Source organism: Zingiber officinale, chromosome 4A (genome assembly GCF_018446385.1).
Source record: "Zingiber officinale cultivar Zhangliang chromosome 4A, Zo_v1.1, whole genome shotgun sequence".
NCBI lineage: Eukaryota > Viridiplantae > Streptophyta > Magnoliopsida > Zingiberales > Zingiberaceae > Zingiber > Zingiber officinale.
The window spans coordinates 80,330,810-80,474,988 of NC_055992.1; the positions used below are offsets into that span (position 1 = coordinate 80,330,810).

General features: G+C 35.9%; 2 protein-coding genes and 1 long non-coding RNA gene across 7 annotated transcripts; 1 reads left to right on the top strand and 2 right to left on the bottom strand.

The window, feature by feature from the left end:
- Nucleotides 1-14,885: 14,885 nt before the first annotated feature.
- LOC121970021 (serine/threonine-protein kinase 26-like) lies at nt 14,886-88,446 on the bottom strand. 2 transcript variants are annotated; one of them, XM_042520407.1, is made up of 22 exons: nt 87,988-88,446; nt 80,059-80,313; nt 79,857-79,981; nt 79,709-79,753; nt 79,041-79,122; nt 78,150-78,218; nt 77,856-78,026; nt 77,702-77,767; nt 42,908-42,976; nt 42,703-42,774; nt 42,515-42,576; nt 32,487-32,768; nt 32,077-32,213; nt 29,182-29,276; nt 29,076-29,111; nt 28,913-28,972; nt 18,382-18,513; nt 18,220-18,271; nt 18,092-18,129; nt 17,299-17,363; nt 15,923-15,974; nt 14,886-15,325 (listed from the first exon to the last, which is right to left on the bottom strand). In XM_042520407.1, the coding sequence occupies exons 1-22, from the start codon at nt 88,159-88,161 to the stop codon at nt 15,254-15,256; spliced, it is 2,211 nt and encodes a 736-aa protein (XP_042376341.1). In that variant the 5' UTR covers nt 88,162-88,446; the 3' UTR covers nt 14,886-15,253. The 2 variants fall into 2 exon arrangements, with proteins under 2 accessions (XP_042376341.1, XP_042376342.1); XM_042520408.1 differs by having other exon boundaries at nt 18,382-18,507; nt 87,988-88,445.
- LOC121970022 lies at nt 59,319-60,322 on the top strand. Its single transcript, XR_006108814.1, has 3 exons — nt 59,319-59,578; nt 59,639-59,703; nt 60,264-60,322. It is a non-coding gene; the product is annotated as an uncharacterized LOC121970022 (long non-coding RNA).
- A 40,577-nt stretch (nt 88,447-129,023) lies between the features above and the next one.
- On the bottom strand, nt 129,024-137,960 carry LOC121970023. Of its 4 annotated transcripts, none has more exons than XR_006108816.1 (3): nt 137,208-137,960; nt 129,743-129,802; nt 129,024-129,562 (listed from the first exon to the last, which is right to left on the bottom strand). XR_006108816.1 is itself a non-coding variant. In XM_042520411.1 (2 exons), exons 1-2 carry the CDS (start codon nt 137,568-137,570, stop codon nt 129,444-129,446), a joined length of 372 nt encoding a protein of 123 aa, XP_042376345.1. In that variant the 5' UTR covers nt 137,571-137,960; the 3' UTR covers nt 129,024-129,443. The 4 variants fall into 4 exon arrangements, 2 of the variants coding, with proteins under 2 accessions (XP_042376345.1, XP_042376344.1); XR_006108815.1 differs by having other exon boundaries at nt 137,143-137,960; XM_042520411.1 differs by lacking the exon at nt 129,743-129,802 and having other exon boundaries at nt 129,024-129,452.
- Nucleotides 137,961-144,179: the final 6,219 nt, after the last annotated feature.

The window sequence follows — 144,179 nt, forward strand, 5'->3', positions numbered from 1 at the left end:
ACCCACCCCTACCTATGCCTAGCTATGGCTGGCCCCAGTCGAGTAGCTGGGCATGGCTGCGGCTAGCCCCGATGGCTGTGTAAAGACTGTCACCAGTGGCTGCCCTTGTTGGCTGCGACCACCCCTAGTGACTGCGACTGCCCTTGGTGGCTACGGCTGCCGCCATGGTCACTGTTGTAGATGTCTTATTTGATTCTTATATTAACTAATTTCATTTTTGATTTATTATTGTAAGGTACTATCTGATTTTGTAATATTGTTTGTGTAGGTCTCAATTTGTTGTGATCTCAGTGCAGTTGGAGACACTCATATTTTTGCTTTATTATCGTAAGGTACTATCTGATTAATTGTAATAGATCTAATGATTACATAAGAGTTCTTGTAGATTTTCCCTATAGCATCCCAGTAATGGCATTATTCCTTTCAAAATTTCATCCTAGTAATATATTATACATATACATGTTCCTTCATTTTGATAAGGTTCTCTTTGTTACTTTATCTTCAATGGTATGATTTTATGTAGTAGGTTTTAATAATGTTTACATAAATAATAAATACATTCAAAATGCAGAATAAAAGAAGTTAGATGTATAACAAGAATTTGCCTGATCATCAGGGTTTAATTGATGAGTTTATCACTTGCTTGAGGCAATTATTGAATTTTTCATTTAGTCAAGTTAAGTGTATAGATGGCAATAAGATAAGGTGTCAGTGTAGAAAGTGTCACAATGGTAAATTTTTACCCTCCGATTAAGTTAAAGAACATCTTTGTAGATTTAGTTTTACCCCAAATTGCTATAATTGGACATGTCACGGTGAACCATTCATATCTGATGAGGATTATGGATAGAATATCCAAGTCTCTATTAGTGGAGATCAGAGTTATTATGAATAATTAAATCCATATCAGAAGATGGTAATTGATGCAACAGATCAGAATTTCATTCCTGAAACGTTTGGTGCAAGTTTTAGTTTCCCTCCAACCGTTGAACAATTGTTTACTACTTATACATCACCGTTGGAGGAATTAGAATTATCAGGTATTGATGAAACATATCACAAATTTCAAGACATGTTGAGTGCTACAGATGAACCATTATGGGTCAATTGTGACAATCATACTAAATTATCTCTCACTGCAAGACTATTAAATATAAAGGCAAAGCATAATGTCTCACAAGATTGCTATAATGATTTTGTTCAATCTTTTGATGATGCATTGCCACGTGATCACATTTTTCCTCTTTATTTTTATAGTATGAAAAAACTAGTGAAAGAATTAGGTCTTCTGTTGGAAAGAATTGATGTTTCCTTAGATGGTTGTATGTTATATTAGGGAGATGATGCAGATGTAGATGTTTATAAATTTTATAATCAAGATAGGTACAAGACTACTAGAAGGAGTCAATATTGATATAAATCATACAACCAGTTATTTTATTTGCCTTTAACTCCTAGGTTACAAAGACTTTATGCATCAAAAGCAACTGATGAACACATGACTTGGCATGCAACTCATCAAATAGAAGAGGGGCTAATGTGTCATCCATCAGATGCAGATGTATGAAAACATTTTGATAGAACATATCTAGAATTTGTAAAGGAGACTCAAAACATTAGATTATGTCTGTGTGGTAATAGATTTGCTCCATTTGGTAAATTAGGAAGAAATTATTCTTGTTGGACAATTATCTTAACTCGGTATAATCTTCCACCTAGGATGTGCATGAAAACACCTTATATGTTTTTAACATTGGTTGTACCTGGCCTGTAAAATCTAAGGAAGTTAATAGATATTTATATGCAACCCCTGATAGAAAAACTGAAACAACTATAGGATGAAGGTGTTCCTACATACGATGTTCATACTAATCATATGTTTGTAATAAAGACTGCTCTTCTTTAGACCATAAATGACTTTCCAGCTTATGGTATGCTATCGGGTTGGAGTACTGCTAGGATCTTTGGATGCCCAATATGTATGGAGAGATCAATGTCAATCAGACTAAAACACGGGAAGAAGCTGAGTTATTTTGATTGCCATAGATAATTTTTACCATTAAATCATAATTTTAGAAAGAATAAAGATGAATTCACTAAGAATAGAATTAAAAGAACACCTCCGCCATTGAGATTGACAGGCTTCACTTTCCATCTGTTATTGAAAAGCCACATGGTACAACATATGAGTATGGAACTACACATAAATGGACTAAACAAAGTATATTTTGGGATTTATCATATTAGTTTAGTCATTTAATACATCATAATCTCGATGTAATACATATTGAGAAGAATATTTTTGATAATCTGATAAATACAGTGATGAATATCAATGGAAAAAACCAAAGACAATCTCAATGCAAGAAAAGATATATAACTCATTTGTAAAAGAACCACTCTTTATGTCGATGAAAATAGTAGGGGACCGAAGTCAAAGACAGTTTATACATTAAATAAGGATCAAAAATGTGTTCTTTGTGAATAGTTAAAATCTTTGAAATTTTCAAATGGGTATGTCTCTAATTTTGAAAGATGTGTCGATATGAAAGAATACAAATTGATTGGTGATCCGGAGGATAGAACAGGGGGCCCCCGTTTTAAGGGGTCAACGTAGCCGAGCTGTGGACACGGGCGGCTAGAGAGAAGGATGGGCCGACCTCCCGGCGCCGGCGGATAATCCGGGATGTACAACGAAGGCCGAAACGAAGTGGTAGTCATATTTGGCGAGATATAAGGTAACATAGTGCAGTTCCTACACAGCACCCTCGAAAATCTCCCCATATATCACGGTATGCCGGAGCGTGATGGGAGTGTGGTGGGTCGAAGATGAGGGACGTCCGGATGGCACTCCCGTCCGGTCAGCGCGACGGGCCCCGACTTGGTAGGTAGAAAGACAAGAACATCTTATGACGGCAAGTCCTAATAGGGCTATACTCAGTATCGTAGGTGTTCTCTTCCCATCGAAGATGTGCTTGACCGCATATATGGCGTCGAGCGTCGGGTAAGCTAAGAGACGTACCGATATCGCTCACTGTCGCTTACAGATGCCTTCTCGCTATATAGCACCTGTTCACGCGGTGGACTCATATCAGCCTTTGGCCCATTGCCAATGCTGAGCCGCTTACACCGAGCCACCTGCTTGCTCGGAGGGCTTCCGAGACTCGCATCACTTGTCACCAGTTCCCTCCATTCCGTGAGCGTGTTCATAATGCGATTGGGGATCTCCATCCACCGACTGAGAGTGCCACGTGCGCCAGTCTCGTTGATTGATGGGGGATCAATTGGTTTAAAAAGTCATGACTGCCATATAATAATGCTAAGACTCATTCCTGTTGCTTTTAAGGAATTCTTACCACATTTTGTATGGGGTGCAATTACAAAGTTAAGTATTTTTCTGCATGATATTTGCACAATACTTTTGAAACATTCACACATGGAGAAGTTAGAGAGAGACATTCCAATCATTTTGTGCAATTTGAAAAGGATATTTCCACCATCTCTTTTTGATTCCATGGAGTATCTTTTGGTTCACTTGCCATACGAGACTAAAGTTGAAGGACCTATCCATTTTTTATGGATGTATCCATTTGAAAGGTAGAATTTTTATTTTCTATACTTTGACTCTTTGAATGCATAAAAAATTACTATTTTTATTATATATTAATATTTAATACAATTTGTTTTATTACCAATAGATTCTTATGTCATTTGAATAAAAAAATAAAAAATAAATCATGAGTTGAAGGCTTTATTGTTAATGCATACATTGCAGAGAAAGTAACCACTTTTGTATCATATTATTTTGAACCTCATGTTCATAGCAAAAGGCGAAGAGCGGGAAGAAATGATGTCCTATTGATCCAAAAGTAAACTCATTTTTAATTTTTAGCTACCTTAGTTGACCAAGTGAATCATGTAAACAAAGATACTTAACTAGTAAAGAATGGATGGCAACCCAGACTTATATTTTATTGAATTATCTAGAAGTATCGCCATATTACAAGTATATTTTTTTGTAATGTCATAAATTGTTTGTGTTATAATATATATTTTTTAGTACGATTTTCTAAAACTTATATTCTAAATTATCGACACAAGAGTTTGACCGATTTGCGCAGAAGAATTTGCTGTATGGTTCAAATCATATGTAAGTAAACAATCTATATTTGGTTGACACATATGCATACTTTTAACAATTGGTGTTTTGACCTTAGGTTTTTGGTAATCAAGCTCACCTTGAGCAAGAATGCCTATTCCATCTGTCATGGGGTCCAAAAGCATTCCTACGCACTTGGCCAGCATATTTCATAAATGGATATAATTTTCATACTCAAGAATATGGAATGGAGAAGAATATCATGAATAGTGGGATGTGTGTTCAGTCATCCGATGATGGAGGTGCAAGCAATGATTTTTATGATTTGATGGATGAAATTATAGAGGTAGAATATCCAGGGCTAGAAATATGAGTTATCTTATTTATGTGTCGCTAGTTTGCCCCTATCAAAGGGATGAAGGTGCATCCACATTATAATTTGGTTGAAATAAATCATAAGAGATTTTATAAGAGATACAACTATTTATGATGGCACAACAAGCAATTCAAGTATTCTATTTTTCGTATCTTAGTTCGAAACATAATAAGATTGATTGGTGGACTATTTGCAAAACCATAGCATGAAAACATTGCATATCAACAAGAGGAAGTTGCGAACACCTTTAAGCCTAAGGAATATATTATTTCAACTTTACGAGATCCTAGCAGTGTAGTGATAAATGTAGATATAAGTGAAATTGATGATGAGAAGGAGGAGGAGGTGGTGGAGGAGGATGAGGATGATCATGACAATTAGGACTTTGATTTTTGATGATGGGTAAGTTTTTTTAGCTTAATTTAAAAAATTTGCCATATTTTCTTCCATATGTGGTATTGGTTTTTTTACAAGCACATTTACCTTTAATATGCAATTTTACCAAACTCATAGCTCAATGAGTTTTTTATATACTGTCTCATTTTTAATTTTATATATTTTATTTGTTAATACACTGTATTTTTCCTACAGGTCATTAGAGGTGATATCTCATATTTTTTCCCCCCTTATTCTCTAAGCTTTTAGTAAATGTGGTAAGTTTTTTAATGTTCTTTTTTGTGCATCAAATTTATAATTTACTTTATCTTGTATTGGAATTTCTAGCATATGTTTCTATAGGGTGGGCATAGACGGAGATCACAGGATCAAACAGATTCATCACCTGCCAGTGTATCTACGCCACCCCCTGATCAGCCTGGACCATCTCATGCACCTTCTCCAGTGCCTTCGCATTCACCACCACTAGTACCATCGCCAGTGCAATTACCATTCCCTACAAATCGTCCTGACTATGCTAGAAACTCATTTGCTAAGGTTATAAATGATTGAGCTTTTATAGTTCCCATCGGAGATTCGTAAGTACTATAAATTTTTTTTATTTTTTGATTTATCTTAATTATTTAACATTTTTTGTTTGTAATTTAATGTAGATTTGAAAATCATATACGAGTTATTCACAAAATTAATAGAATCGTGAATGACAATTAGGGAGGTGAATCAATGACATATTCAAGCACTCCACCGGCCATAAAAGAACTATGGTGGAGCGAGTTTAAGGTATATTTTTTTGAGTTTATATTCAAATTTAAAGTGAACATATAATCAATTATTTTTTCCATTTCAACGGCTAAATAATTAGGACCCGACTGACAAAATGGAGATTAAAAGAATATTTTAAAAAAATATGGCGATCACATCAGGCATGTACTGAATCATGCCTAGAGTCAGGGGAAAAAGCTAAACTTCATCACTGATGGAAATTGGGAGAGGATCACTAACTTTTGGGCAAATGAGGAGAGTAAAAAAGGAGTAACCTAAATAGAATGAATCAATCTTATAATTCTGATGACTCATCTACGATATATGTGGGAGGCTCCATTAATATAGATGAACATAGACGGAGATTGATAATTTTTTAACTCTCTCAATAGTGTTTTATCTATATCAAATTATTTTATTATTTGTAACCATGTTTTTTTAGACTAGGGAATGGGGAAGGAGCTTACTTTCATAGATACTTTCACCCGCACTTTTACAAAAAAAAAAAAAGATAAGACTTGGAGTGGGGCTTAAACAAAAGCAGTAAAGGTTGGGATTATTATTTATTTGATATTAATATATAATTTATATTTATTAGTTAAGTACCTTCTCTCTCTTAATATTATATGTGTTTCTATTATATCTAATCAATATCATATGCATTTTAAAAAATAAGAAAAATATGATGAGCTCGATCTAGCCCAGACATGCTCACAAGCTGGTGCTGATATTCAAGGGTCTGAGTCCTCTACTGGCAATAATTTAAGTTAATGGCTGGAGCTCAGTGGAGGACCAAAAGGGGGAAGGATATTAGGGATGGGTTCCTTGAGCAGAACCCAAAGAATAGTTGGTATATCTTCTTCCACCTCAACAACACTAAGGGCCCAAGTAAATACCTTGACTAAAGAGGTTAGCAATCTGAAGGGAATATTATTGCAAGGAGATGAAGAAAGGGCTCAAAGGGATCAAGGAATGAGAGAGTTGCACTGACAACAAAACTTTATTATGCAACATCTTCAGTTGAGCTCCACTCTAAGTCAAATTTCTCCCCATGACGATGATATATGATGGCGATGACGACCACAACGATGGTGGTGATGGTTCTTCATGATTTTAATTATATATGAATGTTATTTGTCTTATAATTAGTGCTTTTAAACATTTATCCATGGATTGTGAACCTTTCAATTTTTTATTTTAATTTATATTGTTAATTTATTTTTAACAGGGTTGGTGAGTCAAAATCTATATCGGAGAAAAAGTAAGTATCAAGTAATACACCCTTCGTTGAACATGTTGTACTTGTAATTTTATTTATTTATTTTTATGAGTTGCTTTTGAAGAGTTAATAGATAAGGACATCATTATTTTTACAAACTTGTTGAAATTTACAACTACTACATTATTAGCTAGAATTCTAAATTATGATTAGAATTTGACTAGCAGCAAAGTAACCATGAGCACTAAAAGACTAGTATCAACTAATTTATCTTGACTATTTTGTGTTTTCATCATTTGAGACATTTTCATATGATAAAAATTTTAATAAGGTACCCCATGATCTCCATGTCAGATTGAAACCTAACAGGATATTTGTAGCTACAGTTTGATATGGTGAAATAGGTTGTATCATATTTAGGATACTTATAGTTACAATTTGATGTAGTGAAATAGGTTGTGTCATATTTAGGATACTTGTAGTTACAATTTGATGTGGTGAAATAGGTTATATCATATTTAGGATACTTGTAGTTACAATTTGATGTGGTGAATTAGGTTGTATCATATTTAGGATACTTGTAGCTAGAGGAGAGGAAAGTGGAGAGGAAGGTGTTGAAATGCAGGACTTGCAAGCATAGTGGTGCTTGGCAAGGATTGCAGAATGATGGTTTGAAAACACTCCTGGGTTCAAAGCCTACTAAAGGCATTACTTACTTGAGAACAAAAAAATGATTCCTTCAATTCTTAATGCAAGAGTTATCAATTAAAATAATTGGCATTTCATGTTTGCATATGAACCATAAGGGCAGAAGAAATAACAAATTGGCAACAAATGCAGTCAAATTCATCGTGCTACATTATTTGTAAGTCGAAAGACATACATATTGACATTCAAGCCGATTGTCAATCTCTAATATCACTATAACTTTATAATTTAATTAACGATCTTTCTTGTTAGAAATGATCTGATTTGTTTGTATGTTTTTATGCAGGAAAAGAAGATTTGATGGGGAAGAAAGTTTTTATTGGAAAAGAAGATGAGTTGATATTATGTATAGTTTATTTTAAAAAAACTTGTTTAACTTCTAGGAGTGTTGGACTTGTATAACTTCTTAGAGTGTTGGACGTGTATCCTCTTGGAGTATTAAATTAAAGAAGAAACTTCTTGTATCAAGAACTTTGGATTTGTATTGTTGTAAAATTGATTTCAAATATTAATAGATGTCAAGAATCTGGGACAAAATTTGGGACAAAAATTAATTTGTCGTAGATCATAATTTTTTTTGAATTATTATTTTTGTTGTCAAATTTATCGTCAATTCTGCAACAAAAATAATATTCATCATAAAAGTTATTTTTGTCGCAGAGTTAGCTATGACAATTTTGCAATAAATATTATTTTTGTTCCATAATTGGCGATAAATTTCGCAACAAATTTCTAATTAGTTGTCAATTTCATCGTCGATTTCGTCCCTAATTTTACGACAATTTTACGACAAATATTGTTTTTGTTGTAAAATTGGCGACAATTTTGGTGATAAAATTATTATTCGTCGTCAATTTCGCCCTCAAATTCGTCATCAAATTGGCAATGAGAATTTTGGGACGAAAATTTTTTTGTGTAGAATTCGTCTCAAAAATTTTTGCGATGAAATTTTTTTATAAATTCGTCCTAGAATTTATCCCAGAACACTATATTTTTTATAATGGATATATATACTTATTGATAGCTCAGATACTATAATCCTTCAATTCAATAAAGGAAAATAATTTGGGAGAAGTGCTTTCCTCTTCTATCATCTCTTCTATATGGGGGTCCTGTGCTCTAGTTAAAAAGTAAAATAATCAAAAATAGAAAACAACATCGACAACAAAAGAAAACAAAATGTTAGCTGCATCCACTAAAACAAGAATCGATTCTCAATATTTTTCATGAGATGCATTCAGAGCGATGATGACTTGCTGATTAAATCAAACACTTCGTGAGATCAAATAACAACGCCTCTTTTCCATGGATTCCATACAGCGTGTTTAGTGGCGATGCTGTTGCTTGATTATCAATGTCTTTCAGTCCTCGAATCTGGTTCTAGACATCAGGAGATATTGTTGCAGCTCCATTCGAGCACATCCACATGCATGCCGACTAAAGCAGGCTCAATTGTACTAGTTCATCACGTAGCGTGGTGTTCATTATGTTCACATAAGGATGGGTTCCCATCGACAAAACGTGGTACATTGTAATGATTACAGTCGTCTCTTTTGATGAGATGTTGATTGTGTTATATATATATATATATAACGTCGTTAGATTTCTTGTAACTTTAAAAATCCATTGAAATGATTACAATTTGAGGTCACTAAGTCAATCAGTAAATTTTGACTGAAACCAACTAATGAAGCTAGACAAGTCCGATTTAACCGATTTCAGATCTTATGGATTTCTAAAGTTACAAGGAGTTCAATAGTGTTGTCTATTGCTTATTTTAGTTTCTCTAGAAATGTTAAAATATTATTAAGAAAAATCATCCCAACGTGAGCCTGATATGAATCGTGGGCCTGACATGGTTCATATTAGGCCCAAATTGGGTCTGATACGATTCCATATCAAGCCCAACGTGGGTTTGATATGAACCTAATAACACACATTTGGTTGATTCTTCGAATAATATTTTAATACCTCTAGAGAAGTCAAAATAAGCAATGGAGGATATCGTTGGACTCCTTGTAACCTCAAAAATCCATAGAACCTGAAATTAATCCAATCAGACCTGTTTAGGTTTGTAAGTGGATTATGATCAAAATCCACTAATGAATCTAGACAGGTCCGATTAGACCTATTTCAGGTCATGTGGATTTCTATGTTTGTAAGAAATCTAACGGTGCCTTCCATTATTTATGGCTTCTCTAGAGTTGTTAAAATATTATCGAAAGAATCAGCCTAAAATAGGTTTGATATGAACCATGGGTCTGAGATGGACCCATATTAGATTGATTCTTCAAATAATATTTTAATACTTCTAGAGAAGCCGAAATAAGTAATGGAAGGTATCGTTGGATTCCTTATAATCTCAGAAATCCATAGGACCACTGATAGACGTAGATATGCCCGATTAGATCCATTTCAGGTTTTATAGATTTCTGAGGTTGCAAGGAGTTTAACAATACCCTCCATTACTTATTTTGGCTTCTCTAGAGGTGTTAAAATATTATCAGAAGAATCAGCCCACGTTAGGCCTAATATGAACCATATCAAGCCCACAGTTTATATCAAGTTCACATTAGGTTGATTCTTTGATAATATTTTAACACCTCCGGAAAAGTCAAAACAAACAATGAAGGGTGAAACCCACTGATGGACCAAGACATGCACGATTAGACTCATTTTAGATTCTATCAATTTTTGACGTTGCAAGGAGTCCAACGATGCCCTCCATTGCTTATTTTAATTTATCCAGAGATGTTAAAATAATATTCAAAGAATCATCCCAATGTGGGTCTGATATGGAGCATATCAGGCCCAATATGGACTTAATATGAACCATATCAACCCCACAGTTTATATCAGACCCATGTTGGGTTGATTCTTTTAATAATATTTTAATACTTTTGGAGAAGTCGAAATAAGTAATGGAAAGTATCATTGGATTCCTTGTAATCTCAAAAATCAACTAGATCTGAAATAAGTCCAATCGGACTTGTCTAAGTCTATCAGTAGATTTCAGTCAAAATCCACTGATGGACCTAGATAGGTCCTATCGATTTATGAGATTGTAAGGAGTCAAACGATTCCCTCTATTACTTATTTTAGATTTTGCAGAGGTATTAAAATATTATTTGAAGAATCAGCCCAATGTAGGTCCATATCAAGCCTATGATTCATATTAGGCCCACATTAGACTTATTCTCCTTTGATAATCTTAACACCTTTGGAGAAGATAAAATAAGTAATGGAGGGCACCATTATACTCCTTGCAACCTTAAAAATCTATAGAACCTGAAATGGATCCAATCAGACATGTCTAGGTCCATCAATGAATTTAGTCAAAATCTACTGATGGACCTAGATAAGTCCGATTGTACTCATTTCAATTCTTGTCAATTTTTGAGGTGGCAATGAGTCCAACAATGCCCTCCATTTATTATTTAAGCTTATCTAGGGGTGTTAAAATATTATTCAAAAAATCAACCCAATGTGGATTTATATTAGGCCCAATGTGGATCTGATATAAACCATGTCAGACCTATGTTTCATATTAGGACTACATTGGGTTGATTCTTCCTATAATTTTTTAACACTTCTAGAAAAGTCAAAATAAGTAATGGAACAACCTCAAAAATCCACAAGATCTGAAATGGATCGAATCGAACCTATCTAGGTCCATTAATGAGTTTTAGTCAAAACTCACTAATCAATCTAGAGACCTCAAATTATAATCATTTCAGGTCCTATGAATTTCTAAGACAGCAATAAGTCCAAGAATGCCTTTCATTTCTTATTTTAGCTTCTTTAAAGGTGTTAAAATATTATCGAAAGAATCAGCTAAATTCTAAATGTCGTGGGCCTAATATGATTTGCATATCATACCAACATTATGCATGTATGCATGCAAAAGAGAGAGGAAAGAAAAGATATGAAAGGAAAAAAAGAAGAGAGGTTGCATGCATAGGAGAGATGAAAGAGACGAGAGAAAAAAAAATGGCAAGGAAAACAGAAAGAAAAATTAGATTTATCAGGAGGGATAAAATGGGATGAGCACATAATTGAATGTGCCATTTGGTAAATACCAAAGTAGTGTGCATCTTTTGGTCAATTCAGAAACCTGCATACGTCTTTTGGTAAATTTTCGATATATATATCATATAGTGATATGCTATGTGACTCATCCCTGCACATCTGTGTGCAACAAATGCTCGAGGTGCCTAGAAGTGATCCAAACCTCAATATTTAGGTATCTTATTTTTTTAAATAAAAATTTTCTTAAATCTTAAACCCTAAATATTATACCTCAAATGTCGTACACTCCGTGAGCATTTAAATTTTTTTAAAAATATGTTTTAACTTGAACACTATGGCCCAATCTCCAAACCCTAAAAGCAAAATCTTATATTGGCTTAACCCTGAGCTAAAAAAAATAAACAAAAAAAAAATGTTGTTTAATAATTGGGGCCCCTAGATTTGATCCAGGCACCCCAGTCGTGGACAGAAAGGAAGCATAGCATACCAAAATCGTGTGTGTATATATATATAGAAAGATAGAGATTTCTTATGCTAGGTGACACCCGTGGGCAATGCGCATGGGCGCCTCTTATGGGGAGGCGCCTATTATCATTGTAGGTGCCTCCACTCGTGAGAGGCACTTATGCGCGTCCATGCATACATGTTTGTAAATTGATAAAAAGATGCGCTACACTTTAGTATTTACCAAAAGGAGCACTCAATTTTCCACTCTTCCCATTCTACCCCTCCAACCTTTTTCTCTTCTCTTTCCTCTCTCCTATGCATGCATGCAACCTCTTTCTCTTTCCTCTCCACTTTTTTCTTTCATCTCTCTTTTACATGCATAACATGCAGGTCCAACTAAGGTTTAGAGTCAATTCTATTAATAACATTTTAGTACCTCCGAAGAAGTCAAAATTAGGGTTATAAATGAATCAAATATTTATAAAAAGCTTGGTATTCAACTTGATAAAAGCTTATTTATGTTCGTTTAATATATACACGATCAATTAAATAAATAATCTTAAATAGCTCGTTAAACTAAACAAATAAGTTTGAACACATATATGTTCAGCTTATTAACGTTCGTGAACAACATTTGTGAACAATGTTCGTGAACAACGTTCATGAACAATATTCACGAACCATATTCATTAATAAAACTCATATTAATATGCTAAATATACAATAAAATAAAATAAATAAGTTTGAATTATCAAGCTCAATAATGAATCAAACAACTAAAAGTTTTAAACAATCAAATAGACTTGAATTGAGAGCTCGATAATATCTAATGAACCAAGCTTGAATTGAGAGCTCAATAACATCTAAACGAACCAACCTCAAGACAAGTTTTAAATAAGCTCAAACTCATAAAAAATAAACTATGTCAAGCTTAAACAATCATTTCAAAGGTTTGGTTCACTTTAAGCTCGGTTTGGCTTGGCTCGGTTACCTTATCAAACAAGCTTGATCACCGCAAAGCTCAGCTTGGCTTGGTTTATTTATAGCCCAAGTTGAAATAAATAATGGAATGTACTATTAGATTCCTTGCAATTTCAAAAATTTATGGACCTTGAAATGGGTTCAACTAGACTTAAATAGGTCTATCAATGAATTTTGATCGAAACATACTAATGGACTTATATAAATAGATCTGATTGAATTTATTTAAGGCTCTATATATTTATGAGATAGAAAGAAATTTAACGGTATACTCCATTATTTATTTTGTCTTTTTTAAAATGTTAAAATATTATTAAAATAATCAGTTAAATTATAAATCTGATGGAGTTATGCACGTATGCATGTTGTGAAAGAGAAGATAGGAAATGAAAAAAAACAAAAGGAGAGGTTGTATGTATGCATAATAGAAAAGAAAGCGAAGAGAAGAGAAAAAAGACCGAAGGGATAGGAATCTAAAGAGTAAAAAATTTAAGTTTATCCTTCAGTAAATAAGTAAAGTGCGTTTTGATGAATTCCTAAATCTGAATGCGCTAAATTGCCTATATATATCTCAATATGATCCGCATCTCCAGCACTGTTGGTGATTGACATCTGACTGCTAAAACTGGTGGTGTTTTTCGTTGGCAAGGAGTGTGTTCTGGAACGGTGAGCATATTCGAAAAGAGAGGATGAACTAGTCGAGTTGAACTTGTAATGGAAGTGGGTAATGAATGCTAGCCGAGTTAATGAATGCTTAGCTTGTTGACACGACCAGCAACTCAGCAAATTGAAGAAAGAGCTGCTGATGAGTTCCCACGACAAGCAACTCAGAAAAGCCTGCTTAGCTTAGAAAAAAATAATAATAATTCAAAACACCCCCTTAATAATCAAAATACTAAAAAGTGTTTTTAAAAAAAATAAAAAAATAAAAAACAATTTTGACGATGCTAAAATGATTTTAATTAAGTTTAGATATTTAATAAAGCTTTTTTATATAAAAATACTCTATGCATAAGTTTTTTTTTTATCGAAATTACCTTTTTTTAATCATTAGGGTAATTTCGATAAAAAAAAATAGAATGTTTTTTTACTTTTAATATTAAAAAAAAAACCCCTTTTGATCTAGAGTGCCGGTTTAATATGATGGTCCTCTAAAATTGCGTATTCCAACCGAAGACCCTCTGGGATAAGTAGCGGTTTAAATTATTGTCTTTAAGCATGACTAAATTTACCTCCTTTCACTTGTTGAATTACTTAGAATGATAGTACAGGCCTCCCAAACAACTAACAGTTAATTGAGCTCTCAATGCCTGAACTACATCTAAAATAGTCTATCTCATTCATTTAGATGCCAAAATATCGTGTCCACAGTATTCTTGAGGATAATCAATCTATAGTTGATGAAGACCTTGTTAGAGCTATCTTCCTTTCGTATGGATTCTCAAGAACACACGACGATAAATATTGGTACTGCATGGTAGATGAAACTCAGACGAGCAAAGGCAATCGAAACACCTGCTGAGTGTCCGACACATGCTCAAACAATGAAAGAGATCAGGATGTAGCTTTAGCATCTGGTTGGTGTTCACATGCTCAAATGAGAAAAAGCAGGCGTCCTATAATCACGATTCATAAATTGAAATACATAGCTAAGGAAATGTATATATGACTCGTGACAAAGCAAATGAATATGAATATGATTATTATAATACCATGAAGTTTGAATACAATAAATAAGACTTGCAAAAGCAGCTTCAACCGCTTGATCTTCAAACTTCTTAACTTCAAATCCAAGGCAACAAAGCACCTGAAAAAGAGAGAAACCAGAGACTCGTAGCACTGTACAAATACAACTTGACACCACCGGAAAAGAGAGAAAGGACAGACTTTGCAGCACTGTACAAATACAACTTGATGCAACGCGTTACAGCAACACAGTGCTTTCTCCCAAATTTAAATAAATGGAATTTTCCCAAAATTGGAACCACAGAAAACCTAACAGCTTACATTGTACATCATGATCCTGAACATTTTGTAGCGTCGGACAATATGATCTCCAACAGACCAAGCCATATGCCCCAGTGTGAGAGCCAAGAAATTGATCTTCGTTAGTTCCTTTCTATTAGATCTTCTTAAGATAGGTAACAAGAAAGTACGTGGAAGAGATCTCAGCCAGGAATATCTATATTTCTGGCATGATAAAAAGATCCAAAACCTCCAGGATGTAGGAACTTGATCAACATTCTTCTATCTCTTCATTCCTCTTGTTCTCTTCATGGTTATACAATGCATTTAACTCTTGTTGTAACTGAAAAATGCACGAAAGCAATTGGCTAAGCCAAGTGATAAATAAAAGGAAAAACATATAAGCATCCCATTCAATGGCTCTGCTTTTCTCTTAACTCATTATGTTACAATCCGTAGAATATGTTCGTCCTTTGGTCATTAAAAATACTATACATGCACAAGCAGGATAAGCAAATCATAGAACAGCCTTAGAACTAAACCTGGACAACTAATAATGGTAAATTTAACTGGTACAAACAGAAATGGCAGTTTGTCTAGAAATGTAACTGGTAAAAACTATAATTCCCTATCCTACAAATAGAAAGAGTATTATAAAAGAGACTAACTTTTAATATCGCATTCCAAAGCATCCGCTTCTCTTGTTGGTGGAAACAAATAAAAGAATATAAAACCACTAACATAACTATTATCTACTCTCAGCTACTTTTTCCAGTAATAAGGGATTGCCATAACTAATACTAGATACCCACATAGCCAACATATACTGGTAGAAATTGATAGAACAAGAATTTAGGCAAAGATAAAAAATGATAAGATATCTGTATTAGCATGATCAAGCCATTCCTAACTTATAGTAGTATCAAAGAGTTTTTCTTGCCTGAATATGTAGCAGCTTTGCTACAGTAAGTTCATCAGTTAGGGTAATCATCCTGCAACAAGAAGAGATAAATCAACTGGATATCAGGCGCCCTAGGAGCACAACATTACAATCTCAATTATAGAAGAAAACTTTACTTATGTAATACCATATAAACTTAGCATTCAAAAGATTATAAATCCATATGGAACTGTTTTTTAAAAACATGTGTCCCTTTAAATAAAGTCCGAATTGAAAACCAAAACAATAGGCATAGTGGTAAGGTTCAGTTTAGTATAATGCAGAATATAGCGAGTCCATGTTATCTAAAGAGACATGCATCGTAAAATATTTGTTTCACTTGGTCCTATGTGTTTATTAATGAATAATTTGGTCATCTAATCAATAAAAATGATTATGATAATCCAGCTTTACTGGCCACCTTCTAACTTAAAATACAAGCAAAAAATCCTGCTAGTGGAAAATAAATATGTTATTCTTCTAGATAAATGAATTATTCATAGAGTAAAATTTGTTCTTTATTGTTGATATGGTTGAAATGTACAATGCCTACAATATTTGGAAACTTGTACAAGGGAGGCACAAGTGATATGTGACATTTTTGTTAGTTACGCATCATGGGGCAATACTAAGCTAGATACAGATGATACAAAGCTCAATATAGATGACAGAGCCTGATATAGGTGATAAAAAAAAAATTATATAAGATTAAGGGAATTATTCTATAGTCAAATAATATAGTGGCTAATGTACACATTCATGTTAAAAGAACCAAAATTGCGAGAAAAAAAAATTGAAAAGAGATTATTTTATTATCCTAAAAAATAATTACTTGTTCAACTTACATGCTATCAAGTTAGAGAAATCATGATTCATGCTATTAATGTAGAGAAATCATGATTAAAAACACAAATATAATATTGCATTCCTAAGTTTCAAATTTTTATCCTTTTTAATTATTAAGTTTATAATAAAAAAATCCCACAAAGTTTTTGAAACAATATTTAAGGAAAAGGAAATTTTTGCATTATTAAACTACAATGCAAAAATGTATATAGGGTGCCATTGTCATCAAGAAAATTAGTGCTTGTTAAGGGGACTCTTGTTTGTTTCTTTCTAAAAAAAAACACTTATTATAGCTAACAAAAAAAAATGGTACATGCATGGAGTATTCATAGGGTCCATAATAAAATTTTGGATTCAGTTGCAGGCATGAAAATATGATTTTGAGAATCACTAACATTTAATTTCAGCTCAAAATGAGATCATACTTCATCATTCATATTGGAAACTTTGATTATGATTTTGTAAGTCTAAAGTTGGTCTGTTATAAATGCCTTTAATTTAGAATAACCTACACAGCTAAGAGAAACTACCTGGCTTGTAGCTCTGAGATTTTACTCAGTAGTATGCGCTCCCTTTCGCTGTTCACACCGTCCAGCTATTAAAAATAAATCTTAATCAGCAATAAACCATACTTTACATCATTTCCACTCAATTTAAACTGAAAAAAAAGGATGAACAAGTACTAATTTAACAACAAAAGAGCAGTGTGGTGCAAAAACATCCCTTTAACAACCAGAATTAGTCATTTGTTTACCTGCGTATAGTAATCAATTACATATTTATTATATCTCTCAATCTCCATTTTGAGTGATTTATTCCGTGATATAAGTAAAGCAAAATGCATATATGCTGCCAGTAGAGGAATAAAGTTATGACTACCACAATAAGTCACCATATAATTTTTCTTTCTTTCCTCTTTCAATCTTTCTTGTGATTCTGACACCAAAGGTGGTAAGGCAGTGAGTAGGACATAAATTGATAGAATGTATTGGTTCTACATTTTGTACAAATTAACTGCAATGCCAATGTTATAGCAACTCCATTTGCAATGAAAAATCAAATGCAAAATTTTAGTAAAATAGTAATTTACTATTCACTCAAGAACCATGTGCTGCAAGATTAACATAGTTGGAACAGGAGGTAACCCCAAATGTCTCTCTTGGACTCTTGGAATCTAATAAACAAAAGTAATTCGCATAATACAAGAGTTGGCATAACCCAAATGTTTCTATGGAAATCTGATAAACACACAACTAATCAGAATAATACTACCAACAGCATATAATCATGAAGATCGAAGAGTATAAAGTATAGCATGCTTACCAATTTCTCATTCTTCACATTTTGAGCTTGGGAAGGAACTGCAGTAAAAAAAAAGGAAAAAGAATAGCTCAACAGAATTTTCTACTTTGATCTTTCAAAAAACACGACAAGAATATCTTAAAACTCACAATCAATTATCTCGCTTTGCTGCAAGCTATTTAACAGATTCATAATGAGATCCTGGCAATTAAAACCACAAAGTTTAGGCACGTCAGTGTTCTAAACAACTAAAAAATTCGTCGTTAGATTTCAGTCAGGCATGCATGAATTTGTTAAGGAATGGATGATACCTGTTGAAAAGATGCTTGCTGAAAAATATTTTCAAGGTGGGGCTTGAGAATGCATGCAGGTACTGCCCTGCTGCTAACTTCCTTCAGATTGTTGTTGCGGTCTTCATTTGGAGGTTGGCCCAGTGACTGAAACTAGATAAATACAAGTACCTAAGGCAACCAATTATTGGACAGACAGAATAGACATAACTATAGGAAAATATTGAAGCATCTGTAGTTAATTTCAACAAAAAACGGCCAACATTAATTGCATCATGATACTTCTGCATCTACCCTGTGATTGCTCCAGACAGTTATAGATATCTAATTTGAGTAACAGAAAAGCATTAAAACTTGGTTTCCATACAGAAAAACATAAGAGGAAAATTGGAAAGAATTGTCACATGCTACTCCAAATAAAAATATGGCACCACAGAAAGAAAATTCAACCAAGGAGATGGATCAAAAGCCACATTTAGACAACTAAAAACATTAATAGGGAAGAAAAAATAATGTATACAGTTTTATGCATGCCTAAAATTTATGATTTTCAATAATGAAAATAATGTACATACTGACATGTTCACTAAAAATGTTTAAAGCTAATCCAAGCTTATGACTTTCCTTTGACTATTGAATCATCCTGAACATGTAAGAGGAGAAATCAATATTTACCAAAATGAAGCATACTTTTGCAACCATGAATAACACACTAGTGCTGACTAATTGTCATTAAATAATTAGATCATCCTTGAAAACCTCTGACCATAAATGAGAATCTTGAACCAACCAATTATTTGTCTGAATGTTTTAGCATTTTTGATGCCACATATTTTTATTCAAGATTTGAGAATGAGTACAAATCGCCGGTCCCACATCCGGATGAATATCAGCCAACATGGACTTTCAGACAAATATTCAATGAATGGATGAATCAAACTATTGTGTTAATACTAGGATGTTCTTCGGAAGGAACACGTTGCAAGTCCGACCGTGAAACTTAAATGTAGTGTTAAATATGCAAGAGTCGGATAGGAACAAATATTATAGGAAAATTAATTATGGAATCTAGGAATAGTAAAGTAATGGAGATAATAGATATAATGATTAGGAGAAAAATTAATATTTTATGTATGCAAGAGACAAAATTAGTAGAAGAGAAGGCAAAGAGATAGAAAAATTTAGGTTTTAAGTTATACTACATAAGAAAGAGTATGAGAAGAAATGGAGTAGGTATTATTGTTGATAGTTTACTAAAGGATGATGTTGTTAGAGTAATTAGAAAGGAGAATAGGATTATAACTCTCTAGATAGTGGTGGTGAAAGAAACTATTAATGTAATTTGTATATATGCATCTCGAATAGGATTAGATTAACACACCAAATCTAGATTTTGGGACAACCTACATGAGATATTATAAACCATTTCACCAACTGAAATGATTTTAATAAGAGTAGATCTAAATGGGCATGTACAAGTGAAAAATGAGGAATATAATAGGGAGTATGGGAGTTATGGATTTGGAATAAGAATGAAGAAGGAAAAACTATATTAGATTTTACGATAGCATATGACCTTATAATAGCTAATATATTTCTTAGAAAAAAGTAGAACACTTGGTCACGTTCAAAAGTGAAAATAAGAAATCGTAAATTGACTTTCTTATGGCAAAAAAGAAGGATAGAAAGATTGTAAAACTTGTAAGGTTATCCCTGGAGAAAGCTTAGCTACCTAAGAAAAAATATGCATGACTCTTAGAATTAAGTGGTAGAAGTTAAAAGATAGGAAGCAAAACATATTTAAGGAGATAGTAGGAGTACAAGTATTACAACAACTCGAATATGACATGTGATAAGATGGTGTCAAAGTTGAAAATAGTAGTCTGTACTCGATGAGTCAACAAGACATGCACTACCGGATAAAGAATCTTAAGGGTGGAATGAGAAAGTACAGAAGAAATTAAAGGAAAAAACGACAACCTATAAGGTATTATATACTTCTAAAAACGAAAAAAACTTAAAAAAATAAAAGAGACCAAGAAAACAGACAAACAGAATAAAGCTAAGAATGAAACTTTTGAACACTTATATCAAAAATTAAATACAAAAGGTACTAGTAAATAATGAGGAAATAAAAGAGCATGGCAAATGCATTTTCATCAATTTTTAATGAAGGTTTAGATAACTTAACCTTAGTAATTTAAGTAGGTCAAATGAGTATTCTTATCGTAGAATTCAAACTACAGAAGTAGAACAAGCTTTAAATGGGATGCAAAATGAAAAAAATAGTTGGACCAAATGATATTCTGATAGAGACATGGAAGTGTATCGGGAAACAAGATATCGAATGACTTACAAAATTATTCAATCTAATATTGGAAACTAAAAAAAGTCTAACAAGGGTAAGTACTCTAGTTCCCTTATATAAGATAAATAAGATGTACAAAATTATGTAATATATAAGGGTATTAAACTAATGAGTCATACCATGAAACTTTAAGAAAGAGAAATAGAAAAAAGACTAAGGAAGGAGAGTGATCAAAAATCAATTTGGATTTGTACCTGAAAGGTCGACAATAGAACATCTTATCAGGCAACTAATTGAAAAGTATCGGGAACATAAGCAAGACTTACATTTGATATTTGTCGACATAGAGAACTTATGATAGAGTCCTGAGGAAAATTATATAAAGAATTCTAGAAAAGAGAGGTGTTAACGTAGCGTATATTGAACTAATCAAGATATATATGAGAATGTAATGAAAAGGGTGAAGATTTCAGACGGATTAACCGAAGCATTTCCTCAAAAGATACAAAGATCAGGTCTAAGTCGTTATCTTTTTACATTAATCATGGATAAATTCACTTTATTTTATAAGGTCAACTCTAGTTTATTTTATTTGGACCAAGATCACTTTATGTCAGCCATATTATTTTATTATTACCACCATCTCTATCACAAAGGTATTTGGACTATTCATTTACTCTCTTTGTAACTGTAATAATTTTAAAAACAGAAAACCAAAAACATTGTAAATTGTGAACTAGGAGGGCCTTTTTATAATATTTGCCAATTAAATCCCTAGTCTTTTCTTTCTCCCACAACTTGTGCATTTTCTTCTCCACCACGGAAGGCATATTGCATTTAGAAACCTGAACACCCTTGCCCATGTCATCTATGCAAGATTCAACTGACCCCTCTAACCTTATCACTCTCCATTCATGAAGTTACCCCCTCTGCAAGATTCCATCGTCCCTATTGCTTGCACCGAAGACCCACCACCATCATGACCAATCATTTACCATGACTCAGTCATTGATGACTCGATCTCCTTCTCATGCACATGTAACCTCTGAAGTGGGATGCTCCAACCCCATCTCTCCCCTTGATGCCCCTTTGTGCAATGCTGGCATTGCTCATCAACCGGTCTTCGAGCAATTCCTCCAACAAAAGTTCTCGGTGAACCCTCATGGAGAAGCATGAGAACCACTTCTAAAAGGAACCCTAGTTGCCCTCCTCTCTTGATTGTCGATTACCCTTTTGATCAAATCTAGTTTGCCATCTGATTTAGGTAGTGTCTTCTTATTGTTAAGTATCACAGTAAGATTTGGGGTGCTAAATAGTTTATGTCTCTTGAATTAGGGCGATGACAATGTAAGTATAATTTCAACTGCATGTGATACAATTTTTTCCTTTATGGGTTGATCCATATCTTGGTATGGAGACATAAGAACATGGATTTTGTTAAATTACTACCCTTGCTATTGTAATTCCCAACCCTTTATTTTATTTTAAGCAACACCATTAATCATGATTAGCCAATTTTAGACATCCACTTCAAAATGTGTCTCACTATTCACGACCTTCAGAACCAAGGTAAGATCCTCCTTTTGGCTTGCACGGTGAATCCATTAGCCTAAGTGAGAACCATAATAAGAATGAGCAATGAGGGGTCTTGTTATGGTTAGATTTGGTAATGGAAATTCCGCTTTCATAATAGATGTAGATGTAATTTCTTGAATGCACTCATGTGGGAAAATAAGTAATGAGAGTGAAAGTTTTGCATCCTAACCTTACAAGAGCTTGTAAGGTTGTGGGTATTTTATGATGTAGAAAACCATCCCCAATTTGGAGTTAAATGCAGCTATCATAAACTCGAGCCTAGCATTTATAACTTTGGTTGAACTCTAAACTAGTGGAGATTTCACTGGTTCTTGTTTTTTTTATCTTGTTCTTTCGTCTTGTCATTGCCTGACTCTTAATTTTGTTATGCTTGGATGGTTCACACTAAAGTATCATCTGTTATTATTATTCTACGATTGATATTATGAATCATGGTTGCTTATTATACAAAAAAATGATGATGATAGATGAGAGAGAATAATAACATGGTGGTAGTAATACAACAACAACCAAGCATTTTAGAGATTATGAACTTTACGCCATTATTCATATTATTATCATTATCTATATCTCTAAATAAATTTTATCTTGTCTTATTCTTGCTAGACCTTTTTTGGTTCATTCCTCATTTATCATGTTTATTTAATCAGGTAAATACGAGCATTTATCTAAACATTATCAAACATGTGTTTTTCCGAAATCTCTCTAACGCCTCATCTTATTTCGCTCCATTCCGACCTCCACCTTAACATGCTCTCTCACCTCTCCTGCGAGCTTATAGAAATTTCAACATTCAAATGACTTCATATAACATAGCAGGTCTAATCATGTTTTATGAGATCTTACCCTAAGTTTAAGAGGTACTTACTCAAACACTGACCCTCCATTTCCCGTATCTTACTCAGATTCTATAAGACATCTCTCAATCCTCGCTTTGCAAAACGATCCTAAATATTTAAATCTCTCGCTCCCATGACTCATCTTCCTATCTTAACAATTGTTTCATTACTTCTAATATCTAAACTTAAATTTATATACGTCTCAATCTACTAAGCTTAAAACTTTTCCCTCTAATGTTTCTCCAAGATTCTATTAGCATTACTCACGTGTGTTTCATTTACCAAAAATAATATCTCAAAACAATGCAACGAGTATGTTGAGTTCGTCATAATTAGTGTAAAAGGATAGAACTCAGAGGCGATGCAACAACCCTATCTTTATCGGAAATGCAACTCCCAAGTCTTTGTACCTAGTGTCACATCCTAATACATATCCTTAATTAATTAATATACGTTACTACCTCTCTTCTAATTCTTCTTTCTCTTCCGGGATACCCCTCTCGACATCATTTCATGTAAGTAAACGTACCATGCTAGATGTTATTTTGCTCCCATTTTCAATTAATCACCAAGAAGACGATAGCTCTATATTTACTGTATGAACATGAACCAAATTGATTTCTTTTACACCGTCTCCTTTAATCTTTTCTATTACTTTTTCCCAATGTGTTGACACTATTAGTTATACACCCACTTTTATGTAAATTGTGACGCTCCTCCCTTGTTTTATACGAGGAACTGTATTTATCCTCAGCTGCATTTTTCATTTTCAATATCATGTATTAAATAATTTTTGTAAGTCATTCATACCTTGCTTCCCTACTTCCATACCTATCAAATATATCGTCCGTCCAACGACTTTTCCGTTGTTCCTATTCAAAGTCTGTTTTAATTCGAGTTTCGAATTCTACGATAAAATTAAAATTTCTATGCTCATTCGACCACTTAAATTACCTAAGTTAAGTCGTCACTTAAAACTTAAAAGTCATTAAAAGTTATGAAACTCTTCATCTTCCATTATTAATAATTCCACATTCATCTCTTAATACATTTTATTTGGCTAAGATCTTTTATTTTCCTTTCTCTCACATAAATGTCTCTTCCTCCCTTCGATTTTGATATAACCATTCAAAAGTTTCATTTTTTGCTTCACTTTCTCGCTATCAGATTGTATTTTTTAAGTTTTCTCAATTCATATATAATTCCTTATAAGCTATCTGCCTTTTTCCTTTTCTCAGACTTCATTCCACCACCAAGATTCTTTACTTAGAGTCATGTCGACTTTACTAAGTATATTCTTATTTATTATTTTCAACTTCGATACCATCTTATCCCATCAGACAGAAGATCATATATCACCCTTCAGATTTACCTTCTCCTTAAATATATTTTCTTTCCCTTCCTTAACTTCCACCACTTAATTATAGGATATATTCTTTCTCTTTCTATCGATCTCTTGTTACATGATATCCTACTTACCCTATGTGGGTGGTGTTTTCCAAGGATAACTTTCGTAATCTTTACAAATCTTTCATCCTTCTTCCTAACCATAAGAAAGTCAATTCAGATTTATTATTCACTTTTTAATCGCGAAAGTGTTCTTCTCTTTCCTTAAAAACATATTAGCCTAATATAGCTATCGCAAAATCTAATATAGTTTTCCTTCCTCATTCCTCATTGTAACCCCATTCTCTTCTTCATTTTCCTCACCATCCCATTTCACCTCTATTAAAATCATTTCATTAATATTTTATAATATTTCATCTAAGTCCTCCCAAACTCTCGATTTGGTAGCTTCTTCTAATTATACTAGAGTGCATATAGTTAATTACGTTTCACGCGTCATTTTATTTTAAGGGTTATAATTCTATCCCTTTTCTAACTACTTCTACAACTTCATCCTTTATTACTCTACTGATAATACCGCTCCATTTTTGCTTTACTCTTTCCATGTCCTTACAACTTAAAACCCAGTTCTATCATCTTGCCTTCGCTTCCGTTTTTGCCTCAGACACACAAAATACTAATTCCTCCTAATCATCATATCTACTACGCTGAGAGTTCATTTAGTTCCATCGAATCTTAGATTATTAGTTTCAGATTTGTTCTTAGTTTCCAATCGGGGACCTATACTGTGAGAACTCTTCTGTTGAGATAGATGGACTGTAGCGAATCTCATTCAGCACTACACAAGTTCGAAAGATGTATGAGTGGTCTGCCCGGGAGACATTCTCGCCAAACATTACGATGCTTGAACGTTCCGGGAACAATCTGCATTAGAATAGTTTAATGGATTATTCATCAATTCACAGCTTACCAGTACCTGCAACCTAACAACGCTTTTATCCGGTTGGGACCGCCACACCGCCGTATCCGGTGGGTTGTCACCGCCGATGATAAAATACATAATAGTTCGTTAGGGAAAACATTTCTACTAACCTTTAGTGAGTTTTCGGAGGTGATAGATTTATTTGATCATAGATATTTCTAGCCCTCTTGATGATTATGATTGAAGATCTATGTTTCATATAAGAAATTGTAGCGTATGCATAGTCTTTCTCTTACATGATCTTGATGGTATTTTGTTTGGCCTTTTAGGAGGCTATCCTCCTTGTTTCCTGAGCATATCTCTTTTTTTCCCTTCAGATCAATAAGATGCTCCTAGAAGTGTTGAGTCACTACATTAGAGCTTATTAGACGCAACCACCATTGGCTTCAGACATTTAACTTATTTTATGTTTCAATACTTGTCTTTATGAACTTGAACCAATGGAAATATAACTAACATGCATGTCATTATTTCTACAAAATAATCATCCTTATTATCTAACATGCATTTCATTATTCATGGGCTTGGGCCCACTAGTAAAGTGATCGTGTTGCAAACGCAGTGCGAAGTATGCTTACTCATGGCCTTGGGCCTACTAGGAGAGCGGCTGCGTTACTAGTCATGGTTGAATACTCGAGTGGAGCATGACTCTCATCAACGAGGAACGACCTGTGAAGGTTGGCTACCGGTGTCCAACAACGTGAGCATTTTCCAAATTTATCCTGATAACCGATGGAAAATTTTCACTGGGCCGAGCCGGTCACCCAAAGAATCGAATACCTGGATTTACCAAAAAAAAAAATACATTTCATTATTTATTAGTTTGAACCATTGTAAATATGACTACCATTTTGCATAGTTGTGTAACAAGTTCTGTCTCACAATTTAGGGCATAACCTTTTAATAGGACAGATGTTGGAGTGCTTGGTAAAGCTCATTTACCTCCAAATCAAATTTCATTAGTATGTTAGAGTGGTGCTCGTGTGTGATTGTGTTATCATTAGTATGTTAGAGTGGTGCTCGTGTGTGATTGTGTTATCAATGATTTAAAAGAAAAAACAATCCATAAATCCCACCAAGGATCCCCTTTTTTAGGCTAAGAAACCTCTTGCAAATATGTAAAACTAAAACACAAAAAAGACAATACTAGCGGCTCATAGAAGAAGCCTTTCAAAAGCCCTTGATCGTTGTTTTTCATGGTCATTATTTCATGCATAGTTACCAAAAAAAATACAGTCAATGCTTATATAGAGGGGCTCCCAACAGCTAGTCAACAACTAATTTTAGAACAGGGCTAGTCATTTGAACCCCATGTTTATTAGAATTCATAAAATATTCACAGTAGTCAATGATCAACAATTCAATTAACTCGACAAAATCTCAAATCAATTAAAATATTGTTTAGTTGATTTGAACTCTAATTTAGTCGATGCAAAACCTAACAAAAGGCATTTTGTTCTTGAAGGGATTTTTAGTCAACTTGACAATCGACACGACATTTTAGTCGATTGGATCATTGACTCAATCTACTTGGAGCTCATGATTTTGCCTGACGCATGCCATGTAAGCCACGCCAAGCTCCAAAGTCAAGCTTGACCGTAGACTATAAATAGGAACTTGTTGTTCCTTGTTCCTTAGTCGAAGACTCTTTTACAAGACAAGTAGGTAATTCCTACCTAGCTTAACCACACCGTCCACTGACAATGCTATCCAAAAACATGAAACTTAGATTACAATTCACATAATCTCTCACAGCTCACTCCTTTTAGGTATTCCATTTGTTATAGTTTTGTATTGTCCAAGAGGGCACCTTCCGTTAGCTTCTCAATCCTTTAAATGCATCAAACTCTCCCACCTTGTTTCGCATGTCACTCTTGGCTAGCTCATTTATATAGTCCACCTCTTGTTGAGCTTTCCTAGAGACACTCGAGCATTGGTCCTTAAGTGGAAACTCAAATCAAGGTTTAAAATTTAGACTCGTGCCGAGGTTTCAATCTAGGCCAGAACGATACAGTTTCAGTATCATATCGTACCGTGTCAATTCAGTTTTGGTATTTTTTATTTATATATAGTAATTATTAGATAAATATATTTATTGTATATAATTTAAAAATAAATTGTATATTGATTTTATATAAGTTGTTTGATCTAACTTAATATGGTTAGGAAAAATAATTAAATATAGTTTTCTTTAAAGATATATTAATTACTCGAATTAAAATTGATATATCATAATTATATAAATTAATTGTTTATAATTAATTATTAATTTAAATCTTATATATTTAAAATAGTAAAAAAAAATCAAAGCAACAATTAAACAGCAAAAAAAATATAAAATAATAATAATAAATTATCAAAATATAAATATGATTTATTAGAATTTTTAAATAAATTTAAAACAGTAAAAAAGAATTTTTTATAATATCAATTAATAAATTTTTATTTTTAATTATTTTTAAAATTTTAAATATATTTTTATATATTTTATAGGGATAATTTAATTAGGGTTTATAAAAACCTATTTAAAACTATCACATTTCCCGTTAGGAATTGTTTAAATTAATTACATCTTTTTTTTTCTTTTGCAACAATACCTATACAGCACCGCGATCCCGCGAGTCCCGCGAGCAGCACTCGCATGGCGCGGAGGCATCGCGCGATGTTTCCAACGCCAGCAGAGTCGTCTTGGGATCCTTCCAGCGCCGCCGAAAGCATCCCACGACGCCTCCACGCCGCTTTTGACGACGCAAAGGCGTCAATCGCAAGCGGATGACAGGCGAAATTAGTTTGCATGTTGTGCCGGTTTCACTTCCTCACCAGAACAATAAATTTCGGCGGTTTCACGCAGCATAGCTCGGCACTTCAAACCCTGACTCAAATATTTGTATTGTTCACGTGTAAAAAATAAATTAGAAGTAATCATGCCAAACTCACTTAAGCTAGACATCTATGATCTCTGTGCTAGATAGATATTTATACCTGAGTCCTAGTAACACAGATTATTTGGGGCTTAGAGCTGGTTTATTTTGTTTGGATCAAGATCATTTTATGTTAGCCACGTTATTCTTTTAGCACCATCTCTAACGCTATTTTTTTTTTTGTTGTTGTGCATATATAGCTCACTACTCAACCATACCATAAAGGACATCTGCTTCTTAATCATTCTACAATGGGTTCAAGGAAATTCTAAACTATCTGGATACTCTCTTTAATATATGTTCCAGGATGTTGATAGAAATGTCTAATATAAATCGTTTTGATTATAATGTTGAAAGATATGATGTTATTACTTTTCCTTGATGCTACATAAATTGCATCTTTGCTTAATAAGAAAAACATTACAAGAGATGCCATGAGGAATTTATAAGGAAAAATCTATAGAGTAAATAGCATCTCCATGGAATATGAAACTACCATAAACTGAGAGATGCCAACAGGAAAAGAAAAAAAAAAACCAATAGAACACTGATGGCATACCACTGGCTTTTGATTAGTTAACCAATCGTCCATGCTGGCAGATTTTCTTAAGGGGGATTCCTGAAGAAGGGAAGGAGAAACAACAAATGATTTGTCAAGGTTAAATGTAGATGACTACAAAATTGCATTATTCCATGGAATATGATCTAAATCTTTTATGTACCTGGGTTGACCTTGAAATGTTACATAGTGGCAAGTCCTAAATGTACAGAGATTTCAATATTTAGTAAAACCATGAAAATTAGAATGAATAGTTTGCAGCATCTTACCTTCACAAGATCCACATTTTCTGATGTAACTGAAAATCGTCCTTTTATTTGAACCACATTAGGCTTGGTCTTGTCCTCCAATAAGTCTCCACATCCTGTTCATGTGAAAACAAAAAGGAAGAATACGGTATTACATTTGGGAAATTTCAATTATTAGACCTAAAAGATTCGCTTCTAGAAACACTGCAAATATCCTCATGAGAAAACATCCAACAACAAATCAACAACAACCAAGCCTTATCCCACTAGGTAGGATCGGTTATATGAATCCTTTTACGTCATTGAGCTCTAATCCCTACTATATCATCATCTATACTTAAATAAATTTTATTTTGTTTTATTATTGCTAACCAAGTTGTTTTTGTTTTCCTCATTTGATTTGCGTGTTTGTCATAATTTCATATCGCCTAATTAGAACATTTTTTAGTCATTTAAGTATATGTCCGTATCATCTTAAACGTGTCTCAAGTTTTCCCTCAATAAATATAACTCCAACTCTTTCTAATGCTCTCATTTCTTATTCTGTCCATCCTTGTATATCCATACATCCACCTTAACATCCTCATCTCTACAACTCTCATCTTTTGCTCATGTGCTCGAATTATAACCCAACATTCAGTTTCATATAACATAGCAGGTCTAACTGCGGTTTTGTAGAACTTTCCTTTAAATTTTAGAGGTACTTTACGATCACATAAAACATCCGACACTCTCCTCCATTTCAACCATCTTGTTTGTATTCTATGTAAGACATATTTCTCAATCCCTCCATCCTCTTGCAAAAATAATCCTAAATATTTAAAACTCTAAGTTTCAGGCAACTCGTCATCTCCTATCTTAATAATTGTCTCATCATATCTAATATTGTTAAACTTAAATTCTATATATTCTGTCTTTATTCTACTACACCTAAAGATTCTAATTTAGTATTTAATCCTTCACGTGTTTCATCTATCAAAACAATATCATCTGAACAACATACACCACGATACTGTCTTAAATGTGTCTTGTGAGTTCATCCATAATTAATATAAAAAATAGTGACTGATCCTTAATGTAACCCTATCTTTATTTTTGTTACTCCACCAAGTTTTTAGTCTGGTTGTTACATCCTCGTACGTATCCTTAATTAGTTCAATATATGTTACACTAACACCTCTCTTTTGGAACTCTATCATAAGCTTTTTCTAAGTATGATGTGTAAATCTTATTTTTGCTCCCAATACTTTTCAATTAATTGTCTGAGAAGATATATAGTTTCTATTGTCAACCTTCCAGGCATGAATCCAAATTAATTTTCGGTCGTTGTAGTCTCCTTCTCTAATATTTTTTCTATTACTCTTTCCCAAAGTTTTATTGTATGACTTATTAATTTAGTACTCTTATAGTTTGTACAATTTTGTATATTTCCTTTGTTCTTATATAAGGGAACTAGAGTACTTAGATATTTTTTTTGTTTTCAATATCATATTAAATAATTTTGCAAATCATTCAATACCTTATTTTCCTAGGCACTTCCATACCTCTATTGGGATATCATCTGGTCTCATTGCTTTTCCATTTTGCATCTCATTTAAAGTTTGTTCTACTCTGAAGTTTGAATTTTACGATAAAAATTTAAATATCTATACTCATTTAACCTACTTAAATTACCTAAGATAGTTGCCTCTACCTTTATTAAAAAGTGAAATTATATTTTCCAATCTTTTATTTCTCCATCATTTACTAGTACCTATTCATCTTTAATATATCTTATTTGGCCAAGATCTCTTGTCTTCCTCACTTTCACTTTAGCTATCTATAAATATCGCTTTCCCCTTCTTTTGTATCCAAATTTTGATATAATCGTTCAAAAGTTTCATTTTTTACTTCATTCACTACTTTCTTAGCCTCTTTCTGGGCTATTGTATATCTTTTTAAATTTTCTTCGTTCTTACAAATATATAATTTCTTATAGGCTATTCGTTTCTTCTCCAATTTCTCTTGTTCTTTCTTATTCCACCATCAAAATTTCTTACTTGGTGTGCATATCCCTTTGACTCACCGAGTACACTCTTAACTATCATTTCAACTTTGATACTATCTTATCTCATGTCGTATTATAGTCACCGTATATTTCACCTAATGCTTTTACTCCTACCTTCTCCTTAAATATGTTCTGTTTCTCATCCTTTAACTTCCAACACTTAATTAAGTCATATATATTTTTTTTCTATTAATAATATGATTGAGGCATATATCCAACACTACTAACTTATGTTGGATAATTAAACTTTCTTCAGGGATAACCTTACAATCTTTATAAATCATTTAAATCACCTCCTATTAAAATCATTTCATTTGGTGGAATGTTTTGTAATACTTCATCTAGGTCGTCCCAAAACCTTGATTTGGTAGCTTCATCTAATTCTACTTGCAGTACATATATGCTAATTACGTTCATAGTTTCTTTCGCCACTATTATCTTAAGGGCTATAATTCCATCCCTTTTTCTAATTATTCCTACAACTTCATCCTTTAACAAACTATCTACAATAATACTCCATTTCTAGTTTCTCTTTCCTGTATATCATAACTTAAAACACGAATTCTCTATCATCTTTGTCATCTCGCCTACTCATATTGTCTCTTGTACACACAAAATACTAATTTTTCTTTTAATTATCGCATCTACTACCTCCATTGATTTACCAGTGAGAGTTCCTATGTTCTATATTCCAAATCTTAGACCCTTAGTTTTTCTATAATATTTATTCTTGTCCAACCTATGGTGTGAGAACTTTTTCCTATTTAACACTACACCCAAATTCCTAATGAGAAAACATAAGAGCACATAATTGAATATAGAACAAATGTCAGTCATGTAAAGTTAAATGTACACCAACTATTACAAACCTGTTGATGAACGTATGGGAGCAGATAAGCTGTTAGCCGAAGCACGGTTTGGAAGCATTAATGGACCACTGAGATTTGCCACTTTGCATGTATCACGTATGTATCTCTCAGCTCCTTGCTGATTGTCATTTTCAAACCTAGCAAGATAGAGGCAGAACTATTCACATTTTTGCATGAGTATATAACTTGTAAACTGACATGATCATTTCAATGAAAACAACCAAAAAGAAATCTGAATATTAGCAAATCATCACAAAACAACAATCAACATGGAAAAGGTTATAGTTCCATTTGAATGAGAAACTTCTGTCAAAGCATCTACCTTATAACATAAGAAGAAAAGAACATTTCGAAAGAGTGCCATTGATTCTTATTTGTAATCAACTGAATAAAGAAAACCAATGATTAACCTTTCCAAGGAATGTCCTCTTTCTGACACTGAGGTGGCAGGCATGCGTGAAGATACAAGTGGACCACTATAAGTTTGACGTTTCTTTCCAATTTCAACTTTCTTATGATTGGGAAGTGTATCTGGATTTGATGTTGATGGTGCAGAATCACCTTTCACTCTGCAGCTATCATATCGATCTAACCTTTCCTGATTACTAGCATCAGAAGAATCTGTTTGCAATATCTCATCTCTTGTATTTGAGCATTTTGTCTCAGAGAATTCTGCTCTATGAGTACTTCCTCTGCAGAAAAAAAGGAGCATGTGCATTAAAAGAATATTTAATTATTAATTTAAGTAGCTTTTATTAGAATGCTAAGGCTTGTGATATATTTGGTTTTCGAAGTGCTAAGGATTCTTTTTGGCATCCTTAGCAAAGGAGAAGAAAAAAACTAGGGCAAAAATCAAAAAGCACCTTTTTTCATTTTTGTCAATAGTTCACCTCATGTTGAAAAAATTTCAAAAGGACACCCAATCTATGTTTTCTGTTTTCTAGTCAGCCCAATAATATTGTAGCAGTTTTGGCCAAAACTGCAGTTTCGAATTGCGACATGCTGCAATATTGTTGGACTGGCTGGGTAAAAAGGGATAATCAGGGAAGAAAGGGAGAGCCATGGTTCAAAATCTTGAATCTTGCTGATGTTTTGGTTTTTATCAGGAACTTTATTGTTTTGGTTTCGATTGATATTAACACTCCAATGTGGCTGCCGGTGGCAAATTGGAGGTGAAGGAACAACAAGATTAAGAAGAAAAAATAAAAAATTAAACGTTTGCATTTCATTTAGTGTTACAATTTTGGCATTATCTTGTATGACGACAAATTAAAAAAAAAATAACAATGTTATCTCAACATTATGTTTAAGAGTAAATAAGTATCAAAAGGTGTTGAGTGTTGACATGAAATACTCATCGATACGATCGACACAGCAATGCGGAAGATATTGTCTTAGTACATATCAAGTTTTGATAATTTATCGAAATAATATGTTTTCACTGTTTCTCCCTACATGGTATGAGATGTCAAACAGTTTCAGTATGATATTGTATTGTGTCAATATGGTTTCAAAATTTTACTTTCAAATATAAGAAGATTTGTACTTGGTTCTTTTGTAGGAAGTACGAATTCAATAGCTATATGAAGAAAGAGCTTCATTTGTGTATAAGATATACATTTAACATTCAGAAATATATTCGTGTAAATTAATACTTGCATTAACAAAATATTATTTTTTGCTAGTTGAGAATTGTCAAAATGAAACAAAACCTTTTATTGCGATCTTTTTCATCCAAAATTAAAAATATACTTTCTTTAATTTTCAAAATTCATGTAAAAACTATATTGAACTACTTTATCTATCCATCTAATTGTTGTTGTCATTTGTCATTTGATACAAATATTAATATTTTAATCTCCCTCATCATTTTTATATCAAAATAAAGCTAAATTGATTCAACTATAACATCTTTGAAAAGCAACAATGTGATCTTAGATATAAATTATGTATAACCTACATTTTCTAAGGAAAAACAACAATTAAATCTTTGATCCAAACTTTTACATAAATAGCTTTGAAAGGGAGCCTTGGCGCAACGGTAAAATTATTTTGTGTCCAAAAGGTCACGGGTTCAAATCCTAAAAACAGCTTCTTGCAAAAAAAAGCAGGGTAAGGTTGCATACAATTGATCATTCCCTGACCCCGCATGGCTGAAGCTTCGTGCACTGGGCTGCCCCTTTTTTTTTGGGTTTTAGCTTTGAAAGGTAAAAGATATCCTACAACACAATTTAAATAGTTTACATTTATTATTCGTAATATGAAAGGGAGCCTTAGCACAACCCTAAAATTGTCCCATGTGACCTTGAGGTCACATGTTCGAGTCGTGGAAACAAACTTTTGCAAAATGCAAAGTAAAGTTACATATAATAGACCCAATGTGGTGCGACTCTTTCTCGGAACTCGCACTAGTGCACCAGACATTTATTATTCGTAATATATAATCTTTGTGTTGAAAACATAGCATCCATTTAATTTCATTTAAAAGAACTTATAATTAGGAACATCAATAAAACATTGATTCAAGAATAAGTCAATTAAAAACATCAATGTTGACTGTATCTTAAAATAAAAAATAAAAAAATAAAGAAAACATTACTATATTTCTTTCCCTTCAAATTTTCATTGCGATATAATGTTAAATTTTATAGTTATTTAGGCTAAGCCAAATTGAGTATTAGGTTTTAGAGGTCAAAGTATAAGTGGGGTGTGGTTGAGTCATTTGGTAGGGTTTGCCATTTAGGTCAAGTGGGTTCAAATTGAATTAAATTTGGACTCTTTGACCTTGGGACTCTATTTGATCAATCTAAGATCAAGTCAAACTTATTTTGGTTTAGACCTACTATAATTGTATTTTTTTTAGCCCAATTAGAAAAAATCTAAAATAAAATCCTTTTTTTTCTGGCCTAAACCTCTCGAATTTTCCTTTCTTGCACAATGGCTTTCTCTAGCTCAACACAACGGCCTCTCTCACACACATGAAGGCTCTCACACATGCATATGTTTCTCTCATTGACTCTATCAAGTAACTCGCTCTCACTACCTCTCTCGCAGCACCGAAGTAGAAGTAGATCGTACCAGTAGTGAGTTCTGAGTGACCTTTCTCTCTCATTTGTTATCTCACTCAATCTCGCTCCCTCACTTCTCCTTCAGCACCTCTATGCCAGTATTGATTGTTCCACATCTCGATATGAGTGGAACAAAAAATCTCGATCACGCTAATCAGCACGGTACAAGATTTTAATTCATGGGTTCAACCATTCGCTTTCTATTGATGTATTAGGGATTTATTTATCTTATCTGTTTATATTTTTTATTATATTATTATGTAAAAACCCTATTATTGATTAATTCTAGCAAATGAATTCCACTCTACATATGTCTTATGTTTTTGTATTGATAAAATTCAAAATAATAATAATACTTGTGAGAGAAGTAATACTTTTATAAACCCACCAATGTTGGTTGCAATCCCAGATGAAAAAAGGTGAGGATTGTGTTAGATTGTCGGCTAGTGTTGACTTTTAGGTAAATATTCAATGAATGGATATATCAAAAAGTAATACTTTTATAGTCATTGTGTTGGAGATTATTGTAAATTTATTTCCAACTAAGCAAGCGCCAGAGGAATTATTGCATTGTCATTGTAGGCTTTATGGCATGTCAATGACCATGGGGACCAACTTGAGATCCCACTTAATTCAAAATCACAAGGGGATGATTTGACTTCTGTTCACTAGGTATCTGCCTCCTAAATTTTTTTCATATATCGATGCATAATCATGAATTTACTTTACCAACTATTATTGGAAAGGGTGGCATATGCTGACTGAAAAAGACATGGGGTCCCAGTCACATGTGGCAACCAAGACAATACACAATGCTTGTTCACATAAATAAAGAAAATAACTAGCATATTTACATGCTTTTTTGATATATATAACTCACTTAAACTAAGATTTGACCCAATCAAATATTAACAATGTGTTTAGATGATAAACATTACTTTTACAACCACACAAAGACTTAGATCTAACTAAAGTTCATTATGCTGAGGGGACGTAGATGGCAGGTGTCAATTGAGAGAAGAGAACACCAACTTTCACCAATTTGTTGGAGGAGAAAAGGATTATCAGGAATACACATAATCACTCCTATAAAATAACCTAAAAGATCCTTAGACCATTCCCAACAAAAATAATTCATTACAAAATAAACTCACGCCTTAGTGTATGAAAGATTGACTATGATTAGTTTAACTAAAATAAATTCAAATTAATAAATCAACCAAATAAAGAGTAAATCAAATACAACAATTTCCATCTTCTTCCTATGACACACAGCAATCAACATGTAATATAGAGTAAATCAAATACAGCAATTTCCATCTTCTTCCTACTGACATAGAGCCTAAGTTGTTCGTCTAGAAGACAAATAAGCACATATCATGACTTTACTTTAGGAAAGTATGTTTTATCCTCAAGCATAAATTTGTATAACTATTTTTCAAAATTCCCTATTTGGTTCTTGGGCAAGGACAAAGCTTAGAAGAATAGAGTTACGATGGGTATGGACTAAATCTCACTGAGGTAGAAGAGGGATGATTTGATTACAATGGGTTTTGAAACCTCATTTGTGCAAAAAAAAAGGGGAAATATTTCATCCAGTTTGCATTTCATGGTTGGAATAGAACTCGGTGCTAGAGGGTATGAGAACAACTTGTCTTCAAAAGATAGAGGAGGAGACTCAAAGGTAGTCATTGGTCCCCTTCAGTTTGGGATAAAAGCAATGCATAGAAGAGAAGTGCTTAGCTAGTAATCATCATATGCATGGAAGGAGTGGCAAACACCCGTCTTTGCAGAAAGTAAAAGTGTCTTAAGATTGTAGCCTAGAGGAAGAAACAATGTTTTCTGAAGGGAGGATCACCCTCATTCATTGCAGGAGGATTGGTGCGGTCCACAGGAAAAGGAGCAATTCGTAATTGGATTTTTAGGGGACCAGGAAGTGGTGGAAGCATACTTGGGCGAGAAAGCATTGTTTGGTGGAAGAAAAAAGAATTTTTATGGCAAGGGTAGGGTATTGGTTTAATCTCATGTGGGAAAGCAATGGACCAATAATACAAATGTATTTCTCCGGAGAGGTCTAATGCAGGAGCATGTCATATCTGCCTGTGGCGGCTGGTCAGTATGAGAAGTGGATTGGTTGAGAGGGTTGAGGAATGGAAGAAGTCTTCAAATTTGAAAGGAGACGCACCTCAAAGGGGATCTCTCAGTGACTTAGTAAATATATCTACTAGTTGATCATGTGAGTTGACAAAATTAGTAGATATTTCTCCAGATATGACTTTCTCTCTAACAAAGTGACAGTCAACTTCAATATACTTTATCCTCTCATGGAAAACTGGATTTGAGACAATATGCATGGCGGCCTGGTTGTTACATGTGAGTGACATTTGTGTAACCTCTCCAAACCTTAGTTCCTGAAGCAACTATTTTAGCCATATAAGTTCTTGACTGGCTATAGTCATAGCTCGATATTCTGCCTTGCACTGGATCATGCCACAACATTCTTCTTTTTGCTTTTCCAAGAAACAAGGTTACCTCCGACAAATATACAAAACCCAGAAGTAGATCTTCTATCAGAGGAAGATCCTGCCCAATCTGCATCAGAATATCTCACAACTCGAGTATGTCCTTTGTCTTCTTACCCTTTCCTGGTGCACCCCTGATATATTGAATAATGTGAGTCACGGCATCCTAATGTTCTTTGCACGGAGAGTTGAGAAACTGACTTACTACGCTTACTGCAAATGAGATATCCGGACGAATGACAGTAAGGTTACTTAGTTTCCCATAGGATTTGGCTGAAGCTTGACATTAGGATCCATGGGATTATCTACTGTCTTTGAGTTTAACATTCCTGTTTCTTCCAAAATATTCATTGCATACTTCCTTTGGGATATGATGATCCCATCTTTAGACTATGCTACTTCTATCCATAGGAAATATTTGAGTTTGTAAGATCCTTTGTATGGAAATGTTTGAAAAAATGTTGTTTCACTTGTGAAATCCCGAGATGATCTACCATGATGATATTATCAACATAAACCACTATCACCCGCCCGAGTATCAGTCATTCTGCTGAATTGCTGACAGATTAAATCTGAACCATGCTCAGGTAGGTTAAGGTCATATAAAGATTTTCAAGTAACACAAGACCGGAAGACTTCCATGAAAGCAATAAAAGGTTGTATTATAAAGACTTCCTCGTGCAATAAGAATGTATTATGTCCAACCGATAAAGGGGCTAATGGCGAATGCGAATACACAGAGTAGGGGAGAAAAGTGTCCCCAATCCAATCCAAATACCGAGTATAGCCTTTAGCGACAAGATTTAGATCAACCATGCCCGCTATACCAACTTTCACCAGAACACCCGACAACCAACCAACGACTTCCGGTGGTGAGGAACGAGGTTCCAAGTTCCATTTCTGAAGGCACTCATTTCATCAAGCATGTCTGCTTTCCATCTGGGGCAGGCATCATCTACAATCTGAAGAGAAACAAATGCAAGGAAGAAAGGCAAGAATAATAGAAAGGAGAAAGACGATGATAGCTCAAAGAAACATAATGAGGAGAAGGATTCAGTGGAACACACCTTTCAGAAATGGGATATCGACTCGAGGAGAGTACGGAGGAAGGCAAAGGACTGGCTCCAAAGATGTGGTCTCTGGTGTAATGCAGAGGCGGAGGCAAAATAGACAGACGACAGTATAAACCTGCAGGAGACAAGGGCGGGTCGATAGGAGACAGACCTGATAAAGATATGGGTTGGAGAGGCTCATATGGAGATCGGTGAGACCACAATCGAAGGCAGCGTCGATCAGATAAAGTACCGACTGAAGAGTAAGAGAATAACATCCTCTTGCTAAAACCGTGGATACAAGGAAGACACATATACGACAGAGAGAGTTTATCAATGCCGTGGATCAAGAGCATGAGCAAAACATATGTAACCAAAGACCCTAGGTAAAGGACGAAGAGGTGAGGATAAAGTGCAATAATGAGGTATTTTATCCCGGAGAGTGGAGGAAGGCATGCGATTGATGAGATAACACGATGTAATGCACCCTAAAACAGAGGAGGAATAGGAGAAGAAGGAGAGTCCGGTGCTCTAGGAGATGACAATTTCTTCTGCGACCCCATTTTATTAGGGATACGGCATGCAACACACACGAGATGCGAAGATACGAGGTAGATAAATCCACGTGCATTATCAATTCGAAGTTAGTTCAAGGATGTGAGTTTTATTTCATGAAAAATATTCAAAATAGAAATAATATCAACGATCCTTCATAACCACGTATAACGGGAAAAAAAAGTAATAAATGTGACCCCAACATAGGAACGCTGACTTGACCCCAAACAGAGAATGAAGCCAAAAGGCGAGGCTCGGTGAAAAGAAAAGAACCATGAACACGCTTACCTAATCGACACGACTCACAAGACAAAGACAGTGAGAAAGACTAAGATATAATTGTTAGATGTAATTTTAGTAAAAGAAATGCCCGATCAAGAGAGAGTAAAGATTTATTGAAAATAAATTAAAGGGACTCCGTGAACATAAAGAACATTATGAATAGCGGAAAGCGATGTAACAATACTAATACCCTAGGACTAAGTTTGGGAGCTATTGGCACGCCACTAATTGGTAACAGCAAAGTAGTGAGAGAAGATAAGTTTATTACCAATGATATGATCGGTGGCCTCGTAATCAAGAACCGGCCCGAAAAAGATATGCCAACAAAGCAATTAGTAACGGCAGCAAGGGTGGAATCGAGCCGATCCTCAAATCATTTGAAAGTTATAGGAAGGTAGTGTGCCTGCTGGAAGTCAAGCAAGCACAACTCCGAAGCGAAAGACGCGAGAAGGTCACCGACGTAGATTCAGACTTATCAATCGCATGTCGTCATGATCACAAGTTCACACTTATGGTGGGCAAGGTGTATATTATTAGATCGAAGACGGAATGTAGCAGCGAGAGGCATCGAGACTTGGTCGGGACATGAAGGAGAGTGCATGGTAGCTTGTGGGGCGCCCAGATCTTATCACATGATGAGTGACGTATAAAGTTAGAGACACAAAAAAATTTCGATTTTCAAGCTCTTCAGAGTGGTCGTAGGCGGCAAAATTGAAGAAGGCTAGAAACCCGAACTACGGTAAGTTGACATTGGATTAAACGGGCGAGGTCGTAGAGATTGACCTCAATGCGACAGAGAGGTGCTTTGAAGAGTTATAGAGTCAACCAAAGAGGTGTTTGTAGATTTAGGTTTTGTGGTCAAGGCATTCCTAAGAGATGGATGGATGGTGGCTCGGATAATGCAGCACAACTGAGCATCAACCTTCTTCCATAAAGGACGATCGGCGACTTGAACATCTTCTTCAGTTTGAGTGGGATGTGTCTCATAACCCTGTCCAACAAGTCAAAGCTCGATGTGAGAGGCCCAAGAGATGTAATTCTTACCATCCAACTTTCGAGAGAAAGGCAATGACGTTGGTAAAGATTAAGATATTAACTTTGACGGATGTAGTTTGATTGAAAAGAAGCTGCGAAGAAAGGCCGAGGAGGACTGACTGACGATGGCAGACCAAGCGGGGGTGGTGCGCCATGAAGCAGGAGATGATGATCTGAGATAGGCTAGAATGCAGGTGTGCTATGCGCAAGGCGTGGATCCAAGAGAGGAGGAAGATTGTGAGATGAGATTTTGCGACAAGAGGGCGAGAAGATGCGCTATGAACCCTAGCTAGCTGCGGCTGGCGCTGTGAGAGCTTGTCGCAAGGGGGGGCGCGAAGGGAGGGATGGTGAAAGTTGTCAGGCACGATCTGGTGGAGAGCGGAGAATCGCGGAAATCGCGGCGGTGTGCAGGCAGGAGAATCGAACTAGGCCACGGAAGGTGCCACAGGATTTGTCCGAGCGGCAGAGCAGGAGTGCTGAAGAAGGGCAGATTTCTGGATCTCCTTAAGCGGACCTAGAGTGGTAGGCTTGCAACGTCGGCAATGAAATGAAGAAAATTAGGGTTTTCTTAGGAAATTAGGGTTTGCTTTAACTCGGCTCTAATACCATGTTAAAAGGAAAAAGAAATCTCATGTCTTGGATACCACGAGTTAGGCTTTTTATAGGAAAGAAGATATACAACATAATTACAGAAATACCCCTATATATTTACATATTCTAACATAGGTCAACAACAAGAAAGGCTTGGAGGGGGGTGCTTGCAATAGAAGATAATAGAGAGGAAAATCTAAAACAAGTTTGCCTCATGTCATGCTTCCATTCTGTGAGGTGTAGTAGATTCGCTATGATAGCACTTTGGGGATGATAAGGCTCAATGCTATCTCACTTTTATAACGATAAGGGCCATCAAGTGAGACTTCACAAGAGAAGCAGGGGTTCCACAATAGGAGACTCAGATGGGGTTGCTTGTGACAAAAGAGGATAGACAGGAATGCCTACAGCAAGTTTTTCTCATGTCTAAGCCACATTATCTCAATAAAGGATGAAGAGAAATAGTGTTACAGAGTATCAACACCTTCTAACTTGCCTATGCCGAGTTAGTTTACCTAATAATCAAGTTTAGATTTTGAAATTATATAAACAAATCAAGTTCCGGTATTTTTTAAAAGTAGTTAAGTGAGAGTACTTGCATATTAGATGCATTTAATTTAGGTATTGAGGACTATGATACTTTCATATTTGAAGGGTATAGATAGATGAAAATACAAGAAAATTTTGCTACACGTTGGTGAAGTTTAAAAAAAAAAAAAAAAAAAAAACAACCCGGTGCACGAAGCTCCTACACGTTGGTGAAGTTATTACTTAAAATTTCAGATAGTACCAAAGTTGCAGGTTTTGGCCCCTTGCTCTCCTAGATCAAGATAAAGTTCTTTGAGAAGTTGCAACAAGCCTCTATGAGGAACTTTGGGGCATTGCAGTGTCACCCATGGAATGGCTCTAGCATGTGTTAGAGATATAGACACTAGTCAAACCAATAGGTGAGAATCATTAGTGTCTGTTGAGCTGAGGGATCATAAGATCTCATATAGTTTTGAGAGAAAAAAAAAAGAACAATCATCTTTGGGTTACTTGGGATAAGACCAAATTTTCATAGAATCAGATAGATAGAAAAGAGGAGAAAAGAGAAAAAGAACTGTTTCATTGCTGTAAAATGAGACTTGTAAAATTGTTTCATTGTTGTCCGATGAAACTCATAGAAACATGAGACTAGTATAATCAAGACTAAACAAAATTCAATTGTCACTCCTCTTCACTGGTGCCTTGGAGCCCAAAGTAATCATTGACATTATAGAGAATTACCTATAAAAAATTTTAAAAACAAAACAAAAATAAACATTTACCTACATAGGATAATAAAACTCACCTTGTGCTGCTTTTATCATTAATTACCGACTTTTCACAACTGGATCTCAATATTAAGGGATCCTGAAAATACAAAATCCTTGGAGTCATTTATTTTTAGGAGGAAGTGGAGCAGCACATTTATCCATCCTGACAATCGATTAGAAGAAATGAAAGGTATTACTAGCAAATAAAGGAAGTTAGGTCAACCTTGCTGGCAACAAAATTTTTTATACTTTCTTCTTCTCCCTTCATTTCATAAAGGTCATCATCGTCTAGAATCTGTGGCAGCAAAATAGCAGTTTACAGGCATATTAAGATGGATTTTAAAGCAGCTATATAGGGGAAGAAAGCATGATGGTTTGCCAGCAATTAAAAGAAGAGACTTTCTAATCCAATAGAACAGGCAAGATACCAGTGATGCTTGAGCCTTGAGATCCTCAATGTCGAAGTTCCATGCACTGACACCTCGCTGATATTCACTCTGTAAACATAGAATACAGCAGAAGATGGTCAAAATTTGATAATGACTGAATATTATACTTGAGACTTTTTAATAATACCATTCATATGCTTTTAAAAGAAAGGCATCCATCGTATATCCTAAATGATGATCCTTGCTACAAAAGAAATATTATTGGTTGTGTATTACAACAACAATCAAACCTTATCACATTAGGTGGGATCAGCTAGATAGTATATGTTGGGTCGCGTTTTTAAAATTTTATTTCATAAACAAGCAATGGAAGCATAATAATTTCCTAAATTATTAGGACAAGCGCATCACACAAATACAAGATACACACATGCGCAAATAGTCATAAAACAAAATTTCAAAAACGAAATTATACCTGTTGCATGACGTTAAGCAGGAACGGCATCAACTAACAAACTTGACAAAGTTTACCTCTATTGATATCCACGCCGAGATATCTTCGAGATGGCTTCGCTATGCCACAAGTTTTCGTTTCCGATTTGGTACTAGCTGAAGGAAAAGACGAAGTGATTCGAGTGAGATCTCCAAGCCCAATTTGTTCCCGGCAGCTAAAGCTACCTGACGGCACAAAAAGGGAATGAGAAAACAGCAACAAATTGTTGCTATCAGGCAGCACAACCGCTGTCCAACAGCTTTGAGTGGTCGTGGGCAAGAGGCGGCAGCACAACCGGTGGAGGGCTAGAAGCAGCAACACAACCAACGGTTGTTGGGGTTGCAAGGTTGCAAACATAGTCTCACGTTGAAAACACATGGAAAAGATCATGGATTTATAAAAAAAAAAGATATCTCTATTGGCATGAGGCATTTTGGATAGAGTCCAAGAGCAAAACCATAAGGACTTAGGTCCAAAGACAATATCATACCATTGTAAAAATGTCTAAATTCTTTTTGATCCTTCAATTGGTATCAGAGCAAGGTCGCTCTTCACCGGACTAACCGCTGGATGTGGACGAGCCAGAGTCATGATCCAAGATCGCACCATGTGGGTGAAACCTTGGACGAAGTAAGGAAAGCCCTGGGCAGATCAGTAACCTAATGCTTGAGGGGAGACCTTGAGCAGGTCAAGGGTGACCCGATGCTCGAGGATATCCCTAAGCAGGTCAAGAGTGGCCCGATACTTGAGGGGGACCCTGTGGTCCTTTGTTTGAGGGGGGATTATACTGCTAGCTAACCGGCTGGAATGGCCAGAGGCGCCGATAGTAGAGTCGGCCGACTGGAATGGCCAAAGGCATTGGTAGCAGAGTTGGCCGGCAGCAAGGAGCAGTCGGCCGCTGTGCTAGGCGGCAGCGTAAGGCGGATGTTCCTCCTTGTGCTTGGCGCAAACAAAGATAAAAGGAGAGAGAGAGAAGAGAGGAGAGAAAGCCCTAATCCCTATTAGGTTTTTCTCTATTTAACAATTAAATTTTTTTTCTCTTCTCCTCGCAGAGGGGTATATATATGCCTCTTCACAAAGATCTAGAGAGCAAGTCATCTCCCAAACCCAATACCTAATAGCAACCTAATCCGCTATCATTAAGCTCGGTTTAAAACCAAACCAATTTAGTTCAAAACCAAACCTCTCTTGGTTAATTATTAAACCAAACCAATTTTAGTTTATAGCTAAATCAAAAAGGATCCAACCTTACCTACAAGAGGCGTAGTCCATCGCTTCCGTTGCGACCAATATCTTCTATATTTGTGTCTCGTCTGGTCCTATCAGACTTAGTCTCTCTCAATCTAAGAATCTAATTCTCAAACTTGTTTTAAGTCTTTCGGATATACTCGTAGTGCGTGTAACTCAATAGATTTCTAATTTGTGTTGGTCAGTTATAATTAATCATTAACTATGAATTGATCATAAGTGGTAACATCGAGATCCTCTATTAATCAGAAAATCACAGTTGATTCCAGAACTAAACGATTATAAGTGCATCAATAGGGTTGTAAATGAGCCAAATGTTCGTGAACAAACTTGGTGTTCGGCTTGGTAAGAGCTTGTTTATGTTCGTTCAATTTACACAAGATCAATTAAATAAATAAACTTAAACATTTCGTTAAACTAAACAAACAAACTTGAACACATATGTATTCAGCTTATATACTAAATAAACAAAATAAAATAAAATAAAATAAATAAGTTTAAATTATCAAGCACAATAACTAATCAAACAAGTAAAAATTTCAAACAATCAAACAAGCTTGAATTGAGAGCCCGATAATATCTAAACGAATCAAACTCAAGTCAAGCTTCAAATAAGCTCAAGCTCATAAAAAATAAAGCAAGTCAAAATTTAACAATCATTTCAAAGGCTTAGTTCATTTTAAGCTCGGCTCGTCTTGGCTCGATTACCTTATCAAACAAGCTTGAACATCCGAAAACTCGGCTCGACTTGTTTATAGCCCTATACGTCTATTTCTTTCACTCATCTTATACCTACTTGGTTCAGGACATGGTTTATGTGTCAGTCCACACTAGGTTAACTACGTCACACCTAGTATAAGTATTAGTTTCTTGTTCAGCGGATTCAAATTACTCAAATACGTATCCAAAAAGATTGTCCTCATGACATGCAATGCTTTGGCTAAAGACTTATGAGTAATAATCCTGACAAAAGATCATAAGGCATACGTCTCCTTATAAAAAGAAGTAATGAATCCTCTGTGGGTTATTCAAACACCTTCAAACATATTGATTTATACCCAATTATCCCAGACTTGCACCTCCTAGGAGATGATTATCAAGATGTCAAAGTATAAACCTTCATGACCAAAATGACTTGCACTCGAGCTGTAATGAGACCTTCATTGACATTTAGAAAACCACATGAAGTCTCATAGCATGTCACATCCAATAAACTAGTTACCTTTAATCAACATCCATATGTTAACTCTCAACATCCCAATGTTTCTAGCAATATGCTAGTCTTACAGAATTGAAGATGTCTAATTTCATTAATTCATCGATTAGGAAATATTTCAATACGTATATAATTACACATAGAGAGATATTCACTAATTGTGATCCAATCACAATTTCTCTCACACTATGCATTATATTATGGACTTCATTAATTGAGTTTAAGATTAATATCATATACGAATGTACACTTAAATAATAAATTTATTTATCTAATAAATAATACATATATAATTACCTTAGGACACCTCTCAAAATAACATACTCTTACTTGGCTTAAATGTCAAACGCCTTGGTATATAATTGGAAAGGACTCGACGTGACTCCCAAACTTACTTTATGGTAGAATCTTTATCGAAGAATTCACTAGGTTCCTTTTGGTGGAAATTTTCTCAATTTGTATTTCTTTCCTACTTAATCTCCCTCATCAAGTGATACCAACAAAGTACATGTTTAGATTGTTGATGAGACCTTAGTTCCTTGGTCTATGCAATGACCATATTATTGTCATAGTAAACTGATAATGCTTCAACAATGTTACCAAGTTCAGTGGTGAACTTCTTGATCCAAACCACATCCTTTACTACTTCAGAAGCTACAATGTATTCCGCCTTAGTAGAAGAATCAGCAATGGTTTCCTGTTTGGAACTTTTCCAACTTATTGCGCCTTTATTTAAGATAAATATGTACCCAGACTATGACTTGGAGTCATCCTTGTCCATTTAGAAGCTGGCACCAATATACCCGCATATTATCATATCACCATCTTCATAAACTAAGAACACGTTTTTAGTTCTCCTAAAGTACTTAAGGATTGCCTTGGCAACCACCCAGTGATCCATTCTTGAATACGACTGATATCTGGTCGTGACACGTAGAGCGTACGATACATCGGATCTAATACATAACATAGCATACATAATCAATCCTATAGCTGACGCATATGAGATCTAACTCATGCATATCCTCTTGTCTTGTGTGCTCGGGCACATAAACTTCGAAAGGTAAATCTCATATCTCATGGGAAGAAAACCTTTTTTGAATTCTTCCATGCTAAATTGTTTTAGTACTTTATCTATGTACCAAACAACCGTCTTGACCTATCTCTATAAATCTTTATCCCAAGAATATAGGTTCTTTCTCCCATGTCTTTCATAGAGATGTTTTAGACAATCAAAATTTAACTGACAATAGAACAAGCACATTGTTTCTTATAAGCAGTATGTCATCAACATATAACACTAGGAACACGACCACACTCCCACTGACCTTCATGTACATGCAAGGTTCATCTAGACTTTGTGAGAAATCAAACTCTTTGATTATCTCATCAAAATGGATGTTTCAACTCTTGGATGCTCCTTCAGTCCATAAATGGATCGTTGATTTTTATCAACAAATATGAAACCTTCATACACATCCTTAAATAGATTTCCTTTAAGGAAAGTTGTTTTCACATGCATTTGTCATATCTCATAATCGTGATGAGTTGTTATGGCTAGGAGTATCCGAATAGATTTAAGCATAGCTACTGGTGAGAAGGTTTCATCATAGTCAATACCATATTTTTGACGATAGTCTTTTGCCACTAATCTCACTTTGTAAATAATCAAATTACATCTATGCATGTTTTCTTCTTGAAAACCCACTTGCTCCCAATCGGTGTAATACTTTTAGGTGGGTCCATCAAGTTCCAAACTTAGTTTTCATACATAAAATCTATTTTCAATTTCATGGCTTCTAACCATGAGTCTCTTTCTAAACACTATTTAAAACTTCTTCATAACTAGTACACTCTTCATTTTCAATGAAAAACACATCTTTCGATTCACTTATGAAAAATCCACATCTCTCGCGAATTAAACATATCCTATTAGATCTACAAAGAGGTAGTGTAATAATAGGTTCAGCTGTTACCTCATCCTCATGAGTAATCGGCTATGATTCCTAATTAAGCGTTTCTTTAGTGTCTATTGGAGTCTCTTGAACTGCCCAAGTTCAATCTCACTCTCACTGTTTTCCTATCAGAGAAACTCTTTCTCTATGAATACAACATGCCTTGAAATAACCATCTTTTATTCCAAGGGATGATAGAATCGATAATCCCTTGTTTCCTTAGGGTAATAAATAAATAGACAATTATCAGACTTAACATCTAGCTTGTCTGATACGGTCATCTTCGTATAAGCAGGACCATAGTTGTCAAAAGTGCAAAGCGCAAAAAAATGCTCAAAGGTCTTGGGACTTAAAGCGCAAAGCGAAGCGCGGGCTTTACGGAAAAAAACGTAATAAACAAAAGGGTTATTATATCTATTAACAAACTTTCAAAATGTCTTTGAAAATCCAAATAACCATAAACAAAATATTCTTTGATGAAGTTGTAGATTACTGAAAATTAAAAGTCTTTGAAAATATGATACATGAAATATCAAATATCAAAATAATCATCTTCTTCATCTTCTCCGTTTCAAATCTATATCCATCACTGATCATGATCCATGTATCTTCTTCTTCTTGTTAAGATTAATTTCTTCATTTACAAGACTAGTTTAAAACCGCTTTTTTCTAAGCAGATGATGATGCCTTTTGAAGAGCGCATTTGAGATCGAAAGCCGTATGCACTTTCCACTGACGATGATGCTCTACTACATCATTCGATGCAATCTTCACCTTGAAAGAAAATCATTATCATTGTCTTTATCACGTCATCCAATTTTCCCAAGAACCATTCATTACTATCATCTATCTCTGACAAAGTAATAGGATCAATCTTATCTCGTCATATCTTCTCCTCAAAACTATTATACTTGATATATACCAAATCATTCAATCGTTGTAGACCTATTTCTTTTCTTAGAATGTATCTCTGAAAAAAATTAAAAAGTAAAGGTTAAGTTTATAATATAAATTTTAATATGTATTAAAAAATCCAACTTACATGACAATCACATTACATTCGATGAAGAAGAGCATGTGAGGTTTAAAATCTTCATTGAAATTGATTACGACACCATAAGAAGACGCCAAGCTTGAAAACAAAAACATATAAATTATAAGATTAACTTTATTATCATCCTATATCGATATCATATATTATTTAAAAATTTACCTCGTGATTTTAAAGTTCTTTGTCGGATAGCCATTGGCAAACCAAAAAGTCCTATTTTCTTGTATTTTTTCAATTGATTCGTGATCTTATCTTGTAAATCCTCACCTCTCACCAATCTAGATATGCACTTGTATAAACCCTCCATCACTTCTGTATCATTTTCTATGTTAGGATTTGAGTAAAAACACTCTGGATTCAAGAAATATCCGGTTGCGTGCAGTCGGGTGAGTTGAATGTTCCGTCTTTTATCGATTGAAAATGTTACGATATTTATCTTCATTATTGTTGTTAAATAGCATAAGCGATCGTCCGTGATCATATAACCCATGGGACCGTTTTCACCGGTACCGGCCGTAATACTTTCACTAATGGACCACCAACTTTTAATGCAAAATCATATTTTTCCAAAAGAATGCATCAATATCACTGATCTTGCTGTGTCCTTGAATAACTTTGCCACCACCATATTCTTTCTTGCATTGTTTGTTGACATGAAACCTTTTAAAGTTAAAAGCACAAAAACGTGTCTTTCATGGTTCTTACCATTCTTACATCCGATAAACTCTCTCCACTTAATACTGTTGTGCGTTGTAAATATAACCATTCACCATCAACGCCTGATCGTATAATTTAGAGACGAGGAATTTTAATATATCCTCGAAACAAATCTAAACAATAGGTATATACAATCAAGTGTGATCTGAGTGAAATTTTTCGAAAGATGACCTAAAAAAAAAAAATTTAATCAAAACTTAAAATATAATTATTAATTGAAGTAATGAAAATCAAACAAAATTTAAAATATTACTCGGTGACATCGGCATTATCTAATCAATTCAATCACATTTTTTCTCGATACACTAAATTTAAAAGCAACTCAAATATTTTTTTGGTTGAGTGAGAATAGCATTGCATCAACCGGATACAAATACCTTCCTTAGGACCGTTCACCAAAAATTTATAAGAGTCCTACCCTTTTTATCATCGCGTCATCCATGATGATCGTGCACCCACAGACTTAGCATATGATCTTCTTGGATTTGAAGGGATTTGATAGTTCGTCCTTGAATACTTACCCTCACTTCATGTGATATGATGGAGGTTTCATCCGTCCCGATCCAATTGTGATACAGACTGAAAAGAATCGTATTTTTTAACATCAAGGAATTCTAGCATCATACATCCATGCAAATTTCTCAACCGCTGATATATCTCTTTCTTTTATTATCATCAATTGTCCTTTGCTTTTTGTCTTTTTGCGCTCTGACATTTTCATAAAATAAAGATTAATAGGTCGTTTACCTTTTACTTGGTAAGATGGTTGCTTGAATCGGATGTCGCTTCCTTTCACTTTACACGATCATCTTCATGTTCTTCCAAATCCTCACAAATTATCAACATCATCGGAATGAGGAATTTCATCCATTTGATTCTTCAAATTATTCTTCTTTCGAACTCTAATTTCTTCTTTAACATGCTCGGGACATTTCGGGCATGACTTTCACATTGCAACTAAATGTAACTAGGCGATAAATTCCACCATTTGCTATTTTACCACAAAAAATACAACTGAAAAGATCCGAACATGTTGCATAATTCCAAGCAATATCTTTTCGAGTGGATGAAATTGTTATATTTAACATAGTTAACTTAAGAATCAAGAGTCAAGAGCGCTGCAATCAGAAATAAACAATCAATAAGTAAAAAAAAATATAAAACGGTAAAAAAAATATCAAAACATAAATCTGATTTATATGAATTAATTAGAATTTTTAATTTTAAATATATATATTTATATATTTAAATCTGATATATATGTATTAATAAAATTTATTAGATTTTTTATTTTAAATATATTTTTTATATATTTAAATAATTAAATCTGATTTAGAATTAATAAGTTTATTAGATTTTTTTTTAATATTTTTTTATATGTTTAAAATTTAAATAATTAAATCTAGTTTAAAATTATTAGATTTTTTAAATATTTTTTATACATTTAAAATTTAAATAATTAAATCTGCTTTAGAAATTAGAATTAATAATATTTATTAGATTTTTTTATTTTAAATATTTTTTATATATTTAAATCTGATTTATATAAATTAATTTTTAAAATTTTAATTTATTTTTTATATATTTAAATTAAATTTATATGAATTAATAAACTTTATCAATTTTTTTATATTTTTAATTTTGTTTATATAATTAAATTTGATTTAATAAAATCCATGATAAATAAATTATTTTAAATATATTTAAATTTGATTTTCATGAATTAATAAATTTATTAGATTTTTTATATTTTAAATATGTTTTTATATATTTTATTGGGACAAAACTTCATCTCTTTTCACGCGAGTCGCGACCACAGCCATCGCGATGCCCGCGACGCCGCTGGAGGCGTCGGGGGCCTCCCACAACGCCACTGGAGGAGTTGGGGCCCTCCCGCGATGCCGCTGGAGACGTCGGAGGCCTCCCGCGACGCCTCCAACGTCGCCGGAGGTGACCACAGAATGCCCAGGATGCTTCAAACTGAATTTAAGTAACAGAAATTGAAAACTTACCTGCAAGCGACGCGTAAAGAAGCAGCAGCACACGTGAAGAAGCAGCAACGGCAAATGCGTCTAGTTGCAGCAGCGGCAGACACAACGACAGCAGCGGGAGACGAAGAGACGAAGGCTTAAAGAGATTAATTAGGGCTTTAAATAAAATTAAAAATAAAAAAGGAATCTTTCACGGTCACTGCGCTTCGCTCGCTTCTGCGCGAAGCGCAGCGACGCGCGCGCTTCTTAAACCTCTTGCGCTTCCAAGTTCCCGGAAGCGCAAGGGCTGCACCTTGCTTCACTTTGCGCTTAAGCGAGCGGAGCGAGCGCTTTTGACAACTTTGAGCATGACAACCTCATATCTTCAAATAAGATAGATGAAGCTTCATAACAGTGAATATGAGATATCATATAAAATAGTAGAGATTGCCTTAGCCGGGACTCTGTTTAGCAAGTAAACACTTGTCTCGAATGCGCAAGCCCAAAAGGATTTGGGAAGACTTGCACGATTCATCATCGACCTAACTATGTCCAACAAAGTTCGATTTCGCCTCTCAGACATACCATTGTGTTGTAGTGTGTATGGTGGATTCCATTGAGACAATATGTCATTATCTCAAAGATAATTTTTAAACTCTTAGCTTAAGTATTCACCATCTCGATCCAATCAAAATATTTTAATACTGCCTAGTTGTTTCTCTACTTTATGTCTGTAGATTTTAAACTTTTCAAAGACCTCAGACTTGTATCTCAAGATATACACGTACGCAAATTGTGAGTGATCATCGATGAAGGTAATGAAGTAACTATAACCTCCTCGTGCATGAGTTGACATAGGTCCACGTACATTGGTATGTATGAGGACTAATACATCGTTCTCTCGTTCACCTTTTTCCTTAAAAAGGTAATTTAGTCATCTTGCCTTGTAAGCATGAGTGCATGTATCAAATGAATCTAATTCAAATGATTCTAAAATTCTACACTTGTGTAATTCGGACACGCGTTTCTTACTTATATGGCCAAGGTGACAATGACAGGTGCAGGAGGTTAACTGATCGTCTCTTCAAGCATGTTTGTTACTTGTTTCGATATTGAATATGTCATTGAATATATCTAGCACGTAGATACTATTATATAATGTTCCAGTCGCATAAAAAATACTATTTAAAGTTATATAATAAGTTAATAACAATTGTTACTAAAAGTAAATGAAAACCTTTTCTATTTAAGTAATAAATAGAAACAATGTTATTTACAAAAAGGAATAAAATAACAATTATCCAATTCCAAAATTAGTAACTTTAACAAACAAGTTCTGATGGCTATAGTTGCAATTTGCTCCATTGCCAATTCATAAATTTACTTCTCCCTTGACCAGTATTCTACTATTCCTTAGCCCCTTTATAGGCACACCCTATATCTAATATCCAAATGTCTAAAGAAATAGTATGACAATCAAAAATGAAGATACCTGAAGCAGATGGGGCATCGGATGCCTTCTTCTTCCTCAAGTACTCAAGATAAATCTTACCTTTTCTTTGCCAGTGTCCTGTCTTAGCATAACGGTGATATGGACCTTTTGGTGTCAGTTCCTCTTTCATAGTCTTTTTCTTCCCTTTAGCTTGAGTTTTTTATTTCCTCTTAAAACCCTTCTTTGAAGAATCAAACAACATCACAGCTTTCGATTCCTTCTTAACCTATGGCTCCACTGTCTTAAGCATGTTGATCAACGCAGGAATTATGGATTCAAATTGGTTCATCTGATAGTTCATCACAGACTGTGAATAGCTATTGGCCAAACTATATAAAATTAAGTCAATATTTAACTCATGATTCATCGCAAATCCAAGTGATCTCAACCACTCAATGTAGTTATTCATCTTAAGTATAAACTGGACTACAACTAGCAAACTCATAATCATGTTTCGGATGGCCAACATTGGGTCAAAAGTTGCATCATCCGTCAGGCTCGTGGGAAGAGACTGTTTAAGGACATAAGCGATCTTCTCAACCTTGAGAACAATTCTCAAGTTTTGAAACCAATCCAAAAAATTTGGCCCAGTCAATTTATTCGTGTCCAAAATTGGATGCAAATTAATAGAAGACATTCTTATTCTATCAACCTAAAAATACAAATTGAGCATATACAAGAGATGAATTAATTATATAATGCAAACAATTCACATACATAAAAAGGGGTCTCACTTGTTTATCAAATTCAAGAGCTCTTACTTTGAATTCGGGAGATGGTAAGTTTTCTCTAAGTGAATTGATATCCACTATAAATAAAAACAACCTTGGACTAAGTTCAAAAAGTCATTATTAGCTCTAGTGGTAAGTATCACACATACTAATTATATATCACATATATATAACTATCACATTATGCTATCTAACTTTTTGACATTTGCATAAACATTGAGTTGATAACTCATTAACATATATGAATCAAATATATATCATGACTTCACCTCTTTTTATAGAATAAATTCATCAATTTGTAAGAAGATTAACATGTTTAAGGTTTCGATGTCTTGATTTAACGCTTTAAATCACTCATACTTTTCACACTTCTAATTTTATTTGTATCTAGAGGTTAATTATTTCTTAGAATAAATTCAACAAATTAATGTTTCAAGTTAAACCCAACCCATTAATCATGAGATCATATCTCGAGGGTCCAAACATGTCTAATTTCAAGTTAGACTTGGAGTGAGTCCAACAACCTTAACATGAAATTAAACTGTAGTTCTTACCATATTAATGGAAGATGTAAGCTTTAAAAAATTTTATAAAGGTTTTACTGAATCTAGGTCTTATCAATCATATGTGAAAGGGTATAAAAAATCTATAAACTATTTACATGATATAACATAGCATAAATCATGACATCGCAAAAATCATGGCATCTAACATGACATAGATTATGACATAAGTGATGGCATGGTTGTCATAAATAAATTTAGGAAATAAATATATTAAAAAATTTGATTTCATAAATCATAATTCCTTAATTAGATTAGGAAACAATTTCCAAATTTAATTCCTTATTTTATTAGGAAATAATTCTGAATCAGCAAATTCCCAATTAAAATTAGGAAACAATTTAAATCAGAAAATTCCTAATTAAATATTCCTAAATTGGTTTTTCCTAATTATACTATGAAATAATTTTTAAAATTAGATTTTATAGCAAATTAGGAAATATTTTCAAAATTAAATTTCTTAACAAATTAGAAATATTTCAAAATTTAAAATTTTTATATCAGATTAGGAAAAAATTACCATATGTAAAATTTCCTAAAATTCCAAAAATAACTTTAGAAATTACGACACACTAAACACAGATCTACGATCTATGTCTAAACACACGATGGCTCTGGGTGTCTCCATTCGTGTTTTTAAAAACAATTTCGTAAACAAGCAATGGAAGCATAATAAAATTTTCTAAATTATTAGAACACGCACATCACACACATACAGGATACACACATGCGTAGACATAGCCATAGAATAAAATTTTTAAAATGAAATTATACCTGCTAGATGATGTTAAGCAGGAACGGCATAACAAGTTTGCCTCTATTGATATCCATGCCTTTGAGATGACTTCACTAAGCCACAAGTTTTCGTCTCTGATTTAGTACTAGCCGAAGGAAGAGATGAAGCGATTCTAGAGAGATCTATACGGCCCGATGTGTGGCCAGCAAGCAGCTAAAGCAACCCGACGACATAAAAAGAGAGAGAGGACAACAACAAATTGTTAATGTTCGGCAGCACAGCCACTGTCTGGTAGCATTGCTACTGTTCGATTGTTGTCCGACAGCTTGGAGTGGCCAGCAGTGGACTTGAGGCAGTAGCACAACCGACGGCGGGCTAGAAGCGGCAGCCCGTAGGAAGCAACAGCATAGCCGGCGGCAAGCTAGGCGGTGGCGCATTGAAGACCTTCCTTGCGTCTATTATCCGGTAGCAAAGCTGGCTGCTAGTTGGTCGGCTGGAATGGCCAGAGGCGCTGACAGCAAAGTTGACCGACAGTAAGGGGTGGCAAGCGGCTGTGCTAGGTGGCGGCACAAGAAGGACCTTTCTCCTTGTGCTTGGTGGCAACACAAGGAGGAAGGTCCTCCTTGTGCTTAGCGGTGACAATGAGAGAAGGAGAGGGAGAGAAGAGAGGAGAGAAAGCCTTAATCCCTATTAGGTTTTTCTCTAATGAACAATTATTTTTTTCTCTTCTCATGGAGGGGTATATATATACCTCTTCACAATGACTTGGGAGTAAGTCATCTCCCAAACTCAATACCCAATAGCAATCCGATCCACTATCATTAAGCTTGGTTCAAAACCAAACCAACTTGGTTCAAAACCAAATTCGCTCTTGGTTCATTATTAAACCAAACCAATTTTGGTTCATAACTAAACCAAAAGAGATCCAACCTTACCTACAAGAGGCTTAGCCTACCATCGGTTTCGTTGCGACAAATATCTTTCATATTTACACCTCGTCTAGTCCTACCAGACTTAAGTTTCTCTGAGAATCTAATTCCTAAATTTGTTTTAAGTATTTCGGATATACTCGTAGTACGTGTCATCCAATAGGTTTCGATTTATATTAGTTATTCATAATTAACCATTAATTATGAATCGATCATGAGTGACACCTAATAGTACATCATGATCCCAAATTAATCAAAAAATCATAGTTAATTCAAGAACTAAATATGAACCCTTCAATAGTACAGTTATCGGTGTCTATTTGTTTCACTCATCTTATACTCACTTAGCTCAGGACATGGTCTGTGTCAGTCCTCACTAGGTTGACTACGTTACATCAAGCCAAGTAGTTCCTTATACAGCGGATTCCAATTACTCAAATACATGACCAAAAAGATCATCCTCTTGACGTGTAATGCTTTGGCCAAAAACTTACGAATAATAGTCATAACAAGAGATCATAGGGTATATGTCTTCTTATAAAAAAGTAGTGAATCCTCTGTAGGCTATTTAAAAATCTTCGAGCATATTGATTTATACCCAATCATCCCAGACTTGCACCTCCTAGGAGATGATTGCTAAGATGTCAAAGTATAAGCTTTCATGACCAAAATGACTTCAATACCTCAAGTCTAAGGAAACTTGCACTCGAGCTGCAATGAGATCTTCATTGATATGTAGAGAACCACATGAAGTCTCATAGCATGTCACATCCAATGAACAAGTTACCTTTAACCCGTATCAATATGTTAACTCTCAACATCCCAATATTTATAGTAGTGAGGACCGACTGCTTGGCTAAACCGAGGAGCATAGCATATGCTAGTCTTACCAAATTGATGATGTCTAATCTCATTAATTCATCAATTAGGAAATATTTCAATACGTACATAATTACAAATGGAGAGATATCCACTAATTGTGATCCAATCACAATTTCTCTCATGCTATGCATTGTAGATTTCATTAATTGAGTTTAAGATCAATATCATATACAACGAGAATGTACACTCAAATAATAAATTTATTTATCTAATAAATAATATAATATATAAGACGATTGTCTCAGGACACCTTTCAAATATAACAGTATATGTATATTATGATTCTAAAATATTAATTTATAGACGAGGAAAAAAATCAAGAATAATACTGAAAAATGCAGATTGCAGCCACATTCCTAGTCAAGGAATACAAAAAATGATGAGGAAGCCTCATGTCAAAGCTTGTCCCCACCAGTCCTAAACAAAACAAGCATATCTCCTGTCCTTAGATCGCTACAAAGCTCAATATTCTGAATCTAGAAGCAGAAAACAATGGAGGAAACCTTGCACAAAGCTCATCTTGACCTATCCACATGCCCGACGACCAGAAAAACTATATGCTTTGTCCATGTTCAATACAGAATGGTGTTCTAAATTGTGACAAATGTCTGTATAAATTCTTGAATGGATTTCATTGTTACCTAGTTACACTGTTCTTAACTACAGTTAGAAATTGAAAATTGTATTCTCTAAACTCTTATAGTACATAGGATCCTAACTCCTTTTTATCGATTGATAACACAGATTTATTCTTTATAAAATACATTTTTTCAATAAAAAAAAAACTCTATACACTATTATATCTCATAATTTATGAAATTATAATGTCATGATTTATTGAATGTTTTTAGCTTAAACTTTATCAACTTGACCAGCAGTAACAGCCTCATTATTTGGGCCTACAATGGCATATACTTCAGCACTAGGTGAAGGAGAAGAACTTGAAGTTTTTATACTTTCTCTTGTGTCCAATCGCTCCATCATTCATGATACAGTAGAAATTTCAGCATTGACTTCTCTCTGACTTTAGAACCAATATTTGCCACAGAACTATCGCATGAAAATAACTCTTCCCTTGTTCCTCGGGAACATTTTTCAATAGATTCATTGTGCCTCATTGAGACAGAATTGAAGAGAGATTTCAAACCTTCCAAGAAGGATTGCAACTCAGAGGACCGTGGTCTTTCATGATTAACAGGATAAGAATGCCCAGTAAGAGTCCTGGCATCTGGAATGATGGCCTGCTTGGTAAAATGCTGGTCTCAGATGTCCATGATCAAAATTGGCCAGTCTGAGCTGGAAGACCATTGGTTACTTCAGCAAATTCGACTCCTGGACTAGTATTTTGGTTGATGGAATAGCAGCAGCAATTGTAGCAGAAACTGATTCATTATCCCCTGCTAAAGCAAAGGAAGCAGGTGCAGAGCCCTCAGATGGAACATTTGAATTTGTAGAGAAAATAAAATATCGTGGACCACTATGACTCTATGAGATCCTGATCTATTTTGTCCTTCTTTTCTGGAAATATGATATGCTCTTCCAATGACAGCGGCAGCAGCCAAATGCAACACGCTATTCCAGTTCAGCAGCATTTCCACCAACTGGCAAATGCTGCACCTCAATATCACCAAGCGTTGGATGATGGAAAATGGTGGTGGTTTGTGCATGGTAAGTCTTATGCTCCTCTGGCGCTCAAAAGCTTTAGTAGTTCTTGGCTGGTTGGATCTTTCAAATTGATAGACTGCCAACACATAGGCCATTGAGAGCTTCTCTGCCACCATTCAAGAATGCATTGTAGATGGAATTCATGCTTGCAACTAGTAACTGTGGAAGGGTCACTTTCACAGAAGGCTTCTAAACATGCTGTGTAAGATACCGAAAAAAAATTAAATAATAAATATTATTGGATGAAAAATCTTATTGGATTTTTCAGGAATTTTTAGAAATTTTTCGGGATTTAAACGGAGTCCGTATGACCCATTTTGAGGGGATGGATTCAGGGTACAATGGAGGCCTATTTAGGTTACCTATTTAAATGGGAGTTGATTGAGAATTTAACTTAGAGTTTAATTAAATTTAACCTAAGGTATAAAAATCAAATCCCTAATTTCCCTTTTATTTCCTCCGATCCTTAATCCCTCTTCTTCCTTATCTCCTTCCCCGATCCCGACTTTTCTTTCTCTTCCCCTTTCTCTCTCGCGAGCAGGCGACCTAACGACGATGGAGAGACTTCTTCCATCACCGGCTGAGCCTTTCCCCTTCCTCTCCCTATCGCGGCGTGGAGCCTCTCACCCTTCTTGCGGTCAAGCTACGGCCTGCCACCGAACCCGAGCCTTTTTGCCTTTTCTTGCGATTTCCCCATCTTCCCGATCCATCGTCGACAGTCGATTCTCTTTCTCCTCCGATCATGCGAGCGCAAGGGATGCAGATCCATCGTCGGAAACCTGATTCTCTTTCTCCTCCGGCCACGCTGCTGATACCGTGGGAGGCCGATGCTGAGCCACAGCACCGTCGGCTTCGAGCAACCCATCGCCGGTCAAAAGGAAGAGGATCTGAACCCTAGATTCGATCCCTCATTGCCTCACCTGGGTGCTGTGGTTTCGAGCAATGGAGCTTCTGTTCCAGCTGAGATTTTGTTGCCATCTACACTGTCATCAGCCACTTGTTACAAGAAATGTTACTAGGCCGGTGGACCATTGGAGAAGGGGTTATTGACATGGAATTAAGGTATGATTTGTTCAGTACCTAGTTAATAGGGGATTCTTGAAGGAATTGATTCTTTGCTAGGGTTGATATCAACAGGGCAAAGTGTGGCTAAGGGATAGACTTCTGATCGCTGTTTGCACATCAGGGTAAGTGTGCTTATGATCTATTATTGATCTGTTTTGTTAGGGTTGCTAATGGTTATAGATTTTGTCTGGTTTTGATTACATATAAACATGTGGACAGATTTATGAAAAGGGGACGAGTTTGGAATTGGAGTTTAACCAATGGTGTCTTATATGTTGATTGACCTGGAGTAATAACAAAATTAATAGAGATTGTTCTATTTATGTTGTTGGAGATTTTTAATGGGTAGACCTAATCCGAAATTGACTCTGTGATGGTTATTGGGTGAATGATTTATGTAAATGGATACATGATCGTTATTGGTATGTGTTGGAGTGATTAGGGTTTGTATTGGGTTGGAATTTGTGGATTTATGATGAGTTTGGATTATGTTTAGATTTAGGAGAAGTTGGATTGAGGATTAATTGGAAGATTAATCAGATATTGGATCTAGTTGGAGTGAACCTAATTGGATTAAGGGATTAGGTTGATTATTTCGATTGGGGTTTTTCTAATTAGATTGGGGAGTTTATTTAGCTATTTGCTACCTATGTAATTAGCTAAATATATTATGTGATCACAGGATTTTATTTCGAGGCGAGCGTCTCGACATGGGATTGGATTGTTTGACGCGGTCGACAGATAAAGGCGGGTATTTCTTCCTTGGCCTCTTTATAGTTTCTTTAAAACTTAGTGCATGATTATTATTGGATGGATTAGGCTGCTTTATCTTATATCATGATCGATTGCTGTTTTTCCTGCATGATACTTATGCTTGACCCTTGTGATGATCTATTTAATTCATATATAGTCTCAGCTCTTGATATCTATTCTGTTGTGATTACACGTGTAGAGTAGGTCTTGTAGGGATTGTCGGGTTGTTAGTATTACCATGCTGATTGGGTACATAATGTGGATTGTATGTAGTTTGGTATGTGTTTTAGGAGTCATCATGTTGACCCTACATTTACATGTCGTATGTACACGCGTGTTTGGTTATGTACTTTTGGAGGAGTTATGTTGATTGTATGTTTGTGGTTTATACACGTGTCGGATGTGTTTATTATTGGAGGATACATGTTGATTTTCGATGCGTATGTGTCGGGGGATTATGGAATTCTTAGTTGATTATACATGTGTAGTGGAGTACGTATGTTTGGTGGGATCGTGGAGGTGTGATTATACTCTTATCGGAGGTATTTATGAGGTTTGGGGTTGTTGCATGGATGATGATTATATATATATCATTCGTTAAGTTCATTCGTCGACGATTATACTCCCTTGTGAGAGTCGTGATTGTTAGTTACTGCTCGACACTGGTGGGTTAGTTGGGCGATTTAGTCTGTCGATGAGGGTTTAGTGAGATCGGCGTTGTGGCGATCGGGGACCACGATGCTTATGTAGTTAGATAGCTAAGTTGTCGCCTCGACCCATTATATAGGGTACTGGTAATAATCTGATCGCGATGACCAACCATCTCGAGGGGTGTCGTGGTGTCTAGAAGTGGCGGGGTGACGGAGCATCATCTGTGATTATTATTCTTGCATTTGACGGTGTGCAATACTGCACATCGTACCTAGTAGATACTAGTTGCATGTGATTGTGTTGTTATTGAGATATGGTTGTTGCACTTGGTTTGTCATCTGCGTCGTATGGGTTATTTTACATGTATGCGATCGTACTTATATCACCACGGATGTCACGGGTATATTGTGAGATCCGGTGAGTTCTTGACCGTTGTACCGGTGTTGATTCAGTTGGGTATATATCATCATTATATCGGTCGGTTATACGGTATGTATGTCGAGGGTTATTATATCGGATATGTTTAGGTGCATGGTATGATAGTATAATCGTATTCTTATTTCTTATACTTTTGATCTTCATTGTTTTTGTTGTAGGCACCTTGTTCTTTTTACCTACCATTGAGTTACCTATACTCACCATAGCGTGTATACGTTTATGTTTCGGGTAGCTTGTAGATGGTTGGTGTCTCGGTCATCGTCATATCGTCGTCCCGAAGATCGCGCTTGCTTATATTCTTTTCTTATTTTGTGTATTTGTATTTGTGTATAGCCATGTTTAGGTGTTGTATTTGTGTTTTATTTGTGTTTAGTGTCTTTGTCATTATGTATGTCTATTTGTGTTTGGTTTCATTGTGTTTTTGTACAGTGTGGGTACATTTTATATATAAGCTGCGTGGTTATGATGTTTCATTCCGGTAGTGTGTGTTATTATTATAGCGTGGTTGTGTATATAAATATTCAACTTACACGTGTGGTGTATTTTGCTTGTAGTGTGATTCGTGATGCGGTCATCGGAGGTCTTGGTTTTTGTCGCGGAGACTCCTTTGGGCGTAATTGAAGTTAGTGCGATCGAGGCGATACTGTTGTTTTGTTTTGTGTTATTTTTGAGTTGATCGATGCAATTTAGTGGTATCGGAGGGTTCGATATCGTTTGGATTTTGATTTATCGATACAATTTTGGTATCGGTAATCTGATACTGTATTATCGTGTTTTGGATTTGATTGGTTTTCTTGATGTGACTTTTAGTTTTGGGACGAGGACATCTCGAGCTATAGGAGGTGGGTATGTTGGTTGTTATCATACATTGGTGTATGTATTGTTGTCCGTAATTTCTTATGGCGTTTGAGTACTCTTGTTTGTATACTCACTGTTGTGTTGTACCGTGCATGATGGTGGATCGTGATCGCGGTTGAACACAATGGAATCGAGCTTCGGGTCTCGAGGTTGCCGTATACGTACTACCGGTTTAGTGTACTACTACCTGGTTGAAGTCGCGTACTAGTTTATTATCATTAGTGGGGTAGTGGATGATACGTATCTTATGACTCGGTTTGTATTACTCGGTTAGATCGGTTTAGGATTGATTTACATTAACTTGTGCCGTTGTGGATTGATCTATCTTTGGTTCCATTACCCTTATTATTTTGATTAGTAGAGTATTGATTTATTCGTATTTGGTTAGGTTTGTAGATTACCTTTGTTGACTTGGAGTGGTGGATTGATGTTACCTTAGTTGATTTTGGCGATGATTTACCATATTAGATCGGTTAGTTGGCGTGATTTAGTTAGTAGTTTGATCATTGGGGTATCGTACTATTATTTTTAGAATTCGATCCGATCTTTGGGTTGGTTAGATATTTGGGAGACTCAGAGTGCGTGACTTGTCTGTCGTAGGGAGGGGGTTGGGTTGGCGTATCTTATATAGGCTTAGTCGGTCTATAGGATTGATGTATCCTGTTCAGTGGGGACTTCCGTGAATTGTACTGATAGGTTGACTTAGAAGAAGCGTACGGCGGAGGATACCTCTGTGTGAAGTGGGAAGGTAAGGCGCTACACGTGCTTATGATGGATCCGTTACTAGGGTGTATGAGTTGGAGAACCTTTGGATATATGATTGGTGTCTTGGCGTGAGAGAAGTTGTTATGTGACTGGTACGTGAAGTGAAGAAGTAGTAGAATGCTTGTTAGAGATCGATCGTCCTTGAGTGATTTATTTGAGGTGGTTTGGAGAGATAGTAGTTCTTTACCTCTTCGGTAGCGTGGTGGTTTATAAAGCGATGACTAGTAGAGACTTTATCGTTGTTCCGTGGGAGATCATTTCGTGATTATTGGATATGATTAGATATCCGTGATGATGCGGATATATACCCCTTGTTAGTGCGGAGGTGGTGGTAGTTGTTGAGTAATACCTAGGAGGTCGGAAAATGACTAGGTATGATTCTATGATGATCCTCGAGGGGGTGTCGATTGATATGGCTATTTATTGATTGCGTTCTATCCTTCTTCTTGTTCTCCGGTACTAGAGCCTCGGGGTGGAAGCAATATAAAGGAGCAGCACTTGGCGAGCTAAGCGTTTTTGCAGTTGTCTCGGCGTTGCATTGACCGCGTGATCGTTTACCGATCTTGTAGATATATCGTATTAGTTGTTTGACTTTTATCCGTATAGGATGATGATGAGGGTGGATTTCTAGATGGGTAGACTCTTCTTGTCCATGAACCTTTGGATTGACATTCCTTTACTATGGATATTTGATTATCGAAAGAGATGATGATTGACTTGCTGGACTGGGATACATTTAGTTGTTAGTGTTGGTTGGATGCTTTCCTTTTTCTATCTTTGAGTGACTATACTCTGGTATGATTGATTGTTGAGGCGATTTTGATTGATGGATATTGTGAGATCAGGTGTGGTGATAGATTGTCTTTTGAGGATCTATTAGTGGATATTGGTTTGATGGTCTACTATTTGGTGTTTGAGGTTGATAGAGGCATGAGGGAGTAGCACTTGTGTGATATTTATGGATTTGGTGATTTGTAGTTAATGATAGATTACAGACTTGTTATGGGGATCTTATTTGAGGCCCCATTGTTTGATTCTGAGTCTTGGTGTTACCATTTAAGCGTGCCTTGATGTTTTATGGACTTGATGTACTTGGTATTCCTAGGGTGATTGGATCGGTTTCGTTGTCTTCGTTGCGATGTTGTGATATTTTCGATCTGGGGTGGATCGCGCACTATCTTCGCTAGAGATGTTTCGGAAACATCATATATTAGTAGTGATTGTATCTTCACAGTTTTGGGGCCGTCTGCTAGAGGATATCGGTGGATCGGGAGATAGAGAGATTATTGTTCCTTTATTGTCGGAGATTGGTTGAGGGCTTTTCTAGCATTGTCGGACGGTCTCGGTGCAGGAGGAAATAGGACTTTCGGACGGATGCTTACTGAGATCGATTTTGGGAGTGTTAAGTGTTATGACCTTTATCTTAGTTGTACTTCTGTGAAGCCGGTTTGTACTCTCTGCGGATGTAAATGTCGTGGAAGTCGTGTCCAGCAGTCCAGAGTATAGCATGCGGGGTAGTCTTAGTAGTGAGAATTCGTGTAGTGAGAATGAATTCTTTATGTTATGTGTTCACTTCTTGCTCAGGAGATTCGTAGGAAACTTCGAGTTTTATGATACGTTCGGATATATATTGTATAGAGTTTGGAGCAGTTCTATTGGTGGAATGACATTAAAGAAAGACATTTGTAACTTGATGTTATACAGTGTGTATTGATGAGGACGGCGTGGGATTGTTCGTGTTTGAGCACGTATTTTAGTGGGTTGGGGCGTGTTTTGAGGAGGATTACCCGGGACATGGAGAGGATATGATGGTGGTGGTAGTTATTGGATGACAACTTGGATTCCTAGCCGATTAGTAAGGCGGATTATTTTGGATTGAGTGGTAGGATTATCTTGGAGATTACTGGACCTTATGGTATATCTAAGTGTGTTGTAGCAGATGGAGATATGCGATTCATCGTGGTTTTGGAAAGAGGTTATAGTAGACTTTGGGTTAAGAGCTTTGCTTTAGTACAGATTTTCACCCTCGGTGATGATGGATAGTCTGGGCGTTATATATATGTTGGAGGATCATTGATAGTGGATTTTGGATTTGAGAGGTAGTTGATTTATCTATGAGTTGGCTAGATGCAGAGTGGGAGTAGAGGAATAGGGTGAGTTCGCAGCTGGAGTATATCTATTCGTTTGGAGTGGATCGTATTGGGGGATATGTTTATGATACTAGGGTGGAGTAGTACGTGAGGATCTTTGTTTGGTTAGTGTGGGTAAGGTGGTATATGAGTATGTGATTTGGATGTTATCCTTGGATGAGGATCCCTAAGATGACTAGTAAATTTGGGACGAAATTTTTATTAGTGGGGAATGTATGATCTGAAGAAAAATTAAATAATAAATATTATTGGATGAAAAATCTTATTGGATTTTCAATTTTAAATTTTAGGTTAAGCGGGTCCGTATGACCCATTTTGAGGGATGGATTCGAGAGTACAGTGGATGCCTATTTAGGTTACCCATTTAAATAGGAGTTGATTGAGAATTTAACTTAGAGTTTAATTAAATTTAACCTAAGGTATAAAAATCAAATCCCTAATTTCCCTTTTATTTCCTCCGATCCTTAATCCCTCTTCTTCCTTATCTCCTTCCCCGATCCCGACTTTTCTTTCTCTTCCCCTTTCTCTCTCGCGAGCAGGCGACCTAACGACGATGGAGAGACTTCTTCCATCACCGGCTGAGCCTTTCCCCTTCCTCTCCCTATCGCGGCGTGGAGCCTCTCACCCTTCTTGCGGTCAAGCTACGGCCTGCCACCGAACCCGAGCCTTTTTGCCTTTTCTTGCGATTTCCCCATCTTCCCGATCCGTCATCGACAGTCGATTCTCTTTCTCCTCCGATCATGCGAGCGCAAGGGATGCAGATCCATCGTCGGAAACCTGATTCTCTTTCTCCTCCGGCCACGCTGCTGATACCGTGGGAGGCCGATGCTGAGCCACAGCACCGTCGGCTTCGAGCAACCCATCGCCGGTCAAAAGGAAGAGGATCTGAACCCTAGATTCGATCCCTCATTGCCTCACCTGGGTGCTGTGGTTTCGAGCAATGGAGCTTCTGTTCCAGCTGAGATTTTGTTGCCATCTACACTGTCATCAGCCACTTGTTACAAGAAATGTTACTAGGCCGGTGGACCATTGGAGAAGGGGTTATTGACATGGAATTAAGGTATGATTTGTTCAGTACCTAGTTAATAGGGGATTCTTGAAGGAATTGATTCTTTGCTAGGGTTGATATCAACAGGGCAAAGTGTGGCTAAGGGATAGACTTCTGATCGCTGTTTGCACATCAGGGTAAGTGTGCTTATGATCTATTATTGATCTGTTTTGTTAGGGTTGCTAATGGTTATAGATTTTATGCGGTTTGATTACATATAAACATGTGGACAGATTTATGAAAAGGGGACGAGTTTGGAATTGGAGTTTAACCAATGGTGTCTTATATGTTGATTGACCTGGAGTAATAACAAAATTAATAGAGATTGTTCTATTTATGTTGTTGGAGATTTTTAATGGGTAGACCTAATCCGAAATTGACTCTGTGATGGTTATTGGGTGAATGATTTATGTAAATGGATACATGATCGTTATTGGTATGTGTTGGAGTGATTAGGGTTTGTATTGGGTTGGAATTTGTGGATTTATGATGAGTTTGGATTATGTTTAGATTTAGGAGAAGTTGGATTGAGGATTAATTGGAAGATTAATCAGATATTGGATCTAGTTGGAGTGAACCTAATTGGATTAAGGGATTAGGTTAATTATTTCGATTGGGGTTTTTCTAATTAGATTGGGGAGTTTATTTAGCTATTTGCTACCTATGTAATTAGCTAAATATATTATGTGATCCTCAGGATTTTATTGGCGCGTCTCGGCAGGATTGGATTGTTTGGCGGTCGGCCAGTTAAAGCGCGGTATTTCTTCCTTGCCTCTTTATAGTTTCTTTAAAACTTAGTCGTGATTATTATTGGATGGATTAAATTTGCTTTATCTTATATATGATCGATTGTGATCCGACGTATTATTTAATTCGTATGATCTCGACTCTTGAATTATATTCTATCTATACATTGCCTTATTACTGTCAGCTGACGTAGGTCTGTGTAGGATTATGGGTTAGTATTACCGTCCGATGCACGATTGGACATATGTTTCAGATGTAGTTCTGTATGTGTTTTGTCATTGTTGTTTTCATGTATTATATGTACATGTTCGGTTGTGTATTGAGGAGTTGATTGTATGTCAGGGTTTATACGTGTCTGACGTATTATCGAGGATACGTATTGATTGTATTTCGATACCACATACGTCGAGGGATTATTGGAAATTCTTAGTCGATTATACACCTAGTAGGGATGACATGGGATATGGTTCGGGATAGCGTGATGGGATCGGAGGTACTCGCCACTCGCAGGTAGGGTCATTCAGAGTATTTATTTTGCATTGCGGGATTATTATTCAATACTATTATTCTTCATCATCTGCATGATGCCGTCGATTTGTGCCTTGAGGAGAGGTCGTCAGTCGACTTGATTGGTTTATTTATTTACGGTTTATAGGGCTAGATGGCGGGTGCTAAGCGAGCAATGAGCAATTTTCTTTGTAGTCCCGGCGATCACCACGCGAGGTTTAGTGAGATCCGATGCGTGCGGATCAGGCTGGGCTATCTTTATGTAGTCTTAGCTCTAGTTAGAATGATATGATTATCCTATCGTCATATCCCACCATATACCTTGACAGGGTGTCGCACACAGGTCACGTGGCCGTCGTGAGCTCGGCCGTCCGTGTAATTACCGGTACAGTGCGTGGTGTAGAAGTGTGACCGTGGACGTCAGCTATTCTTCGTCTATCGGTGTGCGTTTAGATACATTCACACATGTGGATGACGTCATCAGATTCGCATCGAGTTGTCAGTTGCACTTGTGATCACACCGCATCATCGTATCTGAAACATGCCATATCGTTTATGTGCGTATTTCACGTAACTTACTATCCTGGGAGGGTACATATGGTATATGATTGGAGCATCCAGAGGTGAGTTCTTCTTGGCTGTCTGAGTGTTGTATGTATGTCTATTGCGTTATCATGGCACAAGATGTATGCCGATGTTTGTGACAGGTTATATGCCATCGGATGACGATCGATATGGTAGTAGTATAATCATTGCTCTTATTTCAACCCGGAGACCGTGATCTTCATGTATCGTTCGTCAGATTGCGTGACCGCTCTGTAGGCCGATTGCACCACTCATTTACCAGTATCCCCTACTCTCATATCGCATATCATTTATGCTAGCCAGACGGTGGCCATCCCGACGGTTCACATCCCAAGTGCTTTTCAGATTGAGTTCTGTCGCCGTGTTTTGCCTATCGTTTGCGTCGCCGCCGTCTCTGCTTTGTATAGTTTCGTTGTATTTTAGGTTTGTCGCATTGGCATCAGATTTGTATCTAAATGGTACGTCTATAGTCTATAGGTTTGTTTGTTGGTTAATCGGCATCAGATCTCTGCCTTATGTGCCAGTTCCTGGCTCCGGGTGTTGGTTCTAGTATTTAATCGCGCGGTGGTTATAAATATACCAAATGTACAGGTATGTGTTAGCTGCGTGGTGGTTGCGAGCGGGTCGGATGGTGATGTATCCGTAGATAGGTATTCGCTTAGATTCATTAGTGCCGTCCGCAACTCCCACAAAGCGGCAGATGACCTCAGACTTCGTAAGCACGTCTTCATCAACAAGCATTATCGCCTGGACATCTTGAATCTGGATGCTCTCCTTCCCGGGACATTATCAATTCCGAGGTTTGAGTCTTCGCGCAAAGCGTCTGTTGAATGCGTCGCGCGGTCACGTGGTGGTCCAAGTGATTTTTTTATATATTTTTTTATAAATATTATTTATATATGTATTATAAAATATGAAAAATATAAAATGTTTAAAATATATGATGATTTTATAAAAATTAAATGATAATATAATCAGATCTAATTAATTTAGAAAATTAAATATTAAAAAATAACTCTTAACTTGATCATCTATCTGTTATAATATAGTAATTATATTAATCGTACTTATCACCTAAAATATCATCAATCAGTGATTTGATGATGATAAGCATTCTATAATTTATGTATTCTCGAATTCACCTGAGATATTTATTTCACTACCATTAATATGAAGAATTTTTTAAGAATTTTTTAATTTATAAATCTGAATTATTATAATTTTTAAATGAAATATAAAATAAAAAATATTAGAATATAAATCTGAATTACTATAATTTTTAAATGAAATTTAAAATAATAAAAAAATATTATCAGAATATGAATTTAATTTATTAGAATTTTTTAAAAAATATATAATTTTTTAAGATTTTTAAAAAAAAACTTAAATGAAATTTAAAATAATAAAAAAAATATTAGAATATAAATCAAAATCATTATAATTTTTTTATAATTTTTAAATGAAATTTTAAATGGCAGCCCGGTGCACGAAACTCCCGCTATGCGAGGTCCTAGGGAAGGATCCATTGTACACAGTATTACCCTACTTTTTGCAAGAGGTTATTTTCAGGATTCAAATTCATGACCTTTTCATCACAAAGTAACAACTTGACCGTTGCGCCAAGATTCCCCTTCTTTAAATGAAATTTTAAATAATAAAAAAATAAAATATAAATCAAAATTATTATAATTTTTAAAAAAAAAAATAAATGAAATTTACAATATTAAAAAATAAATTTTCAGAATATTAATTAATAAAAAATTTATTTTAAAAAAAAATTAAATATATTTTTTATATATTTTATTAGAGTAATTTATTAGGATTTATAAAAGTCTATTCAGAATATTAGATGTATCTTGGAAATTATTTAAATTAATTAAAAAAAATATTTTCTCGGTGGAAGAAAATCGCCGTGCGAGAATTGCGGGAGGGGTGTCTGGCGATGCCAAAAGCTTCACCGAACTCTTCCGGCGATGCTTCCGGCGACACTTTGTCTGGCGCTGCCGGAGACATTCGGCGACTCTTCCAGAGCCGTCGAAGGCATCTCATGACTCCTCCCACGCCACTTGCGACACTTGTGACGTATTTGAGCCTCCAAGCTATTTGCGCTCCAGAGTGGTCGCCGCTCTCGTCGTCGCCTCGCCATTGATCATTTGTCGGTGCCTCCCTTGCTCCCCTACTCCCTGCTTTATAGGATTTTCTTTTACTTGCCTTCTACGCGATTAATCGATCGCAACAGAAGGAATTCCTTCTGTCGCGAGTGCTGTCGCAGGCGCACGCCACGTGAAATCATCATGCGCGGAGTGTTGATTTCGCCCGAGCGGCGGAACGGTAAAAATCGTTCGTGTCGCCCGGCACGGAACGACATTTCGCTCCATGGTAGGGAGCACCAGATAATCGAAACCAAGTTTTGATAATAGCATAAGATTCAAAGTTAAAGATTATTGTGATTCTAATAAATCTAAGTGAGTGTACAGAAAAATTCTAAGTGAGCTTAGGTAAGGTAAAAGTCCTAGTGAATACTAGACAGATGGAAAGCCCTAATTGTGACTAGGCAAGGAAGTCCTGGTCCAAGGGATTGGACAGAAATCTTAACAGGTCGAGGACATCGGGTGGAAAATCCTACTAGCCGAGGAGGTGAAAATTCTGAATGTCACAGACACCGGCAGAAGATTGGACGGGTAGGGATCGAACATCCGACGGAAAGTCCTAAAGTCTCAGATGCTGAACAAAAATCCAAACGATCTAGAGGACCGGTTTGGCATCAAGTAAATTCTCCACGAGGAGAGTAGATGGCACATGCCGAAGGAAGAGGAAGTTCAATATCTATTGGACCTATAGCAGGAATGGCCTTTGATATATCCTCTGTTGAGAATGGAATGCTGCAGAAAGGAAACAGACTATCATAATTGCTGGATATTTATTAGCATAACTCTCTGTCTATCTTCAAACATTCTCCAAAGTTTTAAAGACAAAAATCTCAATAATCCAGGTATATCAAATCATTGTTAACATAAGACATTTGTAATCATTCGAAGTTTAAGTGGATTGCCCAACGAAAGCACTCAACGAATGCAGGCCTTGGAGTAGAAGTTGTCAAAGCCTTCGAACCAAATAAAAAATAAAGTGTTAGTATTGCTTTCTTTGTTCTTCTCGTAATTCTCTTTCCGCTGCATGCTCTCAACTGTTTTATGAAAAACGTGAAAAAGTCACAAGTGTTATTCACCCCCCCCCTCTAGCGCTTTCAATTCTACAATTGGTATCAGAGCGGGGTCACTCTGAATCGGTGCAACCATCATTCAGGCAAGTTTTTTCCGTGGTGTTTTTTGAGTTTTTCGAAGTCGATCGGAATCGGTGCTATCACCCCTTCCTATCAAAATTTTAATCGAGTTTTTCGATTCTCGAAGTTAATGCAATACCACTCAAGTTCACTACTTTTTATTACGCATTACTAATCCAACATCAAGTCTTGGTATATTTTTCTTTTATTTTTATTTTGCAAGATCAATTATACCAAATGATCCATCAAGAAGGCTACACTACAGCACGCCCACCCCACTTCTCCGGTGAGGATTTTGGATATGGAGTATCATCTCAAGACCCAAGTGGAGATGTGAAATGTGATCCAAACAAGATTAACACTCTCCACCGAAAATGGAGAACCACTCACCTGCGACAAATGGGATGAACCAATAAAAAGGAAGATCGAGACGGATACAAAGACCACTCAAACCTTACAGTGCGGCTTGACCAAAGAGGAGCTAAACCGAGTTAGATCGTTTAGCAACGCAAAGGATCTCTTACGAAAGTTTATCAAACTTCATGAAGGAACCTCCGATGCTAAGGTATATAAGAAAGATTTATTTTTAAATAAATTATATAATATCAAAATGCAGAATGGAGAATCAACAAGTCAACTACACGGCCGGATCCAAGAGTTGCTCAACGAACTCCACTCGATTGGATAGAAAGTGGAGAACCGTGATATTATAAGATATACACTACAAGCCTTTCTTAGGAATCTCTTATGGGCATCTATAATAGATGTCTATAAGGTTTCCAAGAATCTTTCAATTATTAGATTAGATGAATTATTTTCTGAATTTGAGTTACACGAACAGACTTGCATCCCTGAGAAAGATATTGCCTAGTAGGAAAACTCACAAACAAGGAGAAAGCCCAATCCGAATCAATTCCAAAGTCGAAGACGAATCAGATCAAATTCTAAGAAGAAAAAGATAATCACCTCCGAAGCGAGCATCCCAGATCAGAAAATAACCAGAAGGGGTACTACAAGCCGGAATGTCCAAACAAAAAGAAAATAAGGAAAGCTCTGAAAGCAACGTGGTCCGAGTCATTAGAAGACTCAAGCTCAAGCGAGCTTCCTTACTCTACGGGTACAAACTCACATTGTCGAGACCGAATCTGAGTCAAAGTCCGAGACCGAATCAGAGGCTGAGTTCGAGAGAAGTCACGAATCCATATCCAATTAAAAAGGTTCCAACAACACTGTAAGTTCTCCTAAGTAGATAAATTGTAAAATTTAATAAATTGTTTGATGCGTAAGCTAACCAAGTCCAATGTTCGGATCAAGTCACTCTGAGGTAAAATCCCTTTAGGAGGATACTAACCCAAGTCTTTTGACCGAGCCAATTCAAATTGGAACTTTAACTCAAGTCCAACAACTCGAGGAAGAAAATTTCAATTTGAAAACTCAAATCAAAAAACTTAAGGACACGTTGAAACGGTTCACTTTGGGTTCCAAAAACCTTGATCTGATTCTTGGAAAATAAAGAGTTCCCGAATGGATCTCAGGGTTCACCGCTTGCTTCTTATGACCTCACCCGCCACCCTAAGGCTCAAGTGCTAGCTCAAAGTGAGGAATTTCCCAATGACACATTAGTGTCAATATCGGGACGTGGATCTCCGTTCAAAGAGGGATCCTCCTGTGTAAAATAAAACATAAAGCTTTGCTTTTCTTATTTCTCGCCTAGATTAGGATAGTTAGATGGACTTACACTTAATCGACACCGGACTAGTTAGACGAGTTTTTAGAAAATTAAATATTCAATTTCTTAAGTCTGCACCATCTTAAGCATCTCTCGAACTGCCTCGAAGAATTTTTCTTATGCTCGATCTCATTTCTTGTTCCCCGTGCTCCATCGCATGCATCCACTTATCTGTCTCGTCGTCTTTGCATCCTCATCTCTATTGAGTCGTAGCTCGAGTCATTCGATATCACTCATGCGGTGTTTAATTGTAATTTTGTAGAATTTTTAAGTTTTAGAGGTACTTCACAACAAAAACTTGCTCTCATTTCAACCATCCTATAAGACATCTCTCTCCTCCATCATTAAATATCTAAAGCTCGCTGGGAAATCTCCTATTAACAATTGTCTCATATCTAATATCTAAACTTAAATTATATATTACATTTATTTTATTCAGCTAAAATCTTTCCCTTAGTGTTCCAAGATTCAAGTTTAGCATTATTTCTTACATGTCATAAATAATATCATTCGCAAAATACGTACATGTCTACCATTAAATTGTCAGAGAGTGAGTTCATTCATAGTTGTAAAAGATGGGACTTGGAGTTAATCTTGATGTAACCTATCTTTATTAGAAATATTTCAATACTCGTCTCAAGTCTTTCCTCTAGTCATTATATCCTCGCATACATATCCTTAATTAGTTCAATATATATTAGCTAACACCTCTCTTTTCTAGAATTCTCCAAATAATTTCTCTTGGGACTCTGTCATAAATTTTTTCTAAGGAATGAATACTATGTAGATCTTATTTTTACTCCCGATATTTGTCAATTAATTGTCGATAGCTAGCTTCTATCGGTCCCTCTTATAAAACCCCAAATTGATTTTACTCCTTCCTTAATCCTTTTTCTATTATTTTTTTTCAAAATGGTAACGACTCATTAGTTTAATACTATAGTTTACACATTCAGACGCCTCCTTTATTCTTATATAAGGAACAAGAGTACTTATCCTCCCATCATCAGCATTTTTTCATTTTCGATATCATTATAAATAATTTTATAAGTCATATCGATACCTTGTTTCTTAGACACTTCGTATCTCGTCGAAAATACCCAACTTTTTCATCATCTTTTAAAACTATCTATTACATTTGATTCTATGATAAAAATTTAAAATTTCTATACTCATTCGATCTAATTAAATTACCTAAGTTAGTCATTCATCAAAAGTCATGAAAATACCTCCTCCACCGCTCTTTTATTTCTCCATACTACTCTATTACATTTATCTTAATACATTTTATCGGATAAAATCTCTTTGTCTTTCTCTCACTTTACTATTCTATAAATATGTCTTTCCCTTTTTATCCAACTTTTATATAATAATCGCTCGTTTTTTTTCGCTTCATTCTACTCTCTTAGTTTCTTCTGTCAGAGCAGTTTTTAAAATTTTCTCGTTCTTATACAAATATATAATTTTATCTAGCTTCGCTCCTTACTTTACTTTCTTTTTCTTTCCACCACCAAGATTTATTTCTCATGGTGCGTCCTGACTACAAGTACACTCTTAACTATTTTATTTGAACTTCATCCCATCGTCGCATTGTAAGACCGATATATTTCACCCTTGCTTTACTCTAACTCTCCTTAAATATATTGCTCGCCCATCTTCCACTTAATTCCAACAGGAGTATGATATATTTCTTTTCTATTATGTAGGCGTCCATACACTACTTTCCACCCTTGTTTGTAGTTACAGCTTTCTCGACTTTGCACTTTTTAATTGATTTTACAAATATTTCTATCCTTCAACCGTAAAGAAAGTCGATTTATTATTTACTTTTAGCTGAATGTTCTTCTTTTTTAAACGTATTAGCTAATATAACGCACTTGAAATCCAATATTATTCCTATCTCTTTCTTATTTCATAACTCCTCTGATCTCTCATTTTTTTTTTTCATATCCATTTAGATACCTCTTATTAAAATCATTTGGTGAAATATTTTATAATATTTCATCTAAGTCGTCCGAAAACCTTGATTGGTAGTTCATCTAATTCTACTCATACTTATATTAATTACATTCTTTATTTTTCCACTATTATCTTAAGAGATATAATTCTATCTCTCTTTAACTACTCTTATAATTCTCGTTCTTTAACGAACTATCTACAACCTCCATGTTTCTCTCTTTCTTTCTGCTCACGTAACTTTAAGCCCGAGGGTTTCTCTGTCGCTTCCTTTATACCGTCATTTATCACATAAATACTAATTTTTCTCATAATCATCGTATCTATTACCAATTAGATTCCTATGTTTCATGCTCCAAATCTTAGATTATTAGTTTCCATCATATTTGTTCTTATCCAACTAGTGTGAGAACTCTTTTATTTAACACCATATTTTAAGACGAGCGGTGTCAGATGTACGATCGTTTTTGTGAATCGGAACTACACCGGACCTTGACACATGCGTGAACACAGTTGCGTAGTATCAGACACGCTACGTTACGAAGCGAGAGTAACAATACCATGTAACGCGTAACCGAGGAACTACCTAAAGCAACGACAGCATATAGTTTAATAAATCCATTCATTGAATATTTGTCATAGTTTTAACGCTGGCTAACAACTTAACGCAACCCTCCTCCTTTATCCGGCCTTGGAATGACTGGTTCGTCACGGTGGAGTTTACTAGGTTAAAACCTATATAGAATGAAATTTTGCTAAAAAGATGCAAAAGTAATTTAAAAAATATCTTCTATTAGTTATAACATGTAATAACCAATTAAGGGGTGTTTGGTTCACATAAGGGAATGTGAATGAGAATGGGATTGATAGAAGTAGGGAATGGGAATGGGGGTTTCCCATTCCCCTCCTTTTGCTAGGGAATGGTTCATTCCCATGTTTGGGGTAATGAATCCGTGGGACCCACCACTAATCCACCCAACCAAACGTCCACTTTCAATCCCTTTCCTATTCCCCACTCTCATTCCCTCCAATCAAGCACCCCCTTTGAGTATCCAGCCAAATCTTTAAGATATTGATCATTACATAAATAACAAATTGGGGATTATATCTTTGAACCAGTTTGAGAGAGTATTGAGGTCTAACTTGAAATACATTAATGTATCAACTCATCTAAGTGAATATGTCAAGTAATATAATATATGGGTAGAAGGGAAGCTATGATGGTTACTGATTGTATTTTAACCTGCTGAATAATGAGAATTTGCATAACATTAGGGACAAGCATTTCAATGTGCTGCTCCAAGCACCAAAAGTACTTTGAAATACTAGGATTTAAGCTTCAAACGAGCATCATGGAGGGGGAGGGCATTTTCATATGGGGTTTACAGGAAACATGTGACAACAACATCAACAAAAAAAAGGAAACAAAGCATGTGATCTCCTGCTCCATGAAAAGATCACATTTCTGAAATGGCCATGGCTTGGAGATGGAAGAATTCTCAGGAAACACTTGATATAGGGATAACATAAGAATGTGCTTTTGTGAGAAAAGACAGTGCTTAAAAATTTAAAAGTAATTAAGTCAAACCTCAAAATTAAGATGTTTGATAATGGTTAATTGAATCCATCATATTGTGCTAAAGCAAAATATATAAAACAGAAGAATTAGCTAAGGATTAAAGTATCAATCTGTTCCAAAGTTTAGGTCTAGGCCAAATTAATATGGTTCTGTCACGGTGTCACGTATTGCTTTAGTAGGCATCAAAAGCATGTGGAGATGAATTTAGATGAGTTTTATACCTTTAGCACCCTTCCCTTAGTTTATTTCCTTCTAAAAAGATATAGCAATTAAATAGTTCATTGAATTAAAATTTTGTTGTATTAGACCACACTAAGCCAACCCCACTTAGTGGAATAAGGCTTTAGTTGTTTTTGTTGTAGACCACTTATAGTATCTTGAAATGAATTTAGATATCTTGTTCTTTACTTAGATTTTTTACTTAAAACAATACAATATTAATTAGATTTTTTAATTTAAAATGAAATTATTTTACTCATTTTTACTTAAATATGTCACATAAGTTTTAACCCTATAATCTTCTTTCACTTGTCTATTTTTCAAAATAAGATTATGAAAACTAGATAATAAATTGAATAAAGTTTGAAGAACAACAACAACCAAAGCTTATCCCACTAGGTAGGGTCAACATTATGTGCTGAAGAAACTAGTTATTTGAAGAAACTAGTTATAAAATATATCAAACATTAATTTAATTCATATTGATGTGTGTCGTTATGTGCCGAATGTCGACACAGTATCATAATTATTGGCATGACCCGAGCAGCATGAGATAGATTACCTATGTTGATAGTGGATTTTGTTAATTTAATGGGATGGTAAATGTTAACTGTCATTCAACATAGCAGAAGCTTTCAAACCATGGAATAGCAACCTATTAGTCACATTTATGAATTGAACTTGCACTCTTCTGTGTACTCCAGATAAATTAAGTTGAATATGTGCATTTGACCTAATTTTGCACATACCCATTGAATTTTAAACATGGAGATTTCTCAAAAATAGAAAGGAATTAACAGCGATAATTTTGAAATTCAGTAGAAACATAATTATAACACCAAAAGTAGCACCGACCTGTGATAATGCTTCCTGTTCAGACGAAGGCATTTTCTTAAGAGCTAACTGTGCAGCATCATCTAACTGAACATATGAATGCATTTATGTTCATATCACATTGTCCAAGGGAGCAAAGGAGTAGCCACAGTCTAAAAGAGCATTAACAGCTAACCTGGAGTGCCTTCACACGATCCCAAAGTGGAGGCAAGTCAATTAAAATGCTCTTCAATGATATCTCAGGAGGCTTTGCATGCTTGAAAAAAGAGTGCTTTAATAATTTTTCTGCAGTTGGTCTCTTTGTTTGATCTTTCACCAAGCACATTGCTATCATCTCTTTAAAGGACTGAGTACAACTGATTATTGTTTGTTAGAAGATTTGCCAAAATAAATTGTAAAACTATTCTATCAAAAGTTCAATCAGTTGAAACATACAGAGGTATCCATTATCAAAAGGGACCTTTAATACCTTTGAGAACTTTTTATCACGATCATAATCAAGTCCTGGAGGTGCATTTTGAAGAGTCATCAAGAGAACCTACAGGGTGCAGGTATGTATAAATCAGAAATTTATCTCAAAGACTAATACTACACTTCCAGCTAATTCACATTTTCGTAATAGAATGATTTATACATGAAAATTTAGTCCGTCCTCTAGACCAACCCAAAATGACAAGCCGATGGGGGCAATCCTTATATCAGTGCACAAAGGACCACCTGACCCAATGTTTACAATAGACAGAAGCAAAATTTAGTTTGTCATAACGTTTTATAGCCTACCAATCCATGTTTAATGTCATGTACAAGCAAGATTCAAAACTAGCATACATGAAATTTTCTTTCTATCGTATTTTTCACCGTTGCAGTTAGTTAAGTTGCATGTAAGCCAACTAATGATCACATCAAATTATCCACCTTTATACAAACTCCTATTATTCCTTGAATGTTATATTCTTGATTATCTTCTAAGTAACCAATGAAAAGAGTAGACTAGCAAGTCACAACCAAAATTATGTTTCAGCATAGTTCACCATGGATGGAAGTGGAAATTATAGGGCTAGCAAATCACAACCAAAATAATTTGTCAATATTAGTTCACCATGGATGGATTGAGTAATAAATTGGAAATGATCATGGTGACAACTGACATGTTAGTCACAACTATGTGGTTAGCATAGTTAACCAGGGACAAAAAATATGCCTTTCCCAAATGAACAGTTCATTATGTCACATATACTGATCAAGCAAAAGCCAAAAAAAAATACATATGCTTCCGCTTATTCAGTGACCATGTAATAATAAGAAAAAGAAACAAATAGGTATAAGCATATAGAAAGCCTTCATCAGGGACTAATTAGACCTTCATTGGAGGGTATTTTGAAAATGGAGCATGGCCATGAGCCAATTCTAGTGCAGTTATTCCAAAGGACCAAATGTCAGCTCTGCAGACAGAAAAAGTTATCACCCATGAGAGAAGAAACGGAAAAAAAAAAAGCGACAAGACAAATCCAGTTTTATACTTGCCTATATCAACAAGGTTTAGTTTGGTACACTTTCATAGGAAATCATAAACCCTTGTGTTTAGTTATCTTCGTTCATGGAATAAAATGGTATTCATCTGGACTTGGAATTCTATGTAAAAGATCATAAAATCCACCTAAGTGTGGCTGTAACTTTTCGGGCTGAGTATTCAATATTACTATTTTATCTCATAAAATAAATGATCACTATTATTATATTAAGTCTTGTTGCCACAAAAATATGGTGCTTCTTCTAATTGAATTGTATATCAATACGCTTTATATTGTTATTGGCCATAGTGATTCAATTGAAATCTAGTAAAATCTTTATAATTAATTTTAGCACACAGGTTCCTAGAAGACCAGAGAACACCAAGTTTTAACTCTTCCATATATGTCATACAATTTTAACATTGCATATACATCTCTTGTGTATTTACCAAAATTTTAAGTAGGTCCCAAACTATTTACAAATATGCATGAATTGATTATTGAATATAGTACTTACTTGAAATCATACCCACTTCCCGGCTGTAACACTTCCGGAGCCATCCTATACAAAAATTCCCATCAAAACTTTTGTTATTATCTAAGCATTACCTAGAAATACTTACTAATATTACATGTATATGATAAAATGAAATTTAACATCTCACCAGCATGGTGTTCCTACAAAAGTATTTCTTGAACGTTGTCTGTCACCTTTATCAAACAAACAGGCTGAAACACCAAAGTCTCCAAGCTTCACCACGCCAGAACTATCAAGAAGGATATTCCCAGCCTGTAGCCCAATTAATTTTTTAAGCAAGAAAAAGTCTCATGTATAATTTCTTAAAAGAATTACAATGCAAAAGTAACCTTGACATCACGATGTATATGCCCATGTTGATGAAGGTACTCTAAAGCCCTTAGTGTTTCCTTGAGAATTGAGCATATGATAGGCTCTTCAAATCCATCTGGATATCTAATCTTCATCAGGTGCAAGCACGAGCCTCCAGCCATAAATGGCATAACAACCCAAAGGTATCGCTCAACAACAAACGAACAATATGCTCTTATAACATTTGGATGATCGATTAAGCTCATTATTTGGGCTTCCCTTCGTATGTCATCCTATATAAACTAACTTGATCACTACAATATAACAAGGAGACATAACAGAATTTACATAATCAATTCCTAATATAATACAATAAGCCTCCCTCAAATTCAGTAATGACACAGTAAAAAGCATTTCACAGATAAAAAAAAAATAGATATTTTAGCATTTGTACATTCAAAATCATAACTACACTGATGGCAACATATGATCAATATCATAGATGTGTTCTATTGAGTATCTTGTTATAGACAAAACAACTATCTTCTATACCAGAAGAGCATTGCCCTTTTCATCTCTTTCTCTGACATCACATAGATGGTGAGGATTGTCTAGGAATCATGATGATGGATGGATAACGTGAATGTTAGTATGTTGCGCCAAATTTAGAATAGCACTTCAAACATAAGAAAAAATAAAGGATGTTGTTGGTAATTTTCCTAGAAAAAAATTTTACAATCCTGTGAATGTAGCATTCAGTAGCATATATTATATTTATCCTTAGGGAAAGAGATTGACCAACTGCAAGACAATCAGAACGAGAACCAATCTAGTAGAGGAGAGAGAAGAGTATGTTTGAGCTTTGATGCTCACTCTTCCATTCATCCTCTCATACCCGTGGCAACACAACAAGGGTACAAGTATGAGATGTAATTCCCACACTAGAGAGGGTTTGACTCTTATGTGGACATACACAAAAAATATGTATATTTTTACAGCATAAAATTTGCAGCTCTACCTACTCAGAAATACTAAAAAAATTAATGATCAACTAAAATGGTGCAGATGTGCAGATGTTTGCAGCATCTGAAAAAAAACTGAAATTAAGAAGAAAAGGAGTTGATTTCAACTTTCTTTCTTCTGGAATGTTGTGTGTATCTACTTGCACTGAATTTCCCAAATGTGGCAAGTCTATCACTAAAGAAATTGGAAGAAGCTGCAGTGGAGGTGATAGGTTGGAGCAAGAAGAAGATCTATCAAGTACGAAGATGAAGAGGAAGGTAATGTGATGCAAAAAGAAGATGAAAAAGTTGCAAGTTTTTTGTTTAATAGAGTGAACAGTACCTTTGTAAGACAGAAAGAAGCATGCTCTCATAATCCTCTATTCATGATAAATGGGAATAGATTTGATGTGCATTGAATGAATACCTTCTTTTTAAAGTATTAGACAATAATAACATGTGTTATGTATTGGCTGTTATGCACATTATATTAGTACTAGCTATTTAACTTGTAGTTGACTTATTTTATCAATTTTCATAATCATTAAGCTTTATAATGATATTATTAAAACATCATAATTAATTCTAAGATTTATAATATACCCATATCAGTCTCCAAAATTTGGACACTTTTCTAGTCAGTCTTCATGTCCTCGCTTTACGCCTAGATCCATACTTGCATCAGATACTCATATCCATGGTTTAAAGTGCCGTGCCGAAACGGGCGAAACGTCTCGTTCCGCTCGGCGACCGGCACCGGCACGACCTCGGCACCAGACCCATGACAAGTGTGACGTGTTACGCGACCCCGTGGTCACAGCAAAGGGGTCGCTCGACCATGCAACAGTAGCGGAGAGGTCGCATAACCCTTCCGCTATCGCCGTGGAGTCATCGTGCGACCCTACGCTCACTGCATAGGGGTCGCACGACCAACGTGGTCGCACCGAAGTAGTCATGCAGTCCCCGCGGCCATGGCTAGTTGCGCAACTCTGCGACAGCACCGAAGTTGTGCGGGCTCGGGAGTGGTGTCAGTTGTCAGAATTTTTTTTTAATTAATCTTAGGTTAATTTTTTTAATCAACTCCTAGTTATGGTGGAGATAATCTAAACAGACTTTATTAATTAATATATTTTATATTTAAAAAATACCGAAACTATATCGGCACGACACGATACGATACCGAAACCGTATCGTTCCAGTCCAGGACCGAAACCTCGGCACGGGTCGAAATTTTAAACCTTGGATTAATAAGTTCCTATTTAGAGCTAGGTGGGGAGGCACACAACATTGCTGGTGGTGACCTAGCATGATTGCGGGCTTCCAACAAGGGTATTAGTTGATTCTGGCAGGGGTTATTGCTGCTTCCAACATATGGCAACCCTAGCAATCGAGGCAAACCATGGCGACCATGACAACATGAGGCTGCTCATGAAGGTGATGGCAACAATGGGCATCACTGTCACAGACGATGGCTTCATGGGGCTAGGATAATGACAGTGTTGTCACAGGCGGTGGCTTCGTGGGGTTGCTATAATGGCAGCATCACGGACCGATGGTGTCTCAAGGCAATAGCATCGCAAGGCGGTGATGATGTCGTAAGATCACTGTAGTGATGACATCGCAAGGCCACGATGGTAGTGGCGGTGCAAGGCCATTACATTGATGGCGTGGAGTGGCGATTGTGCGGGGCCATGTCAAAGACAATGCCACGTGGAGAAAAAAATTAGGATTTGGGGTGTGAAGATGACACACACCGAGGAGATTGAAAATAAGGGTTGGGTTATTAAGTTGTACTTATGTGAAAAGTTCCCAACATTATAAAAATTACAAAATAGGTCCTTTGGAATTTTCAATAATATAACAATAGCTCTACGAATTTAAACAATTTAGCTTTAACAAATACTAGGTGCCAAGTAGGATAGTGCCAAAGGCATCTATACTTGACTAGGAGAACATAATGGAGTAATAGGCATTGATAAAGTTTCAAAGTTAATCCTGTTTGACTATTTATACCTCTATTCAATCCTCTGCTACGTGGTCCTTAGATTTAGCTTCTTTGATGATTATTTGACTATTCATGTTAAAGTTGCTAATTAATCTCTTCGTAGTAAGGTTTCTTTGGCCATTGTCATGTATTTTGTTGTGCATTGGAACCTTGAGGTTTCCACATTAGTGATTGATCTAATGTTTTCTTCCTTTGTCAAGAAGGAACATTAGCAGTTGTATTTAAATAGCTAGAATAATGCAATAAAGATTACAAGTGAGTTTTCAAAAAGAAATCAAACCCTCTTGATCGAGAGGTTCTCTAATCCCAATGAGCCTCAAATTATCCCTACCACCATAAGTTGTCAAGGTTGTAAAACCAAGAAGACAAAGATTGATTCCACTGATCAATCGGTAAGCCGTCCCATTATGCGATCCATATCCAAGGGACATAACAAATTGGTATCAGAGCTCGTCGTAATAGGTGACTCACAAGCACTTCAACAACGCTATGCTTTTCTCAAAATTTATCAAGAGGACAAAGCTGCCAATGAAAGACGGGAATTGTCCAAAGGTTTCTCTAAGCTACACTCGCACAATAGTCATCCAAGTGAAGAGAGCAACAACCATCCTGACCCCAAGGGCACTGCTCGAAAGGGTACCGTGTTATGAGGAGAGATCTTCATATATGCCACAATATTCGAAATTGGATTTCCCACGTTATGATGGGGAGTCGGATCCTTTGGGATGGCTCAATTGATGTGACCATTTTTTTCGCCATCAGCGCATTCCGAAAAAAGAAAAGGTTGGTCTAGCCTCGTTCCATCTTAAGAGAGATGGTCAATTATGGTTCATCAAATTAGAACGTGATTAAGAGGAATTTAAAGATCAATGTAATATGAGGTTTAGGTTACCCATTCGCAACAATAAATTGGGCGAGCTTGCCAAACTTCAACAATCAAGTTCAACGAAAGTTTGAACAATTGGTTGCACGAGTGAGTTCCTTAACATCAGAACAAGAAGTTTAAATATTCATTAGTGGCCTCCAAGATCACATCGATGTGGAAGTCGAGCTTCACCACCCAAAAGATCTCACGTCGGTTATGAGTTTTGCCCGTCTTTATGAACACCACTCTAAACAATCTAAATCTACCATCACACCGTGACGTGCTCCATCTAGCCACCGAAGCAATCATTTATCAAACGATTAAATCGAGAAAAAATGGAAGAACAACGTGTCAAAGGCCTTTGTTTTAATTGCAATGAACTTTACATTCCCAATCACCATTACAATGTCTTTTCTGGCTTGAGAGATTAGAAGAGTATGATGAACAAGACCACGTCAAGGATGTCGAAATTTCCCTCGATGCAATCACAGGCACCCACGCTCCTCAAACCATGCGAATTCATGGGTAGCTATCGTGGAGCATTACCCATCATTCGTATTTGTGGACAAACACGTTTTTCAAGGGAGGAGGAGGAGTGATGTTATGGATCATGGACAAGCTCATGCAACAAAAGAGAATCTGGAGCTCATCAAATACAAGAGATACACGCATGACCATGGTTTAAAGTATCGTGGCGAAACTGGCGAAACGTCTCATTCCACTCGGCGACCGGTACCAACACAACCCCGGCACCAGACCCACGACAAGTGCGACATGTTGCACGACCCCGTGGTCACAGCAGAGGGGTCGCTCGACCCTGCAACAGTAGTGGAGAGGTCGCATAACCCTTCCGCTGCCGCCATGGAGACATCGTGCTCACTGCAGAGGGGTCGCACGACCAACGTGGTCGCGCCGAAGGAGTCATGCAATCCCCGCGGCCATGGCTGATCGTGCAACCCTGCGACAGCACCGAAGTCGTGCGGGCTCGCGAGTGGTGTCGGATTTCAGATTTTTTTTAAATTAAATTTAGGTTAATTTTTTTAATCAACTCCTAGTTATGGTGGAGATAATCTAAAGAGACTTTATAAATTATAATAAAAATTTTATTTATTTATTTATCTATTTTCATATCTTTTCCTTTTTTAAAAGATTATTTTTTATTTTGTTTATTTTTTAAATATTTATGTTAAATATTTTAGTTTTTAATTAATATATTTTATATTTAAAAAATACCGAAACTATATCGACATGGCATGATATAGTACCAAAACTGTATTGTTCCGGTACAGGACCGAAACCTCGGCACGAGTCGAAATTTTAAACCTTGTGCATGACAGATTTAGAAAGAATGGTGCATATCAAGAGAATTGATTATCTATAGTAATTGATTTTTATTTAAATTGATTATCTTCTATTTTTAGTATGATTGAGTCTAGTATCTTTATTTTTGATAAGAATAAAACCTTTCTTATTCAGTGTTTGTTTTCTTCCTTTCTTCGGAAAGAACGTCAGTAGTTGTATTTAAATGACTAGAATAATGCAATAAAGATTATGACTGAGTTTACAAAAAACAATCAAACCTCTTAGATTGAGAGGTTTTCTAATTCCAACTAGCCTCAAATTATCCCTACCACCATTGGCCATCAAGGTCGTAAAACCAATAAGACAAAAATTGATTCCACCGATCAGCCGGTAAATTGTCCCATTACGCAATCCATATCCAAAGGCCATAACAAGTTTCCTAATAGATATTCATTTTGGGCAGCAACTACAGTCATTTCCTAAGGCCCTCTTTTAGCCCCAAATGCTTGAATTTACAAGGTTGGGATTGTGATTCCCAAGGATGTGGTTTCAAATAGTATCTCTCTTGATATGAGTTGGAAAGTAAGTTGATTTGTTGTGATAATTCATTCTTAGTATATAATTTTAATTGTCATTTATTCTCACTCACATCTTGTGTATCTGGTGTGTTTACAGTAATTACATGCAGTGGGATTTCTTTATTTGAGGTGGTGTTTTCTTACTTGTTTTAGAACATTTATCTTGTGCATGCTTAAACTTATGAAAGTAGATGGTAGGGTTATGCAGTTGTTAGAAATAGAATTATTTAATTGTTTAGCTATCATGTTTATTCTCTATTGATACTTATTGATTTGTTTATCATCAAATAACTATAAATTAAAAAAAAAAAAGTAGGGAAACATATAGTAATCCCCTTAAAAGAATTCAAAGTACCATGAGAATTACGATGAGCTAAATTACACAAATTATGCAAAACAAATCAAATAATAAATAAATTATATAAGAAAGCTTCTGCTCTACACTCTCAAGAAGTTGCAAAATTATTTATAATAAATCAACACTTACACCATAGAGTTGCAACTCCATCCTCCGGAAGAGTTACATGACTACTCGTGGTATAGAGCTTCAGCTCTCCGCCCTCTGAGAGAGTTGTGTGACTACTTGTAATATTATAGATTCAGCTACACTTTGAAGGAGTTGCATGACGACTTATTTGAATTAATAAAACAAATGAATTACTTACATTATAAGACATATGCCCCACGCCTAAAAAAGGGATCTTTAGTCTTTTGGCATGTTCATATGCTTTAGTCATATTACAAGAGATGTATTACTCACCGGATAGATTGCAAATCATTCATCACATTCTTATGTGAGGTGCATTTCAAGTGGATTGCTACTCGTTCACCCTACACGTGTGTATATGTGCATACACATATGCATTTTATTGAGAGTGAATTGCGGGTTATTTACTCTTATATACAATGCATCTTATATAGAATAGATTGTGGGTCGTTCACACTTATCTTAGATTGCAAGTCGTTCACCATTACATAAACGACACATCTTTTGATGGGTGGATTGCAGGTTGTTCACTCTATATATTTATATATATATTTATGATAAATGATGCATCCTTTATTGAGCAAATTGCGAGTTATTTGTCCTTATATAATGTGCGTGTGTTTGATTCCCTGAGAAAACGAAATATTTGAAAGAGTGTAAAAGAGGAAACATGAGAAATGATAAAGTCGACTAAGAGAAAAATGTGTGCTGAGAGATTAATGAGGTTAAATTGGTAGAGAATAATAACCTTAATTAGTTGTTATTTGTTGGATTCTTTTACGAGATATTTTATATCATGCACTTCTTTCATATACCCATTTTGCATTTTATGCTCACTTTGGGAATTTTTAACCTTCAGGTTATATTGTTGCGATGAGTACTTAGCACTAGTGGAATTTCTTCATAAGTATGCATTTAGTTAGTTTAGTTATCTTTTATTTATATTGTACACATTATTGCAATATACTCGCGGCAAGCAAAGCTAGTTTCGTGACAAGCGTAGCTCGTGTGGAGTGTGACAGCTATTCATTCAATCACTAGGACTAGGAGAATAAGATATGACGTGGTAAGCAAGAAAAGTGGAAAACATAATTTTGCAATTTGAATTGTAAATATGCATCGTAAACGCCACCAGTCACGGGAAACAATAATTCCATCAGTTGGAAATATTGTATCAAGGACACACAATAGTTGTGAAATGAAAAATGGTTGAGATCCATCTCTCAAAATTGAAATCCGAACAAAAATATACATGAAGAAAATGTTGAATAGATCTATGCAAACTCAGACAAACAAGCTCTAAAAATGTTTCCTAAAGTATATGGTCAGTAGTCAAACTGAGAAAGGAAGCATAGACCAAAATGAATTCTGAATATGGAAACTCGTTACTACTTCAAAAAAATATCCTTAAATTTCCAACTGCCAACACTCTATTGACCCTTTTCGAAACCCTGGCAGTAAAATTCCTTCCGCACTGTCTAAGAAGCGCAAGTTGCACTTTTTAGAAAGAGCATTAAGGTGTTCATAGTTCGGCTATAATACCATCTAAAAAATCAAGGATGAACTTTGACTAGCAACAAAGCATAAAGTTCCAAAAGGATCTCAGATTGCCTAAGGCCACCTTCCCGATTGCCTCGATCCAATTTGCTCTCGAGAATCAATTCCTGGCACTGGACCTCAGTGAGAAACAAAGGTTGATCCTGGTAAACAAAGAGAGCGGATAACTCACGAGGTTACTGTTGCAGCGATCGAGATCCAGGCGCTTGACGGCGACGAACTCGTTGGTGGGAAGGTGATTCGCCCGGTAGACAGTTGCGCTGGCCCCGTATCCGACCTCCTCCAGCAGTTTGTAGTCGTTCGGCGACACCGAGTAGCTCCGCCTCACGCTCCCGTTCCTCCCCATCCTCCCCCGATCGACCTCCTTTCGCCCGCTTCTCGCCTCCGTTGACTGCCGTTACAAAAGAAGCAGAGAGAGGGCGAAAAACCGAAGATGCAGACAAGATGACGAAAGGGGAAGCGGACTGATCGAGAGCGTGTGGGGGAGAGAGAGAGAGAGGTGAGCGCGGTGGGAAATGGCGAGAGCTGACGTGGCGATGGGCAGCGGGTTGTGGTCCGTAGCACCCGCGCGACGGCGGAAGGGAAGCCCAAAAGAGGCCACGCGAAAGCAGCAGGAAGGTTTCGGGTCGGGTTTCACCGACCCCGTTCTTCCCCATCGATGCCAAAGTTCGTCCTCTTTCTTTACCCCTTTTCGTCTACCCTGTTTAGCCGTGGTGGATGTAGTGGTCCCGAAAAGTTTGGAAGCGGGCAGTCAATGCTTTTTTTGGTAGACCTGAGTGTTTTTCATTCGGAGAAATGAACCCGAGTCACTCGCCTCCTGGCATTATTGCTGCTGGACCCGCTTTGCAGTATCAGGTATAGTGAAATTAACGCGATGCGAGTACGAGTCGAGTACGAGAGGGAGGATGTTTCCGGTGCCGCGTATGGAAGAAGATTCCGCCCCCCAGTCAAGGCCCATTAAAAATAATAATAATAAGGCAAAACTTAAGATTGCATCCTCAATTTTTCTTTATGAAGACATCTTATGCTTAAAAAAAATGTATCTCGTTTTATTTTTATGTTAAGATTATTATAACCATGTTAATCAAACTATTTTATATTATAATAATTTTAATTAAAATTATTATATGTAATTTTTGTCAAACTATTTCACATGTATTATTATAACGATTTTAATTTAAAATTAAAATAATGTACACTATTTTGCCGACATAAAAGGGTATTTTTTTTTTCATATAACAATGTTTCACATGTAATAATTTTCACTAATTTAAAATAATTTTATTTTATGTTGTAATAATTTTAATCAAAAATATTTTTAAATGAAATTAGGATAAAATACCCTTTTATAAACATAAGATCCTTTTGATGTAATCAAAATAAAATTCAATCTTTTGATTTTTGCTCAAAATTTTATATATATATATATAATTGCAAATTTGAATTGTGAGTTGGACAACTAGTGTCTACCGATCTTGATTTCATAATCTCATCTGTAAGTAAGAACACCTAAGGGTGCATTATATTTTAAATTTTATTAAAAATATATATTTATTTTTAAAAGTATTCGTTTCCAATTAATTCACTTTTACCAATTTATTAACACCTAAATTATCAACTGTAAGTAACTATAGTTGGCATGATATAATTTCAATCGAAAAAGTGTTTGATTATATGTAAAACCTTGATAATAACAATAATAATATAAATTAAATTTTATCCTATGAAGTGTAGTCGGCTATATGAATTTCTATATCATTAGATTTTATCTCCTACTATATTATTATTTATAAATAGATTTTATCTTGTTTTATTATTATTAACTAATTTTTTTTAGTTTTACTCTTCCTTATTTGATATACATATTTGTTATAGTTTCATATTGTCTAACTGAAATATTTAGGAGACATTATAAGTACATATGTGTACCATCTTAAACGTGTCTATTAAATTTTTACTTAATAGATGCAACTCTGACTTTCTCTCTAATATTCTCATTTATTATTTTATTCATCTTCATATATCCATATATTTACCTTAATATCCTCATCGCCTGCTTATATACTCTAATCATAGCCCAACATCATATAATATAGCAGATTTAATCGTCATTTTATAGAACTTTCCTTTAAGTTTTAGAGATATTTTACAATAACATAAAACACCCGACGCTCTCTTCCATTTCGACCATCTTACTTATATTCTAGGTAAGATATATCTCTCAGTCTCTCCAACATTTTATAAAAAAGATCTTAAATACTTAAAGATCTCAGTTTCAGACAACTAATCATCTCATGTTTTAATAATTATTTTATTACATCTAATATTATTAAATTTAAATTTCATATATTCTATCTTTACTAAATCTAAAATCTTTCACTTCTATGTTTTCCACCAAAATTTTAGTTTAGCATTTACTCTTTCACGTATCTCATCTATCAAAATAATATCATCTACAAACAACATACACTCTGATACTATGTCTTGAATATATCTAATGAGTTCGTTCATGATTAGTGAAAAAGATAAATACTTAGAATTAATTATTGATATAACCCTATCTTTATTGAAAATGTTTCAGTTAATCCTCCTGAAATCTTCACTCAAGTATAGTTGTTACATCCTCATACATATCCTTAATTAGTTTAATATATTCTATATTAATACCTCTCTTTTCTAAAATTCTTTATATAATTTCTCTTAGAACTCTATCATAAAATTTTTCTAAGTCAATAAATATCATATATAGATTTTATTTTTGTTTCCGATACTTTTTAATTAATTGCTTAAGAAGATGTATAGCTCTTATTGTCGACCTTCCAAGTATGAAACCAAATTAATTGTCATCGTGGTCTCTTTAATTTTCTTTATTATTCTTTCCCAAAGTTTCATTGTATGATTCATTAGTTTAGCAGTCTCATAGTTTACATAATTTTGTATGTTTCTCGTATTCTTATATAAGAGAATTAGAGTACTTATCCTTCATTACTCAGATATTTTTTTATTTACAATATCATGTTAAATAATTTTATAAGTTATTCAATATCTTATTTTCCTAAACACTTCGAGTGTTTATGAATTTTAAAGCCTTAAATTCTTACTAAATTGGAATCTTTGTACTCTTTGAGTTTCTTGAGTGTGTGTTTTCATTTTTTTTTTTTTCCTTTATATTTTGAGTTGCATAAGGCTATCATGCACTTTTGATTAAAAAAAAGGATTTATGACATTAAATTGGGCATTGTTATAGCACTTATAATGTCCCCTTGGGACGGTCTAGTGACTAATGTATGAGATGTTGCCAACTTGAGGTATGGGGTTCAAATCTCGACATAGTCGAGGTAAATGTCTCTCTTATGCGTCAATCATTATTTTAAGGGCTAGTAGTCACCCGTGATTTATCTCCTCCGTGTTGACCCTGGGACAAGTTTGGCGGGGGCGCTGGGGCGAGTGCATTCGCCTTTTGCTAACCTGATTGCACTATAATGCCCCCACGGGCATAGCCGAGTTGGTACATAAGTGGCAGAATATTACATGAGAGCAGTGATCAAATTCGCGGGAGAATAATCCATTGGGAAATAAAATCCCTCCCAACTAAAATGGTCATTTAGTCATCATGATTTACTCACTTTATCTTGCTATAGGGTTAATGGTGAGGGACGCTTGGGGTAAGTGAGTCACCTTTTGCCACATAATTGCACTTACAATCATAATTATTGCTATCTTATATGTTCCAATTTGAAAATCTTACCACGATGATGCAGCAATATAAATCCATTCCAGCATAAAGAATGATGATGTTGAGGCCTTCTCCTAGATTTCTTCCCGAATGTCGCAATTTCCTACAAAGAGTAGCAAATATCAAAGGGTTTCATTGGGAGAAGCCCCAAGGAGACCACTTTGATGCCTAAATTAGCATGGAGGTTTAATATTAGCGGAAAGAAAGCCCCTGAATAGTTAGAGAATCCCCCCTTATGTAGGAAGAAGAATACCTCATTAATACCCCTTTAATGCATCATGAATACCTCATTAAAGGATATCGTTTGTAACCATTGTATCCTTTAATATTAGTAACCACTGCATGTCAAGAGTTTGGGAGGCTAGAAGGTTGGTAACTTGGCAAGTTAGAAAGTCAGGAAGTCAAGAAATCAAGAAGTCAAAGCGACAACTTGAGAGATCAGACATGCTCAGAAGATCAAACCGACTCGAAAGATCGGACCGGCTCGGAAGGTCGAATACTGCCACATAACCCTCATGCTGACCAAGTCCTAGACAATTCCATCCAAACTCCCTGTTGACCAAGTTGAGGACTCTCCACGTTGACCCTTACGCACTGTTTGGGAGGAGGTAAGGGAAGGGGAGAGAGGGGGAGGGAAAATTGAAACCCTGTTTGGGAGGAAGTGAGCTACGGAAAGGAAGGGTAAGCTTTAACCTTTCTTACCCATGAAACGAAAGAATTCTTACACCCCATGTGAGGTGTAAGGAAGGGTAAGAGGAATTAAAAAAATTTGTGTTCCAATTTTATCCCTATTTTATTATATTAATTTCAAAAATTATTATTTTAGATATTTTTTGTGTCACGACAAAAAATGTTCGCACCACTAGGCTCGAACCACCCGACGCTCACACTTTGTCAACGCTGACGCTCGCACTTCGTCGACGCCGACGCTGACTTTGATGTCGATGGTAACTTCAATGTCGACGCTGATGCCGATGCCACGTCGACTTTGACGCTGACACCGACTTCAATGCTGACTTCGACGTCGATGTCAACTTTAACAAATGAGCTACAAATGTTGGAATGCGTAAGTCTTAACCAATTAATGTATGCAAGATGCACTAGGTTTTTAAACGCATAAATTTTTAACAAAAGTAAGGCTTATTTTATAACTTTATATATTTAACCTTCATTACCCTCACTTTCCTCCCAAATACGATAACACATGTTACGTTAATGAACCTTTCCTCCCTCCCAAATAAGGAGAATATAAATAATTTACTTCCCCTTCCTTTCCCTCCCTTCCCCTTCTGTTAATGAACCTTCGCTCACCCCATCCAAACAAAGGGTTACTTACCATTTGTATCATAAGCATCCCCTTCAAATATAATCGAAGGAGGATGTAGGCTGACTGACTGGACAAGTATTCTGGTCAACTATTGAAATGGTCCATGTGGATGAGTACTTGAAGGTAGAGTTGCTGTGACAATAATTAATCAAAGTCTATCGAGGCATAAGAAAGAAATCAATCTATGACTGAGTCCTAGTCAAGGTAATAAATGGCACTCTGCTCCCAATAGAAGAAGGAAGGTAGAGCTGATGTGATGATAATTAATTAAAATCTATCGAGACTTAAGAGAAAAGTCAATCCATGACTGATTCATAGTTAGGGGAATAAGTGGTGCTTCATCCTCGATAGAAGAAATGTTCAATCCACGACTATGTTGAATCAAAGAGTATAAAAAGTTCAATATGTGACTTTGTCCAAGTTAGGAAATAATAATAAGCTCGATCTCACAACTCCCGAGTACCGTGTTAGTATTAGCCCTAGTACCAATTATGAGATGATTAACAAAGACACTTTTATATCATATTTTATTTATTAATAAAAAGCAAAGTTGGTTATTATATTTACTTTAGTTTAGTGCCAAATGAATAACTATAATAATGTCCTAGGGTAGTAGGTTCTAATTTACAATATATCAATTGGTTGAATTGATAGTGGGATGTTGTGGATATATAGAATACTACTCTTAACTATTTCCAGTCAAGCATTAATATACAAGGATAATATTAATACATTGAGACTAGCATGTAGGTCAACGGATGACTTAATCTCATAAGTCATGGATATGAAATATCATGTTGACACATGGGTATATATTAGAGAATATGTATTGAATAACCCGCTATAAAAATGTTTCATGGATCGTTATATAAATGTCATAAACATTCTCATGTGACTATTAGTATGAATAGTCCTTAGACTTGTATACTTTGATATCGACAAATGCCACTTGTAATAGAGTGGACCATAAAATCGATCACTAGGTATGCAATAAGTTATGCGGAGGGATGTGAGTAATGTAGATGGGATCTATCCCTTCCATATGACGGAAGTAATATCTGTGGATCTCTTGATTAGTAGAATACAAGAATGCATGGTCATGCTGAGTCAATATACGATATTGAGCTTATTTGATTGAGTGTGTCTACTTAGAGATCAAGAAACATAAAGATTAATAAGAGGATGACATGATTTATGCCTCATTAATCAATCTAGATATCAAGGATAGAATGATTGAGTCATATAAGATGATAGACATGGAAAGATTGGGTCGGATCTCGTCATTCTTGTCACTTGGGCAGCAATGATGTCTTGCTAGATGTCACTCATTGTTTATGTATCTAAAATAGTTTTAGAGACATTGTCAATGTTACAAGAACCTATTGAGTTACACACAAAGAACAAGTTAATTTAGAGATATGTTCATATAATGAATCATTGGATTAAGTCTAATTCAAATTGGACTCATTTAGTTACCCTCAATTAGATCTAATTATTGTATTGAGTTCAATTTGAATTAAACTCATTGAGTTAATTTGGATTGATGATTAATGAGTTAGACTCATTAAATGATTTGATGAATTTGAATTCATGAAGGAAGAGGAGTGTTCAATTTAAAATTGATCATGCGTTGGATGAAGAGTAGTCAATTTTAAATTGCTTATGTATTGGATGCATTGGATGAAGACAAATATTAATGTCAATTAAGGCAATTGACATTAAGGCAATTTCATGAATGAGTATAAAAGGGGTTTTTGGATTCATTTTCATGATGAGAATGTTGTTCTTGCTCTTCTTCTTCCTCTTGGCCGAAACCTCCTAGTGTGGTTGCAAGCACAACCTTAGGTGATTTTTCTTCTCCACTTCTTAAGTTCGTGAGATGGACGGAAGGCTTGTTCGTGTGGATACCGAAAGAGGCACGAACGTTTAATCATGCTAAGATCCTAGTTGTTGGGAGTTCGTGTTCACACACCAAAGGTATAACTCCCTTTAACAAATACTTAGTATATGATTTTCCTTCGCATGGATCTTCTGGAAAGAACTTGTCTTTCCACTGCACTTTCTGTGTGTTTAGTGTTATAGCTCCTTACATACCGGTGGAGTTAGAGAGAGAATAGCTCGATCCGCAACTATGTCTGAGTCGGGAGAGATAAAAATCTTGATCTCAAGATTCCAAGTACTGGTGGAGTCAGAGAGAATATAACTCAATCTGTGACTATATTCGAGTTAGGAGAAAATAATAAGCTCTATCTCACGACTACCGAGTATCAGTGTAGTTAGAGAAAGAATAGCCTAATTCGTGAGTATATCCTTGTTGGAAGAGAATAATAAACTCAATCTTATAACTCCCAAGCACTAGAGAATTAGAGAGAAAATAACTTAATTTACAATTATATCCAAGTCGAGAGAGAATAATAAGAACGATCTCATGACTCCCGAGTACCAGCGGAGTCAGAAAGAAAATAGTTTGATCAATGACTGCGTCTGAATCAGGAGAGAATAATAAACTCGATTTCATGACTCTTGAGCACTGGTGGAGTCAAAGAGAGGATAGTTCGATTCCCAACTATGTCTGAGTCGGGAGAGAATAATAAGTTCCATCTCACAACTCCTGAGTATCGATGGAGTATGAGAGAGAATAGCTCAATCGACAACTAGATATGTCTAAGTTGGGAGAGAGAATATATTAATAATAAGCTCAATCTCATGAATCCTGAGTACCGGTGGAGTCTGGGAGAAAATAGCTCGATCTGTAATTATATTTGAGCTGGGAGAGAATAATAATCTCGATTTTACAACTCTCGAGTACTGATGAAATCGAAGAGAGAATAGATCTATGACTATGTCAAAGCACCGATGGAGTCAAAGAGAGAATAGCTCAATTTATGACTATGTTCGAGTTGGGAGAGAATAATAAACTCGATCTCATGACTTTCGAGCATCTATCGAGTCAGAAAGAGAATATCTCAATTACTATTATATCTGAATCGAGAGAGAATAATAAGTTTGATCTCACGACTCCCGAGTACTAGTGGAGTTAGAGAGCGAATATCTCAATCATTGACTATGTCTTAGGACCGATAGAGTTGGAGAGAGAATAGCTAGATATGCGACTATATCTGAGTTATGAGAAATAATAAACTTGATCTTGTGACTCCCGAGCATTGGTGGAGTTAGAGAGAGAATAGCTCAATATCCGCTATTATGTCCTAATTAGGAGAGAACAATAAGCTCAATCTCACTATTCCCGAGTACCTATGGAGTCGGAGAGAGAATAGCTTAATCTGTAACTATGTCCTAGTCAAGAGAGAATAATAAGCTCAATCTCAAGACTCTCGAACATCGGTAGAGTCGGAGAGAGAATAGCTCAATTCGTAACTATTTCTGAGTCGAGAGAGAATAATAAGCTCAATCACATGACTCTCGAGTACCGATGGAGTTGGAAAAAAATAGCTCAATCCACTACTATGTTCGAGTCGGGAGAGAATAATAAACTTAATCTCATGACTCTCGAGCATTGGTGGAGTCGGAGAGAGAATAATTCGATTTGCGACTATATCCAAGTCGGGAGAGAATAATAAGTTGATCTCATGACTCCCGAGTAATAGTAGAGTCGGAAAGAGAATAGCTCAATCCCTGACTATGTCTAATTTGGGAGAGAATAATAAGCTCGATCTCATAACTCTTGAGTACTGATGGAGTCAGAGAGAGAATAGCTCGATCAATGACTATGTCTGAGTCATGAGAGAATAATAAATTTGATCTCACAACTCTCGAGCACCAGTGGAATCAGAGAGATAACAACTCAATTTGCCACCATATCCGAGTTAGGATAGAATAATTGTAACAACCACCCTTTCTTACTACTACTCTCTAAGGGCGACCGTTACCTAACTCCTACTCTACTTACTAGTGTCACTTATGCTATTATTAGCGACACTTAGATTTATCACGGTTCAGAGGGATTCCCACCGAAAAATTCGGCAGAGTCTCCCCTGTACCGGTGACCAAATCCACAATACATAAAAGATATACACAGCCACATGCGGCTGGATCACAATATTCTTCACAACCACGCATTAATAAATCATATTCTAATCAAAAACTAAACTAGCAATAAGAATTAAACTCAAAACTCTCAGAACAAAGCATAACAAGCTACAATGCACTTCAAACTCAAGCATAAACTCATGGTTTCATAATGGAAATAAGGAAAATGAACTAGACATAAACTCTAAATGAATAAGTCTTGCTAGTCCCCTCTGGATCCCTCCATAGTTCAGCCACCACACACATCCATCATCACCACCACCCTGTCGCCTCCCTTCATATCTTAGCTTTTCCTTTATCTGCAGTAGGAGGAAAGAAAACAAGATCTATAAGCGAAAACGCTTAGTAAGTACTAATCTATCTCACAAAACTCGAAATGCATAAATGAAATGCATAAGTACTGAAACTGAAATACTAAAACTATCTGCATATGCTCATGGTATACAGAAAATGAACTAGATACAAATCATACTCAGTATCAAGCAGAATAACAAGAAACTAACTATGTAAACTTAGAATTAAAGAAACTAACCATTCTTATTTATTCTAAGCATGTAACTTGTTTCATTTCTTATATCCTTGTGTTAGAAATTAATCTTTTAATTCCTATCTTTTACTCACTTCTTCTTTCTTTCTTTCTTAACTTTTCTTTTCTTTGGTTTTCTTTTCTTTGGGGCCCAGGCTTAGTACCATCTCATGCGCGTTCCCTAATAGGTTGGGGTTGCGAGCCACCAATCCTAAAAGAGCAGACCTCGGTCTACCAGGGCCAAGACCTCGGAAATGGTCACCTGGATTTGTTTAACGACAAGCTCTTGGATGTCGGGTACTAGCCTCTTGCTTGACTTACTTGTTATCTTTCTTATTATATTTTATTAAAGATTGTGGGAGTCCTTTAAATATACTTAACAAGTATGGGTGTATAATCAACTAACCATGCTATATAACAGAATAAAACAAGTAACTTAAAGCTTATTGATCATGCTATAAGCTAAACTAAATAAAGCAATTTAAAGCCTTTGAATCATACGGTGAAAACATGGCAAAGGATGCTATTTTAGTGCTTCTAAACATGCTGTAAAATCAAGTATGGAATGATTCTAATCATGCTGTAAAAACAAGTATAGAACGATACTTTAGGGCTTCTAACCCTGCTGTAAGTACATGGCAAGGATGACTACTCTAAGGCTTTTAAACATGCTGAAAAATAGAATAAAACATGCTACTTTAATCTTCTAAACATGCTATACAAAATAGGCAAAAACATACTACTTTAAACTTTCTAATCATGCTAGAAATAAAGCAAAAGGAAGCTAACTTTGGGCTTTCTAAGTATGCTGTAATAAAAGCAGTATATGTAACTCTACACTTTCTATCATGCTGTAGAAACAGAGCATGGAATGCTACTTTAAGGGCTTCTAATTTCTCATGCTTATAGACTGGAAGGAACAATGACTCATAAATGGCACGGAAGATACAATCAATTAAGCTTAAGGCAAAATCGTCAAGGAAATCCAAACCTAAGCTTAAGGTCTGTTCATGCTATGCAAATACTGATCTTACTCGTGTTACTGTCAGAAAAATTCAGAATTTCTTCTAAAAGCATTCTAACATGTAGTTAACAATTTAGAGCAACCAAAATAGACAAATCTACACATGCATAGGGCCAGATCCTCCAAGCAGGCTACCACAGCAACCCTAAGACAGTAAATAAGTTTTCGGAACTCCTAAACGGATCCCAGGATTTCCAAAAAGGGCAACCGAATTCCTTATACGGTTTACAACAGCAATACAAGCCACAAGAAATCTTCAGAACTACCACTTAGCCTACTAACAACCATAATCCGGTTTAGCTTGTTCCGAGAACAACAAAGAGAATTAAGTCCCTGGCAAGCACCAAAACAGCACATATTGAATGCTATAGAGATAGAACTAAGCCCTAACAACCCTAATCCAGCATGTGCCGAGACAAGGAGAGAAGACTAAACTCCTAACATCCACAATACTGCCTATTTCAGAAATCACTAAGAAAACACAGACCCGAAGCTACTCCTACCACAGGTGAGTAGTACTTACCGCCGGTTCTTGGACTTACAACCGAAAAGAGGAAGAGATTCTAGGGTTTCGGTCGAAGCTTCTCCTTTGTGCTTCCGAGCTCCTTCCGTCGGGATGACCACGCACGATGAAGCTTGGAGATTGGCTGGAAGAGTCCTTTCGCCGGCACCGAAGAGGAACCCTAGCGCCGTTGCCTCGATGTGTTTTCCGCCCGAGCCGCCGCTGTCGCGCGAGAGAAGGCGAAGAAGAATTTAGAGAGAAGAAGTTAGGTTTTCTAAAATCCCAAAACTTATTTCCTTTTATAAGTAATCGGATATAACTCAACTATACTATAACCTTATTTAACTCTATTTAAGATTAACATAAATCTCTTATCCCAGCTGGTCAAGCCGGTTTGGCTTGGTTTGGTCCGACCCGAGGTCGCGGGTTCGAACCTCTTCTCCAACACTTTTTGCTTAAACTTCTTTGGTTTTGTAAAAATACCAAACGACCTCCAAAAATTACGTAAAAATACTCTAAAAATTCCTAAAAATCTCTAGAATATTTTAAAGGCATTTCCAAATATTTTTATGGCCCTTTAGAACTTGAAATGGAAAAAAAATTGGGTCGTTACAATAATAAGATCAATCTCATAACTCTTGAGTACTGGTGGAGTCAGAGAGAGAATAGCTCAATCAACGACTATGTCCAAGTCAGGAGAGGAAATCCGGTTGAGGGGCCATTAAAGGAGATATGGGCCGGCATATAATGTTGTCTTTGATCTTGATCCTCGGCTATGTTCGAGTCAGGAGAGTTTGAACTCTTAAAAAGATAATAACGATACAATATGCGCTCAACCATTGTATAAAGAGGAGGTTGATATTGCAACTTGGATCTCGACCCCGACTATATCACTACAAGAATTTGGACTTTTAACGATGCATTTTAGCGTCGCCATATGTACATAAAATGCATCGCATGTAACATAAATATGCGTCGCTGGCATGCGTCGCAACTGGTTCGTATGCAAATGTCAATATGATCTTTGACGACACATTAAGGTACACATCGCTAAAGGTTATAACATTTTGTGAAGCAAGTATTGGCGACACCTTCTTTTATTGTGTCACCAAATGACATCGCCAAAGGTGATATCATTTCGCAACACTAATATTGGTGATGCCTTCTTTTATGCATTGCCAAAAGGTTCTAACATGTCACAACGCATGCAATGCATCGTGAAATGTATTTTTGCTACATTTTTTCTTTAATTATTTGTGACGCATTCTATGCATTACAAAATATATTGCTCATTTAGAGATAACTTTATAATGTGTCTAAAATACATCACAAAAGTGCAATTTACTACTAATTAGTCAAATATTTTTAAAACATGAAGACAACTAGTCAAATATTGTCCAAAAGAACATAAGTAGTGAAATACACATTACATAATGTTGCAAAACAAAAAACTACATAGTCGATGATGGGGGTGGGGGAGGTGGTGGAGGAGATTGAATTGAAGAGCATGTTGGTGGAGGTTGGAATGAGAAGCCAGGAATGACTTGTTGAAGTTGCTGCAATAATGCTTCAAAAATTTCATGCTACTCACATATTGTCAGATTCTGTTCATCAATCATTTTTTGCATAGTTGCAAATTTTCCATAATCATCATGATGTTTTGAACGGATGTTTGTGGCTCTAGAACCACCCACTACATATAGTTTAGGTAATGGACCTAAACCCTTCACATAACTAGATCGTGAGCCTAAGACTTATGTCATGATATCGACATCCTTTAGCTGACGTATATTATCAACAGTAGAGGTGAACACTTCACTTTTTGATTGAGTCAATTGAAGATCTACCATTTCAGCCTAAAAAAAATATTAGTATGTAAAACAATGGATTAATGAATTTAATTTTTATGAATAAATACATCAACGATATATAAATAATTATAAACAAATTAATCACCAAATATACAAATAAATAACCAAATGATATTTCATTTTACATTAATTCGATGAAGTAGAAGGAATTATTTAAAGTTCGTATCAACTATATATGTAGACAACAGAATCAAAATACAATTGCATCAAGTAGCAACTATTATGTATAAATATTCATTAAATAGAATTCTTAAAGCAAAACATTAAGAAACATGCAAGCAATAGAAACATTCGAACACCTATTACGTAATTAGGTACAAAGAGTCTTAGCCAATTCTATGTTAACAACATAATTTATAAATGGTTGGTCAAAAGTTAGAAGGTGGGGGTTGTTGGTGCAGGGAGCACCAGACGATCGAACCTAAGTTTTAATTATGGCAAAGGGTCCAAAGTTAAAGTTACTTATTGTCTAATAAGTATGGATGAGCTTGCAGAAAAGCCCTAAGTGTACTTAGGCAAAGTCCTAGCTACAGTTAGGCAGGAGGGAAATCCTAGGGGGAGGTAATCCTAGGTCTTAGGAGATGGTAACCCTAGGTGGAAAGTCTTGGTGGGTCGAGCTCTTTGGGCGAAACCCTAGAGTAAGGGACTCTAGGTGAAAATCCTAATGATCACTTACCAGGTGGAAGACTGGACGGGTCGGGGATCAGGCGTCTAGCGAAAAAGTTCTGAACACTCAGACGCTGAGCAAAAGTTTAGTCGGTCTAGAGGACCAATTTGGCAACAAGTAAACTCTCCTGAGAGGAGTAGGTGAGGACGTATTCTCCGAAGAGGGAACAGTAGACGTCGATTCGATCTAGAGTTTCAGCAAAATTTAAAGTCAGAACCAAACAGTCCAGAGACTATCAATCACTTATATTTATTCATATTTTATTGCCCTAACTCTATTTTGCAAGGTATGTTTGGTATTTTGGACTAACATATCTTGCAGGGAGCAAAAAAGACTTAAAAATCTCGGATGAGCAATGTCCGAGGCGCCTCGAGTATCCTAGTTGCAACTGCGCAAGAAGCAGGGTAGAAGGTGCCTTCCATGGAGCTTGAAGGCACCTTCGGATGGATAAACAGCGTAGGTTTTGGAAGCTATCATATCCGATGTGGAAGGGATAAGTATCCCTGCCTTCTATGGAGGTTGAAGGCGCCTTCAGCAGACTATTTAAGCCAGTCTCAAGCATGTGCTGATATATACTTGATCTTCTCAATCTTTCTACTAAGCGTCTCTCAAAAGATGATCCGATACAGCTGTAACATAATTCTGACAATCGGAAGCCTGAAATTCTTTATTCGTAATTGTCGGTATATATTTAATTATTGCACTTATACAATTGTACTTGTAATTTCTGGATTGATAGTGAACTGCCCAAAGTAAACACTCAACGAGTATAGGCCTTGAAGTAGCAGTCGTCACGGGCTCCGAACCAAGTAAAACAAACTTGTTAGCGATTGTTTTTGCTTTGTTCTTTTCTGCTGCATTATTACTCTATATTTTTCGTAAAACGTGAAAAAATCACGAGTGCTATTCACCCCCCTCTAGCGCTTTTTGATCCTACAATTAGTATCAGAGTGGGGCCACTTTGAATCATTACGACTATCGTTCGAGCATCTTTTCGTCGCTTTTTTGTTCGTTTTTTGTAAAAATAAATTCTTACGTCTTTCGTTTTTTTCCCTCTAATTTTTTTTTGAAAAATCCATTCTCAAATTTTCACCATTAGTTAGAATTGGTAAAATATTATATTTAACAAAATTTATCACAATATTTTTTTAATATTATTTTAATAATATTTTAATATTATTTTATTACTTTTTCTCAAAATTCATGAAACACCCTTATTTTATCTTCTCTAGCACTATTAATCCAAGACTAAGTATTTGAACAAGTTTTATCATTTTTTCTTTGCAAGAAACTTTTCCTAAATGACCCACCAAGAAGTATAGCACTGCACACTCTCCCCTCTTCTCCGGCGAAGACTTCGGCTACTGAAAGAGCCGAATGGAGTATCACCTCAAGACGCAAGTCAAGATGTGGATAATCATCCAAATTAGCCTCGTGCTCTCTCTCGACGACACTGGAAAACCAGTATCATGCAAGAATTGAGACACAAATCTGATGAAGAATATTGAAGCTGACGCCAAAGCAACATACACTCTCTAATGTGGATTAACAAAAGAGGAACTAAACCGAGTAGGCCCTTTCTCAAGCACAAAAGACTTGTGGGAGAAGTTGATCAAACTTCACGAAGGAACCTCCGACGCTAAGGTATGTAAGAAAAATTTGTTGTTAAATAAATTACAGAACATCAAAATGCATAACGGAGAATCAGCAAGTCAACTACACTCCCAGATCCAAGATATGCTCAACGACCTCCACGCGATTGGACAAACAATGGAGAATCGCTATGTCATCAGGTACGCGTTGAATGCTTTTCCGAGGAATACCTTGTGGGCATCGATGGTAGATGCATACAAAGTATCCAAGGATCTTTCAATTATTAGAATAGATGAATTATTTTTCAATTTTGAGTTACACTAACAGATTAATGCACACTCAATTGAGAAAAGTATTACGTTGATTGCAGGTACAAGCAAAACAAAGAAGACTAGAAAGAAGTACCAGATCGAACCCAAGTCCGGAGATGAATCATACTTAGACGAAGACAACGTCACCACCGAACTAGTCAAACTAGTTTAAAAAGTAGTTAAGAAGAAGAAGGTGACTCAATCGAACATAAAGACTAAGTTTGGGGTTACCTGCTATGGTTGCAACAAGAAGGGATACTACAAGCCCGAATGTCCAAACCAGAAGCAAGGAAAAAGAAAGGCGTTGAAGGCAACGTGGTCCGAGTCATTAGAAGAGTCAGATGAAGGACACGAACAAGCGAGCTTCCTCACCCTACCGGTACAAGCTTACATTGCCGAAATCGAGTCCGAATATGAAACTGGAGAGGAATCAGAAACTGAGTCCGAAAGAAGCCACGAATCCATATTCATTTCCGAAGGGCCAAACAAAATGGTAAGTTCTCTATTTACTAGTACTCAAGTAGACGATCTAGAAAAGTTAATTTCCTATGTATTAAGAAAGCTAGCCAAATCCAATATCCAGGTCAAATCACTTCAAAAGGAGGTAATATCCCTTAAAGAAGTGACTAACTCAAGCTCCTTGACTGAATCAGTTCAGACTGGAACTTCAACTCAAGTCCAAAAACTTGAGGAAGAAAATTCCAGCCTGAAAAGTTAAATCAAGGAATTAAAGGATACATTGGAACGGTTCATCTTGGGTTCCAAGAATCTTGATCTGATTCTTGAAAATCAAAGAACCGTATACAATCGATCCGTACTTGGGTATAAGGCTAAACATAAATTCAGATCTTACTTGTCTCTTGTACAACGATCAAATAGAACCTTAGTCCAAGCATGGGTATCCAAGTCTAACTTGACTAATCAAGTTGGACTTGATCAATATTGGACCCCTAAGGATCCAATCCATTACCTTGGTAGACCCTATTGAGACTATGATCCAGGGGGAGCCAATAGAAAGATCATCTTTATTAATAAGCCTGATTGATGCTTGATTTACTGCCTTTTCTTTATATACATGCTTAGATTAGGGTAGATAAGAACTTAGGCCTGATTCACACTTGACTAGTTAGACATAGGATTTTCAGGAAGAAAATTAAATAGTCAATTTTTTTAAAAGACTTTGTCTAGAAGTTGTTGATGATCCAATACTCAAGAAGGCCTAGTACCTCGCCATAGCCTGGAAGTCAATTATTAAAATAAATATTTAATTAGCTAGCTATTAAATCTTAGTCTAACTCAAATGTAGATCAATCCTTAGATTGAAATTTAAATTAAAGATTAAATTAATCATCTCACAAAACTATTAAGGTTCCCTGATTGAAAATCTAGAAAATGATGAGATGAACCTAGGTTTAAAATAAAAAGTAATTAACCAAATTCAAAAAATTAAGTTAACTCAATTAAAATTCAACCAAAAATAATAATTCAATTAATCTAAGTTACTTTAATTAATTTCAAAAGTATAATTAATATAATTAATTTTAAAGTATAATTAATTTCAAAATGCATAACTAATTAATTTCAAAATCTTAATTATTTTTAAATGATAAGTTTAATTATTTTCAAATGTTAATTAATCTTTAAATTTTAATTAATTCAAACTTATATTTTTAAATTCAAAACTCAAAATTCAAACTTAAATATCAAATTAAGTATTTTTGAAATCCAAAATTATAACTCAAACTTGAATACTTTTCTAAATTGAAATCCTAAATTATTTGTGAATTATTCTTCAATATCATCATAGATAAAATCAACTTTAGAATTAACTTAACTCCATCTCACATAAACTCATACGCTGAACATGGTCGATAACATAAACTGAGTCAGATGGAAAAGTAGAAAAATAAATAATTACTTTTATAAGTTTAAACTTGTGTTTTACTCTTAAAACCTTTTTAAAGGCATTAGTCAAGGGGGGAGGAAGGGAGTCAAGTTAAGTTAATTTTTTTTTAAAAAAAAAGGAGCTAAGGAATTAATTGTTTTTTTAAATTCAAAGTTAAAAAAAAATTCTTTCAAAGTATTTTTTGAAAAAGGAAGTTTTTTTTTTAAACTATTTTTGAAAATAAACCTTAAATATGTTACTTGAAAAAGCAAGTTTAAATATTTTTTATCTAGAAAAATAAGTCTTTAAAAAAGTATTTTTAAGCTAAGTACTTAACTAAGCTTGTATCAAAATATTTTTAAAAGCTAAGCTTTTATCATAATTTTTTTAAAGCTAAGTTGTTATCAAAATCTTTTGAAAAGCTAAGTTTTTATTAAAATCTATTTAAAGCAAAGTTTTTATCAAATTTTTTTTAAAAGCTAAGTGCTTGATAAATTTTAAATCTAAGAATTTAGCTAAGGATAAAGCTAAAGTCCTAAGTACTTAGTCAAAAGTCCTAGTTGTGGTTAGGCAGGTGGAAAATCCTAGAGGGAGGTAACTCTAGGTCCTAGGGGTGGATGTTGGATCGAGATCGCGTTAGAGGGGGGGGGGGGGGAATAGCGCTCGTGACTTTCACACATTTTGGATTTGAAAAACTCGACGAGTAAGTAGCGGAATAGAAAGAAATAACAAACACACACAAAGACACCAAGGGTTTACTTGGTTCGGAGCCTAGGGTGACTCCTACTCCAAGGCCCGCGATCGTTGATCGCTTTTCGGTGGGCAACAACTATAAAATTGATAAGAGTACAATAAGTGTTTACAATTAAATGTACTGAAAAGAAAACCTATACCGACAACTAGAGATGAAGAAAATGCAACTTCGGGTTGTCGGGTACTTGCAACAACACTTCTGGGTCGTCTTGTTAGCAGCATATGAGAGAAGATCACTTTAGAATTTTATTTTTTCAAGCTGCTGCTCGAACACCCCTTTTATACTCTGCTAAAGGCGCCTTAAACCTCATCCAAGGCACCTCCAAGCCTCCCGAGTCAGCCGCGTGGATCAGCACAGAAACCTTCGTCGCTTATCCTGCTTGAGGCACCTCCATGGCCATTCCAAGGCGCCTCTAAGCCCTGCTCCAAGGCGCCTCTAGCTCCATCCGAGGTGCCTCCAACTCCTCTTCGCAACCAACTTCTATTTTGCACCCGAGGCGCCTCCAAGCTCCATGGAGGTACCTCGGACACTGTTCATCCGAGGCTTAGCTTGTTCCTTTTGTACCTTCATGACACGTTAGTCCCAAAACAACAACATACCCTGCAAGACAAAGTTAGAACAGATATAAACATGATAAATCAAGTGATCGACAATCATCGGACTGTCCGGGTCTAACTTCGGATTTTCGTCCGGAAGCCCTAGGTCGACCCGACGCCTACTGTTCCCTCTGCGGAGAACACGTCCTCACCTACTCCCCTCAGGAGAGATTACCTGATACCAGTTCGGTCCTCCAGACCGATTGGACTTTCTGCCTAAGGTTATCACCCCCTAGGACCTAGGGTTACCTCCCCCTAGCGTTTTTTCTCCACCTAGGGTTACCATCCCCTAGGACCTAAGGTTACCACCCCTTAGGATTTTCCTCCACCTAGGGTTACCACCCCCTAGGACCTAGGATTACCGCCCCTAGGGTTTTCACCTTGCCTAACCGCAGCTAGGACTTTTGCCTAAGACCACTTAGGACTTTCCTGCAATCTCTATTAGACATGTTAGATCCCAAATAAGCTTAACTTTGACTCCTTTGCCATTATCAAAACTTGGGTTCGATCGTCGGATGCTTCCCTCACCAACAATCTCCCCCTTTTTGATTATGGCAATTGAAATTCAAACTTAAGTAAAATAGATGCATAAATGATCTTCAAAGTTTAAGTAAGAAACATAAGCAAGCTTAAGTAAATACATTTAAATGCAAGCATAACTTAAGCTAAAACATACTTAAACTTTTAATAATGTAAGACTCCCCCTTAATAAGAGCTCTTTTTAATTTAAATTTTAAATTTTACTTTGAATTTTCCTACTCTCCCCATTTGCCATATATCAAAATAAACAAGAGAATAAAAAGTGATTAATGGCCTTAGCTTGTTTTTAACTTTTCAAAAATGTTTAGAAAAGATAAAGGCGTTTAATATTTAGTTTTTAGGAGTTAATATTATTGTAAAACTTTTAGCTAAGTGAAACTTTTAACTTTTAGAAATTAATATTCTTGTAAAACTTTTAGCTAAGTGAAACTTTGAACTTTTAGAAATTAATATTCTTAAAAAGCTAGGTAAGCTTGTAAAATGCTTAATTTGAAAAGTTAAATTTGAAAGGCTTTGTTGAAAAATATTTCGTTAAATTCTTAAAGCATTTTTCAAAGACATTTTCTTTATTTCGAAAAGCTTTTTGAACAATATTAAGTTAAAATTAAAAAAGTTTTTTCGAAAAATACTTAGCTTAATTTTAAAAGAATCTAAAAAATATTTAGCTAAATTTTGAAAGAAGTTAAAAGATATATACTTAGTTTAGAAAGCTTTTTGCAAAAAGAATTGAATTTTGAAAATACTTAAAAAAACTTTAAAACACTTAAATAATATTTATCAATTTTTGAAAGAGCTAAAAAAACACTTAGCTAAATTTAACAAGCCTTTTGAGGAATATCTAGCTAAGATTTAGGTTAATTTGAAAAAATATTTGGTAAAGTAATTTGAAAATATGGATTTTGAAAAGGCTTAGAAAAAGACTAAGTTTTAAAAGGCTTTTGAGAAAAAATAGGCTTGTAAAGTTGCAACTAAGGCCATTTTCACATAAGTTCAAGAAGTCCTAAAGTCCAAGCATGAGTAACTTGAAAATTAAAATTAGTCATTTAGTTCCTGGGGCCAAATGTCTAACCATTTAGCTATTAGCTGGTCACCTAGAGGGTAACAACTTTCACTTGGTTAGTCAAGTTAAGTCAATGATCCAGTTAGATTTGACTAGGGTTGGATGACCTAACTTGATTAATGTAATGTTGGTTTAATGCCTAGACTCATGTCGATGCACAGACATAAGTATTCTTAAGTCCAGGCAGTACCCTATGCATCTCACACCGTTCTAAGTTTTTCAAACACAAACAAGTTATGCCTAGTGTGCTTATGAGATGCTCTGGCTTAAACTAGAGGAACATGATTTTTAGGGGGTTAGTGCCTAGCCTAAGTCCAAATTTTGAAAGTCTAATAAAATTAGGATTTTGAAAATATTATTTTTCCTAAAATTTTGAAGGATACAAAAACCAAGCTGATTAAAGATAAGGAACATAAGGTCTATTCTACTAAACACATTCTTATTTGTCTTCTAAGTACACTGAACTCAAGTTCAGGTAAGGGCTTTGTGAATATGTCAACTAGGTTTGATTTGGACTCAACATAGTTAAGTACAATATCACCCCTAGCTACGTGATCCCTTACAAAATGATGTTTTACTTCTATATGTTTAGTTCTTGAGTGGTGAATTGAGTTTTTGGTTAGATTAATTAAACTTATGTTGTCAATTGAAATTTTAGTGCGCTGATATTCTAATTGATAGTCTTTTAGGGTATGCATCATCCATAATAGTTGAAATGCACATTCTCCTAGGGCCATGTACTCAGCTTTAGTGGTTGATAGGGAAACACAATGTTGCTTTCTGCTTGACCAGCTTACTGGGCACTGACATAGAAATTGACAGTTACCACTTGTGCTTTTTCTATCTAGCTTACACTCGGTATAGTCTATCTAAGTCAGAATAGCCAGTTAAATCAAGAATGCAAGTCTTAAGGTATCATAGTCCTACATTTAGGGTTCCCTTAATATATCTAAGTATTCTTTTAACATGAGTTAAGTGTGTTGATTGGTCCTAGGAAGATCGAACTGGTTCCACTGTATAAAAATTTTGTACAAGTGTCAAACCTTTCCTAAACAACCTATTGTGTTCTTTAGAAGTTAAATTAAGAATCGTAAATGAAACTTAATATTATTAATTCCAAATTTAACTTATCTATTCTTAATGGTTTAGACTTGGATCGCAAGCGAAACTTAACACTATTGATCCAAATTCACCTATGTTATAAATTCAATTAAATATTAATTTCCAAAATTGGCTTCTAGGACTGCATGGCGAGGCACTAGTCCTTCTTGGGTATGGGATCATCCACCACCGCCTAGATAAAGCCTTTTAAGGAAAGCTAATATTTAATTTCCTTATATAACTCTAGGTTTAACCAAAAGGAACAGTCGAATCACAAATTCGAAAAACCAAAAAAACACAACTTCGAAACAAATCCAAAAACTAGAATCTAATACCTCTTGTGTTTGGAATTCATACAAAGAAAAATAACTAGCATGATGCGGAAAAAAATTACTAGTTATACCTTCTCTTTGTATCCTAATGACCTCGAGATCTTCTACCGTATTCCTCACCTCCTCTTGGACGTCGTGTGGGTGACGATCCTCCAAGATGAACACCACCCAAAGAGCTTCTCCTCCTTCTCTAAGTTTCGGCCACCACCACCACCACCAAGGAGCAAAAGAGAGCAAAAGGAAAAGAGAGGGAGAGAGGGCCGACTACAATGAGGAACTCCACCAAGAGAATAAGAATTGATTGATCATGAGGCCTCCCCTCCCCTTCTTTTATATTACTTGCCCAAGGCAAATAAGGAAAGACTTTTTATAAAAATTAAAATCTTCTTCTTGGTTTTCCTTTTCGCCTTTTATTTTTCCTTTTCTTTCCTCTTGATTGATTCAATCATCAAATCATTGATTGGATGATTTATAGATTGGCCGACCCCTTGCTTGGGCACCAAGCAAGGGTGTCCGACCACTTAAAAGGAAGGAAATACTTTTGAAAAAATTTTATAAGCAAAGAAGAAAAGCTCTTATAAAATTTTACAAGCTCTCTTTTAATTTCCTAATGTGTATGTTAAAAAAGGAATGTTTTAAAATTAAAACCAAGTTTTAAAATTTAAAACTTCTCTTCTAAAATTTCTTTTTTTAACATGGTTATAAAATTTCAAATTTAAAACTTCTTTTCCTTTTCCATTAAAACCATGAGGATGGTTAAAAAAGGAAAGTTTTAAAACTTTTAAATTTTCTTTTAAACCATGTGACCTAATTCAAATAAGGAAAGTTTTATATTTTAAAAACTCTCTTTTAAAACTTGTAGTTTTCTATAAAGAGAAGATTTTAAAGATTCAAAACACCCCTCCTATTTGAATTTATTATCGCCGGCCCCTACTTGCTTGGGCACCAAGCATAGGGCCGACCCTCTTGAGGAGATGGTGGCCGGCCCTTGGCTTGGTCACCAAGCCTTGGGCCGGCCCCTTTCTTGGACACCAAGATGAGCTTTTATTTGGATGGACTTGAGGTATTAATGAGGCTAGGCCAGGGACCTAGAGGAGAAATTAGTTTTGGCCTTCCGACGAGCTTGAGTATCCCGTGTTCGCTCCGAACACACAACTCAAGTTCATCAATAATAACTCATTCTACTAGAGAGTTATTATTGCACTACCGCACCAATCCCAAATTACATTATGGGCTCCTTCTTATCATGAGTGTGTTAGTCTCCCTGTGTTTAAGATAACAAATGCCCACTAATTAAATAAGTTACTGACAACTCACTTAATTAATATCTAGCTCCAAGAGTAGTACCATTCAACCTCATTGTCATGTCGGACTAAGTCCACCTGCAGGGTTTAACATGACAATCCTTATGAGCTCCTCTTGGGGACATTCTCAACCTAGATAACTAGGACACAATTTTCTTCTATAATCAACAACACACACTATAAGTAATATTATTTCCCAACTTATTGGGCCTATTGATTTATCGAGCTAAATCTCACCCTTTGATAAGTTAAAGAAATAAATACTAAATATATGTGATTGTTATTATATTAGGATTAAGAGCATACACTTCTATAATAACTAAGGTTTAGTTCTTTTATTAAGTCAGTATAAAAAGAACTTACCTAAAATGGTCCTACTCAATACACTTAGAGTGTACTAGTGTAATTTATTAGTCAAGATAAACTAATATCTAATTACACTATGACTATTCCAATGGTTTGTTCCTTTCCATCTTAATCGTGAGCAACTGTTTATAATTTATAAAGAACTGATAACATGATCTTTTGTGTGTGACACCACACACCATGTTATCTACAATTTAAATTAATTGAACAACTATACTTAACAAATAAAATGTAGATATTTGACCAATGTGATTCTTTTATTTCAAAAATAAATGTTTACAAAAGCTAGGCTTTTAGTATACACTCTAACAATCTCTCACTTATACTAAAAGACTTAAGCTGTCATATCTGCTACCATATATCTGATTCCCATCCCCTCTATATGCCGATCAAAAACTTTCGCCGGAAGGGCCTTAGTGAAAGGATCTGCCAGGTTATCTGCTGATGCAATCTTGGCGACGACAACTTCTCCTCGCTTGACAATGTCTCGTATCAGGTGGTACTTGCGCTCTATATGTTTACTCGCCTTAAGGGCTCATGGTTCCTTCGAGTTTGCAACTGCACTGCTATTATCACAATAAATTGTGATGATTTTGGGCAAACCAGAAATCACATCCGAGTCCATTAGGAAGTTCCTGAGTCATATAGCTTCTTTGGCTGCCTCATAGGCTGCCACATACTCATCTTCCATGGTTGAGTCTGAAATGCATTTCTGCTAGACACTCCTCCATGCAATGGCTCCACCTCCTAAAGTAAACATATAGCCTGATGTAGACTTACTATTGTCCCTATCTGATTGGAAATTTGAATCCGTGTAACCCACAGGGAGCAAATCGTCTGCTTGGTTAACTAGCATATAATCTCTAGTCCTTCTCAGGTACTTTAATATATGTTTTACAACAGTCCAATGTCCTTGTCCAGGGTTACTCTGATATCTGCTAACCATGGCCTTGACAAAATAGATATCTAGTCTCGTATACAGTAGTACATACATTAGGCTTCCGACAGCCGAAGCATAAAGAACTGTCTTCATGTCCTCTATCTCCTTTGATGTCTTTGGAAACATCTCTTTGGATAAAACTACTCTATGCCTAAAAGGTAAGAAACCTTTCTTGGAGTTCTGCATGCTAAAATGAGCAAGGATTGTATCTATATATGAAGCTTGAGATATGCACAACATTTTTTTCTTGCGATCCCTTATGACTTTGATCCCAAGAATGTGTGCACATTCTCCTAAGTCCTTCATATCAAATTATTTGGATAACCATACCCTTACGTCTGATAACACTTTGACATTGTTGCCAATTAACAAAATATCATCTACGTATAGTACAAGAAATACCACCATGTTTCCGTTACACTTCTTGTATACACAAGACTCATCCGGACACTAAATAAATCCATATGACTGGATTACTTCGTTAAACCGGATGTTCCAAGATCTTGAAGCTTGCTTCAGTCCATAAATGGACCTATTCATCTTGCACACTAGATGCTCTTTGCCTTTTTCAATGAATCCCTCTGGTTGCTTCATATGGATGTTTTCTTCAAAACTTCTATTAAAGAAAGCTATCTTGACATCCATTTGCCAAATCTCATAATCCATATAGTGGCAATAAAAATCGATACAGAATTAATTCCAATTTCCATAGTAATGAATATTTCCTCTAATAGTATGGCTCCATATATATCGAACATCAATTCGTCAACAAGCTTCACAAAGTCTCATCACCCTCTTTCAGCACTTGAATCCAACGACTTTTTCCTCTTACGTGGTTACAAGTTGTACCTTATTAATACATAGAACTCTATTTTGAATTTATTGCCTTTTGCCAAGATACTATATCTATATCTTGGAGTGCTTCATCATGCCCGAGGATGGGTATTCATGTTTATCAAGTCCAAGACTCTCCCAAAACATGAATCTCTGGTTTACCTCACAACCCTCCCACTACGAGCACTGTCGTTGTGTATCATGTGTGACACATGTTGTCTCTTGTGGGCATCTTATCTTGATTGGTACTAAAGTAGATGTCTCTCATTTCTTATAGAACAATTTTATTTCTTGTGGTTCATTATATAGTCAAAACTAGGCATTGGTGCTAACAATGATGACCTTCTGGTCTTTAGGACTATAAAATAAACCACTTTCGTTCCTCTAGGATAACCCACAAACATGCAAACTTTTAGATTCTAACCTTATCAAACGACATGTGCTAGACTACAAATCCAAGATATGTCTTAGATTGGGCTGCCCATTCCATAATGGAGAACCGATTTAGAAGGTACTAAGTTCGGAATCTGCCGATGTTTCGCGATATCCAAACAATTTGGTAATTCTAAATAACTCATCATCGATCTAACCATTTCCATAAGAGTCATATTCCTTCGCTCGCCACACCATTCTGTAGGCAATTGGGATTGAATCCCGCCTTCGATAAGTAATTCCTAAACTCTCTAAGAGGTATTCGCCACTACGATCGGATCGTAGTGTTTTGATTTTACCAAGACGTTTCTCCACATCACCTTGTACTCTTTGAACTTATCAAAGCACCACTCTTAAGTAATCTCATGTATCTCGATATAATCGCTCATAAAAGAAGCAAAGTATTCAAACCACCTCTCTCCTCTGGATATAGGACACACACAAATGAACCAATTCTAACACATCTTTGGCTCTATACCCCTTAGCCTTAAATGGTCTCTTGGTCATTTTACCTTCCAAGCAAGATTCACAGATTGGAAAGTTTTCCAACTCTAGTGTACCAAAGAGTCTATCGGCTATAAGCCTTTGAATCCTACTTAAGTTAATATGGCCAAGTCTTAGATGCCAAAGATATGTTTGGTTCATTTCCGAAGGTTCTTTTCTCTTATTAGAGTTAGAAGATGTGTTATTAATTTCCATTTGTTGTTTTATGGGAGAAATTGGATTTAATGTATATAAATTACCAACCAATGCACCAGAATAGATAATAACTCTATTTCTCTTTATAACTATATTGTTACTGAAAGAAATAGAATATCCATCCAAATACAGTTTAGAAACTGAAATTAAATTCTTTCTAAAACTGGGTACATAAAGATAATTTCTTAAAACCAAACTTCTATTCCTATCAAAAGATAAGTAGACGTCTCCCACTGCAACAACCGCCACCTTAGTGGCATTGCCCATGTAGACAGTTATCTCTCATTTAAATAGTCATCGGGTTTCCTGGAACCCCTGCAAAGAGTTGCAGACATGATTAGTAACTCCCGTATCTACACACCAGGTGCTGATAGATAACACTGTTAAACATGTTTCAACTACTAGAGAATGAGATATACCTTTATTGTTCTGATTCCTACGAGGACAGTCCACCTTCCAATGTCCTGACTGCTTGCAGATGAAGCACTTGCCCTTCGACTTCTTCATTCCAGCTTTTTGTCCTGTACCCTGAGGTTTATTGACCTTCTTTGTTGAAAAGACCTATTTCTTCTTCTTCTTGCCTTTCAACTTAGAAGTAGAACCATTTTCAGCATAGTGAATCTGAGAACTATGACGAAATATACCTTCTGTTGCCTGTAGTTCTATCAGAAGTTCCGCCAACGTATACTCCATTTTATTCATGTTATAGTTCAGGCGGAACTGCTCAAAACTTCTGGGTAGCGTTTGAAGAATTATATCGACCTGGGTTTCCCCATCGATTTCACCTCCAAGGACTTGTATTTCGTTTAGATAAGCCATCATTTTGATGATATGATCCCTTACGGATGTCCCCTCTGACATGGTGGCTGTCATTAACTTTCTCATTGCCTCTTGCCTAGCAGTCCGACTTTGGTGCCCAAAGAGTTCTTTGAGATTGTTCATTATATCATAAGCAGTTGGTAAATCTTGATGCTGATGTTGTAATACATTTAACATTGAAGCCAAAATGTAATACAACGCCATCTCATCTGCTTTTACCCATTTCTTATGATACTCAATCTCCTCTGGGGTAGAATCACCATTAGGTGTATCTAGGCATACCTCTGACAGTACAAACTTATAGCTTTCAGCAGTTAAAATAATATCCACGTTTCTTTTCCAATCTATATAGTTAAGACCAGAAAGTCTGTTCTCTTTCAGTATAATGGCCAGTGGGTTGAAAGTCATCCTAAGAATCACAAAATAAACTTTGGTCAAGACTCTAAATTTAGTTTATCTTAACTATATAATTACACTAGTACACTATGTGTGTATTGAGTAGGACCATTTGAAGTTGTTCGATTTATACTGACTATATAAAAGAACAGAACCTCTATTATTATGGATGTGCGTACTTTTACTCCCGATATAATAACAAATACATATACTTAGTATTTATTTCTTTAACTTATCAATGGGTGAGATTTATTCGTTAAATCAATAGGCCCGATAAGTTGAGAGATAGTACCATTTATATAGTGTGTTGTTGATTATAAAGGGAAACTGTGTCCTATTTATTTAAGTTGATGATGCCCCCTTGAGGAGCTCATAAGGATAATCATGTAAACCCTATAGGTGGATTTAGTCCAACATGATAATAAAGTCGAGTAGTACTACTCTTGGAGTCAAATGTTAATTAAATGAGTTATCAGTAACTTATTTAATTAACAGACATACAATATCTTAAACACAAGGAGATTAACACACTCATGATAAGTAGGAGCCCATATGTAATATGGGATTGGTGCGGTAGTTCAATAATAATCCTTTAGTGGTATAGGTTATTATTGATGAACTTGAGTTGAGAGGTCGACCAAGCCTTGCTTGGTGCCCAAGATAAAGGTCGGCCAAGCCTTGCTTGGTGTCCAAGCAAGGGGCCAGCCACAATAGGAATAAAAGGGAGATTTTATTTAAAATAGAATTTTGTTAAAATTTTTCCTTTTATAGCTATTTACAATGGTTTAAAAGAGAGATTTTAATTTTGTTAAAATTTTTCCTTTGTAACCATCCACAATAGGAATAAAAGGGAAATTTTATTTAAAACAAAATTTTGTTAAAATTTTTCCTTTTTTAGCCGCCAGCAAAGATTATAAAAGAAGAGAGGGTGGTGCACAAAAACTAACCTAAGAATCCTCTTCTATTCTCTTGTGGCCGGCACCCCTCCTCTCTTAGTTTCCCCTTGCTTCTTTCCCTAGGGCCGGCGACATCTTTCCCTTCCTCTTCATTAGGGCCGACGCCCCTTTGGAGAAGAGTTTACTTTGTGGCCGGTTGCTTGGAGGAGAAGAAGAAGAGAAGGAGGCATTCTATTCTAGTATCTCTTGGTGGCCGAAAGATTGGAAACAAGAAGAAGGAGTCGGGTGGTTTTGTCTTAGTAGATCGTCGCCCACACGATGTCCAAGAGGAGGAGAGGAATACAGTAGAAGATTAAGAGGTCTTAGCATACGAGGAAAGGTACAACTAATTCTTATTCCGTAGCGCAATTAGTTTGTTTGTTTTCGTATGGATCCTGAATACCAACACAAGAGGCCAGCGATCTTGTGCTTCGATCAAGGTGTGCTTTGATCAATCAAGAACTTGCTTGATTGATCAAACATATGTCTGATCGAGCATGTGGGTTTGTATGTGATTTGAACCCTCGAGCATGTCGAGGGTATTTTGTGTGTGCATGATTGTAATTATTAAATACAGCTGAAGTTGTATTAGTTTATTTTACATTTTGTTCGATCTAGATTACATGTACATTCCTTCATGAAATATAGGATCAATAAATGTAATTGTTTATTTCTTATTGTTGCGGCTTGCTATGCGTGGTGCTACCTTGAGGACCGGAGGCGCAGCGAAGAAGGAAGCAAGATAGACGCGACAACATAAACCCTAGGGCCGACGACTAGGTTTTCTCCTCTTCACCTGGCTAGGGTTAGCGATGGATAGGGTTGGTAGCATACGGAGAACAACGATGGATGATGCCATAATAGTTGGAAATTTATTTTCATATTTATTGCCTTTATATGCTGTATTTGTGTGATTGTGTGCTTGTGTGCATGTTAAAATTCCTCGATTTTAAATAACTAAGTGGGAGAGGAATTATTTAAATAAATTCCACGGTCTCCATTACTGGTTTATAAGTGATGCATATAAACTTGCGCGTTGGCTTTAAGTACCTTCCTCCATATCGGATGAGTTTGTTTGCGGATCACTAGATCAAACTTCCTCTATGGATGATTATAGGAAATTATTTAGGTTTGTGTGATCTTCTCCTTCTGAAGGGGTACAATTCTAATTAATAGACTAAGTATCAAGTAATGGTATACACTTAGGCGCATTTAATAGTATCCTCCCCATCAGAGTCATTGCTATTATTTATGTGATCAAAGACAAACCAACTATTAATTTTATTTGTCATAAAGTTAGGTTGACAAGATAATAAAATTAATGGGTAAAACCTCCTCTTATAAATGTTTGAATTAGTATACGTCCACACTATCGTGGCATACGAAATTCACAGTGTTTTAAGATGTTGGTGAATTTAAATTATATTGTTCGAGGAATCAGTATTATTTTAAATTCTAAAGTTTTGACCAAATATTTTATTTTGTGATTCTTAGGATTTCAAAATAGTTTTCAATCATTTTGCTGTTATTTTAAAAGAAAACAAACTTACTGGTCCCAATTATATTGATTGGAAACGAAACTTGGACATTGTCTTAACTACTGAAGGATACAAGTTCGTACTTTTTGAGGTCTGCCCTAATGTGCCTGATAGCGATTCTAGTAAAGAGGAGATTGACAGACATAGGAAATGAGTCAAGGCAGATGAGATGACGAGGTGTTACATTTTGGCTTCTATGTCAAATGTGCTGCAACATCAGCATCAGGTCATGCTTACTGCCTATGACATGATGTACATTCTCAAAGAACTCTTCGGATGTAACGACCCGGCCCCTCGGCCCCTCAGGCGGCCCAACAACCCCCTTGGCGGCCCCTCAGCCGGCGTGTTACTCACTAAGACTTCCCACCCCTGGCCAGTGGATTTTTACCTTCCCCAGGATTCGAACTCTAGACCTCCAGGATAAGTACTAGAGTTTATGAATCCTGGTAGCCAAGTGAGTGCCGCTCACTTAGCTACCAGGATTCATAAACTCTAGTACTTATCCTGGAGGTCTAGAGTTCGAATCCTCACGCCGACCGAGGGGCCGCCAAGGGGGCTGTTGGGCTACCCAAGGGGCCGAGGGGTCGGGTCGTTATAATAAAAAGGCGCCTTTTTATTGTAACGTCATGACCCCTCGGCCCCTTGGGTGGCCACACTAGCGGCCCAACTGGCGGCCTAACCTTAGTCCCTTGGGCGGCCACAATAGCGGCCCAACTGGCGACCTCTTATGTCGTCAACCGACGACCCTTCGGTCATGTCGTTACTCACTAGGTCTTTCCACCCCTGGCCAGTGGATTTTTGCCTTCTACCAGGACACTTACTTGGCTACCAGGATTCATTATTGTAACGACCTGGCCCCTCGGCCCCTCGGGAGGCCCAACAACCCCCTTGGCGGCCCCTCGGCCGACGTGTTACTCACTAAGATTTCCCACCCCTGGCCAGTGGATTTTTATCTTTCCCAAGATTCGAACCCTAGACCTCCAGGATAAGTACTTATCTCACTTGGTTACCAGGATTCATAAACTCTAGTACTTATCCTGGAGGTCTAGAGTTCGAATACTGGGGAAGGCAAAAATCCACTGGCCAAGGGTGGGAAGTCTTAGTGAGTAACACGCTGGCCGAGGGGCCGCCAAGGGGGCTGTTGGGCCGCCCGAGGGGCCGAGGGGTCGGGTCGTTACAATAAAAAGGTGCCTTTTTATTGTAATGTCACGACCCCTCGGCCCCTTGGGCGATCACACTAGCGGCCCAACTGGCGGCCCAACCTTGGTCCCTTGGGCGGCCACAATGGCGGCCCAACTGGCGACCCCTTATGTCGTCAACCGACGACCCTTCGGCCGTGTCGTTACTCACTAGATCTTTCCACCCATAGTCAGTGGATTTTTGCCTTCTACCAGGACACTCACTTGGCTACCATGATTCATTATTGTAACGACCTGGCCCCTCGGCCCCATTGGACGCCCCAAGGCGACCCCTCGGCCGTGCCGTTACTCACTAGATCTTCCCACCCCTGGCCAGTGGATTTTTACCTGCCCCAGGATTCAAACTCTAAACCTCCAGGATAAGTATTAGAGTTTATGAATCCTGGTAGTTTAGAGTTCGAATCCTGGGGAAGGCAAAAATCCACTAGCTTGGGGTGGGAAGATATAGTGAGTAACGACACGGCCGATCCGCCAGGGCGCCCTCTGGGTCGAGGCGTCGTTACAAAAAAGCGCCTTTTGTGATCGATGGCGATCAGGCCTGAGCTGCAGGCCTCGAGTATGTTACTCACTATATCTTCCACCCTAGCCTGGATTTTTACCTTCCCCAGGATTCAAACTCTAAACTACCAGATTCATAAACTCTAATACTTATCCGGAGGTTTAGTGTTAATCTGGGGGCAAAAATCCAGCTGCGGGGTGGAAGATCTAGTGAGTAATACGAGGCTCATACTCAATGGGCCGAGGTTTCGGACACCATAATCGAGCTGCCAGGTAGGAGGCTATGAGAAACCTGATAACGACTACCATGACTAAGGGGACACCCGTAAGGGATCATACTCTCAAAATGATGGCTCACTTGAACGATATACAAATCCTTGGAGTTGAAATTGATGGGGAAATCCAGGTCGATATCATTCTCCAAACGCTACCCAAGAGTTTTGAGCAGTTTCGCCTAAACTATAACATGAACAAAAGGACTTATTCATTGGCGGAACTTTTGACAGAACTCCAAGTAGCAGAAGGGCTATTTCATCAAAGTTCTCAAATTCACATTGCTGAAAACGTTTCTACTTCTAAGCCGAAAGGCAGGAAGAAGAAAAAGAAACAAGTTGGTTCAGCAAAGAAAGTGATTCAACCTCAAGGGACTGGACCGCAAGCAGATGTGAAGAAGCTGAAGGGCAAGTGCTTCACATACAAGCAGTCTGGACATTGGAAGGTGGACTGTCCTCGCAGAAAGGATAACAATAAAGGTATATCTCATTCATTAGTTATTGAAACATGTTTAGCTGTGTTATCTACCAGTACTTGGTGTGTAGATACGGGAGCCACTAATCATGTATGTAATTCATTGCAGGGGTTCCAAGAAACTCGACGACTATATGAAGGGGAGATCACCGTCTACATGGGCAATGCTATGAAAGTGATGGCTGTTGCAGTGGGAGATGTTTATTTATCTTTTGATAGGAATAAAATATTGATTTTAAGAAATTATCTTTACGTACCATGTTTTAGAAAGAACTTGATTTCAATTTCTAAATTATTTATGGATGGATATTCTGTTTCTTTTGATGACAAAGTAGTTGTCAAGAAAAATAGAGAGCTTATTTCTTCTAGTACGTTGGTTGACAATTTGTACACTCTTAATCCAATAACTCCCATGATGCAATAAATGGAATTTAATAATACATCTTCTAATTCTAATAAGAGAAAGCAGCCTTCGAAAATGAACCAAACATATCTTTGGCATCTAAGGCTAGATCATATTATCTTGAGTAGGATTCAAAGGTTAATAGTCGATGGACATTTGGGTTCATTGGTGGTGGAAAACTTTCCAACCTGTGAATCTTGCTTAGAAGGAAAAATGATGAAGAGACCTTTAAGGCACATGAGTATAGAGCCAAAGAAGTGTTGGAATTGATTCATTCTGATTTGTGTGGACCTATGACTATCCAGGTGAGAGGTGGTTTCGAATATTTTATCTCTTTTATAGATGACTATTCGAGATATGTGTACATTTACTTGATGCGCCACAAGTCCGAATGTTTTGATAAATTCAAAGAGTACAAGGCTGATGTGGAGAAATGTCATGGTAAAAGTATCAAGACACTATAGTCAGATCGTGGTGGAGAGTACCTTTTAGGAAAGTTTAGGAATTACTTGTCAGAGGCCGGGATTCAATCTGAGTTATCTGCACTGGTACACCCCAACAGAATGGTGTGACGGAATGAAGGAATAGGACTTTTATGGAAATGGTTAGATCAATGATGAGTTATTCAGAATTACCAAATTCATTTTGGAGATATGCTCTTGAAACGACGGCGTACATTCTGAACTTGCTACCTTCTAAGTTAGTACCCTCTACTCCCACAGAATTATAGAATGGGCGTAAGCCTAGCCTTAGATATATTCAGATTTGGGGTAGTCCAGCACATGTGCCGAAGGGAGATGCTGATAAGTTGGAATCACCACTACAAGAAATTTTGGATTCAACAACAATTTTTTACCGTTGTTGTAAGCCCTAAAGAACTGTTGTTAAAAGGGGTGCTCAAAGACAACGATTTTTCACCATTGTCGTTTAGCGCAATCAAGAACAGTTTAGCAACAAATTTAAACCGTTGTCTTTTATTTTGACGACAAAAAAAAAAACTATTATGCTTTCAATAGTTTGACAATAGTTTAAAAAAATCATTATCTTATATTTAAAAGATAAATTATTTAAATAATTAAAAAATATAGGGATCAATCCAATTCAATAACAACAATAACATTATAAAAATATTTCGCATTAATAAAAAGTGACAATAACATTAATTACCCATCTTAGATTACAAGATATTGTAACAAAAAACTGAGTCATATAAGGATTTAGTTACAAGTAGACTTAGCAATAGTTTCTCTAATGAAAACATAAAACATGTAGTATTTGAAACATGCTTCACCAAACCGATGTCTTTCAGGTTCATAATATGACGTGCTTTTTGAAAACAATGCAACATGCTTCGCCAAACTCTGTTATCTTGTATATAGACACCAAGACTCGACTGCAGCTTATTTGTACAATGCATCCTCCATGAAAAACTAAGGCACGTCCACTCCAGTTCGTACGGTTTCTGAGAAGACAGAAGAACATGGAAAGAGGGAGCAAGTCATTCAAATAAACAGACTTCTACCAACATAATGAATAAGACTCAGAGAACCACATTTCTACCTACTATACCAAAATGGAAATAGTCAAAAGTCATTAAAATAATCAGAAGATATTTTATAGAAAGAAACTAGCATTAAAAGTAGATTACAAAGGAGAACATGATCAACCAAATTTACGTAGCAATTGAAAAAGAAACAACTTTTATTCTCACAAAAGTAGATTACCAGGAATGGAGACCATTCTGTGCAAACCAAAATAGAAAGGAGACCATTCTATTTTCCAGCGGTGCTCAACAACACTATATATATAAATACAATAGTGCTCAACAACATATGCAATGTTCCCACTTTGTTGAACACTATGCCGAGGCCAAAGGATTAGGAAAATAACTTATTATAGCATTACTTGCAATTTCAAAATATGGACTCGAACTCGATTGTTCAGTATAATTGCATATTCTAAACCTGATACGAACAAGATACATAATTTTTGAGTATCAATATGGTGACAAGAGGAAGAAATATTCAAAGCATTATCTACATACCATTAGTTTAAACATATCCATCAAGCTTCATTTGGACCAATGAAGAGGTGCATCTAAGTATTAACTGAATGAAGTTAGCCATGTTGAGAACAATTAGCATAGTCTTAGGTAAGCTAATGTATTTGTTGGCCTAAAAGGGGAAAAATGCATGAGGGCGAATATCTAAACAAGAATAATGAACAAGCTTGGTAAACTAAGATGAATAGCTAAATCCAAGACAGTGCTATAATCAGATGCTTTCACACTTACTTGTTGTAGCATTTACGACATGTTATGAATTGTCTTCAACTTGCATGTTAAGTCTCCAATAGACAGAAAAGTCACCAAGCCATTTTCTTGATTGATCATTGAAATCGACTAAACATAATCTTTGGTTGGATCAGATCACCCTACTTAACCAGTATCTAACTGATGTACTTTATTTATTTGTCAAATTGTTAATGACCAATACACACATTAAAATATTTGATTGAAATAGAAGTGCACATATCTTGATTACTTCCCATGTGTACATACTTTCTTCCTTTTCTTCCTTTGTTCGAATTAAATAATCTTAACACCCTTTATATATACATTCACATAGTCGATATAGGAGTGTTTTATGACTAAATTAAATGCATAATAAAAAGAATATATGAACTCACATTTCCACAACATATTTCTAATCGAAGTTCTTCAGATTATTCATTCATCAAACATAAGCAATAACTTTTTTTCTCAGAAAATTTAAAATTACAAAAAAAAAGTCATATATGAACGAGGATGAGGAATTCAGTAGCAATTTTATAAAATTTCATAAACCTATTTATCATAAACTTTTTGACACCATCCACAAGTTGATAATACTTGGATAGTTTGCATACAAGTTTTAATACAGTAAAAACATGCTTTTACAAACATCAAATTTATAAAACATAAATTTAACTTGATTTACTTATTCAATACAAGTTATCCGTACCCTGGTATCTTCCTAAGGAGTTGTAGATCCTTCTACTTCTATGTATGCCTTTAAAACATATGCATAAGGGTTTTGGTATCTTAAATAATTTCTATCTCCGCACATTTATGAAATTTAGTATTTCCTGCAACGAGAGTAAACGTAATAATAACAAAAAAAAGATAAAAACATTTTTAACTCCCTTTAATTATTTACAAGTAACTAAAGCACTTGTGATTTGAGAAATCAAAGCTATTCATGAGAAATCCTTGCTCAACACTAACGAACCCTCAAATAAGCTTAACATCAAGCACCAAATTGATAAGAAAATAGAACCTTAAGAAAGACAAGATCATACCAGAGAGAAGCTGAGGTTTTTCTAGCCAGAGATGGAACGTGAATCTCACATCTTGATGTTTGAAGAACTCAAAGATCCACCTTTGAATCTGTATGAAGAAGAGATCAAAGAGGAAAGGAAGAAGATGATAGCTAGAAAAGAGAGAAGAAAGAGAATCAAATCAGTCAAATAGTGATTTTCGTTAAACAGACATCCTTTCCCCCAAAAGAAATATATTCATCTCATTAAAAGACACGCACCATATCGATTGAATGGATCCACGCTAGCACAAGAGCCACCATGCGTGACTTAGGAGACAATTATCCATGAATTCAGACCTCGGAAAGCATCCTTTAATTGCTCTCCATGGAAACAAAAAGGCAAAGTGAACAAAAAGGGAGAATCAGAGCAAGTAATGAAGATCGAGAAAGAGAAACACCTGACAACTCTTCGACCAAGAGAGCACAAGCACGAGGAAGAGGTGGAGGAGGCACGACCAACGTCGCGGAGAAGAGGCGAAAGAGGTGCGGAGGAGGGTTTTGACGGAGGAAGCGCGGAGAAGTCCGGTCGGTGCGGAGGAGGGATTTGGCGTCGTGGAGTTTGTTCGTGGAGGCTACCTAGGTTTTGTGTGCGTAAAAAAAATAATTAAAGACAAAAGTTTAGTATAACCCAAAATTATTGTTTATTATTATTATTATTATTATTATTATTTTTGGAGATTCAACAATATTCAATAGACAATAGTTTAATAAAATTATTCTCTATTACCATATAAGAAATATTAATAGACAACAGTTAATTAGAACCGTTGTCATAGGTCCAAAAAATAAGCTCAAAGACAACCGTTATAAAATACCGTTGTCTTTGACATACATAAGACAACAGTTTTAAAAAACTGTTGTCTTTTATAAAAAAATGATCAACAACAACGGTTTTCAATAAAATCATTGTTAAATGGGTGTTGTTAAATCTCAAATTTCTTATAGTATACGTACAGAAGCTCGCTTATTTGTGGGTTATCCTAAAGGAACGAAAGGTGGTTTATTTTATAGTCCCAAATATCAGAAGGTCATTGTTAGCACCAATGCCCGATTTTTAGAAGAGGATTATGTAATGAACCACAATTGTTCTTGAGGAAATAAGAGAGGACACGTCTAATTTAGTACCAACAGTACAAGATGAGATACTACAAGAAACTGCAACACGTGTCACAAATGATGCACAATTACAGGTAGTGTCTCGTCGTAGTGGGAGGGTTGTTCGGCAACCTGATAGATTTATATTTTTGGGAGAGTCTTCAGACTTGATCCCTGGTGAATATGAACCTGATCTCTGGACATATGATGAAGTACTCCAAGATAAAGATACAACATCTTGGCAAAGTGCAATGAACTCTGAAATAGAATCTATGTATTCTAATCAAGTTTGGGAGCTTGTAGAACCACCAAATGGTGTAAAAGTCATTGGATGTAAATGTGTCTACAAAAGGAAAAGAGGGACAAACGGGAAGGTGGAAACCTTTAAAGCAAGGTTTGCTGTTAAGGGGTATACTCAAAAAGAGGGAATTGATTATGAGGAAACCTTTTCGCCAGTAGCCATGCTCAAGTCTATCCGGATTCTTTTATCTATTATTGCTCATATGGATTATGAGGTTTGACAAATGGATGTCAAGACAACTTTTCTTAACGGAAGTCTTGAAGAAAATATCTATATGAAGCAACTAGAGGGATCCATTGCGAAGGGCAAAGAGCATCTTGTATGCAAGCTCAATCAGTCCATTTATGGACTGAAGCAAGCTTCGAGATCTTGGAACATCCGGTTTGATGAAGTGATCAAGTCTTATGGATTCATTCAATGTCCGAATGAGTCTTGTGTATACAAAAAAGTGACGAAAACGTGGTGGTATTTCTTGTACTATACGTAGATGACATTTTACTCATTGGTAACAATGTCAAAGTGTTGTCAGATGTAAGGATATGGTTGTCTAAGCAGTTTGATATGAAGGACTTGGGAGAATATGGACATATTCTTGGGATCAAAGTAATAAGGGATCGCAAGAAAAGGATGCTATGCTTATCCCAAGCTTCATACATCGATAGTATCGTAACTCATTTTAGCATGCAAAACTCCAAGAAAGGTTTTCTACCTTTTCGGTATGGAGTACCTTTATCTAAAGAGATGTGTCCTAAAACATCAAAGGAGATAGAGGAGATGAAGGCAGTTCCTTATGTTTCGGTTGTAGGAAGCCTAATATATGCGATGCTATGTACGAGACCAGATATCTGTTTTTCCGTGGGCATGGTTAGCAAATATCAAAGTAACCCAGGATAGGGGCATTTGACTGCCATAAAACATATATTAAAGTACCTGAAAAGGACTAGAAATTATATACTAGTTTACCAGACAGATGATTTACTCCCTATGGGTTACACAGATTCTGACTTCCAATCATATAGGGATAACAGTAAGTCAACCTCAGGATATGTGCTTACTTTGGGAGGTGGAGCCATAACATGGAGGAGTGTTAAGCAGAAATGTGTTTCGAACTGCACCATGGAAGCTGAGTATGTGGCAGCCTCTGAGGCAGCCAAAGAAGCTGTATGGCTAAGAAACTTCTTGATGGACTTAGATGTGATTCTTGGTTTGCCCAAAATTATCACAATTTATTGTGATAATAGTGGTGCAGTAGTAAACTCGAAGGAACCATGAGCCCATAAGGCAAGTAAACACATTGAGCGCGAGTACCACCTGATACGAGACATCGTAAAGCGAGGAGAAGTTGTTATCGCCAAGATTGTATTAGCAGATAACTTGGCAGATCCTTTCACTAAGGCACTTCCAGCGAGAGCTTTTGATGGCCATGTTGAGGGGATGAGAATCAGATGTATGACAGCATATATGGAAGCATAGTCTTTTAGTATAAGTGGGAGATTGTTGGGATGTATACTATAAGCCTAGCTTTTGTATGAACAACTGTTTTTGAGATATTTTGAAATGAGAATCACTTTGGTCAAATGTCTGCATTTTATATTTATATATATGTCGATGTAATTGTCCATTTAATTTATATTGTAGATAACATGGTGTGTGGTGCCACATAGAAGATCATGTTATTGGTTCCTTATAAATTATAAATAGTAGCTCACAACCAAGATGGATAGGGACAAACCATTAGAACGATTGTAGTGTAATTTGGTATTAGTTTATCTTGACTATATAATTACACTAGTACACTATGTGTGCATTGAGCAGGATCATTTGAAGTTGTTCGATTTATACTGACTATATAAAAGAACAGAACCTCTATTATTATGGATGTGCGTACTCTTAATCTCGATATAATAACAAACACATATACTTAGTATTTATTTCTTTAACTTATCAATGGGTGAGATTTATTCGTTAAATCAATAGACCCGATAAGTTGAGAGATAGTACCATTTATATAGTGTATTGTTGATTATAAAGGGAAACTGTGTCCTATTTATTTAGGTTGATGATGTCCCCTTGAGGAGCTCATAAGGATTATTATGTAAACTCTGTAGGTGGACTTAATCCGACATGATAATAAAGTTGAGTGGTACTACTCTTGGAGTCAAATGTTAATTAAATGAGTTGTCAATAACTTATTTAATTAACGGACATACGATATCTTAAACACAGGGAAATTAACGTACTTATGATAAGTAGGAGCTCATATTGTAATATAGGATTGGTGCGGTAGTTCAATAATGACCCTTTAGTGGTATGAGTTATTATTGATGAACTTGAGTTTAGTGTTTGGGTCGAACACAAAAAGCTCAAGTCCATCAGGAGGCCAAGACTAATTGCTCCTCTTGGTCCCTGTTGTAGCCTCTATATATATAAAGCCTCACATCTACCCAAGCCTTACTTGTTGCCTAAGTATAGGGTCGACCAAGCCTTGCTTGGTGCCCAAGATAAGGGCTGACCAAGTCTTGCTTAGTGCCCAAGCAAGGGGCCGACCACAATAGGAATAAAAGGGAGATTTTATTTAAAATAGAATTTTGTTAAAATTTTTCCTTTTATAGCTATTTACAATGGTTTAAAAGAGATATTTTAATTTTGTTAAATTTTTTCCTTTTTTGTAACAATCCACAATAGGAATAAAAGAGAAATTTTATTTAAAATAAAATTTTGTTAAAATCTTTCCTTTTTTAGTCGCCAGCAAAGATTATAAAAAAAGAGAGGGTGGTACCCAAAAACTAACCTAAGAATCCTCTTCTATTCTCTTGTGGCCGACACCCCTCCTCTCTTAGTTTCCCCTTACTTCTTTCCCTAGGGCCGACGACATCTTTCCCTTCCTCTTCATTAGGGTCGGTGCCCCATTGGAGAAGAGTTTACTTTGTGGCTGGTTGCTTGGAGGAGAAGAAGAAGAGAAGGAGACATTCTATTCTAACATCTCTTGGTGGCCGAAAGATTGGAAACAAGAAGAAGGAGTCAGGTGGTTTTGTCTTGGTAGATCGTCGTCTACACGACGTCCAAGAGGAGGAGAGGAATACAGCAGAAAATCAAGAGGTCTTATCATACGAGGAAAGGTACAACTAATTCTTATTCCGCAGCGCAATTAGTTTATTTTTTTCGTATGGATCCTGAACACCAACACAAGAGGCCAGCGATCTTGTGCTTCGATCAAGGTGCGCTTTGATCAATCAAGAACTTGCTTGATTGATCAAACACATGTCTGAAGAGCATATGGGTTGCTAGGAAATGTTTTGTGCTCCTACAAATTTTTGTACAGGGGATTTACACAGAACAGAACTCCCAACGTCAACACAAATTAATATCAATTTCTGATCAAAATAAAACACAACCACAGGGTATGTTTTCTGAACTCCCAATTGCAAAGAAAACCTTTAGAAATCCACCAAATAAAATTTTGCTCACTGAATCAGTCACATATACAACCCTTCAAAAAATATGCATTGCTCCACCTTCTTTAGAAACCATAACATCAGACTCCAATAGCAATAGTATCTCATAATCAAAACATATCAAATACTAACCTATATCAGAACAAAACCAACCAAATACATAAACCCCTACACGATCAGAACATCACATTTTCTGATAAGAGGGAAGTGCTAGACATGAAAAACCAACCTTTACAAATTTCCAACAACCAATACAAAAAACCAGTATAAAGACAACACATCATACAACATTCTTGCACAACCGATCATAAACGATCAACATCACAGCTTCAATCTAGCCCCTTCTAGGCACATTCTATAAATAAGCTTCTCCTCCTTGCAAGATACCCACTGCAACATCCATACTCCAGCCAACCAACCACCAAAAGAAGAGCTACCCAATCTGACATGAATAAGACCTCTTTGTATCAAAGCATATCAAGAATACTCTAATAAAAAAGGATGCTCCTTGAAACAAAATTTTCACCACAGAAAATGGTCCACCATTTCCCTCTGAAAGCCACAATAAACAAAAAAGTATCAATTTATCAAACTATCAATTGATCTAATCACCAAAAGAAAAAGAGTATGAGTAGCACCAATTAGCATAAGTATTGGAGTTGTTATGACTTATGAACACTTTAAGAGAATAAATACAATGTCACATGTACTCATAAGTAACAAAATATTTACCTACAAGTGCGAATGAGAGTGAAAATAGAGGATATAATTAAATTATCGGTTGTAATACACCTGCAAAAAAACACAAAAGTAACTCATTTAAAGTGTATTCGTGATGCACTTTTAAAGGCAAAATCATCAATAATAATATCATATTCAATGTTTTCCAAAATATTCTTTTCAATGCATAAAATTGCTAATGCATTTAGTCCATCTTGAGTCATTGTGGTTTGTAAATAAGATTTTACTAATTTTAATTTTGAAAAACTTCTTTCGGTAGATGCCACTATCACAGGTATTATCAATAATATCCTATAAGCAATCATCACATTTGGAAACATATCCATTGTTTTTAAAAATCTAATATTTGAATGGAAGACCATTTTTTATTTGTTTCATAAGATTCACTTGGTAACACTACTTACAAAACTTGTAGTTCTGAAAGCATATATTTTGCATCAATATCAGAAGTGTCACCATTTCTTAAAGTATTTTCAAGATTAACACAAGAACTCATCAATTCATCATCATCTAATGAAACTAATTTTGCAACATCATACAAGAACCCAAATATAGATTCAAAATATTGTAATTGTTCAAATCTACTCTTCAATTGCCCAAGAGCAATATTGACCACTAAGATAAAATAATCTATACGAAAAGATTCTTCTGGTGATTGATTTTCTCTTTTAGTGTTAGCAATTTCATTAAAATGTCTCTTTCTACAAATTTTACATTTTATAGAAAATACAGGCTCAATTTCCATATCAGATGCTATTTTTTTGCATCAACCATAGTAGAAGCAAAACCATTTTCTCTATATTTTTCAAAATAGGAAACAAGACCAAACAATTGTTTTATAGCAACATCAAGACGCATATCCTCTGACTGTAATTTTTTGCTAACTAAGTTAATTTTATACAAAATATCATGCTAAATAAAAAGGCTTAATATAAATTCAAAATTTGAAAGTTCACCAGATGCTAAAGTTTCAGCATCTCTACTTACTTTACCATCTTCACTCATTTCTGCTAATTTGAACAAAGCTTTTCTGATTTGGGAAGCTTGAGATAATATTGCTTTGACTATTTCAATATGACTTTCCCATCTTGTAGTTGACAATGATTTTAAAGTTAATCCATCAATATATTCAAGCAAAATATTTCATCTTTTTGTTGAATTAGAGAACACGGTGTACATACATTGACATGCTCCAAAAAAATGATTTTGCTTTAGCACAAGAATTTGTCATGTCACAAACAACTAAGTTAAGAGAATGAAAACCACATGGCATGTAAAATGCTCTAGGATTAAGTCAAACAATCTTCTTTGCACACCTTGATTTTTGCCTTTCATATTAGATCCAAAATCATAACCTTACCTTCTCACATTATCAATATCAAGTTCTAAAGATTGTAAAACAACTTGCAATTCATTGAAAAGACCTAAACCAATTGTATATTCTACATTTATAAATTCTAAAAAGTACTCTTCTATTTTAATTGGAGTCTCTGAAACATTTACACATTTTAATATGAGAGTCATTTGTTCGTTGTGACTTGCATCCGGTGTACAATCAAGAATTACTAAAAAATATTTTGTCTCTTTTACTTTTTTAATTATTGCATTCTTGACTTTAGAAGCTAGAAGAGATATTAACTCGTTTTGAATTTTATGACTAAGAAAATGATAATGAATCTTTTTATCTTGAATGAGTCAAAAATGCTCTTGCATTATTGGATCAAAATTTGTAATCATTTCAAGTAGACATAAAAAATTACCATTACCATCTTCATAAATTTTGTCACGTGTACCACGAAATGCCAAATTATGTATAGCAAGACCTTTGACAACAACAACTATTCTTAGCATAACATGTTTCCAATGTTTTGTGTCCTTTTTAATTTGTTCTTGTATTTCCTTATCAATTGTCAATGTTTTCTTTAATCTTATTTGTAGTTCAATAAAGGCTCTCAGATTAGTGAAGTGTTCAACACTATTTTCATGTTGTTTAAGTTTGTCACATAAATGTTTCTAGTCACTAACTCCTTCTTTTGCTAAATAACTTTTGGTGTGTATTACTTTAAACAACTTACAACAAATACAAAATACTTTGTCCAACTCCTTCGAATATACTAACCATTTTTTATCATGATTCTCACCATTTGGTAACATTTGAACATAGTAAGTATGAGAAAAGTATCAAGATTCTTTATCTAAAGGAAACTTAAGAATATCTTTTCTTTTAGGACCTTTTTCCACAAGTAAATCTCTCATTTTTGTATCAAGGATATCCCAGACTCTTGGATTAAATATGTTTATATCATATCTAGGTGTCGAACATTGATATTCATTTGTACGCTCATCATCACAACAATTATCAATATCTTTAGTTTTGCCAATTTCAATTTCATTCAAATCATTAAGATCTGTATTCTCTTCATTCTCATTTTCTACAAATTTCTCATTTTCGTTTCTCATAAATTCTTCATATTCATTATTATTATTTTCAACAAAATCTTCATTTACATTTGATTCATTACTTAAAATCTGAGCTAAACTTTCTGTTGTGTTATGTGATTCTTTACTAAAATATTTATTCAATGAACCTCTTAAGCTTTGGGCTATCTCCTCCTCTTTTTTTTTTATTTGTCTTTTTTGATATCCAGAGAGTTGTTTCATGATGATAGATAATTATGAACAATAAGCAATAAACAAAGAACAATAAAATCTTATATGGAGAATTTTTCTTTGATTTGAAATCCACTTATATAAGACCTAACATAGATATCCTGCAAGTTTATAAAAAACAACACAACAATTTAATTGTTTAGAAGTTGGGACCTTATTCATGCAATTAAAGACACAAGTACATTAATCTAACTAGCTAAATGACATGAAAACTTAGTTAATTTACTTATCATTTACTAGCTAAAAGAATCCATCTGAAGAGAATAAACAACTAGAAGGCAAGGCTTTTTAGAGCAAACCAATAAGAAAGTTCTTGTATCTCATACACAAAAAACAATCCATTTGTTGATATCTACTTGCTTTTCTTAATCAGGAGCCTACTAAGTGTGACCAACTATAATATTTTAATTTGTAACAAGGAATAAGAAGAAAAAGTCATCTTCTTGTGATAATAAGAACATTTCTATTCAACTTGAAAAAAGTAAAAAAAATTGGGAAAATTATAAGTGCCAGAGGAGAAGAAGAAGAAGAAGTAGAAATCATCTGCATAATGAGAACAATTTTGATGCAAATTGAAAAGCAAAAGTTGAAATTTTGGTAAAATCCAGGTATACAAACCCTAATCGATTGCCTAATCAAACAACAAAACCCTAATTAACTAGGCAAAGAATTGAGATCTGGTCACGGACCGCGGTTGCCCAAATCGATAAAAATGATTACTGACTGGAGGACTAGAGGAGCAGCCATTGAGGTTACCGACGCTGGCGATATCCTCTCGATGGTAAGGTTAAAGGCACTAGAGACGCCGGGGTTGGTGAGGATGGCAGCCGAGGAGAATCGCCGCGAAGGTGAGAGTTGAGAGAGCTAGGGCTTCATCGCTTCGGAGATGGCTTCGGCGACGGGCGACGAGAATCACGAGGGTGAGAAGAATAAAAATTTTATTAAAAAATATATATATTTTTTGGACCCTTAGTATTTTTGGGCCCTAGTAGCCCTAGCCCAGGGTCGGCTCTGCCTTTGGACGTACTCGATTGTTAACATATTGTTTGTAGATACCCATAGATCGTTCCATGGAATACATCCATCTAAAGAAGCCAAGGAGGCGGCAACAAGTCACTGTAATTTGGTTGCATGCTGCCAAAGAGGCCACAGGTCGCTCACTGCTAAAGAGGCCAATGGTCACGTGCATCTACGATCAAGGAGGCGGCAGCAGGTCGTTGCAATTTGGTCATGTGCCACTAAAAAGGGCACTGGTTGCGCATGTCTGCGACCGATGATAAGGGCATGCAACAATATAGTATAAGGATAAACCAAGAATTACCTATTGAGAGAGAGCAGGATATCCTTGGGGAGCAAGATGCACAGGAGAGAAGAAATCGGTAATGGCGAGAATGCACGAAGAAGAAATCGGCAACGACAAGAATGCACGAACGAAGAAATGCACAAACGAACAAGAGAATAGGGGTTAAATGTATTAAAATAAAATAAAGTAAAAATTATTTAATATATTTCTTTTTGATTTGTTTTAAATGATGTTTATTTTGATTTATAATTTTGTTAAAAGGGAATACGAATGGTTAATTTATTAAAATAAATTAAAATATTAATTATTTAATAAATTCCTTTTAAATTTATTTTCAAATGATATTTATTTTAATTTATAATTTTTAAAAAAGAGAATCTGTTTCATATAGAGAATAGAGTTTAATTTATTAAAATAAAATAAAATAAGAATTATTTAATAAATTTCTTTATAATTTTAATTTCATTTAAGATTTGTTCACATATTGGAAAAATTTTTAATTTTGGATTTTATTTTAGTGACGCTTAATATCTCTACGTTGCTAAATGACCATAATTTGAGGTGGAAAAAATTTCCATTACTATTAGTGATGTGGAGTGCAGAATGCATCGCCAAAGTGTCACATTTGTTGACATGTTTTCTGTGTTGTGTTCCCAAATGATCCAGGGAAAATTTATGATATCTTTAGCGACGTGGAGTGATGTGCGTGTCGCCGAAGGCCTTCATTTGACGATGCATATTGTTTAATGTGTCGCTAAATGATGCAAAATAAATGTGAAAAAATTCCTTCCTAATGTTCTATCTTTTAGTGACGCGAAACACTCCAAGCATAGCCAAAATGTCACATTTTGCGACGTTGACCGTGCTATGCGTCGCTAAAAATCAGAATTCTTGTAGTGTATATTCTAATTGGAAGAGTTTAGACTCTGAAAAGGACAATGGTGATATGATATGCACTCAACACTTGTAAGAAAGGAAGGTTGATATCGTAGCCTAGATCTCAACCCCGACTATGTCCAAGTGGGAGGAGTTTGGGCCTTGAAAAAGATAATGATGATACGATATATGCTCGACTCTTGTATGAAGGAGAGGTTGATATCGCAGCCTATATCTTGACCCCGACTACGTTTGAGATGGGGGAGTTTGGGCCCTAAAAAGGATAATGACGATATGATATATACTCTACCCTTGTAAGAAGGGGAGGTTGATATCGTATCTTGGATCTCGATTTAGAGTATGTCCTAGTCAAGGGAGTATGAGCCATGAAAAGGATAATGACAATACTATACAAAGAGAAAGTTGATATTGCATCTTGGATCTCGACCCTGACTATATTTGAATCGGGAGAATTTGAACATTAAAAAGGACAATAGTGATACCATATGAACTCTACCCTTCTATAAAGGAGAGGTTGATATCGCAACCTGGATCTTGACATCGACTATGTCCTAGTCAGGGGAGTTTGGTCCTTGAAAAGGATAATGATGATATGATATGCGCTAGACCCTTGTATGAAGGGAAGGTTAATTAATATCACAACTTGGATCTTGACCCTGACTATATCTGAGTTGGGGGAGTTTGGACCATAAAAAGTGTTGGTGCAGAGAGAACCAGATGATCAAACCTGTGTTTTGATAATGAAAAAGGGTTCAAAATTAAGGTTACTTATTGTCTAATAAGTATGAATGAGCTTGTAGGAAAGTCCTAAGTGTTTTTAGGCGAAAGTCCTAGTGAATTCTAGGCAGGTGAAAAACCCTAGGGGGATGTAACTCTAGATTATGGAAAGTCCTAGCTGCGATTAGGCAACAAAGTCCTAGTCCGGGAGACTAGTCGAAGTCTTGGCGGGTTGAGGACTTTGGGCGAAATCCTAGAGTCGAGGAATCTAGGTGAAAATCCTTGGGGCCGCTGACCAGGTGAAAATCTGGACGGGTCATGGAGCGGACATTCAGCATGAATTCCTGAAGTCTCGGACGCTGAGCAAAAGTTCAGACGGTCTGGAGGACCGGTCTAGCAAAAAGTATTTTCTCCTAAAAGGAGTAAGTGAGGACGCATTCCCCAAAGAGGGAACAGTAGGTGTCGGTTCGACCTAGGATTTTTGTAAAATCTGAAAGTTAGAATCGGACAGTGTAGAGACTGTCAAAGTTTTATTTTACACTATTTGCCTATTTCTCTAACTCTATTTTGCATGAAACTAATATTTCACAGGTTGAAGTTTGCAGCCTTGATCGGTCGATCGAACGGTTGGATCGGTTGACCGAACCCCGGAGATCAGATCAGCTTGCGGCTAAGGTTCAACTAAGGGATCAATCGACCGAACCTGGGGTTCAGTCGACCGAATGGTGGATAGACACTAAGTCAATCGGACCAGGTTCATTGGACTAGATAAGCCAGCGAGGAAAGTGGGATTGATCAACCCAACGGTGGGATTGATCGACCGAACGAAGACTCATCCAAAGTGGTAGCATCTGGACAGAAAGCCGGGTGGGTTCAGTAGGTTTGGTCGACCGAATAGCTGGGTCGATCGACCGATCAACATCGAGTCAAACCTGATCCCGAGATCAGTGGATCTAAATCAAGTCTAGCTTGGTTATAAAAGGAGATTTCGACCCAGCACTTAGACACAATTCCTTTCAGAACAAAGTGAGCTCTTACGCCAACTCTGGAAATGTCAAAACACTACTTCGACGACAATCAAGCTAGAAGATCAATTTCTCCAAGTTGTTAGTAACTAGTTTTCATTTTGTGCATTACTTGTAAGCTTCATCTTTGTAATCAATACTTGTAAAGATTTTTCGATGCTATAGTTGTTGTCTAACGAAAGCGATCAATGATCATGGGCATTAGAGTAGGAGTCAACACAGACTCCTAACCAAGTAAAAATCTTGGTGTCCTTGTTCTGTGTTCTATACTTTTTTCTGCGTCTTACTCTGTAATTTGTGAAAAATGAATGTGAAAGCAATGGGTGCTATTCACCCCTCCACCCAGCACGTCTCGATCCAACAAAAAGGATAATGACAATATGATATGCGCCCAACCATTATGCAAAAGAAAAGTTGATATCATAGCCTAATCTTTACCCTCATTATGTCCAAATCAGGCGAGGCGAAGCACCTTCAAATAAAGTTATGAAGATGAGCTACAATTCATATTTGAAAGATGAAGTACATGCAGTCGAACCTAATATGTAGTTTTGAAGTGACTCTGTCACTATCTAGAAGATAATAGCTCGATCCCTCGATTTCTAAATACTAGTGGAGTCAGGGGAATATAATGATAAGTTTGTTCCCAAGATTCCTTAATGTCTATGGAGTCGGTGCTAGAATAACTCGATCTATGATTATGTCTAAATTGGAAGAGTAATTAACTACAAAATCAAACCCATAATGTAGAGGGAAAAAGTGTATGATTCTAAGATCACCTCAAATCCTAATCTAGAAAGACGCGGATGCAGAGTGATTTGGCTCGGGTTTTCATCTCTCTAACCTGTTTGCGTTTTTCTCTTCCTCGTGTTTCCTTCCCCGCAGCCCCCAAATTTCCTGCTTCCCGATCTTCTCCAGCTCGGCGACGGCAGCAACTCTGGTGGCTAGTGTGCGCGGCGAGGACCTCAGCAAAGGGTTCTCTGACGGTGTAGTGTTCTCCGACGGTGAGTTCCCTTATCTCTCGACTTCCTGACGGCGGTTGCAATCTAGGGCTTCCTCTGCTGAGTGGGTATTTCCGGCAAGGTGTTTCCTCTCCGGTTCTACTGCAGATGATCCCCTCGTGGTAGTGGTTTGTAGAAGCAGGGAGTTTCGAGCGGTGAGAAAGCTGGCTGTGTCCTTCTTCTCCGGCTGGTAGCCACCGTTTCATCTTCTTCTCCGGCGAGTTCTCCTTCTTCCATCTCCGAGCAGTGTTGTGGACTTCCCATGGACAGCGTCGTGAAGGTGGACATAATTCCAGCAACCTCAGTGGGTGTATCCATCTTCGGCATAAGCAAGCTCCATCTCAGTGTGTCCAAATATGGCAGCTAGCTTCATTTCATCTCTCTGCTATTCAACTTTGCGTGGTTCACCTATTGCTTTTCACTGAAGTGTTCGGCTCCAGGAAGAACCAGCCATTATGTATCGTTGTTCGGGATTAGTTTATTCATCTGTATTTCTGTCCACTGGTTTTGGCATTCCAAATCCGGACATTTCGTTGGCCAATAAGGCGATAACGCTCGCCCCCAGCGCCTCCGCTGTACCTTGCTCAAGACATCACAAGGGATTTACACCCTGACTATCCCACGATTCGAACCCACGATCTCATTGGGTAATCTTTTACGCACTAACCACTCCGGATAACCTGGGCCTTTCGTGTGAATGCAAAGGGTAGTCGACTTGAGTTGATAGTGGAAAAGGAAATTTGATTAATTTAGCTTTAATTTTGCATTTCTTGTTAATTTCTGAACAGATGTTATATTTGAGTAGTTTGATTTTTGATCTTAGTTGTTAAAAAATGATAATCCCAGTTAGTTTCATTGACTATTTCGGGGGTGATTGGTCCAGCTCCACAGAATTTTTTAACCAATTATTAGTGTAAATCGGAAAGCGCACGCGACGACTAGTTCAGAAATCTAGTATCCTTTGGTTACACCCTTCATTTGGAAGAAAAATTCTTACAAATACGTTGTAATTGAGGTTCGAATTGTGGGTGTCTGTGTGATAACCTGGATATCCTACCGCGGCACCATGACCCCGGGGACTTAGTTTCTTGTTAATGAGTAGCTTAGGTTAGTTGTTCCATGTTAATTTTTTAGTTGTAATTAGGGTTAATTTCTTGCTTTATATAATAATTTATTTGGTCGCAATTAGCTTTCCTTTATTTGCATTGTCTTTCATTTATTGGATTAGGTTTCATTTAATGCTTTGTAATTCATTCTTTAGTTTAATTCTGTTGATGGTGAAATTATAACATAGAGTGATAATGCGTTGTGAAATCACTATTGATGGGTAAATAGAATGTTGTTTATTTCATTAGGATAAATTTTACATTTATTTTGCTATCTTATTTGCTAGGTTTTAATCCAATTCCCAAAACAAACCCCTGGTTCAATTTTATTTGAAACCAACATCCTACCATTAGTTCCACGTGAGAGACGATCCGGTCCTCTACTATACTACCTTAATATAGGTTAAGAGGTTCGGTAAATTATAAATTAATTAATTTGATTTGTGTAAGTGACAGTTGCACACTTAATCAATGTGTAGGAACTTAGGAGCACAAGAAGTCAATCGAAAAACGCAGCTAACGAGAAGGAAGACATGAGAAAAAGTTGAAGGGCTCGGTGCTACAGAAGAGTACACTGACAGACGAGAAGGAAGCGTGCGATGTTTTTGAGGGACGAGAAGCCGGAGCGGAAGATTATTTGAGGAGAAGGCTAGAAAATGAGTTTGAGTGAGCCCAATTTCGGATGGTCGAGATCACTCAAGCGACTGAAGAAAGCGTTGGATAGTCAACACAAGGATGATTAATTTGGGTGTCCAGACCGTTCGAGCACCCGAACACGATGGTCTAAGCACCTCGACTATTTTGGTGCCAAAAGAGTGCCTCGACATAGTGAATCGACTTTGGGTCCACATCCACAGCGATCCAGGCGCTCGGAGCGAGTTCGAGCGCCCATGAGTGGATAAAAAGTTATCTTCGCACTGTTACGAATGTCATTGCGTGGAGATAGAGTTTGTCACATTGGAAGCGCCCGAATAAGGTTCGGACACCCGAATAATGTCATATTAGCAAACGGTCAGATTCGAGTAGAAGACTATAAATAGAGCACTGATTTCAGTAGTTTGGACAAAACTTTCTGTATTTCTAATTATTTCACTTTATTCTTCAAAGTATGTGCGTTTAATGTTTTGTAGGAGGCTTCTCAGCCTCCGACTTGTGTCGAAAAAGGAGTTGATTAGTTGAGCTTCATTTGCCTTAGATTAGCAACCGATTGCAAACCAAGTAAATCGTTTGTGTCTCGTACTTATTTTATGCATTTCAGTTTGATTTATTAAAGTGTTTTCTAATCTAAATTCGAAAGTTTCAGAAAAGGTATATTTATTTTTTTAGGACAATTCATCTCTCTTTTGCCGCCCGCACGAGTCCTACCATATTTAGCAAATTGTTAATAGGAAAACTTTTTTAAGATGAGTTATGGACGAATGCTATAGAGATGTCCAACGGGAAGATCCCCCATTAGGAATAAGCTTTTCATGCCATTGCATTACCAGAAATCCTCTCATTTGCATTACTTAAAAGAAAGGATGAAACCCACATTGGCACAACAAAAGAGTAATTAAATAAGGGGATCATGCAATAAGTTGCATTCCCTCCTCTAAAACTTCCTTTCATTTAGCCAGTTTCAGCGTCTTCACCAATTTGATACAGGATTGGTTATAATTTTCTCTTATGCTTGGCATTGTAGCATTAGCAAGCCCCATTGCTAAACTACTCTCTAAGCTGCGACTTGACTCATTACATAGGTGGATAGATATGACAATGCCTAACCTATGAATTTATTATAGCCATTAAAAGACAACTATTTTAATGGGTCCAACTATTCTTTTCCTCAGCAATAACATCTTTCTTCACTCATGGACAATGGAATCCCTTCTGGCGACCCCTAAGGCGTTGATGAGCTCTCTAAAGATGTAGGCCGTGAATGATAAGATCATATTATTCTCTGGCGCATCGATCATCCTTATTAGGCTATTAGGAAGGGATTCCGTCTCTTCTGATGGGAACTCATCGCCAAGAGCTCACAGCTCACAGAGTTCTTGCAGTGTGGCATCGGGAAGAAATTAGAAGAGACACTGAGGTGGTTGGAGACTCACCTCCCGCTTTTCCCCTCTAACATATCGTGGCCCAAGAGGAAGTGATGGGTGGCCGGACATGCAAATCAAGGACCAATCCTCCTCTCTCGGACCACCAAGGAGAACCATCCCTAGAGATCGGGAAGAGGAGGTAGCGCCTCAGGTTGCTCTCAAACAATTGCATAGGGATTTAGATATTTCTATAATGATATGATATTATCCATTTTGAGTTTAAGTTCTCATAGTTTTTTTATGGACTCTATCAAAAATGTCTTATATCAATGGAGATATCTTTTTCTTATAAATTCATGATTTTTTCCATGTATTTTTAATATGGGGCTTTGTTTGTAACCTTACAACTTAATAATCCCCCCTTAAACAAAGGACCACAAACTTTCTACGTTTGATCCTCGACCTACTAGGTCTTCTTGCCTCTTGGTCCACCTGACCTATTAAGACTTCCTGTCTGGTGTCTGATCCTCTTGATCTGGACACGGGAGCTCCTACTTCCTTTGTTCGAGGTCAATATTTTACTCACATAGATCAATTAGACCATAACTCTTGTGCACAATCGACGGTTAGACCTTCTAGTAGTCTAGATTCTAATACCAATTGTTAGGACCAAAAGAGATTTAAATATCTTTATAATAGCATGATATTATTCACTTTGCGCCTAAACCCTCATGATTTTATTTTTGGGTTCTACCCAAAAGGTCTCATACCAATGAAAATATCTTTCCTTTATAAACTCATGATCATTTTCATGTCTTTTCAATGTAGGACTTTATTTACAATCCAACAACGATGATTACAACAACACAGCTAAGGCAACAACGATGATTGTTGCAGCCATCTTATTCACTTGGATCAAACACCTCAGGGAGTTAGGAAACATCTGTGATCAATTGGAGTTTTTGGAACCTTCCATGATAAAGAAAAGAAGAAAAATTAATAGATCTGATAAAAATCAATAAATATGCACAGAGTTGTACGCCAGATCTATTTCGATTGAATGGTCGACGAAGATCATCAGAGTAGTCGCTCAACGTCTTTTGCTCACGTTTCCATAGATGACACTAATTTATTTCTGCTTGAAAATCTCAACATGGTTACAACAATAGAAATCCATCCAGGCAGAAAGAACGATGACGTCAAGGCCTTATCCTAGATTTCTTCCCGTAGTATCATGATTTTTGGTAGAAAGTAGCAAATATCAAAGGATTCACTAGGAGGAGTTTTGGCGAGATCACTCTGTTGCCTAAGCATAGAAATTTGATAGTAGAGGAAAGAAAGTCCTTGAATAATTAGAGAATTCCCCCTAATGTAGGAAAAAGAATACCTCATTAATGTTCCTTTAATACCTCATGAATACCTTATTAAAGAATGTCGTTTGCAACTATTGTATCCTTTAATATTAGTAACCATTACATGTCGGGAGCTTGGGAGTGTTGGATTGAGATGCACGTGAGAAGGGGGGAGGGGTGAATCATGTGGTTTTAAAAACTTCTTTTTTTATTTTGAAAAGCAAGTACGCAGCGGAATTAAAGTACATAAATAAAAAACTAAAACATAGGTACATAAGCGGTTTACTTGGTTCAGAACCTTCAACAACTCCTACTCCAAGACCCAGGTTTTACTGATCTATTGATAGGTAATTCACTAATAACCCTTCTGGAGTTGCCGGAAGAGGGGATCAAATACAAAAAGAATAATAGGAACAGTGTAACATGCTACACTTTCCTTTAAAGCAATAATTAAGTGCATGAAAAGAACTTTGTTACCCAACACTTGTTGATATATAATCAGATCAAGTTCGGTGTTGGTCGGCTTCTCAGCAGTAGTCAGACGTAGCAGTGTTGTAGCAGCAGGAAGTCGGAGCAGTCGAAATATCAAATGGACGTGTAGAAGCTTGTAGAATTGATGATGTAAAGCTCTTTTATAAGAGATGGAAGACACCTTCCATAGCATTGAAGGTGCATCCAATGCCAATTTATATCCCCTTAAAAAGTGGCTCCTTATCGTTGACGAAGTCTCTGTCTTATCCGACTGAAAGTACCTTCCATGCTCCCGATGGCGCCTTCCATAAACAGTACTCATGACATCTTCCGTCTCCTGAAAGGTGCTATGCTCCCTTTGTCCTACAAAATGTGTTAGTTCAACATAAAAATATTTAACATGTAAAACAAAGTTAGCACAATTATAATATGATTAATTTATAACTTGGACCCCATCCTCCAGACTGGAATCTAGTCAGGGTCTCAATTTAGGTTTTAGAAATGGACTTAAATTGGACCGACGCATACTGCCCCCTCAATTGGAACGCGTCCTCACTGAGTCACTTTTGTCCAGTGACTTACCTTCACTTACCAACTTGTAGTTTATTGATTAGTCTCTCGACCCATCAGGTTTTCTCGTTAGTTGTTAGGTCCGAGACCCAATTGGATTTCGGCCAGCTGTCAGGCCCTACGAACCCAGTCGAACTTCTTGCCAGATATCAGGTCGACCCTTTGATCTATCTGGGATTCACACCAACTATCAGGTCATAAACTCTAGTTGGGTTTTATCCTGGTGTCAGGTCCCCTAAACTCGTGAATCCTTGCATGCTCGGTAAATATATTATATTATAAAACACCTAACTTAACTCACTTGTCATTCATCAAAACCTAAATTAGACCGTTAGTGTAAATTACACCAACAATCTCTTCCTTTTTGATGCAATAATAATCTGAGTTAAAATTAAAAAAAAACATGGTTAGAAATATAGTTAGAGAAAAATAATGTATAGAATAACTTTATATGCATAAGTCTATTCTTTGTTCCTTCTCTTGATCTTCTATTCTTTTTCACATTCTTTTTCTAACTTAATCCCCTACTCTTCCCCTCTAGCATTCATTAAAAAATATGTAAAATAGAATGCACAAGTGTATCAAGTTATGAAAAATGTGATAAAACTTCCAGAGTAAGAATGATAAGTAATAAAACTTTCAAAGTAATAAAAAAAACCTATAGGTTTATTAGAGGGAGGAGTTAACAAAATTTTTCTAAAGTATTTTGAATGAAATTTTTAAACTTTTCAAAAGGTTTTTAACATTTTGAAAATTGAATTTGCAAAAGACAAACTATTTGAAAAACTAAATTTTACACTATTTTTCAAGATAGATTTCAAAACACTTATTTTTTTTAAAAAATAATTTGTTCCAAAGTAATTTTAATTGTTCAAGACAACTTTTGAAAAGTTTTACAAATTATCTTTCCAAAATATTTTTGAAAGTAGTTTCAAAGAATTTGTCCAAGCAAAATAATTTTAGAAATATTTATAAAATAGTTGTCAAATACAATTTTTAAAAGGTTTTTCAAAAATATTTTTCAAAGTGAAAAGATAATCTTTATATAAAACTTTTCAAAAATTTTCTAAAGTGTTTTTCGAAAGTATCTTTCAAAATATTTTTTAAAGTATGTTTAAGCAATTTTTTCAATACAATTTTTAAAATACTTGCATTTTATTTTTCAAAATAGATACTTTTTTAAAAAGTATAAAAATTTTTAAAAATCAAGTTTTGAAAGTATTTTAAAATATAGTTTCACAATGATTAAGTAAAGTAAAATATCATCTATATAACTTTTGAAAGTAAATTTTTTA

Bases quoted from the DNA above. Each gene is read 5' to 3' on its own strand.
- LOC121970021 (XM_042520407.1), bottom strand. From the start codon at position 88,161: ATGGGGAGGAACGGGAGCGTGAGGCGGAGCTACTCGGTGTCGCCGAAC. The intron at 32,769-42,514 runs GTGAGTTTTATT...TTTTTTCTGCAG, and splicing joins AATGATAAAAGCAGCACAAG to AGGAAGTACTCATAGAGCAG. The intron at 18,130-18,219 runs GTGAGTTTTAAG...TTTTTACTGCAG, and splicing joins GCAAAGCGAGATAATTGATT to TTCCTTCCCAAGCTCAAAAT.
- LOC121970023 (XM_042520410.1), bottom strand. From the start codon at position 137,570: ATGAAACGGTGGCTACCAGCCGGAGAAGAAGGACACAGCCAGCTTTCT. The intron at 129,563-137,207 runs GTTAGAGAGATG...TGTGGCTTTCAG, and splicing joins GAAGAGAAAAACGCAAACAG to AGGGAAATGGTGGACCATTT.